This window comes from Pholcus phalangioides, unplaced genomic scaffold (genome assembly GCF_987345545.1).
Source record: "Pholcus phalangioides strain wild (caught in Gottingen) unplaced genomic scaffold, Ppha-v1.0 ptg000015l_1, whole genome shotgun sequence".
Classification (NCBI taxonomy): Eukaryota; Metazoa; Arthropoda; class Arachnida; order Araneae; family Pholcidae; genus Pholcus; species Pholcus phalangioides.
Genome location: NW_028301608.1, coordinates 35,853,549 through 35,963,134, shown reverse-complemented (window position 1 = coordinate 35,963,134; position 109,586 = coordinate 35,853,549). Strand labels below are relative to the sequence as shown.

The 109,586-nt window shown below is 34.9% G+C and overlaps 2 protein-coding genes across 2 annotated transcripts; one reads left to right on the top strand and one right to left on the bottom strand.

The window, feature by feature from the left end:
• The first annotated feature begins 33,248 nt into the window (after window positions 1-33,248).
• LOC149075927 (uncharacterized) lies at window positions 33,249-100,150 on the top strand. The gene is made up of 5 exons (XM_089243443.1): window positions 33,249-33,340; window positions 87,807-87,937; window positions 90,372-91,012; window positions 94,861-94,911; window positions 99,273-100,150. The coding sequence occupies exons 2-3, from the start codon at window positions 87,838-87,840 to the stop codon at window positions 91,004-91,006; spliced, it is 735 nt and encodes a 244-aa protein (XP_089099569.1). The 5' UTR covers window positions 33,249-33,340; window positions 87,807-87,837; the 3' UTR covers window positions 91,007-91,012; window positions 94,861-94,911; window positions 99,273-100,150.
• A 5,966-nt stretch (window positions 100,151-106,116) lies between these two features.
• LOC149075926 (radial spoke head 14 homolog) lies at window positions 106,117-107,166 on the bottom strand. Its single transcript, XM_089242159.1, has one exon. It carries the CDS (start codon window positions 107,164-107,166, stop codon window positions 106,117-106,119), a length of 1,050 nt encoding a protein of 349 aa, XP_089098285.1.
• Between the last annotated feature and the right edge of the window lie 2,420 nt (window positions 107,167-109,586).

Sequence of the window (109,586 nt, the reverse complement as noted above, 5' to 3'; positions counted from 1 at the left end):
CATGCTACATCATGCATAAGTGTTCGAGGCAATCGTGTTGAATCCAGTCACGGTTCTGACTGAGAGACGCGCGTGTGTTCATTCGCGGCTAAAACTAATTTTCGCAAGTCCCTTCACCGTATTAACATTGCAGAGATTTCGCCGACCGCTACAAAACCCGATTTTACCCGAAAATTCCACGGCACCGTTACTGAATAGACATTCAATGTAAAACGAAGTTGTACCGCACGCGGTAATCCTTTTGAGATTATCATTTCGTTCCCCCCGTCGAGGACACAGTTGCGTAGCCGCCGACAATGCCTTTAACGAGGAAACAGGAGCTTTAGTGAGAAATTCCACGATGAGAATTCTCGCACGTTGTAAGCGATCGTAATAAACCACCGTTTTCCATATCAATGAAGTGCTTCTGGTGTCAATGGCTATTGTATGCGCGCGCACATGATGATGGTAGACGGCAGTGCATAAGCCCCTTTGATGGAAACACTTATAGATAATTGTCGTTAGGCTTAAAACAAAGATGTCATGAATATAGGTGGAATATATTATGTGTCATACTAAAGTCACTTATAGGGTTTTCCACGAACAGTGTTCGAAAGAAGTGAAAGTTCTTCGGCCGATTCTAAAATTAAAATAGAATATAGTATTTGGAATTAGTATTAGGAAAAAAAGGAACTTCAGCTGTGATAGTTGCCTAACTCATGGTCTATCCTATTCATTCCGTTGAAAATTTTAAACACTTCGATCATATCCCCCCGACACCTGCATTTTTCCAATGTAAACATACTCAAAAAATCAAGTCACTCTTCGTAGCTCAAGCTTTGTGAATCAACAACAGCACGTATAGCTATTCTCTGCAACCCCCCTCAACCAAATCTATGTACCTCTGTAGGTATGGTCGCCAAACATTAAGGCATACTCTAGTCCAAGACGAACTAAGCTACACCTTAAACTAATAATTGTTAAAAATATGAAAATAAAATCTCTATATAGCCTCTAACAAAAATAAATATGTATATTTAAAAAAAACTGCCTCTCCAATACCTCCTTAATAACCAGATCATGTCCTTCCGCTCTGTTTCAATAAAGAGATATGAACAGGTGGTCCAAGTAGACCTGGGCCAATGCTGCAAAATAAGAGTGTATGTGTTGTGACCCTAAAGTAAAGTTCATTTCTGTGTGATGCTTGTTATAGTGCTGCCATCTGCCATCAATTTTTCTAACTATGAGCGAAGTGTAATGATTGAATAATTGTACCATTATATGCAAATAACAAATACAAACACAAAGGCTACAACAGGCAAATTGCCCAACTAGGTGGTTGCAAAAAGATGCCCACAAAAAATATGGATGTCAAATACAACCAAAATACAGCAACCTAATATAAAAGCATATATCACGCAAGAAAGAACTGATAATTAATACTATACAACACCATGCCCATAAAAAATATTACGGTTGTCTTATCCGAGTATGGATAGCTTCTCGATTTATTCCACTGTTTACCGTACTTCTTTTTGAACGTATCAATTGGGTTAGAATTCACTCCCGGGGTAAGCTATTCCAGTTATTGACAACCCTATTTGAGGACAAACTCCCTGTGACACCACAACCTGGACTTGTCCCTTATTACTGATGTCCTTGTCAAAGCAGTTCATTGACGGTGTATTTATAACACATGGTCCATTTTATCCATTCCGTTAAAAATTTTAAACACTTCGATCATATACCCCCTGACACCTGCGTTTCTCCAATGTAAACATATTCAAGAAATCAAGTCACTCTTCATAGCTCAAGCCTTGTGTACCAATAAGAGCACGCGCAGCTCTTCTCTGCACCCACCTCAACCAAGTGCATATACCTCTGTAGGTATGGTCTCCAAATCTTTACGGCATACTTCAGTCCAGGACGAACTAAGCCTCGGCCAGCTGTCAGTGATTAAAATGTTTGGTTTGCACTACATTGTACGACTTTTTCCGTGTTTCTTTTCGGATTTGGCAAGTTTTGGAGAGTTTCTACTGCCAACATCCCGAGAACTTTCCCCCAAAAGAGTTTTGGTTTATATTACTTTCGGTATACCAGAGAGAAAGATGCCCGAATTTTACTAATTGGCTTTTTTTTTTAATTGAAGATCGTGTGAAGTTTACAATATACCTTTACTTTTATACTCATTATTTCCCAAAATCCTCATTTTGCTGGAATAAAACTCTCAAAACTCACAACAGCAGTATTTCACTGATTTTGCTGGCATTTCTTAATAATTCATTTCAGGGCAATTTTTGGCAGTTTGACAATTGGTTTCACGAAATTTTTACCATTTTCGGGGCAGAAAACGAGTTAAAAGTTAAATTATGGTATGGTATAGAATTGGTTTCGGATACAATCTTCATGAAATATCCCATATACGTAAAATTCACAAACCATATTTAGTGCTATACGATGTACCAGTGGTTCTCAACCTGGGGCTGTATGGCTGGCTCTATTGTGGAATGAGAGATGTGGAGAAACAAGGCTTATAAGTAAAAATTTGAGACTATTTTCAGAATTCGGTGCTCTGCCCATGTAACCAAGACGGATCAACGCATGGCCTATTCGGGCATGAACCGGGAGCCTACGTGGTGAGATCTGGTATTATGATTTTCGACAGAAAGAATGTAAATGAGTAAGTTGTTACTTCCAGCTAACTACACCTTCTCCCCACAGCAACATTTAGCTCGTGGACCCATGGTGCTGAGATTGTCCTACACAGAATGAGGACAAGAGGGAAACTTACTAGCCAAGGGCAGTTCCCTCATAAGTTCGAGCCCTGGAAAAACATCAATTTTTGCGTGCTTTTTATACAGAGTAGTAAGGAAAGTCCCTAGGCCACATTTTACTGGCGAACCGTTGATCGCAGTTAGAGAAAGTATCCAAATATCGTGTAGACTTCATATACATCATTCATATTGCAAGGGGTTGTTTTGTTATTAAAATGCAAAGAAAAATGCAAAGAAAATGCAAATGAAGTTTTTATACGGACACCCTCAAAAACCCAATTAGAAACTTGTTGCCCCGTCTTTCTTGTCACCAACAAAAACATTCTAAGTTTGTAAGTGCAATGTTCATCGAGATATTTGAGTTCAAAAAATGGGATAAAAATTTGGAAAAAAACAGCATAAATAAGGAAAAAGAATCGTTGTATCTGTTAGTTTTTGTTCTTCTTTCCCAGTTTTTGAATTCAATATCTCGGTTAATATAGCACTTGTATGTATTGTATACAATCACATATATAAATGTGAAATCTTTTTTGTTGGCATCAGGAGAGACAGGTCAACAATTTTTTCCCTAATATTGATTGGGTCCAGAGTCGCACCAGCCTATACTACTGACGGATCAACACGTTATTTGGGGTACTTTTTCTGTAATTGGACTTATGCCTCTAGGATCAACGACAGTAAACTTTGAGGCATAGTTTTATAGTATCAATATAGAAATTTGTATTGAAATAATTTGGGTATCAGGGTATTCCAATTTTGCATTCAACAATTCAACAAGACGAGAAAGTAAATACACAGAACAAACCCATAAAATTATGGACTTGTCGGAATCTTTACGTTGTGATTACAGTAAAGTGAAACGCGCTTCATAGCAAAACGAACATTGGTCATAAAAACTAGTTTTTAGAAAACAAAACTGTTCAAGACAAGCATAAACTGTCCGTTTTCTGCAGAAATTTTGAAACTTCAGCTATGAAAATCTTTTACCAGGAGAAATGAACACCACTTCCACCACAAAATGATGTCCTTCCAGCACATAACACGTAAAAGCATGTACTGAAGTGCAAAATGTCAAGAAGTAAATATCGCAAAAAAAACGGACTTGTGCCTTTTTTACATCAAGCGATTCAAGTACAGTAATTACGATACACTATTTCGAGAAAAGGGGTAGAAGTGAAAAAATGCGAAAGATAGACGGATCCCTTAAAATTCGTGGCCCCTTAGGAAACTGCCTCATTTGCCCATGGAAGCACAGGCCAAGGGGTGCAAAACCAAACCTTCTTTTTAAACATTTTTCTGACTAAATTTACTGAAAAAATAAACTCAACAAGTAGGAAAGCTCTCACACCTGAACAAAGATGCTCGGGAGGGCTACTGTGACAGATAAAAATCGAGCATAATCTTAATCCACATAACATACGAATTTATGAGATGAGAACACTTTTATAGTTTACCAATATCACAAGAAATACGAATTCCAAAGATTTTCTTATTTTGTTTTAATGCCATCTTTTATCTATGTATCAATGATACTTCTTTCGTATATTTTATGTTCATCGAAAATTGATGGAGAATTCTCTTCACTCAAAAGAGAATACCTGTTTTCTATTCGGTATTTCCATCTATAAAGCTGGCGTCAACGATCCAGCAAAAAATGTCCCGTTATAATCTGACCAAAAGCGCGGAGAATTTCGATACCAGGTTCTTTACGACTTGTATAAAGTAATAAAATGGAGTTGCGTTGGAGCGTGAAATGCTTTAAGCTTCACATTGAAACTTCTCACCTAAGGAAAGAAAACGGAGATTGAAAATTGATTTTTTCATAAAATCATGAAACGAAGTGAGAGAAGTTGAGCCATTTCATCCGGGAAACGTATGTATGGTAGTTTTAACTCGAAATATCTACATTTGCTTTTCGAGATATATTATTTTTTCTTTTTCTTTTACATTCATGAAAATCAAAACAATGCTATGAAAATCTAAGATAAACTATGATAATGTTTCTCATAATTTATCTAATGTCTAAGTTATGATAGATAATGTTTTTTTGTGTCTGTGAGTCTGTATTGATATTGGGTCCGCCATATTAGATTAAGGTGTTTGGCTACGTTCAAATGACGATTTTTTTTAAAGTTGCCGAAAATGTGGTTTTATAAATTTATTTGAAAGAATGCTTCACACAAAATCCAACTAGTTTATTCTTACGCATACAATTAATAAAAGCAAAGTTATGGCTGATTAAAATCATCAGGAACAATAATTTCAAAGGCAGCAAACAATTTTCAAACTCGTTTTTTGAGCAAACTCGTTCTAAAAGCAAAGTAGTAGTGGTGTTTTGGGTCGTTCTGGCTGCACCGCACCAAAAATTGTCCCGTTCTGGCTGCACCCTCACAAAAATTGTCCCGTTCTGGCTTCAAATAAAACACGAAAACCCCCACACCCAAAAATCGCAAGTCCGATTACTTAAAATCTCTCCCTCTCAAGGTTGTTTTTCCGTATCTCATTATAATATACCTGCTTTTGTTGTTAACCTGAATAAAAAGAAAACTTTTCTTTAAGATAACGCAATTGTAAGCTTGTCACGCGGCATTCAAGGTTGCTATTTAAAACGATGCTCTCTTTTCAAAACCGGCATACAAGATTTATTTCTTTTTATGTAATAAGCATTATTTGCCTGCTATTTTTTTTCCTCTTGATATTGTTTACCACTAATCATGATAAAGAAGCTTTAACGCCCAATCTCACTAATTCATCTTGTTTTGAATCGGTTTATCTTGGAAGAAGTTACTTTTTTCATGTTTGCTTAAAGGATAATAAAAGTGTTTTTGATATCAGACATTTCTTTAAAAACAATCAAGGGAAGCTAGCTCCATATTTTGTCGGTGTGCAGTTGAATAGAGATGAATTCTCAAAACTTTGCCAGTCAAGATGTAGTGATGAATGATCTTTATCATTTTCGTTTCCCATCCACTACACTAGTTGTTGGACCCACATTAAGTGGCAAAACAACTTTAGTCAGAAAGTTATTAAAGTGTAATCTTTATGGGAGAGATATTAACAATATCTTATGGTGTTATTCAATGTTCCAGCCATGGTTTATAGAAGAATCAAAAATAGATTTTTACCAAGGCATACCTGAAGCATTTGATGATTTTTATGATGTCGTGGTTCTTGATGATTTATTAGAATCTTTAAATGATGAAGTATCACGTTTATTTACAGTAACATCTCATCACGGCAATAAAAGTGTTATACTTTTAACTCAAAATCTGTTTCCTAAAAATAAAATTTTTCGAAATATTTCCCTTAATACTCATTATCTTATTTTATTTGGGAACAACAGGGATTGCAGTCAAATTCAGTGTTTGGCTCGTCAGATGTTCCCGGGTCAGTCGAAATACTTCATCGATGCTTATAAAAAAAGCACTGAGAAACCGTATGCTTATTTGCTGGTTGATTGTCATCCGTTAAGCAACAAAGCGCTTCGTTTGAGAGATTCGTGTTTCTCGGACGCAGAAGGTGTCTACTGTGTTTTTGTTCCAACAAAATGAAGTCAATACGTAAAAATTACCATATGCTTGCTTTCTTACAAAAAGCAACCCCACTTCAACGTCGTGCTGTTCTGAAAAATGTTAGTCCATCCCAATTGCATTCTATATGTGAAGTATGCTATAATGCCCTACATAACAAGGACCTGAACTGTAATGTTTCTAAACTTAAGAAATATAAGACAGTGATTAGAAAGCTTGCTGACAAGAAGGTCTCAAACCACGTCAAGAAACGGATATTATCTAATCAAACAGGTGGAGCGTTTCTACCATATCTTATTCCTTCTGTGATCAGCGCAATAGGCAGTCTTTTCCAGCGTTAAAAATGGCTAAAAAAATGGCCTTAGTTCCAGAAGAATATTTGTTACCTCGGCGAATGAGAATATCTGAGGAGTCACAAACCGAAAATGAGATCGGAAATCTTTTGAATACCAACAACATGTCTGATGACGTCAAAGTGAAAATACTTAATAATCTCGTTTCTAAATACAAAAAACTGGTTCATACTCCGTACGACCCTGTCAGAGTTTCAATCCAAAAACCTGAGGAATCGATTGATGTAACTGAAACAGTTATCGAATCACCTAAAAAAGTGGACGAAGATCCGATAATTAAGCAGATATATCTTTCAATTCCACAAACAACAAGGAAGTATGTTCTTCCACTTATAGATAAAATGATGCAAGCTAACCTATCCTGGAATGAACAAGGACAATTATTAATAGACGGGAAATCTTTGCCAGGTACGCATATCATCGATATATTCAGTTTTATACTCAGAAATAGAAGATCAGCTGAAATCCCCAGTGCTTTTCCATTGTTTTTTATGAAATTGATTAAAACTGGAATACCATTCGAATGGATACAAAATGATATGGTTAAAAGAACTTTTGCACAAGACTCTCCTTCACTGGCCCAGGAAAGTCTGCTAACACCAAAGAAGAAAAGTTCTCCGGATGAACGCAATATAAGTTCGGTGAATTTACCTGAAGGCTACTTCACTCCAGTGCGAGTACCATTTAAAAAAAAAGAACCTAAGAGAAGTGCACGTAAACGAAGTAGAACGCACGAACCTGGTGCTCAATGGCTGAATTATTAGGGGATATTTACTACGATTTGGAAAATCCTGCTTCTTTTGGTGGTGTGAAGAAGTTAGCAAAAAAAGCGAATATTTCTGAGCGGTTAGCGAAAGATTGGCTAATGCGTCAGGACACTTATACGCTTCATAAACCTGTCAGATACAAATTTCCAACTCGACCCACAATAGCTTTAGGGCCTAATGAGTTGTGGCAAGCCGATTTGATGGACATGAAGAAATATTCACGATACAATAAAGGGGTAAAATATTTGTTAGTTGTTGTTGATGTGTTTCGAAGGAAACTTTTCGTTCACCCCCTCAAAAACAAATCACAGGACCAAGTTTTGCATGCTTTCAAAGCGCTTTTCAAACAAGAAAAGTGTAAAAAACTCCATACCGATCGCGGTTCCGAGTTTTTCAACAGAAAACTACAGACTTTCTTTCGGGATAATAATATCGAACATTACTCAACACAATCAGTTTTTAAAGCTGCGCTAGCTGAACGAAAAATCCGTCAAATTAAAGACAAGATATATAGGCTATTCACTCACACCTCGAAATATAAATACATTCACTTTTTACCTGCGCTAGTTAGATCAATCAACGATTCGGTTAACCGTAGTACTGGTTTTGCCCCATCAAAAATTAAGAAAATTCACCATTCAGAAATTTTTGAAAGACTATACGGCTCTAGCCACAATGTTAGATTCAAGTTCAAAATAAACGACCAAGTAAGAATTTCAAAAACCAGGAAAGTCTTCCATAAATCTTATCTACCTAATTGGACACAAGAAATTTTTCTCATCAAAGCACGGTATAAAACTCAACCACCAACTTATGATTTGATTGATTTGAAAAAAGAACCGCTTATTGGACGCTTTAACGAATTCGAATTACAAAAGGTTATAAAACCGCTTGATAGTGCATATTGGAAGATTGAAAAGATATTGAAAACCCGTAAAGTTGGTAAAAACAAAGAATTCTACGTGAAATTTTTAGGGTACAGCTCGAAATTTAATGAATGGATACGGGAACCGGATTTAAAAACATGAAGAATCAGTTTTTCGTAACGCTCGCGAGTAACGCTAATAATGATTTGTTTCCAGAAAATACGCAGAGTCATTTCATCACAAAATTATTCAATCCGTTGCTTCTTGAGGGAAATTGGAAATGCGCATTAACAGACATTATAATTCCTAAAACATGGTATAACATTACTGATGATAACTCCAAATATCAAGTAACATTTTTTGAACAGATTGATGATACAGGCATTAGAGAATATAAAATATTTTTATCCGGAGATGACACTGCTACACTTAGTGAGAATATTAATAAAAATATATTACACACCGCTAATACTAATATGATATCATTTAATGTGAAAAAGAAAAAAAAAGAAGTAACAATTACTATTCCTACTGAATACGAAATTAAATTTGATAGAAACGCATCTGAGTTGATGGCTATTTTGGGTTTACCTCAGGAGGATAAAGTTCTAACTTCGACAACACACAATACGTTTTCATGGTCACCTAGTAAAAGGGACTTAAGTAAACAATACTTTACACTAGTAGATAAACGAAGTTTTGATATCCCGAACTATATGATTCCAGTTAAACCAGTCAAAGATGAGTTTTCTCATTTATCATTTTTTTCGGGTTTAAATGAGAATATCAAGTTGATTACAGGTACAAATGCAGTTGAATTTTCACTCGATAAAACTGAGAAATACGTTCAAATTAGAGTCTCTGAAGGTTTTGAATTGATTATCAATAAAAAGGATGCTGCATCTTTTTCAGCTATGATGAATCTGAAAAGAGAAGTTACAAAATTTTCTCACGGTGTCACAGCAAGTGTTTATGATAAAAACTCTGTAAATGTCAATGATTCAGATTTTTTTGAAATAGCTGAAGTGGCATTCAAACGTAAAATAGATGTTCAAAAAACCGAAAATTTTTCTCTGCCTCCTGGTTTGTATGCGAAAGGTGAACAACTAACACCTCATTTTGAAAAAATTAATTTTCAAATGCTAAAAAAAGGTATGTCGAGAATAATTGTACCACAGAACCATGAGTTAAATCTTTCTAAGGAACTAGCAGATATTCTGGGGTATGAAAAACTAAACTATCCACATGGTATATATCATTCAAAACATGAAATTGAGTTGTTTGCTGGGGTTTCAGAAATATTTATCTATACAGACATCATTTCCAGTCAGTTAATTGGTAATACCATGGCCCCACTACTTAAAATTATACCTGTCTTAAAAGAAAAAGATAATGAACAGGTTATACTAAGCTTTCCAAGTCCATTATATTGCTCCGTATCGAGGAATTTTATCGAATCGATTGAGGTTGTTTTGCGTGATTCATCTGGTTCGAAAATTCATTTCCACTCAGGAAAAGTTTTTTTAGTCTTATCTTTCATGGAGATATAAAAGAGACTACCTTTTTCTTCAGATTCTTATTATAGTGACAAGCATCTAGTATTGTCACTATGTTGTGCGCGCGAGCGTGTTGCAATTACTATATCAATCAGCAAACAGGAGGAGGCTTACCATATTTTCAAGGCAGGTTAATTCAACGAGGAAATGGTTTTTTTTCTAATATATTTAGATATGTTACTCCATTTCTAGCCAAAGGTGGTCGATATTTGGGTCGACAGATTTTGAAAACATCTGCTAACGTTGCAAATGATGTAATAAGTGGTCAGGATTTTAAAACAGCTGCTAAATCCAGATTGACGCAAATGCGTGATTCAATAACCAGTGATGTTATTGATAAGATCCAAAAAGGTTCAGGTCGAAAACGACGCAGAATCACAAAAAAAAAATTAACCAAGAAAAAGCGAAAAGATTTATTTTCTTAAGTTATAAAAATAGATGATTAAAACAAAATATCATCACATTTATTTCCAATATGGAACAAAAAGGTTGTCCGTGTTTGAAATCAGAATTAGATATTTTTGAAAAACCCTTCATTCAAGTGGCTGTGGATGATTCTACTTTTGTAGAAGTAAAACCAATCGCAAGTATCTCACAAAAAGGTCCAATCGAGTTTTTAGTTAGTGGGAGTAACACTGAGAAATACATAGACCCTTCGAATATTTATTTGCATTTGAAAGCTAAAATCGTGAAACAAGATGGGACAGATTTACCCGAAACTTCTAAATCTACACCAATAAATTATATTTTGAATACGTGTTTTTCTTCGTTGCAAGTATTTTTGAATGATAAACCAATAAGCAACTACGCTAATTATGCATACAAGGCATATATTGAATCACTTTTGTTCACCTCGAGTGCAGCACAAAAAACTCATTTGACTAGTTCGCTGTTTTACATTGACACTGCTGGCAAAATGGATGACCATGCCCCTCTGAACTCTTTAAACTCCGGTCTAAAACAACGTCATGAACGTTGCAAAGCCTCACGAGAGATGGATTTAATAGGTCCATTACATTTTGATTTAGCCAACCAATCAAAACTTTTATTGAATGGAGTTGACCTTACCATAAAGCTAGAACGCGCTAAAAATTCGTTTGTTCTAATGAGTGATGTAACAGACACACAGCTGCTAATCACAGAGGCTAGTTTGTACGTTCGAAAAGTACAAATAGCTCCATCTGTTCTTCTAGGACATGCTAAAGCATTGGAATTAGGGAATATACAGCTTCAGATTAAACACAGTGAGATTCGAAGCTTTACCCTTTCTGCAGGTTTGCAAAGCCATGTTATATCAAATGCTTTCTTGAGTGAAATTCCCAGTAGACTGATTCTCGGTCTAGTACCAAACAAAAATTTCAGTGGTGATGAAAGAAAAAATCCATTCAATTTCAGGCATTCGAACATAAATTATATATGTCTAAGAAAAGATGGCATGACGTATCCATCAAACCCATACACTCCTTCTGCAACATCCTACGTTAGAAATTATATGTCATTATTCACAGACCTGAACAAATTTTCCAGTTCTACTGATATCCCAATAAGCTACGAAGATTATCCTAACGGTTTTTACTTGATAGCATGGGATTTAACTCCAGACTTTTCAAGCGAAGGTGATTGGATTTCCACTCCTGAAACCTCCAATCTATCTATCGAAATTAAATTTTCAGAAGCTTTAACAGAGACGATGACATTGATTGTTTATTCTCAAGTCCCAAAAACGATACAAATCGATAAATCTAGAAGCATTTACACCGATTTCTAAATATGAATTCTAACGATCTATTTCAAATCGCTCACGGTGATAGTTTACTATCACCAGTGTTTGCAGGGGTTTTTGCTTGCGATCAACTTCCGCTAAAAAGGAAAAGGAAGCATAAAGCGTATATTGTAAATATAGACCCCAAAAATAAGCCCGGTTCTCATTGGATCGCTATTTTTTTTGATAAAGAAAAATGTTATTACTTTGATAGTTACGGAATGAAATGCAGAAACGTGTATATCTTACGATTTATTCGTAGAAATTCAAAAGTTACTGAATATAATGAAACTGTGTACCAATCACCGTTCTCAAAATCATGTGGCATTTTCTGTTTGTATTTCCTTACACATATCGTGCGAGGCAAGAGACTGAATGAATTGACGAACAATAAAGAAAAGAACGAGAAGTTAATGTGTTCTTTTGCTGCTAAACAAATGCTACAGTTTTCCCGTATCCCCCAAAATGATGTCATACAGTACTGCGTGAGCTTGCTTTAATACACCAATTAAAATTTTGTAAATGTGATTATATAAACGCTAGAACATCTCAATTTTCATCATTCTACGCTCTGAAGATGGACCAGAAATATGGTTACGTTTATGTTCGCTCGAACGAAAAACCATCTCACCCTACACCTTTATTATTCTCGGATATGATTCAAGCCATAAAAAGTGCGATGAGTGTATCCCTTGATTACCCCGATAGCTGTCCATTGGAACTAAAATATTTCAAAGTAATGAATAACAAGAAAATTCTGGCCAAACTTCACGATGAGTGCATTCCAACATCGTTGATGGATGATGAACTATATGGTTTTTGCATTTTAAAACTAGAAGCTGGACTATGGGTTCCACATATATTTTGCGATAATTTCTACAACAGCATTTCGGAATGCGTTAACTGTGTTTTAGAAACTGACTTTGATCTACCGTTGATAACTAATTCTGTTAAAATAGCATACTTTAAACTGTTATCGGTGGATTCCGTGGTGACAGAAATTCACAGTGTTTTTGTGAAAAAACAAAATCTTTTCATTAATTAAACAATCTGCTAGTATTCGTGTTTTACTACTCTCGAGTTTATCTTTGTTAAAAAAAAATTACATATTGTCATTATAACATTGATATGTAAGATTATATTGATTGTGTATGCAGTGTGTATATGTTACAATGATATTGTATCTAACTTGTAAGAATAATAAAAAAAATATTTTAATTTAAGAATAAATATCTCGAGTTTTTTGTTTGTTGGTTTTTTTTATTCATGGATATAAAAAATTCAAGGCTGTTAAACAAATTACACTGTAATTACCTTAACCTCGCGAAACGCTAAATAATAAATTAGAAACGTAAAAACCATCCCGGAAATAAAAAAAGTTTTACAAATGTTAATACATTATAATGGTCACTTTTCATTTCTTGAAGGTCAAATCGTGAATGAAAATCAGAAACAATATGATTGTTTCCGTAACACATATTCGGTAATCATCTTCCTTTTTTCTTGAAGGTTACGATCAAATTATAATTCTTGGCTTAGCTATGAATAATTGCTTCCTCTACTCCCTTATCTTAAAACCGAAGTTAAATTATGGGGAAAACCATAACATTCCACCACCCCCTCTCTTCAAGTCTTTCACGCATCACAATGTCATATAAACCATGTTTATTTTTGTGGTATGCTATATCGTGTTTTAACAGGAATGATTAATCGCGTGAGTTGACCTTGAATCTAAAATAAAAACCAGTGCATCGCTTACCATTTCACATTACACAAACGAAAAGCTCGGAAGACGAGATGGCTACTCCTGGTAAGTTTTTACAAAGAAATTTTTTTTACTCTCGTGTAAAGAACAACTTAGCTCTTATTTTATTCGCGCTATGATTTTAAATAATAAAATTCAAGAACATTGATTTCTTAATAAGATTTTTATATCGCGTTTTTTTATATATTCACAGGGGGCGATTTCTTTTTTTTGTTTTGTAGATAAAAAATTTAGAAATGAAGACTCATTAAAAACAAAAAAACGTAAAAGTGCAAACATTTCATCTGACGACGACGAGGACAATAATAGCCAATCAGAAACTGAACGTCGGATTAGCAAAACCAAAAAAAAATATGATCTCGTATTGGAGGATGATCAGATAAAGAAGAGCAAAAACAGGACTTATTCTATTTATGTAGGTAATGGCATAGTTATTGAAAACAAAATATATAGGAACAACACTTACATAAACATATCGAGATCAATAGATGGCGAGATAAAAAATAGATTTAATGTTCCTGTAACGCAATTAGACTCTTTGCGAAAGGCTCTTGATTGCATGGCTGAGCATTTAAAGTAAAAATAATCTTCCTGTGTTGTTAGCCAAGATTCATATTTTTTAAATGAAGCGTTTTTTAGCTTCTAGAATAAAAAGACAATAAAAATATATAAAAAAACTATGAAATATATATATGAAATGTTAAAAAAAATATAAACTATCTATATAAAAATGTTAAAAAATTATAAAATATATACAAAAAAAATGTTAAAAAATTATAAAATATATACAAAAAAATGTGAAAAAAAGGAAAAAAAAAGTATTTTATCGTATAAATATAAAAAAAGGGTGTATTAAATGTATATATAAGTATGTATGAAATAGGTTTTATCGTGGTGGTGGTGGTTTTTTAAAAAAGAAAGAATTAAAATTTTATATTGAATGATTGATTAGCAGATTTTACCCCCGTTGCCAAGAGATTAGATTTTTATACTTCTAAATAGTATTTTGGTATCAGAAATTATATCATTTTCTTTAGCTTTTATGTGTCCAAACTCATTATAAAAAAAAATAAAAGAATACTAAATTTTTATATTATTAAATAATATTTTGCGTATAATATAATACTAATATTTAAAAAAAAAATTATGTGGTCAAAATGTTTGCATTAAAACAAACAGCTTTCAATAACTTTATCAAAACATATCGAGCGGTAACAACCATACGTGATCCTTATAAATTATTATCAAAAACAAAGGGCCAGATTAAAAATTTGATTTTAAAATTTCATAAAACATATCTTAAGATCATAATTTGCTTGGAAATATCCTTTTTTAAATACGATGAATATCGTAATATATCAAGAACCAAATTTTACTTCGCATCAAAAGTTCTTAAAATAATATGTTCAAATAATTTAGATGATATTTTGAATGATGCCTTAGTTAATATTCTCGATAGAATAGATAATTTTGTTAGAAATGGTAGTGGGTGGGTTATAGAAAACATTAATTTTATAGATCTGAGTTTAGGTCGATATAAACCTCTGACGGGTGGATGTGAATTTGTATCGTTACCAAAATATTTAAAAAATAAAAAATGTTTACTTGAAATTAAAAATATTAATGACCAGAAATGTTTTCTGTTTGCTGTATTAGCAGCTCTCTTCCCCCTAAAAAAAAATGTAAGAAGTAAAAAAACTTCTTATTTTAAATTTTTCAAATACTTGAAATTTAATGAACAAGATTTCCCTATGGATATTAATAATATACACATTTTCGAAAAATCAAACAATCTAATAATTAATGTTTTTAAATATAAAAAAAAATCTGTAACACCTCTTTACATAGGAAAAACAACAAGGGAACAAAAAAAAATAAATTTACTTTTATTTAAGGGTCATTATTTTTTAATCACAAATATCAACAGACTCATAAACAGTAACGGTAAACATCACTATTGCAGTTCATGCCTACTTGGCTTCAAAAGAAGAGAATCTCTCATAAGACACGAACAACTTTGCTATGACATTGTCCCCGTGAGTTTGCCTAAAAATTTAATGACAAGTTTCGAAGATTATATAAAAACAGTCAAACACCCTATCTGTATGTATGCGGATTTTGAAGCTATAACAAGAAAAAAAACTATAATTATAAGTGACAATTCTGTTGTTATAGAAAAACATGTACCGATTAGTTATGCTATCGCTGTTGTTAAAAAGAAACAAATAATATTTTTAAATTATTATTGCGGGTTAGATGCTGTTGAGGTTTTTTTAAAAACAATTAAAACATTAAAAAAACAGCTCATTAACGAGCTTCATGAAATAGAACCACTTGATAAACATAGTATAAATAATATTAACAAAGAGTTCTGCCACATTTGCAGACAGTGTTTCGGTGATAATGATACAGTCGTCAAGGATCATTGTCATGCAACAGGTGAGTTCATGGGTTTTGCCCACAACTCCTGCAATTTAAACAGAAAAAAAAAATTCTTTTTACCTTTATTTATCCACAATTTCACAGGATATGATTCTAATTTAATAATCAATGCTCTAACCAAGGAGTTTTTTAAAAATATAAGAATTATACCCAGTAGTTCGGAGCGATTCACGTCCATTCAGTTAGATGAGATTCTGATACTGGATTCGTATAAATTTCTTCAGAGCTCATTAGAACAACTAGCTGATATCAATACTGAATTTCCTCTCTTCAATTCAATTTTCACATCCAAAAATAAATTTTTACTAAGAAAAAAAGGAGTTTTTCCCTATTCTTTCTTCGATGATGAAAAAAAATTAAAATACTCGCGTTTACCCGATAAAAAATTTTTTTTCAATTTACTAACAAACTCTGAAATAAGTGACGATGAATATAGTCATGCTAAATTAATTTGGAATAATTTTAAATGTTCGACATTCAGTGATTACCTTAAGCTCTATCAAATCACGGATGTGCTACTTTTGAGTGATGTATTTGAGCATTTTAGAACGATTATATATCGATTTTACGGTCTAGAAGTAACGAAGTTCTTATCAACACCTCACCTCACATGGGTAGCTGGACTGAAATACACGATGGCTCGTATTGAACTTTTACCAGAAATACAGATGTACACTTTCATAGAAGATGCCATGAGAGGTGGGATGTGTTTTAATAACCATCGCCATGTAAAAGCTAATAACCCAGAAATATATGGTTTTGACCCGAGTAAGAAACAGAGATACATACTTTCTCTAGACGTAAATAATCTCTATGGTTACTGTCAAACTCAATGTTTACCAATAGGTAATTTCCGTTGGTTGAGTGATGAAGAAATTAACAAATTCAATATTTTAAATGTACCTGATAATAGTGAAACTGGATATATTTTACAAGTAGATTTGAAATATAGTAGAAAATTACATGATAAACACAATTCGTTCCCCCTAGCTCCTGAACATCTAGTTATTAACGAGGAAATGTTATCACCTTACCAAAAAGACTTACTGGCTAATCTAAATATAAAATACAATTCCAACGTAAAAAAATTAATAAACACTTTATATGATAAGCATCTATATACCTGTCATTATAGACTACTAAAATTTTATCTCAAAATGGGGCTTCAACTGATAAAAATACATAAAATACTGAGTTTTCGTCAGGAACCTTTTTTAGAACCCTATGTGCTTTTTAATAATTCACAAAGAAAATCAGCAACAAATGATTTTGATCGATTATTCTATAAACTAATGAATAATGCATTCTTTGGCAAAACTTGCCAAAACGTACGAAATAAAACGGACATTAAATGTGCTCTAACTAAAAGTCAAACCCAAAAACATTTAGCGAACCCAACTATGGAATATTTTGAAATTCTCAACGAAAACTTAGTTTTATTTAAAAATAGAAAAAAAAAAGTTGTTTTAAATAAACCAATTTTCATAGGTTTCACTATACTAGAATTAGCTAAAGAAAAAATGTTTGATCTTTATTATAATTTTCAATCATATTTCGGGGAGAACAAATGCACGCTTATTTACACAGACACTGATAACCTAGTCTTAAATATCCAAGCGTCGAATGTTTATGAAAAATTAAAAAAAGATTTCAGTCATGTTCTCGATTTCAGTAATTATTCTTCTGATAGCCGTTTCTACAATATCGATAATAAAAACAGATTAGGGTATCTAAAAGATGAAACATGTGGGGAGCCTATTAAAGAATTTTGCTCATTGAAGCCAAAACTTTATGCTTACACATTTGGGATGTCTTCTAAACTAGCCGGGAAAGGAATTAAAAAAAGTGTTCTCAACACTTATGATTTAACTACGTATAAAGAAGTTTTATACGATGAAAAACTATTAAAACATACACAACACTTTATTAAATCCAAGAAACATATTTTATACACACTGAAAGAAAATAAGATAACATTAAACCCGTTTACTGATAAATCTTACTTTTTTAATAACTTAGAAAATTTTGCATTTGGACACATAAAAATAAAAAAATGAATTTTATTCTGTTTAGCGTGCTGATAACACTTCAAGCTAGTTTTTAGAGGAGGGTTTTTCTAGCTCCGTAGAGTGTTATCAAGTGAACCCCTCCTAAATCTTAAATTAATGACAACAAAATTTAAAAAAAAACTTAAAATTTTAGGTATATTTTACCTTGTTTTCAATAACCTGGTTGGTTAGGGTGCGGCTATTCGGGGAGGTTGGAGGCCGCAAAAAAAAAAAAAATATATATATATATAAATAGACAAAACACGAAAACCTAACGAAAATCAATTCAATGTGATTTTCACTGGATTGCTCAGCTACATATTATAAACATACTTGATAACTTGGAAAAAAGATGCTTAAACATTTAGGCGGTCCTTTAAACCAGTTAGGAAAGGAATTTAAAAAAAGTATTCTCAAAACTTATGATTTAAACACATATAAAAAAGTTTTATACAATGAATAATTATTTAAACGTACACAGCACTTTATTAAAACCAAGAAGCATATTTTATACACACTGAAAGAAAATAAGATAACATTATACCCGTTCACTGATAAATCTTACTTTTTTTTAATATCTTAGAAAATTTTGCATTTGGACACATAAAAAATAAAAAAAATGAATTTTATTCTGTTTAGCGTGCTAATAACACTTCAAGCTAGTTTTTAGAGGAGGGTTTTTCTAGCTCCGTAGAGTGTTATCAAGTGAACCCCTCCTAAATCTTAAATTAATGACAACAAAATTTAAAAAAAAACTTAAAATTTTAGGTATATTTTACCTTGTTTTCAAAAACCTGGTTGGTTAGGGTGCGGCTATTCGGGGAGGTTGGAGGCCGCAAAAAAAAACCAAAAAAAAACCAGATTTAAAAACGTAAGATCTAAAAACATGACAAAAATTTGTTAAAATGAATTAATCGGCGTTTTTAAATCTAACAAAGCATTTAATTTTTCGGACATTTTAGATTGAGCAATTAGGTTAAATAAAAATAATTTTTATGTAATCAACAGTTTGTGTTTTATAGCAACTTTTTCAGAACCTGGTATTTTTATTAGAAAAGCTAAAGAATAAATAAGGAAGATAAAATTATCACTTTTCATGTTAGTGCGCACATAAAAAAGACATTGAATATTTTTATGCTCGTACTAGCATACATAGTGATAAAAATAAAATCACCTGAAAAAAGAAAACAATGGATAACAGAAACAATGAACAGTAAGTTTTTTTTTTTTTTTTTTTTGTCTTTATACAATTTTTAGTCTTTAGAAATATTAAAATATTATTATCTAACAAATTTCATTATCTAATAATTTATAAAAAGGCAAGCCTACTCGTTTACATATATAAAAAATTCAATGTTTTCTATCTTTAAAACTTGTAAAGTTGTGTTTAGTTGTGGTTTTCGTGTTTTATTTGAAGCCAGAACGGGACAATTTTTGTGAGGGTGCAGCCAGAACGGGACAATTTTTGGTGCGGTGCAGCCAGAACGACCCAAAACACCACTACTTGTCTAAGTTATGATAGATAATGTTTTTTTGTGTCTGTGAGTCTGTATTGATATTGGGTCCGCCATATTAGATTAAGGTGTTTGGCTACGTTCAAATGACGATTTTTTTTAAAGTTGCCGAAAATGTGGTTTTATAAATTTATTTGAAAGAATGCTTCACACAAAATCCAACTAGTTTATTCTTACGCATACAATTAATAAAAGCAAAGTTATGGCTGATTAAAATCATCAGGAACAATAATTTCAAAGGCAGCAAACAATTTTCAAACTCGTTTTTTGAAAAATAATTTTTTCGTTACTTTTTTCAACGCCAAACAAAATTTCTCAAAAACTATATAAGACATTCTAATGAAATTTTTCAACAAGGTTCCAGATAACATTCGCTTGGCAGTGAAGTAGAATCTTGGCTATATGTTTAGAATTTAATATTTTTACAGCTGTTTGAATAAAAAAAATTGAATTTTTTTGTGAATATTTTCGCTTATTGTTTAACGAAAACTACCATATCGCAGAGAATATTTTGTGTACAGTAAAACTTTCAGTTCATTGCACAGATAAGTCATAGCAACATACATACCAAAACTATTCGAATATACGTTATAGTTTTCAGTGTACAGTGTCTGGCGCAAGTGCTGAAAATAAGCTAATTTCGCGATAGCATAATATAAAATATCTCATACCGAGTTATAAAAATATTTCAAAAATTTCACAGGATTTCCTTGTTTTATACAATTATGGTTAAAACCACACATGTTTTGTAAACACCTCACTGTTTAAAAAAAAAAAGTGTTCCACAAGCGCGCGTAGTCAGTTGCCTTAATGATAAATATTTGAAAAAATGGAAATTCTCATTGTTGATACACATTTCACACTAATTAAATAGAAAATTGTACATTTATTGCATGGTTATAACAGAAATAAACTTATAGTATATATAAAGGGGAAGTCTCACATATATATTTCTATAGGCTTCAGTAAAATTTTCAGTTCATATTTAATTTATCTCTAATTTGCACTAACCAGAAATATAATTGATTAATAAGCATTTAGTCCGTCCTTTTAAGGTCAATGTCATGTAGTTTCCTTTCCGCTGTTCGATCTGATTGATGAATAATGTCCATTATAGACAATATGCAATGATTTTAGAAGGATTGCGAATAAATGAATTAATAATTTACTACACGGTGTACTAAGCGATTCCAATTTTCAAATCTTATTTGATGATGTGAATGCTTTTGTTTTCAGTACTAAACCGTACATACTCCGACGGCGACTTATCAGTTAGAAATTCCTCGGAATATGGACTGTATCGCCGTATCGGTTAGTAAGGCACTCACAACAAATACAAGACGCGAATACAGGCCGACGATCTATCATTTAAAATAGTCTCTCCACAGAAAGCAATCAAGACTGCAACATTTAAAAATTAACGCATCATACAACAGTCAAAATAACCTGCCGAATTCTTCGCTCCGAATTCCGACGACAGATGGCAGTCATCTTTACACATAACAAGGTGTTATTAACAAGTATTCTTCAAAAACAAACTCCACTTGATGTACACAACACATTTCGACACGCAAAGAAGTTCTTCGGAGGAATATTTACGGAGGTGTATGTAAGGTTTAGTAGCTGTAGCCGCTCACATCATATTTGTGACAGACCTTGTATTATTAGGCATATACTTCTGCAGCAATCTTTTGCGCAAACTTTTTTTTTTGAACAGCAACTACCACGAGACACGAAAACAACATGTTTACGGGATCCACTAGTCTTCAACTGACATGCATATGCAGTCAATTTCTACGTGTGTTACAGAAAGTGCCTTTTTTTTTGGTCTGGGAAATGTTTATTTCTGAATACGAAGTTCATATTTTTTGATACTTATTGACATTGATGGACCCCGCTTCCCATCTTGAGAGGAGATGAAGAGTAGTAGCTCTAAGAGTATATTTCGAAGCGTTTCCCGGAGGGGGGGGGGTATTTTGGTACACAGGATGTGCTTCGGCTAAAGTATCCAAAAGTAACGGCTTATAGTGAAGAAATCGTACATGCCTAGTTATAAACTGAAATTTCATTCAACAAGTATATTGTCAGGTTAACAATATTCAAACAATATTCGTAACAATATTCAATGTTAGCACTTTGTTTCGTCTGCAGGTGTCCAAGAGGTAGGTACTCGATCGCGAAGTACTTAATGGCATTTGAGGTATTATTAAATCAACTGCTGCAGAAACGCTTTTCAAACCTTTTGGAAGGTTTCACATTCCACTTAGTTAATACACCGAGTTCAACACGTGACCTTGACTTAAATTCGCTAGCCTTAGTACCCACTGAACTTACATTGCGCCCACGTGTTGCAATTGCATTATTACTACTGCATGTGCACTTTGTAAACATGTATTACGAGTGAATTTTAAATTATTTTGTGGGCCTGATTCCTCTCTGCGAAGAAACTTTTTTTTAAATACGCGATTGGCTTTCATTTGTGCCTTCAAGTTGGAAAACCACGAAATACCGACTTAACCGACCACGGTATCCCTCATGCTGGACAGTCAACGTGCAACTGCTGCGAAAAGCATCTTAAAACAGCTTTCTCCAGTGTGCAAGTCCCACTAGGGACAGAGTCTGGAACTCGACTGGCCTTAAAGTGTGCATAAGTGATTTTGGTAGAAAACATAGCATCCCCACCCACGTCGATGGTGCAGAATACAGTCGAATCCCGTTATAACGAACTCCAAGAGACCGGAGAAATCATTTCGTTATAACGAAATTTCGTTGTAAAGGAATTCCAGTTTTTTAACGTTGTAAAGGAATTCCATTGGTAAACTTATCTGGGGGATTAGAAACGTATTCGTTAAAACGAGATTTTCACTATATCAGTATTCGTTAAAACGAGATTTTCACTATATCAGTATTCGTTAAAACGGAATTCGACTGTATTCATAAATAAACATGTGCGGTTCTCTGGTACGTATAATACATTGCTTTTGGATACCTTTAGACCGGAAACTGTATTTCATCGTCTACCTTTGAGTAAACTTAATTATTCGTATCAGCACCTATTCCGCTTTTATTCAAAGCGTACTCGTAGAAACATGGACGAATACTGTGGAAACGCGGAGTAAATAGTCTTCGTGTGGGTGTTCTATTAATAGGCTGCGTGTTTGACAGATGACACCGAATAATTAGAATATCTATCACCTATAAAAACTTCTCATACGAGTAAGTTCTATTTAACTCATCCTGAATTCTGCTGAATAACGTCTTTTTTTTCCTGGAAGAAGAGGAAACTCTGAATCGTTTCCAGGAGAGAAAAAAAAGCCAGCTCAAGGAATAACGAGGAAAAGTATTGATAAGCTTACGATTCAGTTATTAATGGATATGCATTAGTCACAGAGAAATGGAAATTCTTATCATGTAATAGCGGAAGTAAGTAAAGAAAAACTATCTAATATACCCTTAACGAAGGTAGGAAATAAAATATAAAAAAAACTCTCTTATATAATTCGGATAGTGAGTATACCAGTAACGTCTAGATCGATTTAATAAGAAGGTTCATTTACTTAATGCAATTTTTGATGAATTTTTCCTTTCTTATATTTCCGAAACTTTTTTAAACTTGATTCTTCACATTACTGGAAACCGAGCAGCAATGACTCCTCTCTCTCTTTCTCTCATACAAAATTCAAAATAAAAGTGAAATAAATATTGTGGAGCATTACTTAATGATATAATATACATATATGCTCTTTTTTACATATAAAGAGCATTAAAAATATTATGATTTTCTTCATCTAAAAAAAAATAGTATTTTTATTATTTAAAGTTGGCATTCCGTAAATATGATTACACTTCATATAGTACATATACTACCATAATGCATTAATGTTTCCATTCAGATATTTTTCCTAGAAACTGTGAATATCATTTGAATATATCAATTTAAAGAGTTAGAGGTAGTCTTGATCTAGGATCACTTCTATTTTCTCAGTACGTGAAAAATGATAATGTCTGATACTTTATTATTGTGTGTGTAATTATAAATCACGTGGAATCTGGTAAAAAAAAAAATCCATATTTATAATTGCTTTTCTGCAATTGAGTTTCGATCCGTCTGTCTATACACTGTAGCAGTGCATTTTCGTAATTACTACTTAGAACTTTTTTTTTTAAGCCGAGCACAACTCAGGTCTATCGCCATGGGTAATTTACTACCTAGTGAGTTGTGTGCCGGAAGTGTAAGTATGTATACCTAACAGTCTGGGTGCGTATCTCGTGTTTTGTATGATTTTTCAGTGCTGCCATCTATACCTCAGAAGTGAAGTGAGTGAAGTGTAATGCCTGAATATTTGTACTGTTTGTAGGACTGTTGCTCTCTGTGGCGAGACTTTTTAACGGGGAGATCGGCTCGCATTTGCACCTTGAGCCGATCTCCCCATTAAAAAGTCTCGCTACTACTTAGTACTCGCTACTAAGTACTACTTAGAACTATACATGTACCTCGTACACATTCCTATGCGGAATTTCTAACGAATCGGTAAATACAGAAATGTGTTGTGTGTGTGTGAATGCGTGGCCTTAATGTACGCATGTTGTCAGAGTTGCATTTGTATCGTGATGCTGTGTCTTTCACATTTTGAATGAAAGATGGCAAATGTTTGAATTTTCATTTTATGTAAGTATTATGCTAAAGGTCCACCCCTGCTCTCTGTGTAAAGACGTTTTAAAATGGGAGACTGCCTCGCATTCGCGCCTCGAAGTTGAAAAATCATGGAGAAAATTAACTTCACCCGAACACCATTGTGCCGCCAACGGGGTTCGAAACTGGATCCTCACGATGAGAGTCCAGCCCGATGCCCACACAACCGCACAGCTGCGCATTTTCACGACTCTGGGGGCTGTCAAGCAGGATATTCCAGAAGTCCTGACCTGTTTTGAAAATAATAGTAATAAAAGAAAAATCTTTTTGAGAAAATAGAGGCAAAAACGGCTTTGAGAATTTGAAAGAAAAAGTTTCAGAGATTTTTCTTATTAAATGCAAAACTTCTACATGCTCACCTTTAGTGACGCGGAGGATGTCAAGCTTATATAGAATTTCTTGCCGTGTTATTTGTAGCACTGGTGTTAAAAAGAATAGGAGTAAGGATGGAAGTAAGATGAGAATGGAAGTAAAGAGAGAGAAAGAGAATTTTTGAAACCCTCTCTTTTTCAAATGCATTAAGCCGTTTGTTTCTATCTATAACAATTTTTTTATATAGGGTGATTACTCAATTCCCCTTACTGCATTTTGCAACTGTTGATCCTAGATGCATAAAGTCGGCCTCACTCAATCGCATATCTACAATTCCAGCACAATGTCCGATTATGTTGGGAGCAATTCAATCGCCCCCTTCACAACGTTACTATAGTTTGTATATTGAAAACTAATGAAGGGCCAATATTAATAAAGCTTCTCGAGTAAATCAGACATCAAAAATGAAATGAAAATTTTATTTAATTGCAATGATCACAATACTATCTGAGATTTTTTGTTTTTCATTAGCAAAGTTAGCACTCTCTATTGGCAATACAGAGAACAAAAATAAAGTAATTAAATGTAGGTATATGAGACAACTTGAGTCTTTCAAAAGTATTTTTTTTGTAAATCTTAACTTAGTAACACATATTTCCATTTTAATTCCAAATGTTTCATTCAATAAAAACATCACGTGTATAGTGGTTGGATGAGTTGACGTGTGAAGCGTAATATTCGATTAAGCGGGAAAAATTCGTTGAAATTATTATATTAATCACTTATTCATAATAGTATTTAATATTATTTGTTTTTATTAATATTAAATTGATTTTGAGTGTAAAATTTTTTTAATAGAGTCGTATTATATATATATATATATATATATATAGGGGCAACGTAAGAAAAGCTCTTTGGATGATTCATTCCAAAATTGAAGTAAAATGCGAAAAAATATCAGCAAAAAAGAGAAAAGTTGAGCCGTGATAGTGGCATCACCGTAAAATAATTGTTAGGTAAATGCGAATATATATATATATATATATATATATATCAATACCTGTTTTTTGAAACGGCTCCCACATGTAAAAAAATGTAAATTTGTAAATTAGTAAAAAAATTTGCTTCTACAAGTATTAAACCGTTCACCTCGCGTAACAGTGGTATCAAAGCTCACTGATGTGATGCGTGATTGAAATTTTTGATTTTTTTCTCTTCTCTTCAAGACTTCAGAAAGACCCGAAAAGTGGTAAAAATCAATAACTCAAATATCAAGATTAAAAAAATATATACTAACCCATGATCTATACAGTCTGTATCAGAGGAATTTAAATGCGGCTCTAAGAAATCATTTACAAAAAATTGCGCATTTTTAAATATAATAATAACGGAGATACTCGACTTTGTAGTTTTCACCATTTTTCTCGCCAGTGGTTGATGGCGTGGTTCTCGAATTGCGAAACGTAAATTTAATTCAAAGTTGTAAAAATTTTGTAATTGCCAGAAAATTTAATTGTCATTTATTGTGAACAAAATGAAAATTATATAAATAGTTTAATTTATTCTATTTGTGTATAGTTCCTAAAAATGACTGCTTTTCAGCCAACTAAAACTTGCCAGCACAGTGATGATTTGCTAAAACACACACACATAGTGATGATTTGCTACAACAGTGATTTAAAACAGTGATATACTTTTCAGAGTGGGAATCTATATTTCAATACAATGAAATCTCGCTACAACGATTAGTCGACAGATAATACGATAAATCCCTCTACAACGATCATTTTTGTCTACAATCTAAAATTAAACTGCTGCCTCTCGATACAACGATAATCTTTCTACAGCGATATTTTTTCCTTGGTCTGCAGAGTATCGTTATATCGAGGCTCACTGTATTTGGAAGTTTTAACACACAGGGACTGTACAAAAAAGTTAATTTCTTTATTTTTTATGTATACGACCCCTCAAACAAATTTTGAATTCAAGTAACTTCATGTCATTTAAAACTTTTCGTATGCGAAAAGATATTTCTCTAAAGTCAACAGGTGCAGAGATATCTGCTATGCAAATAATTTGGGACAGTCTGTACACGAAATTCGACGCTAATACGATATCGATATTTTCATTACACACGTGTAAGCTCAATTTTTGTTTTATTAAAAATATATTTGATCTTTAAAAAAATATATATCTAAAATACTTGAATGCGTGAATTCTTAACTGCTTTTGCATTGCTTGCAAAATATCAGCGACATTGTAATCGCAACCAAATGATACTCACTTCAGAGATAGAAAGAGCGAGGTACATAAAACAGAACACACACCCGTGAGCGAAATAGGAGAATCAAAATATTTGCTCATCAAAAGTAATACACGCGTCAGTTATTTCATGGAAAAGAGACCAAAATATAATATTAACGAACCAACGAAACATATGCTACGTATATGTAAAATGCCATTTTTAGAAGATTTTCTGTTTAGAGGATGGTATAATATTATTCAAAAAGATATTATCGTACTCTTTAAAACGTATGCATGTTTCAAATTGGTATAAGAGAGGCAAGTTATTAACTTACATATAAAGGCATACGTTACAACATGAGTATTTCAATATGCAGGTCTCGATACGCAGTATATAAAACTACGAATTTAAAGAAAACTAAGACCAATTACGTATCATAATCGAATCGTGATATCTACGAATATTTATGCTTTTCTGCGCGTAGAAAAATAAACCGAGCGTATATCTTACTTACCTACCTATATTTATATTTCATAATATCATTCCATTCACGATCCGACCTCCATTACATTCTTCCATCCACTTTGGATACAGATTTTTCAACCAGAATTCATCGGGAAATAATCTTCATGGATGTATCTCAACAGTTGATAATGTTTAAACGAAATGCGTTCCGGTGGGTGTATCGGTGATGAATTACTTTTCTTAGGAGAAGAAATAGTGACTATTTATCATGAAAATATCTTAGATTTGAATATGATAGAATTTAATGCAAAACTTTGACCCATTAACATACGTTTTTTATTTAATTAGACTGATGGATATATATCTCAACTGATACCTGTTTTGAATACATTAAACGTTATTGGTCCAATCTTATTTATTTGTTTAGTCATTTATCATTATGTGAAAGGACTTGCAAGGCTTTTACTCAGTAATCTTAAGATCTTGATTTTAAATCTTTTACTGAAAAGATCATCGATTACATAAATTGTTTCTTCTATTTAATATCGCATGAATAGAAATGATTGAATGAGATTTTCGCATCGCGTTTTCTTCCGATTTGGAATACTGTATAGTCAGACGCTGTTGTAACGACACACAAGAGACTGGGGAATGGTGCCGTTATGGCTGTGGTATCGTTGAACCCGGTTTTTTAAGATACAGTCGAATCCTGTTATAACGAACGCCAAGAGACCGGAGGAATCACTTCGTTAAAACGAAATTTCGTTATAAAGGAATCCCAGGTTACCTAGCATTGTTCCTATGGAGACTTATTTGGGGGATTAGAAAAGTGTTCGTTAAAACGAGATTTTCGCTAAAACGGTATTCGTTAAAACGGGATTTGACTGTATTTGTGTGGAATATAAAGGGTGCATAGCCAACAGCAACCCCTTCCCCAAATTACTGGTGAACCGTTGATCGTAGAGACATACTCACAATTAGAAAAAATATCCAAATAACGTGTAGACCTCAGATAAGATGGAGTTGTATAGTTATCAATAGTAAAAGTTAATAATAGTAATTCATAGTAAAAAAAATAATTTTTCATACGGAAACACTGTGCTCAAAACCCCATTCAGAAAGTTGTTGCCTTGTCTTTCCTAAGGCCAGCAAAAGAAATTCCACGTTTCTAAGTGCAATATTCACTGAGATATTTGAATTCAAAAATTGGAGGAAAGTTCGGAAAAAAAAAAGGACAGATGAGAGAGGATGGAACGCATTTCACCCGAATTTATACTCCCCCACCCCCACACCTTTTCTCCGGTTTTTGAATTCAAGTATCTCAGCGAATATTATACTTAAAAGAGTGGAATATTTTGTTGGACTAAAGAGAGGCAGGGCGACAACTTTCTAATGGGGTTTTTGAGGACAGGGTGCCTGTATTTAAAGTTAATTGTTTTACTATAAATTAATTTTATGAATTTTTACTATTTGTTATGAATGATTTATTTCAGGTCTGCACATTACATGGATACTTTTTCTAATTGGAAATATGTCACTAGGATCAACAGTTCACCAGTAAAATGCGGTGCGTGCTATTAGCTATGCATCCTGTATAATAATTGGTATCAAGGCTATCTTGAATTGGTTATAAATAATATGTATGTATGGTTATATTTATATAATGCATGTACGGTCAAATTGTAGTAGTAGTAGTGTGTTCGGAAGTGAATCAGTTCAGTTCAGAACCAAATGTTCCCTCAAAGATAAGGCAGAAGTTGAAAAGATACAGAGGATTTGAACAGAACTGCTAATCCTGTTTCCTGTAGAAATACGCATAAATTGCGTATAATCCCACCAAAAAGTGAAATAAAATAAAATAATAACAAATACACACATAGCGCCCTGAATGATTCTATAATTTTAGTATAATATCATTTGCTTTATGTCCAATGGATTGAAACTGATCAGTGATCAAGTCCAATATGCACTGAACATGTTTTTATTTGCGATTGAAATTAATAAAATGGGTGTATACGTTTAAATATATGTAGCAAATATTTCTCCAGGTCTTCTCCACGCACAGATCCTACAGGAATTCTTGGAAAAAGAACAAGAACGTGAATTAAAAAGCACTGGGGGGGGCGGGTGAAGTATGCCCTCATCATGGACATCCTGTAGCAGGACCCGTAGGTGGTGATCTTTGGTGATCCACCACGAGAGATCTTTCAAAAGCTCCTCTATAGTGGCTTTACAGTATGAAAAAAAAAAATTGTCTCAGGCTTGTGGGCTTGGAGCCTTACCCTCGTGGGAGCCATAATCTTCATTTTACATTTGTTATTCGTATACAATTTCATTGTATTTCGATGACGTCAAAAGCGAGGTTCATCAATAATTAATTCATGGAATCGGACTGGACCATAATTTATTAACGGTATAACGGAAGGGGTCTTGCTCACCGAATTTAATTTCATGTATCGTCTTAAAGTTTATAGTGTATGAAGTTCATTTCAACTTCAAGGCTTCAACATTACTAATAAAATTCAATAGCTACATAATTGGGTTTTTTGATAATAAATGTAACAATTCTTTATGCTGCATCGTTTTATTATACATGAATAAATTTAAAAACAATTATGATAATGATAAAAATTTAAAATATTTTCTATCACAATACTTTTTTAAATTAGTAAAAAAAACCGCAAATTCACACTATTTAATGAGATTTTTCGAAAAAATGTATATAGTTTTTCACTTCATAATTTGTTCGCGTCTCTTGTAATTATCTGACAGTAAACGAACTAAAATAAATGCGAATGTAAATTTTATATATTTTTTAATTATGTCGCAAACAATTTCTATCCCCTAAGGGCAATTGGAATATGTATTTAGGGAAATCGCCGTTTTGTATTTTAATTCGCATCTACTTTTTATGTACAAGTTCATTATCCGAATGGAAATTTTTGATCCTTAAGAAAAACCCTTCAGGCTGAACTCGATTATTTTAAGTTTTTAACTAAAGATCCAAGCCGATTAGTCATCATTTCCTATGAATCATGTTTCTAACATGATTTGTTGGGCAAATGGTGTCACGTGCCGAGGAGAACCCCCAAAGCTGAATGACTTTTTTTTAATGTATTGGATCGCGCTTATGACGTTTTTTTAAGAAACCGTCTTGTCACTTTGTTAGGGGAAAAACACTTTAAATGAAATATCTCAATGACATTAATGAAAGTTGGGACCATGGAAAATAAGTCGTACAAAGCGGGAACACGTTCCAAGTAGAACGTACGTAGTTATAATTTGGATCCACTGTATTTTAGTCTCTTTCCTTCTTCCTCTCCCCGCCCCCTTTCTGTAGAATATAGAAAAATGTGGAATTTTATTTTGATAGTAGTTATATATGCATAATTTTTACATAATAATAAACTGTATCATTGCCTCAAAGAACGCTGTATAAAAGAAGGGACCCAAAAATGCATGTTTGCCCAGAACCCGAAATCTTTTACATCAAAATTTTTACATGGCCGGGACATACAAAAATTTTGACCGGGCAATGTATTTTTTTCGACCACATGCGGGCGCGGGGATATAAAAAAATTCAGCATTTTTGTCTTTTGTAATTTTTTCATGTCGATTATGATGCAATCGTTTCTACACACATGCATGAAATTTCACAGAAATGTTTTCTCCGGCAGCCATGATGCAATTTTGCAGTCATCTTATTTTGATGTGTTGTCACAGTCGTAATATTTAGCAGCCTATCACAGAGCCACCCTTAAGGGGCGTGAAAACCGTAGAGGTCCCTCTCTCAGAGTAAATTATTGGAGGTTTTTAGCAATTTTCAAATTATTTTTGTGCATTAATTCTTAATATTCATCAATTCTTGAATTATTTCTTTCATTAACACTGAGTTTTTATCACTTTCATCGCTTTTAGACAGATATTGCTTTTGCGATTGGTTTTTTTTTTAGGCTCCTCAAAAGTTACTATAAAAAAATTCGATTTGTTTTTATTTTTATTTTATTTATTCATTTTTTTTGTATGTGTGTATAGTAACATATTTGTGTAACTTAGTCTATATTTATCAAATCTACAAGTTTTTGAAAGCCCCCAATGTTCATTGCCTTTCCTACTTATTTTTCTCTTTGGATGTAATGGAAGAGCTTGGCCTGTAATGGCCAATAATGACCTGTAATCACCATAATGAATTAATGACAGTGATAATATTTTTCGGTCATATAAAATATTGCGTGATTCGGGCATCTATTATTTTAAGCTACATGCCCGACCAGACATGTAAATTTTTTGAGATTTGTCCAGCCCTGGTGCACAACCTTTTCGGTCCGTGGGGCCAGATATGCGGAATCTGCCGCTCAAGAGCCAGAAACTTTTGTTCTGTGACAATAGGTCCCGTATTTATGGAGTGTCACGACCTTTGAAGTCGAATTTTGAAATGCAAATATACAAATACAAGGCTACAATAGGCAAAATGCCCACGAAGTGGCTAAGAAAAAGATGCCTATAACAAGTATGGATGCCATATATTACTAAAATACAGCAACCCAATTAAAAATGCAATAAAAAAAATTATAAACAAAATGACTACAAATGACTAAACGTCAAAAACGACTTCAAAAAATATTTCATTTGATTGCAAATAAAACGCTAAAAATTTCGTGCCAATCAGTTAATTTGTTCTTTTATAATTAAAGAAAGAAATACTGAATTATAGTGTGAACATATACTAGAAAAAACACTGAACACCATTTTCTCAGATTGCAGTTTTTCAGCTAATCCGTAAGATTTGAGGAAAACTACTGCCCCAAAAATTCTAAATTTTTGCAAAAAAGTTTAGTTGATATGTGTTAGTAAAACAGACCTCGGACTTTGATATCTGACCATTCGTTAGAATTTTATGAATTTTTAAAGTTTGAAAAAAAATATATAAATTTCAAAAATCTAAATTCAACATTACGTTAAATGTCGTTACAGCCCTTAACGGGATATTACTAATTTCAACCATTCCCTTAAATTTTCAAGAAGCCTCAGTTGAATTTTTGAAATCAAGAATTGAGATTACTTTCATGACAATAAATTGACATAAATTATATTGTTATAATTAGAGTATCATAATTAATTACAGTAATATAAATACAGTCGTTTTAACGAATACCCCATTATAGCGAAAATATCGTTTTAAAACAAACACTTTTCCAATTTGTAATCTGAAGTGTAATGAACTCCGGTTTCTTGGAATTCATTATGACGGGATTCGACTCTATATACATCTCTCATATTTCTCAAACCTACATGTTTTTTAGATGAATTACATTTTGACTTGCGGTACCCATAATTTTCTGCGATTGTTGATTTTTCCACAATTACAGCGGCAGTTGACAACTTTACTTGCCTTTGGAAATGTTTTTGGCTCTAAATTATTGATAACTTTACTTGTGCCCCTTACAATTTTTTCGGCTTTAACTGACAACTTTACTCGCCTTTGAAAATTTTTTCAGTATTAATTTGATGTATTTGATGTATTCGCTTGACATTGACATTTTTTTCCGACTGTAAATGAAAATTTTACTTGCCTCTGACAACTTCTTTGCGAAATCCCATATTTTTATGAAAGAAATATGGTCAACCTACGTATTTATTGCGTTGTTTGTATTGATACTTTTCTGCCGGAACAACTTTCACGGTTCAAATGGAACCCCCTTTGCGGACAGCATTTGGCTCAAGGTCAGAAATGGACTGTCTATGGGACCTCATATCCAAAATTTTACTTTCTTTTATTTCTTTTCTTACTTATTTCATCAGACTTTGCTTTATAAATTTCATGAATTTCACAGAAAATATGAATTTTTGCCCACAAAAATATCTAGATTTTTCTTATTGTTAACTTGTTTTTTTTTTCTTTTTTGTGTAGAATCATCAAAAGAATAGCCCGTGTAGCGATTTTTTGTCTTTTTTTTCCAAGTTAGAAAGTGTGGGTGTGTGAGAATGAATGTTCAGAATGTGTGCGTGTGCCCTTCATCTGATCAAAATTTGGAAAAGAAAATATTCTATCCCCTCTCCCCCCACCCCCGAATTTCTCTCTGAATCTTACGTCACGAGACTTATTGACCAATCACCGAGAATAGGGGCGGAGCTACGAAAGAGCGCGATGTTTTACTATGAGTATAAAGAGAGACGTTTTCGATACCTTCGCCCCTGTTGTGCTATTTTCCTGCGCGTTTTTCAGGTACAACTGGTAAGTTGTTATTTGTCGAGGTTACTTCCAAAAGGTATGTACGAAAAATTATCATTATCATTTTTCTTCATAAATTTATAACATATAAAATTGATTTTTGATAAATATATTTACATTCATTGACAGAAAGATTCGGGAAAAAATTCTTCGATTCTCTTAACATTAAGTAATATAATATTTTCGAAATTAACTTCGATCGAATAATCTGAATAAATTTATTTTACTTAATAATTTTTTTTATCATATAAATTTATAGATATATATGTACTTTCATAAAGTCCAACTTCAAATACATCATTTCATTAAAAAAATAATAAATAAAAGAGTCCCATTATGCCTCAGAGATGCTCCCTTTTTTATCACGCCTGTCATAGATTTAAATGTAGAGATTTTTAATATCAATGAATATATTAAATTTGGTTATATGCCTATATGTTAAAAATAAATAAATTCTTTATTTATTCTAGTGTAATAGAAGTTTTACAACCTTATATATGTAATCGAAAATAATTCTATTTATATTTCATAATTAATTATATTATTATTGATTATACAGGGTACCCCTGAACTCATTTGAAGAGAAGATAAAATACACATTAAAAAGTATTTTTTTGTATCGCAATGAGGGGTCGGAAATGAGAGTCTATAAGTGTATAAGTGTTAGCTAAAACACACGAAATGCTGAGGAAATGGAAATAAAGCTTTTTATTTACAATAATAATCAGTGGCGTCGAAGCTGGGGGTGCTGTGGGTGCTCGAGTACCCACGGAAATTTGTAAAACGAGTCCGAGCACCCCCAGAATTGATCCATAAATTCAAATTGCGTACATAAAAGACGAGCACCCACTTGTTGAAGACACTTCCGATGCCTCTGATAATAATTACAGCAATTGCTCAAACGTGCCACCACCAACATCGATACAGATCTGGCAGGCCTTAATGGTCTGACGTTTCAGCATTTAATTTTATACCAAACCATTCTTAGCAAGACTGTCACATAATGATGTATATAAAGAGTTTTTTTTTATTTCCTCTGCATTCCGCCATTATTATTTCGTGTTATTCCGCCAACACTTTTCATTTCTGACCCCACATTGCTACACAAAATGCTTTATGTATATTTTGCTTTCCCTTAAAGTTTAACCCATCAGTTCAGGGATACCCTGTATTCATTGTAACAACCAGTATGGGACCTCGTTGTCTCCTTGGTAGTTTTCAGTTCACCAAGAACAAATGTATCGTTTCATTAACCTTTTCTCAACACGAATAAAATTGATTTAATTAATCACTGAATGAAAAATATATTCCAGATTTCATCTCTTCCACCTTATAATTATTATTTGACCAGAAACACATTATAACTATTATGCAATTATTCCGCTTCCGGAATATGTAGAGTGAATGAATACGTATCATTCTCGGGCTGCAATCTGAATATAAACGTGACTTCAAACAGTCATTGAAATAATGCTTCGGGAAAATTTTTTAGATTCTTTTCACAATAAGTAATTTAATATTTTTTGGAAATTAACTCCGATCGAATATATTCTAAGTAAATTTATTTTTACTTAATAATTTTTATCGCATAAGTATATGAATATTACTTTTATGAGAGAAATCACACTTCAAATATCCCATTTCATAAACAAAATTGAAAGTCCCATTATGCCCAGGTATGCTTCTTTTCTTATCACACATATCAAAGATTCATATGCAGTGATTTATAATATCAGTGGGTATATTAAACTCGAATATATGTACCTATCTAAAAAAAACATAAGTACTTTATTCGTTTTTTTGTAATAGAAATTTTACCACTTTCATCGCTGAATGGAAAAAGTAGATTTTTCAGATTTCTTCATCTTCCTCCTTATAAATATCATAATAGCTGGAAAAAATCTTATTCTTATTATATACCAATCATTATAAAAGAAAAATGACATCCATATTTTTTATGGTCAATTTGCTTGTTGCAGCCTTTGTGTTTGTAATTCATAACGCCAATGGAGTCACTATGAGACATTTATTCTTAAATTCACGTGTGTGTGATATTTAATTTTTCAAGTGAAAGGCTACGAGCTTATTATAAGAAATATATTACATCTTTCAAAATTAAATTAATAATAGTTTTAGTATACGATTCACGCAGATGAGTATAAATTTTGGCTTTTAAAGATGATAATTTTTGAAGTGTTCGTCACTTGTCTGATTTAATGATAGCTACGTTCGAAAATGGTCAGTAATTTTATTAACACGCGTACAAACGAGTTTCTGATACGTTTTAAATTTGTAAAATAATTTTCAAGGTTACAAAAAATTTTTTTTATGAAACTTTGGGAACGTTTCACGATGAAGCATCTGAAGGTATTTGAATACAATGATGTCGGTTATGAAAATATAATTTTCAATGTCTTAACGAGTGTCCCAACGGGGCTCTAGGATCCAAGTTGAACAGGGAGCCTAAATCATCGAAGGTTTTTATGCCTTCTGAATTTTTTATTTCTTTCTTCAGCATTCCAGTTTACGAATATTTTTTGTTCACAATCTGATTTTATTGTCCTTATCACTAAAATAAAATTTTTCGCAGAAGTTTTAGAAATTATAGATCCCAGATCCCCAAACACGTTGTGAGACAGCCTTGAATAATAATTCAATAATTGCCAATTTTAAATTTATATTTATATTAGATTACAATGATCAGAATCATATTGATGTTCGCAAAAGTTAGTTTTTATAAAGATGCTGAATATTCTCATCGATCGCTTTGATAACTTCTTATTGAGAAATTTATTCATTCGAAAGATTTTTTTTTTTCCTGATAAGCTTTAAGGCTAAAAATGAAATCGCAGGAGCAAGAACACTTGCAAAAAATGAATATTTTTCGTCGAAACGCCCTCGACGTAAAATCAGAGAACAATCACGAACCCCTGATAATTTTTTTCTGTATATTCTACACCCTTCGATTGTCTTCAATAATTTACACTCCAATTTCATTTAACGAGAACTGATTCGATGGAAAAGAAAAGAACAACACGGCTCAACACTTTCCTTTGTGTCATCAAAGTTTCAGGACAACGCTATTTCTCGTGAAACTCTTATTTCGCCTCGGTATCGTAAGTTCTCATTTCAGTGGATGAACCCCAACCACTGAAGAGAAGGTTTTTAAGAAGGTTTTCTTGGACATTACTGTTTTCGCGAACTAAGAAGAAAATTCTCGATACTTTTTATTCTTTTCATAGGCAATATGTCTTCGAAGAAAATGCTTGAAAAAAAATGCACTTTAAAAAAAAGAAATTTGCATTCCCGATTTTTAAGTCACGTATATAGACTTTAAGTCACGTATGACGTATCAGTCAATATAGACTGTTTCTTCAATAGAAAAGCCATATTACCTATTCATAGTTTTCACAGTTTTAGAGATTTCCTTAAGTTTTTTTCCTCCAAATATTTACCGATCATTCAAAATTCAGTGATTTTTCAGCCGATGGTAAGGAGAGAGGTAGTCCATTATTGATAATTCAGTCTAAATTTTCAGTTTTATTTCTGCAAGAAAGATTATATCAGAAAAATGCGTGTATACATATAGTTATTGAATTTCTATGAAAAGCAAATGCGGATTTTTTTTTTAATATTCACTGGCATAAGCCACTCAAAATACTCAGCTGTTTCTAATCAAATCAGTAAAAATAAATATTTAAAAGAATATAGCCTTATAAATAACGAAACTATTCATTGAAAAATTCCTCATTTATGTAATAAAACACCTAAATTCTTTTCCGAAAGATTTTCATAAATGTTCGTGAAATTAAAAATCCAATCATTCAATTTCCACAAAATCACAGAAATCGTCGAATTACAAAAATTACCAATATATATATAATTTACAACTTCGAAGAAATTGCTTCAACGTATGTTTAAGATGGTAAATATAAATAAATTTCTTATTTAAATAGCTCTTTTCAAAGCTTACAGTTTAATCCACATCAAGTAAATACTCGAACACAGATATATATATAGGGAAAGGAAATAAATGTATATTTAAAACTTGATACGTATATTCTTCGTATTATTAATAATTCCACAATTTTTACGAATCTAACAAAATTGTTGTTTGGCTTTATTTTGCAAAATTAATAAGGAACTGTAGATGCGACAACATGCGTGCGATTTCATGAGATATTATTTCAAGAATAACCAATCTTAATTGAAAGGCGAATTTGCAATAAGGAGAAGATATCTATTTTGCATTTTTTTCCTCTATCTCATAAAACTCTCTCTTTCTCTCAAATCTTCGTTAGAATGGAGATTCGTAAATAATCAAATAACTGTCGTCTCATGAACACATATGTACAGTGTAAATTAATTCTAAAAGATAGTTGAAGAAAAAAAACTAAAACTACATCACAGAGAAATTCTTCAGACCAATTTTGAGAAAGAAGTACCACTTCTTTCATGTATTCAAGAAATTCTTGATTAAAACTCTTAATGATGTTCGAGAAATATTAATAAATGTTGATTCTACAAACACGATTTCTCACAATATATTAATGCGGTTGATTCTTTTAAACTCTTGAAATCTAAGCCCTGCTGAAACATCAAAGTACGAATATGAATTTAATTCTCGAGATTTTTAATTAGTCTAACTAGAATTCATACTGACGATGGGAATGTAAAGCTTGCACAAAGGAGTGTTGTGTGGACTTTTAACTTATGTCTAATCAATTTTTTTCCAAATGAATTTCGAGTTGTTGAAAAATGAATAATCCGTCATTAAATTATTTGCACCATAGGATTGTGACATAAGTCAACCGCAAAATATACATTATCTTCAAAATGATGACAGTTAGCTTATAAATACGGATAGGAAACCTGTATAAATGTGTGGAGAGGGTGTAATCTGTCATAGCTATAAATCTGCTATCAATCGTATTCCCATTGTTTCTCAATAGTTATTTTATTCTTTCAATTTCAGTAGTTGTACCGGGAACTAAAGAAGTTTATAACAATTTCATAAAGATGGTGACGTAAATGTCTGAACCAGATTTCAAACTGATTCGCAGATTAAGTTTGATAACAAAGTGGTTGCCAAATCGCAGTGAAGTTCGCCGCTCGACAGTCTTGGTGACATTGAAAGGTGGTCGTTCGTGTACCGTTCCGTTTCGGTATGCCTAGATTCAGTATGAATCGTACGTTTTCGGCTATCAATCATGGGTACACTTTATAATTCATGCCCGTTTCTCGATCTTCCCCCGTAATAAATATTATACTAGTATCTATTCTTAAACGTTGTGTTTGAATTGAAGACAATGGTCGACAAGCTATGACAATAATCGTCCGCAACCTGCTGGCAAAAAACTCCCCGTGACTACACAACCTCGACATATCGCTCTAGCTCCTCTTTTCGAGGCACAAAATTGATGGTGTATTAGTTAACTCGTGTGTTTCTTCTTATCCACCTATTTTTTTTAAATTCTTCAAGACTTCTATGTTACCCTTCCCACCTACACCTATCCTTGCCCAATAGAAAAGGGTGGAGTTAATGCGTTCCGCCAAAGTGCTCGTTATCCGAATCAAACTTCCCCATAAGAAATAATAGAAACTCGGGTAATTCGTTCCACAATTATTCATTCACATAAAAACGATTATATGACTAATAAAAACGGCATTCAGTCAATAATACAACGCAATAATAATTATAATAAATAATACAATAAAATATATATAATATAACAACGCCATAAATAAACATGCAATACGATAATGTATACATAGCCCTCGTGTGCAAAAAATGACAGCGACAAAAATGATCAAAGATCAATAATGTATACAAATTATTTTACTCTAAACGACGAGAGAGAGGAGAACTGTCGTATTGGACGATATACGGACTCGCTGTTGTCTGCAAACATATCCTTTTTGTGTGATTTTAAAAAGAACGTATCCAATGACACGTGCTTTTGCCTCCTTTTTAGGATTTCTCGGCAATGGAGAAATTGCATTTTCGTTGGACAGATTCATTGTTTGCTGTAGCTTTATTTGATTGGTTCTTTTCTACAGAATTTTGCACAGATTCCCACATTTTAAATCTCTCTCTAATCTCATTTGAAAAGTCAGGGATTTCTCCTCACTTTTCTTTTCCTCAGAAAAGATACCCTCCATTAGCTCTTGCTGTTACATGCAAAGGAGGTCCATCAGTTCGTCTACGGTCAACTCCTGGCCAAGCAGAATTTATAAAAAAGAAATCAAGCGCACAATGCAACATCTAATTTCGTATCGTAAACAGTCATGCTCGTGCGGATGTTCATTTCACGAGTGAGGTACGCTGACCGGAGACTGCAGGGGAGAGCATTAGACACAATACAACAGTACGTGTGTACACGAAAACGAAAAACCATCAGCTCAGTCATGATAACGTGACAATAAATAAGCAAAACTTTTGCTCTTAATGCAAATCATCGCCCGTCAGTCGAATCAATTTTTTTTTCCAAATTTTCGCTCGTTATGCGAATTGCTCGTTAACAGAAGTTCCACTCCAATTTATTGCATCTATACACACCGCAATGAAAATTTATATAAAGTCTAATTAAGAGATAAAAAAGAAAGAAAGAAAGAAATAGTCATAATAGTTTAAATTACGAAAAACCATAGTAAAAAAAAATATATAGAAATTCCAAATTCCCTGACACTTATTTAAAAAATTGCTTTTCATCGTACAACTGCATGAGATAAGAAAGTTAGTCTCAAAAATATATACATAATATATATACGTATATATTTTTGATGGAATGTGTGTGTAACGTATGAAAAAAGACTTTTTTTTCCAGGAAAAAACAAAAGCGATGAATATGAATTTCAATTCGAATTCGATGATTTCAAATGTACAACGGAAACAGATTTCCCATCAGAATATGTCTAGAACAAGAAGGATAGAAATACGGTGCCTTGGGGAAATGGCTACGAGACTGCACAATTTCTTTTGCCCATTTTCTTCTTAGATCCGAAAGATGCAGATTTCCAGAATACGTCTATAGTATGTGTTACCATGCATACGGTGTTCATAGTAATCGGTGAATTCGATCAATTTTAAGGGGAAAACATCCAATCTATCTTTATTCTATGCCTCTTCGGATACACCGAAGTTCAATCTTCTAAAGTGTTCGTTCTTATAGTAGTAAAAAAAAAAAAATTATTATTATTTTGGATTTTTCCTTCGAAAAACTGTGGAAAAACTTTTTCAAGGGAGCACAAATTTAACGATACATAGGAATTCAATTTCGAAAGAAAAATCCTGGGTCATTATTCAAAATCTTTAAGCTGACGAGATGAGAGATGAGTAGATATTTTAATGGTTAGAGTTTAATCAGTTTTTTCCATTAATTCAATTCATGGGAATGCGCTTTTAAGACATCAATAACATTGATGTTTTTCAATGAATGTCTATTTAAAGTCGACACGCCCCTTATTAGAACCACGGATAATGTTATCATCCGGTAGTGGTTATCACTTTCACAAAGCAACGGAACGAACCGATATCATACGTAACAAGAGAAAAAATTCATTCATAGTTATCTGGAGTTTGGTTTCGTATCCGGAAAATTCACTGACAACAATTCACCGAAATGCAATTAATTCATCGCTAGGAAAATTCACCGACATCGGTTCGACGTGAGTGAATGAACGAGTGGACGAATGAGCAAGAGAGTGAATGAATGAGGGAAACTGGCCTGTCATTAGAGCTAGCTCATTCTCGCTCACTCACTCACCAGGTCACTTAGTCAATCCTTAGGTTCCATTCTATCGCTCACTCATCAACACTTACCATTCTGATCATTTTGATCATTTTTGTCGCACCACGGTCATTTTCTGCACACGAGGGCTAATTAGACCGGGACCTACAATTTATTGCCGATTCCGAACGGCAGGCTTATTTTTTATACTCGTCGAGAGGTTGGTGCGCTAACCCCTCGACTCCCTGCGGTAGCAATTTTTTGCTGCGGTCAAGTCGCCGTTTTTTTTTGTTTTTTTTTGTACCCCTGTGTCAGGAAAGTTTTCTGACAAGGACGAACCAGGTATCGAACTCGCGACACCTCTGCACATCCTTTGGTACTTAAGGCGAGCATCTTATCGACCGGGCTATCGCGCCCCACTTACCATTTTGTCACTCACTCATCAACACTTACCATTCTGTCACTCACTCATCAACACTTACCATTCTGTCACTCACTCATTAACTACTGTATCATTTACAGACTCACTCACTCGGTTATTCCTCGCTCACTTATTGGTTCACTGACTCCTGTCGATCTGTTGTCCGTGAACTGTTAGTCGGTGAGTTTTCCTTAAATCCTTTGGTTTATGTTATCAATTTTTCTTCGTCAAAAGTTTTTTTTTGTTTTTGTATATTTTGAACCTAAGGTTGAACCACTCATTTTTTCCTATATGTCATCGTTATCAATCAGCAATTCTATGTAGGAGAACAAGAAGGCTCTCTTATTGGCAAAAAATTCCATACTTAGTTAACAATGTCCGGATCTGGCCATAATAGCCGCCATGATCCCATGTATGTGTAACTCTTCTTTGGCAATTTCTTTCCTCTAGTGCCACCACTGGTGAATGGGTAAGATGAAAAAGTGCATTTCTTCAATTCATGATCAGTTTCATTCAACTGATCACGTTCACAGTTCCTCGGCCGTGACTTTCACAAGGGAATCTATAGAACGCACGTACATTTTATAAAAAGTATCGTAATTCGTGATACATGTTAGATCAGGAGGTGCACAACCTTTTCAGTCCGCCGGCCAGATGTGCGGTAATTCTGTCACTCACGGAAAGAAACTTTTATATATAGGGGTAACCATATGACCTATACTTTACTGAACATTCCCATAATTTTGATTGTCCCGATTTTTTCGTTTAATGTCCTGTTTTTTCCTTATTCTTTACGGAGTTTACTTGAATTTTTGAAATCAAGAGTTATGATAATTTTAAAAAACTTATAAATATTAATGTCTTTTGACAAATTTTTGTATGTAATTGGCAACTTGCCGTTGACAATTTGTTCGGCTGTAATTGATAATTTTATTTGCCTTCGACTATATTATTTATTCGGCTGTAGTTGGTAAATTTGCATGCAAATGTTCCATATTTACCGTGATTTTTTGATGAAAGAAATATGTCAGCCTATGTGCATTGTGTATATTAATACTTTTCTACCAGAACACCTTCCGCGGGCTGTATGGAACATCTTGGCGGGCCGCATTTGGCCCTCGAACCAAAGGTTGTGCACTCATGCATTAGACAATTGCATTTTATAACCCCTTATAATTTCTGAATAAGAAAAAAAAATTAATTCAAATTGAGGGAAAGGGGTTCAAATTTCAGAAAAATTGAAAAAAAAAAATCTTCGATTCAACATGAAACTTATGTTGGAAAAAAAAAACCGCAGTTTCACCGTTTCCATACGGCCCGTTCGACCAAACATGGTCGTCGTTTCCAGGATTTTCTTCGGATATAGTTGCCAATCGGTGTTTGTATCTTTACTATGAGAAACCCCGAGTCCCGATGTGATTGCATTAACCAGTGTGCACTTCAACTTTTCCTGAAGGAAAATAATATCCCTGATCACGTTTTTGTTGAGAAATCAATATGGAAAGAGATTTTATCTGATTCAGCTTGCCCGAATATATACGAATTTATGGGACTTTGTGTCGGACATAATCCCCCAAACGCATATAGAGAGGAAAAAAAATCGATCCCGGTATTCATTGTAATAGAATCCACTCTTGAAAATAACGATCAACTCAAAAATCTATGAATAGCTTTTCTATATATTTTCGGATAGAAATTGATAAAGATCAGAATATATATACGTACGTATGATATCAAATATTTTCCGTACAACGACCAAATATATTTTTTGAAATGCAAATTTATATGCCAAAATTCATGATCAAATTTTATAAAAGAAACACGAAATTTATTCTCATGCTCTTTTAGGCCTTTTCCCCTAAATTCATTAATTCTTTAAAAAAATGTAAATAATTTAATATATTCCATGATGATGCCATTTTCTTTCTGGATATTATTTCAAATGGAACTCTAAAACTTTGTTTCTAAGAATCTGATTACATTTTTTCCCTGTTTCAAAGAAACCATATTTGATTAAAAATTCGTCTTTTTTCCCCCCTGGAATTCATTACGTCCCTGAGAATCATTAACATTCACACAACTCCATTTAGAAAAATCTCGATGCTTGATAGCTTACATCATCTCTTGAATTACACATCATCTACGAACCGGTAACATCATTCTTAAAATAGTATTCTCTGGGTATATTTTAGAAATGAATGCAACAGCCATCCATTTATGACATGCTTCAAGCCTATTTCAAATTTCTTTCCTGAATTCCACGATACATCTTTGTATTAATGCATTGAAGCTACGAGAGAATCCGTATCTCCTAAATTTTACCGGAATAATTTCTAGTTCATGCTAATATTTTACTTTAATATTCAAACATTTCAATTTCGGTAGATGTATTTCACACACACAATTATATTTCTTCAGATTACTATACGAAGACAATGACTTACTTATCTTCAAGGTGGTGTTGATAAGGTTCATTGTAAGAGATCATTCCCAAGAAAAATAAAAAAATCTACATTATATATTGCTTAGAGTACGTAAGATCGCTCCCTTGTATATGCGCTGCCATTTACTTTCAAACTTAGAATGTAACTGTAATACAATAAACTGTTATAGAGGGTATCACGCGCTCACCAATTAGGTGATCACCAGTTAACTAGTTTTCAATCGAAGCAATTGAAACCGAGACTGGTCAGACCAGGCAACGTGTTTCCAGTCCTCAACAGTCCAATGTCGGTGTTGTCGGTTCCAGGCGAGGCGTAAAGCTTTGTGTCTTGCAGTCATCAAGGGTACACGAGTGGGCCTTCGGCTCCGAAAGCCCATATCAATGAAGTTTCGTTGAATGGTTCGCACTCTGACACTTGTTGATGGCCCAGCATTGAAATCTGCAGCAATTTGCGAAAGGGTTGCACGTCTGTCACGTTTAATGATTCTCGTCAGTCCCGTTCATGCATGATCTTTTTCCGGCCGCAGCGATGTCGTAGATTTAATTTTTTACCAGATTCCCGATATCCACGGTACACTCGTGAAATGGTCGTACGTGAAAATCCAAATTTCATCGCTACCTCGGAGATGCTATGTCCCATCTCTCGTGCGCCGACTATAACACCACTTTCAAACTCCCTTAAATCTCGATAACCTGCCATTGTAGCAGCAGTAACCGATCTAACAATTATGCTAGACACTTGCTGTGTTATATAGGTGTTGCCGACCGCAGCGCCTACTCTGATTGGTTCCATATCTCTTTATTTGCATACGCATGCCTGGACCAGTTTTTTTATCTCTTCAGTTTACATTACAGCAAATAACTTTGAACTTCAAATTTTAGACAATTTTTCAATCATTGTGAACATAATCCAGCATCTCTCTTTCCGGAAATCCATCTCCTTAAAATTTTCTCCCTTTTCATCTATTTATTTATTTTTTTTAGCTCTTGATATTCCTTAATGAGAAATTTCCCGAAAACGACATAACGTGATTTCATGAGAACTAGTTAATTTCAAGAAAACTAACCCTCCCTGTGCGTCGTAAAATGAATTTCCGGAAATTTTTTTTTATTTATTTATTTAGGAGCTTTTCCTAAAAATTCACTTCATGCCAGAAAATGAGTTTGAAACATTACAGCAATTTTTTTTATTCTATAAATGCCTTAAAAATTGAAAAACAAAATTCGAAATTTATTCAGATTTTACGTATGCGTCTGTAAATTAGATATTTCAATTCAATGTTTCGTATACTGCAATATGCGCATTTTAACAAAACTCCAAAAATATATAAAATTGAACTTGAATCGAACATCATTCATTAAGATATGAATTTCTTTTTCGGCCCGAAATGTACGGAGAAATGGAATTTTCTGGATGTTTTGCCGAAACGAATACTTAGAAAGAAAAGTTGTTGTAGTTAAGGGAGGCTGCAATGTCTCTCCACTCAGTGCTTCACGCTAATAATTATAAGGAATTAAAAAGTGTGTCTGTATGATCAGCGGTAAATTATATGTAAATAATATGTAAATTACATTTTCCGAAAATCAAACCGCGAATTTCTTCCAATTCGTATATGTTTTACAGTAAATGTGATAAATCCAGTTATTATGCATAATCACCGGTGAAAGTGATAAATGGATAAAAATTTATCAAACTTACCGTTTCATAAATTTTCAATGAGCAATATTCATTTGAAAAATTATAAAAAATGTGGTCGAGCTTTAATTAATCTTCAAAAGTACTGTACACTTATTCTAGAAATTCTTTGGGTGTATGCATTAATGCTAAAAAAAGACCAAATACACATATGCATTTGCATATAATCCGGGTTCTAATTATCATCTTTTATCTCTGGTACCGACAGCAACTCCATCATACAAAAGACAAGCAGGAAGCCCAGACATTTGTATAATACTGTGTATTTACTCTAAAACTTTCTCAATAGTATAATACTAACAGAGAAGCGAGGATGGATCGCACAAGCCTTTAAATCATATAAATAAGCCAACATTTCATTTACAAATTACCGAAACGACACGATTATTAACACATTATTTCAAGAGAGAATTGACGTTTATGGTGTGTAAAAGAAAATTTGCATAATCATATCGTAAATGGTGAGCATATATTTCGGCATAATTAATATCAATGCATACATTTCTATATGATAACACAAATTCCATGCAGAACGCAAATGTCACGAAATTCTATAGAAGTGTTATTGTACGACTGCCAATAATTACGAGATTTCGTGATTACGAACGAGCCTGAAGTAAGATTTTAATCACTGATTTGTAAGAAGTGTGTGTGTCTTGATCGCTTCTATTAAGATCGTTGCCAGTTTGATTATTTCATAATAACAATATCGGGAATTTTTCCATGTTTCCTATCCATACACAATTATTAATCCTTTCTTCACGAGTTTTCGATATTTAATCACGCACGCGTTACTGCTGTTGCTTTGATAATTGGAATTAGTTTGTGAGAGAACTACTATATATATTACTTCAATACCTCACCATTCTTTATTCAATGGCCGTTTCTTTGTCGAGATTAATTTTGATCAGAGTTTTGATTCAACGCACAATGAGAACGAAAACGTCTTTTCTCTTGTATAGAAAACCCTACCATAACGTGAATGTTGCGAGAAGAGAGAGATGGATAGAGTTTTGATCCTTCATTCAACACCGAGTGCGCAAGGAAAGTTTTCGGAAAGATTAAAATTTAATTATCTTAAAACATTTTGTTTCATCATCATAGTGATGATCTCTATGTGTTGTGTGTGTGTGTGGGACGTCAAAATTTTAGACAACACTTTCAGTGCTTGTCTGGCTTTGTTTACGCCGTTGTTGGCCTAGCTTCACTCTCTACTAATACTATGAGGATTAACGAACAGAGATTTCAGCACTTTGACGGGAAATAGTGGTTTGCCATCAGGAAATGCCCGGAAAAATCCGAGTTTGCCGTCCATTAAAAGCAGATATTCCAGTGTGTGGCAGCACTAACCGGCTTTTCAAGCTCTGATTAATAAATGTCGTTAAAAATCTAAGTACCAAATGCATTAAAACCCACACGCATGTGTGTTGAGATTTTATATATTTGCGTTATACACATCAATATTTTATTATCTCATTTCCTTGATGGACAAACAACGCACCGTGATTGTATTAGGATTTGTAAATACGGTGAATCCTGCCTTAATCCATTTTGCAATCATGAAATATGCTTAAGACATTTTGGTTGCATGCTTCTAATTTTTCGTTCATAATGAAAGTTGTAGCTTTAGCATAGTTTTAATTACACAATGTATGAATGTAGTTTTATTCATAATGAAATTTGCCGTGGCTCATCAAAGATTTGAGCAACAGTCGACAAACATGAAAACTGCACCAAACACATGATGATTCGTTTTTTTGATATAGTTCAGATATTTATTCGACATCCATATTCTTTATGGGCATCGTTTTTTTCAGCCACTTCGTTGGGCATTTTGTCTGTTGTGGCCTTTGTATTCGTATTTGAGAGCCTTATCCTCTTCACGCCTGAGCCAACATTGACTATTAAAAAAATTTTGATTGATTTATGTTTATTGTACGTCCAAATGCCCTTTAAAAAGAATTTTTTTTAATTAATTAATCAATTTGGGTTTATATCACTACTAGGGCCATTATAACCATCCATTATATGGCTTAAAAATATCATTGAATAAATCAACGTAAGTACTACACTTTTGAAGGAAAAAAAATTTTTATATAATTACGGTTGAAATTCAAATGAATATTTATTATGAAAAGCTTGCTAAATGATCAGACGCAAATCTTAATAATTAACATGTAATTTAGTTCGTGAATATCTGACTATTTTAATATTGCATAATATTAAGAATAAACTGAAAGATATCGTCTTCCTTAAAAAAAGTCTGCAAAATCCCGTTCATAAAAACCGTAATCATTATAGCTGATAGACGAATAAAAACAAAATAAGTTAAATGAAATAAACAGAAATAGTTCGACATTTTTATAAAGAAATAACATAAATAAAAAGCAAAAAAACACATCAATATCTAGATATGACTTTAGCACGTTCCCTTCAAATAAGCTTCAATTTTCTTTGATAAATGGCAAAAAATTTCAGAAAAAATGAATATTTTTTCAAGTGTTTTACACGAAAGAAAAATTCTTTTCATTTCCTGTAATTTTCTTTTTCTTTCTTGTTTTGGTGGAATATTAAAAATTTTTCCCCTTCCAAATAAAACACAGTTTGTTTTTGAATCTAGCAAAATCTTAAAATCCTTCGAATGATTGACAGATATTTATCCGCATTGAAATCCCAAAAATCCGTAATATTATTGAATTTATATATAAAACGGAGCGAGAAGGAAAAAGAAATATTGTAGATATATCACTCACATATAAAATACAAATTTCTTTTAACTTTTTTTACTTGCTGACGTATATTTTCATTCATGTTTTTTTTTAGTTCCCATTTTTTAGGCATTTATATAGGCCTATACATTTTTCTACATTGTGTTTTTGGGAATGGCAATGAAAGTATCCTGAATATAAAATGCGTATTTTATTCACGGGGTAAAACTTTGATGCCCTGTAAAACGAAATTTCAGCGGAATTTCCATCACTGTAATAATGGATACGGAATGCAAAGTAAGAAAATCGATCGACAAAAGTCATAGAAATCTAAAAGAGAACATTACATCTCCCGTTCCATTTTTCCCACAGTCATTTGCATATCCACGTTGAACTCGTGTGCATCATTTACTTCCTCTCAATTATAAATATTTCATAGCGGAGTAATAATAATAATTATTACTACTATTACAGAAATACAACGACAAATAAATAAAACTTCAATTTGGCCGCCGGAAATTATCTGAATTCACGAGAAAACGGTAAATCCGATGTATAAATTGAATAGAATCCGTAAACGCAAATCTACGCGTATAATGCGCACATAAATGAGTATTGCTGAACTGGAAAAGTTTAACTTATTATATGCATAAAGTATACAAAGCGGTCACGTCTGTATGGAAGATTTAATGATGATTATACCGAATTTTTAAATGTCAGAGAGTTCTCCCTCTATTATCTAAAATATTCATCTGCAGAAATTTTATATCTGACTTAAATGTTTTCAGATTATTCTGATATTAGGAAAATAATTAAACCCTTTATGGTCGCGTGTGTGCTTGAATATACGTGGCGAATACACAGTCAAAAGAAAAATTCATTGTACCAACATACCGACTTCTTTGGTACTTTAAAAAGTACCTCTTTTGGTGGTCTTTTCAGTACAATGTAAATCATTTCAGCTTTGTAAATACAACACTTTTCTATCGACAAAGTTTTGATTTCTTGTTGTTGACATTTTTGACATCTGACATCACTGATTTATGAAATCGCATCAAATTGAATGGAAAATAGAATTCAAGGTAAAAATTATTCAACTTTGCTAAGCAAGATTTTATTCATTTATAGAGCGCTACAATTAAGGCAAACTGCAAATTTCATCCTTAATTAACCATTTCAGCAGATTTAAAAAAATCCTCTCTAATAAACTAAATTTCTGTGCTGATGTATTTTTTCAATTGAAAATATGCTAACATTTATATTCGTTCTTAAAAAAATTATTCAATACGTTTTTATACAGGGATGAACCATAGAGGGTTCGATGATAAACTGGTTTAATTTTTCCCGTTGATATTAATTTTTAGTTACATGAGAATATGGTGAAATTCGGCTATAACGACAGCCAAGAGGTCTTGAAAAAATCTCAACCTTGAATTTTGAAGAAAATGAAGTTTTTATTATGTTATTACCAAGAGATAGAGGTTCTCAAGCTACTGGATTTTTCCGAGGCCCCATATCTGCCTATCAATTTACATAGTTACTTTCAATAACGTTGACTAAATCTCATTATTACGAGATAAATATATGTTGTAAGAATCTTAATTCTTAGAGGGATTCTGTGGCTGTGAAAACGGAAAAATAAAAGCAACAAGAAATAAATCCCCGTCTTCTTGGAACTTTATCAATGTATCTATCCTATGTGGAATGAATGTAGACGCAACTATGATCGACAATTATGCAATGAATCCGATTTTTCATTATCACCGTTTATCAATGGAAAGTCCTACATTTCATCAATATGTGCGCGAAAAAGAAATACTGCAAAGCCGAATGGGTGAAAAATGTGTAGTCATATCCGCGCGGTCGTTGCTTATCGCTATAAGAATAGGCTGGGATGATCATCACTTACAGACGTTATATCCGAAATATCGAGAAAAATTTGGATCGTAATAACCGATTTTCATCCTTTACTCATTCGAAAATATATGTTATGGAAATGTGATAAATCGGTGATTATTCATAATTCGCCGGTTGTTACGCATATTCACCAATCGTCTCGTTATGGTTGATAAATGTTCCTACATTCATCACTTTTACCGGTGATAACACAAAATTCCTAAATGAAGTTGGTAAAAATGGTAAATATGGGAAGAAATCATGCGGATGTATCAATTAAATTTAACCACTTATCAGTATCTTCCACACGTATGGGTGCACTACACATGTTTTGCCATAAAAATTGAATTAAATGAAAAAATGTGTGTTTATAAGGATAAATTCTTTAATTGAAGTTTGAGCAAAATATTCGGAAAACTTAATGCATTGACAATCTATCATATTTACCAGTACGAGCTGGGGATTGTATATAATCACCCGTAAATGGGATGAATTCGCAAAATTTAACAAACTTACTAAAATGGTGTGTGATTACGCATGGTATAATCGAATTCATCACATTCATTGTAGCATATACATATAAAGAAATACATAAAATAGTAATCAGAAATATATTGGAAATATGCCTATGAAAAAAAGAGAATTCGCCTAGAAATATTTTCTCAGAAATTATATAAGATTTTCTAAATAATATGAAAAGAAAAATGCTGCTATATCAATATTCTTCAAATACGTGTAATTTGCACTCATGGAAACTCTATATTTTGGCTGAAATTTTATCGCAGAAATTCCAGAAGTATATTTTCTCGAAGATATTCACTTACATCTTTTATACTACAGCACCGAATATCTTTCTTAGACTATGCTTGATTATGTCTTTTATTTCCGTTATTCATATCATTTTTAGGATGAAGATGGATAAGGATATCAGTTAAATTTCTCTTTCTTAGGAAATAAATCTATTCAAAAATATAGAGTAGAAGTCGGTTATAACGACAGGCGACAATCACGGGATATACTGTTGTTATAACGAACTTGTCATTATAAGGGGATGCTTTTTTGTAACATAGCTCTTTGAAAATCATCTAAAAATCGCTCGTTATATCGAGATTGTCGTTATAAGCCATGCTCGTTATAGCGGACTTTCACTGTATGTAATATAATTTCTTACGCGAATAAAAACTAAAAATATTCCCGAAGTTAAACGTTATTAAAGACTTTATCCATGCAGAGATGAACGACAATGTCATGACAATTCCTGTAATATTCCCATAATTCTTTAGATATATCCAGCGTTACTTGTAGATCTCACGCTTTCAATCCTCATCAAAAGGACTTCCGTTTTTCGTGCTATTCAAAAAGTCAGGCTTCAACGAATTTGGAATTTGAAATGATGCTTACTCATGTATTATGATAGTCATCGTGTAATATTCCTTTCTATATGTTAATGATGTATATGTAAATTTCGAATTTATATAGATTTCTACTGGATCAATGCTTAGAGGTCTCATAAGATATGGTTCCGATTTCATTGTAAGAACTAAACAGGAGCTTACCACAGCTTGAAAATTCGTATCATGTCATGTCGTTTGTCTTCATAATCGCAATCTTTAGATAAGGCATAAAATATGCAAATAAAAAAAAAATAGTTCAGTTTTTAAAATTCTCAATTTGACTCGAGTTGTAGTAGATTGAAAAGTTTTAATTGGTACATGCAATTAAAAAGCTTGATACGCTTATGGGAAGGGGGCTTCTATCATTAGTAGGTCAAACGTAAGTTGAACAGGTGTACTGGTTTTTGATGAATATATAATTTATTGAAACAAACACTAAAAAAACCCATCAAACGCAAAGGATGATATTTCATCTAGAACAGTTCTTACCATCGACAAGGAAATACTGAATCACAGCCATAAATGGATGTTTTCCGAGATCCTGGTCATTGAATAGGAACCTGCTTTAAACCATCCATAATAATGAGTTTGTTCAAACTAAGGAGAAGGAAAACTGATTGCTGATGGGAAGCATATAAGTTGAATTTTAAAAAAAACTTTAATTTTTCAAGTTAACCCCATAGCATACAGCGGCAAGATATCTCGTACCTTTGTAAACGGAAGAAATACATTCCTACTCTCTCTCTCTCTCTCTCTCTCTCTCTTCCTCCCTTCTTTCAAGACTCTTTATTGGTGACTCAGTTAAACGAAAATTGTTTTTTCCCCTTTCTTCAGCATTACCTTTCCATTCCCTTTCACTACCGTTTTACGAGTAAAGAAAATATTACATAATATAGGAAAGGATGGTTGGAAGAGGGAGAAAAACCTGCTCCTCTCTTTTTCTTTCTTTTTTTGTCATTCATTTCCTATATGTTAACAATATTACCACTTTTGAGGTTTATCTCTGCGCTAGCGCAACTTTCTTTCTTTTTTTTCAAACTGAGCACAACTGAGGCCTATCTCCATGAGCAATTTAGTAGCTCGTGAGTTGTGCCGGAAGTGTAAGTTGTTTGTTGTTTGTTGCTAAAAGCCTGTACCTAAAGAAAGTAGTTAAAGCTTTCAATTTTAGCAGCTAGAACTGTGATTTTTCATTGCTTGAAAAAATATCCCGAAGCAAATGTGTCTACCGATTGAGAATCGTTGGTAAAATCAGAACCAATAACGATTTTTTGACGCAATTTCAAGCCAGAGGATAAGCCACCGGACTCGTTGGCTCATTTTGTTCACATAGCCCTCATTTTAACACATTTATCATTTTCTTCAGATGTCAATTAAAAATACCTATGATATGACATTATTAATTTTAAAGTTCGGTTAGGTAACTCATGTCAGTCCGTCTGCCGATGTGATGCAAAGCCAAGGAAGAACATTTCAATTTTATCAGAAATTCTTTCTCAATAGAAGCTGAATTCGACAAGTAGTACAATTTAAGGTTATACAACTTCTTCGATAACTACTATCAATCGTGAAGAAGTAGGAAGTTTACACGAGCCCTAGATTTGAACACATGTTTACTAATAGACTAACTTAATATTGATAAACAATCACAGAAACACGCTCCGAAATCAAACATTATCCAATTTCTCCATACATTCAATAAAACGTCGATAGTTACAATACCTCCAATTTTCTCAAACATCAAATTACTCGAGTTCCACTTTTAACGCGTTAACACTTGAATTCAGTGTTTTAAACTTATCACCACGGAGAGCAGATGTTCAATTTCGGAACCGAAAACCTTAATTAATTTGGCATTTAAGTTCCAATTAACCGGACACTTTAAAATTAAGACGTGGATGCGCTTATCGGGAGGCGGAGGAAATCATTTCATATTTGCCCATCGGAAACATCTGGGGAATTCCTTGAAGTTTAAATTATACGAATCCTTTTATTGGCGTGAGACTGGAGGCATCGGGGAAAAGGAATGGTGAAAGACAGTTTTCGTAACCATTCTCCCCCTTAATTAATTACGAGTTGTTTGCATTCAGTCGGATAAACTCGATGATCTGTTTCACTTCATCCCATCGGAAGATTTTTTAATAGCAATTCAATTTCCTAATATAGTAATTAACAGATAACGAGAAGAAGCTGGAGGAGTAGGAGGAGGAGATGATCTAGATTCTTCCAGAAAATGATTATCCAAGTATACGTTCAGTTGAGAAGAGCATTATTCCTCAAACAAGTTTCCCAAAGGAAATGTTTCCCATACAAGGGATTACTTTACGTATCTACTGAAAGGGACATTGCGAAAATTCTGTCCATTGCTGTTTCGATTGTAGATAAATTATTAAGGGATCTGGGCCTGTTTTACCGCATCACGTTCATTTTATGTCCGGAAGGGGGTAATTAGTTATGATCAAATGAAACTACGATCTCGAGAATTTGTAGACAGGTGTGCTTGGCTAGTGCGCTTCGAATGCTGGTCCACGACACCTTTCAACCAATTCATATATATGTAACGGTATATGTGATAAATCCAGTTATTTTACGTAATAACCGGTTGTACGGTTATTTCGCATTTAGCGCTTTTTTGTCCAACTATCCTCCGTTTATCGAATTTGAATATTTCAGTGAACATTGCACTTAGAAGCGTGGATTTTTTTTTTTTTTTTTTTTTTAGCAGCAGGAGAGACAGGGCAAGAATTTTCTAATTGGGTTTTGGGACACACGGGAACTGTAAAAAGTTAATTATTTTATTTTATTTTATTAACTAAACAACTCCCTGAAACATTAATGACATATCTGAATATCACGTTATTTGGAAACTACTTCTAGGATCAACGGTTCGCCATTAAAAAATGCCATACCCCCTGTTTGATTTGCTGCACTCTGTAAATAGGTGTACAGTACTTTTATCTATTAAAAAAAAATCTTTACTTGAAAATCACAAAACACTATTTTTGATTGAAGCGGCTACTTGAATTTGGCGAAATATTTCACTGACTGGCAAGAAATTCTTACGGACCGTGATCTATGGACCGGCGATTGAAGACGACCGGGCAAAACAGTTTTCCGGTCTTGGATGTAGGATTTTCCACCGTGGCCACCATGAACCAGCTTATATCCCCTAGGGCGACAGAGCGGGGCCCACGGTTATTCTGGGGGGGGGGTGAAATAGTTCTTCATATGGAACCATTGTCTTTGTACCGTATATTTTCCTGCGTATATATTCCGTGGAAATTTAACGTTAAAAAACATCAGGATTTCTTAGTGCAGATTGCGTGCCTCTGCCTATTAGCTGCACCAACCCAGCTGGCATTCAAACCCAGCACACAACTCTGGTCTATCGCCAGAAGCAATTTACCACCCATTGAGTTTTGCCAGAAGTGTGAGTATGCCCCTCCCCCCCGGATACCTTGGGTCCCCCGGATCTCCTGAAACCCGAAACACTCGTGGGCGGGACCGTGAAAACGATTATTTATGTATATTTTTTATGTATTCTGATATTTATATTATATACAAAGTATATAAATAAACACATAGTACACCCACAGCTGCCTTTTTGCTGTGGGCTCCCAGGTTCCCTCCACATTGGCCCATCTTCATAGTCTCTGTCTACGTTGAGGTCCCCAGACGGGGCCCTGCACTCATAGTTTCGCTCTGCTTAGCTCCCAGTTCGTTGCGTCCTATATATAGCTACAGCTTTTTTTGAGAGGGAGGTTAGAATAGAAACCAGTACTTTTTTCAAAAATTGATTAGTAAAAAATTATTCTTTAAATGTTTATAGATGGCGTATCAATATAAATAGAAAAACAAGTGTAACGGGAGAAACCCATTCCTGATTTGATTTCTTTACTAATGAATGAAATTTTAGACGTGGATTATTCGCCGGTTCGAACTGTATATACGAAAATACTTTCCTCAGAATATCGAAATTTGCATTTGTGGATTGTTTTCAGGAAATTACAGTGATATGCTGATGTATCAATAGCTAGAAAATTAAGTTAATATGAAAACATTCATGTTTTTTTTTTTTTTTTTAATACTTTTCCGTTGAATTTCACGTTAAATCAAAGTCAGCATGACATCGCTGAAGTCTTTTCCGATATGTGCCGGTATCCATATCTATTTCTAACATATAACAATTTTTTTTTCTTTTCTTCGTACCGAGAATCTTTCGCAGACTCTCTTTTAAGTCATATTACAAACTCCATGATCCGATGGAAATTTCTCTCGAGCTAAATTTAAAATAAACCCCCCGTTAAAAGTGGTTGAAAAGCTTTGATGAATGCTTTATCGAAGCGCAAATAACGTGGTTTACGATGTCACGAAGCAAAGCTCGTTATTGCCGGGGGAGGCTCTCTACGATCCATCGATTGTACATCGATAATTAGCTCCAAATACTAAACATTTGAAGTGGTTCCTGGCATTAATGGGACATCTCGTTGCCCCATGAAATTTTAATGACGCATCAAAAGCAGAGTAAACACGAACTTAATTGTTCCGAGCGATTCGCGATTCGCTCTTATGCCTGCAAAGAAAATGTACAGTCGAATTTATTATTATACGGCAACGTAATAAGATTTATATCGACAGTTTGCGATGAGCTAACTTTATTTACATATATACAGACGTTCAAGACGTTTCCGAAAACAAGTATTTTCGGCATGAGGTGACAGATTCCGATTTTTTTTCCCGATGATTGATGGAAACGTTTGTTTCAGAAATTAGAACACAAAGTCAGCTTCTTTTTATAACATGGCACTACAATGTCTCATTGAGATCAGCATTGCACAGTTGCCAACATCAGAAACTATCGAAGCCTCAGTGTGGTTTTCTTTTCATGGCTAAAATCCTAACGTAAATAAGACTCTCAATTTCCCAAACTAAAGCTAGAATAAATGTAGATGTTACGGTAAATGTGATAAATTCGATAACTATGCATAATAACCATAACATTCGGTTTTCTGTACAATAACTGGTTATTATGTATAATCGCCGAGCATTTTGGTAAGTTTGATAAATTTCCCCAAGTTTATCACTTTATCATCATCGGCGATTATACATAGTACCCAAGCGTCTTTGGTAAATTTAATAAGTACTAAAAAAAGTTATCAATTTTTCGTGAGATTATGCATAATACCCAAGTGTCGCGTCATTGGTTAACATGATAAATCGCACTATATGATATACTAAACATGACAACTCGTACATGTATTCTATCATTATATATCGGGGTACGATCATAAAATTTGTTTTCATTATATCGGGATCCGACTATATTCATACACATGCTAGACCCACTCGGGAATTTTTTCATATTTATCACATGCACCAATTACACTAAGGTATTATGCATAACCACAGATAAAGGGATAAATTTCGAGTATTTATAAAATTTACCAACGACGCTTGGGTATTACGCATATTCGCCGGTAAAAGTGATAAATTTATCAAACTTACAGAGACGATTATTAAGCATGTATAATAACCGATTTATCACATTTACCGTAACATAAACACTGCTTTGTCCACGATAATTTTCTGCCCCCCCCCCCAATTCATATAACCGCCAGATAATTTTGGATTTAAAAAATAAATTATTTCTCCCACTCTTTATTCTTTTTTTCTCAAATTATTTCTATTTATTTATTTTTATTTTTATTATTATTATTATTATTATTTTTTTTTTTTGCTAATTTGCAAATTATTTCGCATAATTATTTATTTCCCGGTCTTAAATTTATTTCTTCTATTTACTGTAAAACCTCATTACAATGATACTCGATATAATGATAAATCCCTCTACAACGATATTTTTTACGTCTTGTTAGGAAATGCCTGTAGTTTAATGTTAAACTATCGCCTCTCGGTACAACGGTATTTTTTCTTGGACGGCAGAGAACTGTTATATCGACATTTTACTGTATTTATTTTCTTGCTGGTGCACAAACTATTTGTCCCAGTCATTTAATTTCTGTGGGGTCCTCGAATTATTTCTCTCATTTCCACCGGTCCGCGAAACTGTGCAACTATTGGCCCGCGGTTGTAAAAACATTGAAGAACACTCCCCATTAGAGGAATATTTTGTATACAAACTTCAGTTGTGCTCTCAACTCTCTTATTTTAACAGGTTAGAGACTTGTTTTGAGATGGAAAAATTCTAACATTTTTGCAAATGTTAGAATTTATGATTATTTCCATAATCTTTTATTTCTTCAAAAACAAACGCGTACATAGGTGCTCATACAAAAACATCGATTAAAAACTATTTTTTGTTGCAATACAAAATCATAATATCCGATTTAATAATAATACTATTTCACTTTGTAAACCTTTCTTCGAGATAAATCTTAATTATTCAATATAACACATTAAATTGAAGTTATTATAAATAAAAAACAATTTCCTGCTCAAAACTCAAACTGCCTTGAATTGAAATGTAATTTTTAATTTTTTTAAATCAATTTTTATGAATATATTTTTGTAAATGATTTCAGTAAATTATGATAATGAGCTAAATTTTACCGTAAATTCATTAGATTAGATGTAATGAACCCATGATTTTAATTGAGGGTAGAAGAACTCCAGCCATTCATCACCAACATGGAATCCTATCTATGGACGTGATTAAATAATTATCTTCATTTCTCTCGAAGAATTTTTCCACAAAATGGGAAAAAGAGGGTTTACAAGTTTGTGAAAATTAATGAGAATTTCCTAGAATGAGATTCATAAACTCTTTTGAAGAAATATTCGTTAACTGCACGAATGATATCAATTGAATTCAAAATTTTCAAAATACAGAAGATATGCGTAATTATTCATCCTTACAATAATGGCGCCATGAGAGGGGAAAATATGAAATGAGCAATGAAAAAAATTTTATTGGTTTAGTTTATCCCTAAAATAGAGCATTTTGTTTCCAATTTCATTTTGTTTTAATTTTATTCTGAGACATATTCCAGTGATATTACGGTGATTTTGGAGAGGCCGATTCCGAATTTGGAATTGGGTTTGTTAAATTATCTCTAGTTTTTGAGATAAAGTGAAAATTCAATTTAAATGGTAATACCATAAGTAGCATACAAATCACATTGAAACTGTGCGTTATAATATAAATATATAAGTAAAATATAAATATATAAGTAAAATATAAATATATAAGTAAAATATAAATATATAAGTAAAATATAAATATATAAGTAAAATATAAATATATAAGTAAAATATAAATATATAAGTAAAATATAAATATATAAGTAAAATATAAATATATATATATATGTGTGTGTAAATATTTAAAATTATATATATATAAGTAAATCATTGGCAAAGATATTTCAGTGATTTAAGGAATTGATAATTCATTGATAAAGGATTTATTTCAATTCCTTAAAGGAAAGGATAATTCCGTGATATTTCAGCTATAAAGGATTTTGAGAAGCTGATTCCGAATCTGGCATTGGTTTTGCCGAATTGGCTCCAGTTTTTGAGACAACGCATACTCTCAACAATGTGATTTATATACTGCTTATGTATTACCACTGAAATAAAACTTCTCCGTTATCTCAAAAACTAATGCCAATCTGACAAAATCAATGCCAGATTCGGAATCAGCAGCCCCAATGTGCCATAAAACCATTAAAATTTCTTTAAGAACATGAAAACATTTTTTTTTTTTGTTCAGCAGTTATTGAATAATTTAATGAAAAAAAATCGTATAGTAAAATTAACTTTTTCATGATGGAGAGAAACTAAAAGAAAATGGCATATCATTTAAATGCAATATTTCACACAAATTTCCTATTCGATTAAATACTGTACTCGTTTTTTCCCCCCATAAAAGAGAAAACCTTCGCGTCCAAGAACAATTTTTTTTAGAAAAAAAATTGTAGAAAAAAAATCACGTAAAAATTTTTTTTTTTAGCAGAAAATTTCGGGCACTTTAGGTTACGCTTTACGAGTAATTTTCTAACATAGGGCAGGAATCGAAAATTGGTTTAAAATTTCATTTCTGAAAGCTTCCGTTGATAAGATTTAAGCAGGTGTTGGTCAAAAAAAAAAAGTGCAGAAAAATACAGTCGGCTACACTTAAGAATGTCTAAGAAGAGAAGAAAATAAAATACAATTTCCGCAATATTTATTACCAAAAAGGAGTCCAAGTAATTCTCTTATATATAGAGAGAGAACTTATTACTTCTTTTCTTTTATGATAGAATGCCCTAGTGAATTGAATCTCAGATATTTCATGATTCTTGGGAACTACAAGAGGTCACAAAAAAAAAAATGTTCATCACGCTTTGATACTGCGAATATATACTTGAGAAATGTTCCATATTTTCCTTCTTCCTTTTTGTAATATGTTATTTGATTCTGTGAGTTACGAGAGGATACGCAATGCAATAAGTGAATTTCTTCGAGTTTCGAAAGCGATACTCTCATATATATATACGTACTTGAACGAGGTTAATGTCCATGAGAACTGTTGAAAACAATCGGAGATTGCGAATTCCTGTATATTTTGAATTCCTCTTTGGAGTAATAATTTGCTATAAGTGAGCTTTAAAGCAGATATTTTCGAGTGTATGAGATCAACATTATGAAACTTAATTGCGACAAAGATTGTGTGTTAGCTGGATTCGGAAATTTCGCCTTCGACATTTCACCCTTGGTACGTTTCGTCCCCGGCAAGCATTTTACCCCTCACATTTCGCCAGCCTAACCGCATGAGTGGTCGAGTGAGTGACAAAATCAGTGACTAGCTGTGTGAGCGACCAAGTAATTGGGCGAGTGATCGTGTAAGTGACCAAGGTAGTGACCATAAGAGTGATCAAGTTGGTAACTATGAATGACCACACTCACTTGGTCTCTCACATGGTCACATAGTCACTCACTCGATCAACCACCCACTCGCTTGGTAAGTTTTATGCTCATTCATTCACTCATACCGTCACTTATTCACTCATACGGTCATCCACCCACTCACTTGGTCACCTATATGGTCACATAACCACTCACTTGGTCACACATGGTCACTCACCTCGCTCGCTTTGTCTCTCCCAAGTTCGGGGCAGGCGAAATGACTGGGGTGGAATTCCGGGACGAAACGTCTTCCGGCACCAAAATTTCTCCCTTAGGCCGGGAATTACACTATAAAAGTTTGATAAAATCCCTTTTATATTATAATTTCAACGACTTTTCCCAACAGGTGTTGTCGCTTTCCCCGGCTTAATCGAATATTATGCTTTACACATCAACCACTATACTCATAATGATTTATCCAATGAAATTTACCTCTACAGGGCGATTCAAATTTTTTGTCCACTGGACCATCTCTGCAACCGTTGATATTAGAAGTATACTTCTAATTATATAAAGTTTTCAAATCACACGTGGTTCCATAGAATGTCGTTTCTATTGCAAGGGATTGTATACATAAAACATATAGAAATTAGCGTTTCATACAGACTCCGTGCGCTAGAACTTCCAATTAGTGAAACATAAAACTTGCTCCGAAAAGTTATTTGCACATAAATTCCATATTTTTGTGCATCGAGGTATTAAAGATGAAAAATTGCTGCTATAATCAACTGATCACACAATTTGAAACAATGCTGGGTGATTCTAAATTCATGAGACAAAGAAGTGACATAGACTCCTAAAGAAGAATTTTTGGTTGAATCGCAATAACAAAGGTGGTAGAGGGACGTTTTTAGGGAGTACACAACAGCACTTCACCGAAAGCAAATATCATATTTTTTCTGACGCATTCACACCATGATGTCAATCATTCGCGGATGCAAGTTATTGTAATATGGTAGGCGTGTTCATTGTGTAACTTGGGTGATACAAATTGTGTGTGTGTGCACCACAAGTCGTTATACCGCTTGCTCATTGTTTGGCGCAGCATAACCTTGATGGTCCTTTGCACCAATAAAAAACAAACTCCAATCCAATCCGAAGGTGAATTTGAACCTTCGAATGGTTAATTAGCGCATATCGCAGTAAATCCGTCATATGAATAATATTTTTTAATTTAATAATTTTTTTTTTAATTTCACCAAAAACAAATTTTTGGTGAAGGACGATTGAGCACACTCTAAAAATACTCTACTGCCTTCGCTGTTGCGATACGGCCACACATTCTACAATCAGATATGTTTGTTTAGGGGTCTTATATCACCTCTTAAAGTATTCAGAATCACCCTGTATGTATAAGAGCCCACGACATCGGAATCAAAAAATGTTGACCCACCTGTTCTTATCATAGGGTTTCTCACAGAACCTGATAAAAAATGTTACTTAAATTAGTTCTAAGCTAAGATCAAAAGCACTTTCACTTTATGCGAAACAAATATTTTGGATTGCTTCCGGTGCATTATACCTCAACAGGATATTTCGAAACATAAATACTAGGGTCACCGATTTGGGAATTCTCATTGTCGAGTGGCTTAGGTTTTTTGAACATTGTTCAGCGGTGGTCAAAAAATCGAATAGAATGCTTGGTCTCATTTTCAAAAAGGTCTCTTCGCGTTCTCCTAAAGTCATTCTTCCGCTTTTTCGAGGCTTAGTTCGTCCTGGACTGGAGTATGCTGTAAGGTTTTGGAGACCACACCTACAGAGGGACATAGACTTGGTTGAAGGGGTGCGGAGAAGAGCTACGCGTGTTATTATTGGCACACGGGGGAAGAGAGACTTCATTTTTTGAATATGTTTACATTGGATGAACGCAGGTGTCGAGGAGATATGATCGAAGTGTTCAAAATTTTCAATGGGATGGATAGGATGGACCATGAACTTTTAGTACACCGCCAATCGACTGCTTTTACAAGGGGACACCAGTATCGATTGGTGAGGGACAATGCAAGGCTATGGTGTCGCAGGGAATTTTTCTCTAATAGGGTTGTCAATAAATGGAACATCTTACCCCCGGAGGTAGTAAATTGTAACACGATTGACACGTTTAAAAAGAAATACGATAAACGTGTTGGGTAAATCGAGAAGCTATCCATTCTTAGAATAAGACAACCACAAGTATTCGTTATGGTCATTGTATAATATTTTATTATGTGTATATATTGTTTATAATTTTTGTTAATTGCATTTTTAATTGAGTTGCTGTATTTTTGAAATATATGACATCCATATTTTTATGGGCATCTTTTTCTCAGCCACCTCGTTGGGCATTTTGCCTTTTGTGGCGTTGTATTTGTATTTGTATTATAAATTAGGCGGTGTTACACGTTTATCTCTGCACCTCTGAAATCTGTCACAGCCATGTTGTAGTGATATTTGTTCAGTTGCATCACAGGCCACAAACTATACTCGTGCGCAAATATTGCTAAACTTTTCGACTCCCATCAAAATTTCAAAGAATTATTTACTGCAACGTTTCCCAACATATAGTCCGTGAGCCAGAGTTGGTCCGCAGGCAGACTTCATAATTTAGTTCTAACTCTGAACGAAAAATTATTCAGTTGTTGTAGTTTTGATATTAGTGACATTCATATGGGGTTTAACCTTTTACCGGCCGAATTCAGATTCCAAGTGATTTTCATTATTTTTTTTGTTAATTTCTCCTTCTGATTTTTTAGTTAAGAGATATCAATCGAGAAATTGAAGAAAAAAAATTTCCCTATGCGTTTTCTTGAATGTTCCCAATTGGGAACATTGGCCGGATCTGACTAAACATAATTTTAGCAGTGAAGCCATCTTACAGGATGATACAAAATTCGTCATCATTTAATAAATTTATTTTAAAAATTAAAGAATACACATATAGAATTTTAAAAATGATGGAAATAAATTTCTCTAGAATACACTCAAAAGGCATGTATATCTGGATTATAATAAAGAGCTTATGATGAGCTGAAATGCTGGTCTAAAATTCACAAAAGAATACATACATACATACGGGGTTAAGGTTTTTGTATGGATCCCTTGGTAAGTTAAAAGATATTATTTAAAAATATAAAGAGAGAGAAAATATTATTTACAACTCTGGTACCTAAAGGCACAGGCTCCGATGACTGCTTACTAGCATATACTTCCATTTTATATGGGAAACCACATTGTTTGAGCAAATCATCCAAATTTTAAATCCAAAGCGAATCGGTTTTCCCCATATAAACATCTTACTTGAATGATGAGCGTAATACGGTACTATTGATTCATCGATGCTTAGTTTATCATGGAACAACCCAAACCGAATGTGTGTGAGTTTTTCATTTAATTCATCGTAGATAGCCAACTTATCACCGTGTTGTAAGAAAGAGTTATCCATCAAATGGAAGTTATTTTTTATGTCTCTAAAGTTATTTCTCAGCATAACAGTGGGGACGATCGGTACTGCTGTGTCTACTGAAAGTACCCCAGTAATCATTTTCACTTGGTATTCTGTGATACCCACTTAGCAAAACCAATCCAAAAAAATTTGCGAATTTTTCCACTCAATTTTCAAATTCGATCCATGTCGTGCGACATAAATATTTGTATTTATGTAAATCTCAGCCAAGTAACTGAGGTACTCTCACGGTAAAAATTTGAAAAAAATATCAATCGAGTCTGCTTGCACTTAGCTCAGGAAACTTATGACTGATTGCTTCAGTAGGTTCACTTATATTTTTGTCGAATGCAGTACTTTTTTCCACTTCGGTTGCATGAATTTTAGTCTTTTGGCACTTGACACATAATGTTTTCTTATTTTTTGACTGGGTAATTATCTGATCTTTGAAAGGCAATTTTGATGTAGAAGGCATGTTGATAGGATCTACAAATTCACCCAAAAATGAACTACGTGGTGATCTTAAAACACAGATATCCACAAATCTGAGTTATCAAATCACAGATATCCACATCTGCAGGAACGACCGGGCCAAGCACGTTGTCATCGATATCTTCCTCATCTGTAGCCCGCTCATTTTCATCAGGCAGTAGCTGGCACATTTCGAATTCTTCATCAGAGAGATGTGATATATCAGAATCTCTCAAACTCAGTCCAATAAGCTACTAGTATAACAAAAAAGATGGGAAAAAGAAGTGTAGAAAGTCACAAGACCAGATATCAACTGAGAACTGAAAGACCAACATACCAACAAAATTACTCAAAACATAGAGGGAAGGCGGGGGGGGGGCAAGGTCAGTCACAGAAAAAAGGGGGTGCTGCACGTAAACATCGGAATGTGAAATTTGATACTTTTCCTTCCTTTTGAGACACACCAGAGAGAAGGAAAAAGCAATAAATTGTTTTTTCCGAATGCCACTCCTCTGCATTGCACTTTAGAATAGTCAGTAGTGGCCAATGTTCCCAATTGGGAACAATCGTAGGAAAAGTTCCCTGGAATTCAAACAAAATTTTTTTTTCTCTCATTGAGCATTTCTTATCATTCTTGGCAATATTCTACAATTAAAAAAAAATTTAGATGCATGTATGTTTACAAAAACTATTTTAATAATTAAAACATAAACTTACAGATAATTTCCCTTGAAAATGGGTGATTTTAGAATAATAAATTAATATGATAAGAGCTGAATCAAATAACTTTTGTCTTTTCTAAATTAAGTTCAGAACCTTATATGTTCAGGGGAAAAAAATCTGCTATTTTCGTTAAAGAGAAATATTTTTTTTGAATTAATCAAAAGTATGTTCCCAATTGGGAACATTGGCCGTTAAAAGGTTAAATAAAAACTATAGATAACTTCATACTTCAGTTCGTCTTACCTCATTGAGGAAAATGCAGGAAATTACGGTCTTATACTGTATACGGAATATCACTAATTGTTGACAAAAAAATGCAATTAACGACAAATTTACTAATTATTGCTACAATTGCCAAAGGATGTAAAATAAAGCCTCTGCTACAAATCACTGTGACCAAATTGTATTTGGTTACAACGATTTGAAAAAAAAAATTAAATGACTCGGTGACCATATTTTATTGAGAAAAATACGGGAAACTACAATCTTAAATATAGTACGATACGGGAAATCGATAGCGATCATCTAAAACGATGCCATAAGTCGGTGAAATCACCAATTCATTGTTGTTAAAATTGTGAAAATAACATTGAACCTGACAAATATGTGAGATGAATATTTACATTTGCAGCCGTAATTATTATAAGATAATTTATAAGTTATGAAAATGTTTATTCACGATTTTATAAAATATTACAAATAAACACCGTTAAAAAAACGGACAGATGCATAAAAAAAAAGTAGGAACGACCAAAAATACAGGAATATCTAGTAATACGGGACGCAAATGGTCCTTCAAATTATTTCCAGACATGTTCAGAAAGATTGAGAAACGCTGATTTGCAGAAAAGAATTTATCAAAATGTCCGAAGTTCCCCCGTGTGCTAAGGATTAAAAGCTAGGCTGTGTAAATGGCATCTGAATGACTTTTTTTTCCTCCACTCTAATGAATTTTTATATGTTTGATTTCTTTCTCATCTGAAAATGATTGAATTCCTATAAACGAACAATAGAGAGATTTTTTTGTTCGTTTATTAAAGAATTCTCAATGGAGTCGAGATAAAATGAATTAATCACATTGACTTTGTCTCCGAATCGATTTCAGTTTCTGGTTCAAGTGACTGGAAAATTTGTTTCTTGGAAAACGGTGACAAAAAAAAAACTTCCGCAATTCATTTACGAATTGAATCGAAAAGCGGAAATTAACTAAAATCTCAGTTGATGAAATCCGATTTCTCTCTCTCTCTCTCTCTCTCTCTCTCTCTCCATTTGTTTAGGTAAGGTTTGAACAAGTAATGTATGTACATAATCTACAACTATTATATACTTTTTTATGTACATCTGGTAAACAAGAACTTACCGGGATGTTTGACCACGGTCTTCTATTAATTCTTATCAATTCAATAATTAATAGAAAGCAAAGACCAAACAACCTGGTAAGTCATTTTTCAGTAGACGTCGGCCGCGAAAGCCTACGGTGCTTCATGCTGAGTTTTTAGTTAGTTACTCAGTCCCAGGCAATGAAGGTAAATATTGCTCCCCAAATAACACGTAATATGAAAAATACATGTAGCGGAAATTAATAGAACTGAGACAATAGTACATCTTAAAAGATCGGAAATTGCGTGAGATCGGCAATAGAAAGACCGAATCGAACAGATATTTCATTCCAAGGAAATCACATTAGTACACGCGTGAAATTTACTCTTAGCAAACATGAACGGCTTATGATAACTTCTACGTATATAATGGTGCTGAAAATTGGTAATGGTTGTCATTGTGGTATGGTTATTATAAAATATTATAATAGTTGTAATATATATTTCAAATTATTACCGTATATTTATTATTTTGCTACATTGCTGAATAGATGCATTAAAATTTATTATTTTGAAAAAAATAATACATTTTAATGCATCTGACCAAACGACTACTACTAAACCACCTCGTTCACATTCGTTTGCCGGAATTTCCAACGAATTGGTTCATGTTGGAATATGTGTGTATGTGTAGTGAGAGAAAGAGAAAACTACCGTGAAGTTTGTTTCAGTGTAATGCTTGTTATGTGTGGTGCTGTCAATTTTTCTAACTATGCGCGAAGTGTATTGATTGAATAATTATGTTGTTGTAGGTTCTGTTGCTTACTGTGGCGAGACTTTTCACGAGGAGATCGGCTCGCATCTGACCAAACTGAGAACCGAAAACTATCGGAGCCTATCGTTATTAATTAACGTCATTTACATCAGTATTCTTCAACCGCTGGGCATTTAATTCTTTCGCCCCATTCATGAAACCACTATGTAATTTTAGATTTAATTTCAATAATAATACATGGTGCGTTCCGTAAGAGCTTAACACTCGTTTACACGTGGGTGAAGTAATTCAGTAGTTGTCTAAATTTTAAGTCGTCAAGTTTTCTGAAATGTATACAGACGTTAAGGGAACTTTTCACGGGTTTAGATGTTAGATGGTAAGTGATCTAGAGGTAGATTAGAAGTAGAAAGTTGAATATATAGAAACTGGCAATTTTTTTTCTGTTAAGTAGGCACTATACGCATATGTCAGTGGACGTAACCTCATATTATCCAATGTGCATTCATTACTTGATTACTTGCGTTAGGACAGTTTTTTGAGCACTTGACGACTTAAAACAGTTAATTACTTCATAATTTAACTCATGAAAACGGGTCTTTAGAGTAAAATCATATAAAATCAAGAAATATATCAACAGCAAAATACAGTTTATTGTTTTCTAAAGTATCTTTTCTCAGATGATATGCATTGGTTCCCATCCCTAAATCCATTTTCCAAAGCACAAGTAGAGAGGTTTTTATCTGGAAGCTGCCTGGGTGAGAACCTTGCACATCTGAAATTTCTACCAGTTCACGACGATTTCCCGATATGTGTTGACGCAAACTTTTCAAAACTGAAAAGTAATATGTAAATGCAATATTAAAATCATACCACAGCCTCCTTACAGTCCGGATGTTGCACCGTGGGATTTCTGACTGTTTCCCATGTTGAAGGAGAAGTTATGGGAGAATTACAGTATTAGTTGTTTCAGCTGTAAGGTTCACTGAGACATCTTCCAGAAAAAACCTTTTCTACTTGCTTTGAAAAGTTGATTGAACGATGAGACCATTGCATATCATCTGCGGGAAGATAATAACAAGTTCTCACTGAACGCACCTTGTAAACCGTCTCTATATTGTTTTTATTTCTGTTTCATTTGTCAGAGTGCCTTTTTGCTGTTGCGCAAATTATTTCTTCCGTTTATTTTCTTTCCGCTGGTCTTCAAAAATTATCGTTCTCATTTATTTAATTTTTCTCTTTAATCCTTAAATAAATTCTCAAATTTACTCTTTTTGTGGCCCTTAAATTATTTTTCGCATTTACTTCTTGTGATCCTCAAATCATTCCTTTTTTTTCTTTTTCTGCCGGTCCTCAAATTCAATCAAATCGTAGCACAAGCAATGACTAATGAAGTAATTCACGTAAAGCAGTTTCTCAACCTATGGTCCGTGACGATGCCATAGGTGGTCCGCGAGCAGACTTGATAAAATTATTCATCTCCGTTGTTATTGATATGAAAAATATCCATTTATGGGTTCAAATAAAAAATTATACCTTCTTACTCACATGCACCATACATCATCGAAGAGAATGCAATAAATTGCTATCCTAAATGCGGATATTACTAAATTTTTCCAAAAATTTCAATTTATTTATTTATTACTTTATTAATTACTTTATTATTTATTACTTTAATCCGTTTTGCTATAATTACTGCTAAAATTGCTGAACGGGGTGTGGAAATAAAGGCTGCTACAAATCTCAGTGAACAGAAAATGTTTTCAGGAAAAAAAGTATTCAAATGATCTGATGACCATATTTCGCTGAAAAAAATGAAATTTGGCATCTTAAATAATAATCCATAAAATACGGGACATCGAAATCAAAAGCATTGTCAGAAGTAGTCACAATCACCAATCGTTATTAAAATTTCAAAAAAAATTGAGGACGAAACGTTAAACCCGAAAAATATGAGATACATATTTATACTTTTTGCCATAATTATTATAATATAATTTATGCTATTATGAAAACGCTGTGGAACGCTGTATTCACGATTTCAGTAAATACTACAAATTATTTCAAATAAGTATCGTTGAAGAAACGGGACAAATGTATAAAAAAAATCTGAGAACAACGAAAATTACATGAACATTACTTACAAGTGGTCCATCAAATTGTTTCAGACATTTTACTTGTCCTTGTTTTCAGAAAAGTTGAGAAACATTGATGTAAAAAGGAACACATTCATGTGTCCCCTCTGCTAAGTTGCTTGACTGCAAGAAAGCTATGGATACGCTTAAAGAGAAAGCTGGTGTATCGAAGCCAGTATTTTTTGCTCGCCAGCTAATTATTGCTATTATTGGTATATTTTTTCTCCTGTTTATTTATTGTTGCGGTCAGCAAATTACTTTTCCTGCTGACTTTTTTCCCCCCGGTCCGCAGTTGCAAAAAGGTCAAAGAATTTACGTAATCTAAAATCCGGTATAACGGAGTGAACTCAGCCACGGAACTGGGCTCGAAGAGATCTCGGCTACGGAATAAGTTCGGAGGCAGATTTCTGGCGTTCATTCAGAATGAAAGTTAACTCAAATTAATCTGTCTAGAAGAGCTGTTATTTTAGTCATAAAAAATATTTTTTATAAATAAAACTAATCGAGAAAACCTTACAATAATTTAGAAAATTAATTTTGAGAGATCGATGCGTTCAATCACATTGATTTTGAATAGCCCAAATGGGGCCCATCCATAGAATAGATTGTATATAGTAGGGTAAAGTACTTAGTTTTTTCCCTCAATATTAATTTTTTTTCTTTTAGCAAAGTTTCTGCAAAACTTGGAAGAACAAAAAAAAAAACAGTTTGTGCATATTTCTCGATGGCATTCTTTCTGTACAGCCTGAAATTCGATTCCCATGTCCGAAGCCCTCATCTCATCGTAATAAATTCCTCTGTACGAAAATGGAAAGGGCAAGGAATCGTCCAAGGTGAAAAGAAAAGGGAAAAAAGGCTTTCAGATATAAAACAACATCAAGCAGTCCTTGCAATAATTTTTTTTTTCTCTCTCTCTCTCACTCTTGTGGCTCTTAATGGACTCGAATGCACGCGAGAGAGAAAGCTCGAAACAACAGACAGCAAGCAATGAACAGGGCATAAACCAACTACTACTATATGAGGGAAGTGCACTCTAAGGAGAGGATAGGAAAGACAAAAAAAAAAAGAGACAAACGGAAAGATGAGATACAAAAAAAAAGTAGCCTAAGTGGTCTTTCGGCAATTCAAAGCAGAAATAATAATAAATATCAAGGAAACAATTCAAGAAAATGCGTCACTTCAACACAGGATTCGTCAGCATCATCTTACCTCAAAGGACTCGTAACCTGCTGGTTTCAAGTCAAGAAACATTATTTTGCAATTAGACAAAATGTGATTACTATGTGAGTCCGGACGTTTAGGCACTAAAAACGGTCAAAATGGGCAGGCAAAAAGACACTTAAAATAGGCATTAAAAAAAGACATTATAATTAATGAGGAGAAAAAAAGGAAACGTAACTAAAAGATACGATATGAAGGGTCCGAAAACTGACGAAAAGTTGACTGCACTCCCTGAATCTACTATTTGAATGACAGATTATAATAATTGGCTTGGAAATATTAAAAAAAGTACAGAAAAACAGTACAAATAAGAAAGTCCATGCCAATGAAAATGGTACAAGAGATTTACAATTTGGAATTAGTTCATAATCACAAGCCGGGAGATTATCTCGAGACAAATAATAGTCGATCCGGCATTTTTCAAAAAATAATGTAAGCAGGAAAACGTTTTAAACAGGAAATTTCGATGAGTATTAGTGAAGATTGGGCCCACGAAAATAAATCGCACTTAAGCTGGAAAATGTACAGTGGGAACTTTATAAGCGGGATCCACTATATACAATGACTCCAAAAGAAAAGCGGTTGGAAGTCTGTGTGGAAAATCGAAATAGAAATCGAAGCTTCTCGTCTCATTACGAAAATATCAGCTTAAAAGATTGGGAAGATACAAATAACATTTTGGAAAATTGATGTGCCGAACGAACGAAGCGAACGTATGCCCAGTCAAAATTGTTACATGCTCTGGGCATGTCGGGCGATTTGCCCAGCCCTGATTTCTACATTAAACCCTAGAAATACAATGGGCATCGTTTTTTAACGTTATTTGAATGGTTGAAGCTCATCAATGCAGATGAAACATCGTATTAACGATATTTCACTGTATCCGATTATTTTATAAGTGGGCACAACTCATCAAAATAATGAATTATTCTATAAATTATTGAGAAATTGATTTCTCGGATAGAAAAGAAACGATAGAGTGTGAAAACATGAGACCAAAGTTTATACGTGTAAAATTAGAAATTAATATTCAAAGAGTCATGGATAGATCCATGGCCCCCACAAGGGGTGGGCCCTGGGGCCCGGGACGATTTTCAGCATTTTTTTGCTTTTTAACGCTATAAATTCATCATAAAGGGCCCTGCTCTACAACGCGGGGCCATGGAGAAATCTAGCTGAAAAACAAAATTAAATTAATCAGCGTGTGCAAAATTAAAATTTAGATTTATTTGAAACAAAATTTTTGTAACCAATATTTGACTGCATCAATTTCTCCATAATTTAGTTTAACAATAATAATTTTTACCCAAATAATAACTGAGAACATAATTTTTTCGGAAAAAAGAGACAAACATATCACCATAACATTCATTAATTCAGAAATTAGTGTTTTAAGTCAACAACAGAGGACGCTAGTAAAACTTTTTTTGTGGCCAGCGAATGAACACAACTCAACATAATCACTCCCAATTTCTTAACGAAATTGCACATAATTTTAACATGTGATTACTGGTTAATCGACATGTTTGAGATATTTCAAAATCCTGCCCATCACCTACGATGAAGAAAATCCTGTAGGGGCTGATCACCTGGTTCCGGGAACACGTTTATAATGCCGTTCCATCTGGAGGGCAATCGACCGAGTTCCTTAATACTGAGGGTTGAAAATTTAAAAAAAAAAATTCTCAAAAAGTTCTCAATGCTAAAAATATTCTACAGAACATGGTCTCTAAAAATAAACATATAACAATAACGAAGCAGGAATTTACGACAGGAAAAATTCAAAAAAAGGCATTTTTACAAAAAAAAAAGTTTGAAAATAGACAAAAAAGGACATTTATGGCATTTTGCCTGAACTTCCGGGCTCCAGTGATTGCATTTTTCTGCCATTGAACGTTTTACGTATTTCAGTTAACGAAATTGACAGTCGTTTTAGAATTTGGCGCTGAAAGTGGCTCTAATTTTAACTAGAAAGATTTGTTTCTTTAACGTATAAGCACATGATAATTTTCTGTACGGCCTCCACAAAATGTTCTAAATTATGTGTCTAGAGCACATTTATCAACTCACATGTTGTAAGACTAAAAAACAGCTCCAACATACTGCCACTTTGCAATTTACGATCTTACTCTCCGAGGAATTTCATTTAGAATAAAACTTTCTGTAACATACAGCAAGAAAATATATTTGCAACGGAAAACTCATCAAATGTCATAACGCCTTCAGACTATGTTGCCACAAACGTGGTGGCTGCTTTTCCTCACTGTAGTATATTTTTTTAACTTCATGGAGTTAAGACCTGACTTAAAGGATCGTGTGTGTTTTGAATTAGAAACACGGTGAATATGAATTTTGAGGGCTTTTATCAGAGGGCAGCACTCAAAAACTTTTATGTGTTTTCAAGACAGTCTCTATGAGAAAGTGCCTCCGGGGAAAGTGTCATGTATTACATAAAATCTAGCAATACAATTCTCGGGGGAAAATGTATAAATATACTCAAAATAACATACTGAAAATTTTAATGAGGTTAATTATTTCTTCACATATAAAGCTCCAAAATTTGACAACATGATAGAAAATTTGAAAAAAGAAATGAATATTTTATGATATTTAGGTTTTTAATGTATTTTTTGAATATCAGAAATGCAAAAATATCTTGAAAATTCCCAAAAAATGAATGCTCGGGTCTGAAAGGGTTAAGGGGGGGTCTCATACCTTTAATATGGTCAAAAATCCTCAAAAACTATGTTCTAGTAAAAATATCATCAAAAAATCTTGCTTAACCTCTTATTCATTCCGAATTTGATATAAATATTTTTGATTACATAGCTCTCTCTCTCTCTCTATGCTTATACATTTTTATTTATATCTTTAATAGTAAGATATATCTCGTCCCTGTACTTTCAAAGGATTAGGAGAGTCGCAGAAACTTGTAAAATGACAGAGATGTGAAACATTCGAGTGAAATATGAAATGAAAAAAAGTGTGGCTAGTTTTAGAATCCAGTATAGCTATCCATGGCAAACCCCGCCCCTTCCTGAAGAAAGAGGCTGCTGACGAGTGTCCATGAATCCCTAAATCCAATTTTATTTATGGCATTTTCAGACACTATAAATTTACTCAGAAATCAGTTTAATTAATAAGTATAAAGGGTCTCGCTCTTGGATGGGGCGGGTAAAGGTAGGGGGCTACAAGAAAAAAATATAGTCCAAAAGGGGCCTTCGACGAAGAAGCGCTGATCAACACGTACCCAAATTATGGTTCATATAGTGGACCAGTGATTCTTAAATGGAGAGTGCCTAGACCCCCAGGGTCCACCGCCCAATTGTAGAATTATAAAAAAATAATAAGTTGAAAAAATTTTTTTTTAATGTATTACCCAAAAAGAAAAGTTTTAACTAAATTAACGTGCAGAAGCACCACTGCAACGTTGGTATAGGCTGCAGTATTAATATTATTCTTATTTTACGAAAATTGTGCTTCTAATGACCTCTCTCAATCTAAAAGGAAGTATAGGAGTGCACTCCTGCACCTCTTATACCTCTACTTCCATACTCCCCCCCCCCCTAAGCTTTCGATTAGTAGTATGAAATGTTGTTTTAGTTATATTTTGTAGTCCGCAGTAGATGGCATTCTATTGCAGCATATTTACCAGTGCCGGATATAATGTCCTCAACCGCTCGAAAACATTCTCGCTGATAGATGGCTGCAGTTTCTACTGCTGTAAACAGGGTCCATGACAGACACCAGAATTTTCGGGGGAGGGGGGTCCACGACTAAAAGTATTTGGGAACCGCTGGAATAGATCATTGGACTACCCCTCTTTGACAATTTTTTTTTGCGATGAGATTAACAAAAAACACGACCGAAAATAATTCAGCAAGAGGGAGCCAAACATCGTTCTATAATGACACTTAATTTTTTACACTTAAGTCAAGATTTACTTCTTCAAAAAGACGTACATATTTAGTGGAAAAATTCAATCTGAAGTTCAAACATTGAAATACCAACTTAGCGAAGAAAACTCGTTAATTACTACCGGGCCGAAAATTATCTCTCCCTTACGACAGTTTTGCGTAGAAATCTGCATAAAATCTTCATTAGGACACATTAAATGCTTCTTCCCAACTGACTTTCCCGAAAAGTTGTTTGCTTTATGGCATTTTCAAAAGCGCCGGGGAATTCGTAAATTAAGCAACCTATTGAGGCTCCTACAAATGGGCTGAGACCAAACAGGTATCTGTCTACACAAGGGCAAAGGGAGCGGGTGTAAAGTCTTTCATTGCAGATGGATGAATTTCATATTTGGATTCGTTCTTCTGAATTCATTATGAGGTTTTATGGTGAACAACAACCCGCTGATGATAAATTCTGTTATGATGATGACGACGTCTTTTATGACTGTTTATTCAGAAATGGCGTTCGGGGACTTCATGATCCCATGTCTCAGGAGAGAGGACTTTAAGACTACCCTTTTTATGGGCTGTAGAATCGACATTGAAATCTAACTCTAATCTTAACGTGTCATAAATTTGGAAGAATTTGCTTATTATATCGAATTTCAACTTATTCAATACTTGATGTTCTTCTCACTTATGAAAAGACATAAAATTGAGATTTCATTCAATTACACAAGTTTGTAACAAGAAGCATGAGGTTGAAAATGATAACCACGAATTACAATGATATGATTATAATAATAATTATAATGAATTATAATGCAGTTCTGGACAAATAGCAAAGAAAAATTTTGGTGCCAAAAAAATTATTTTTACCCGAAGAAAAAGGTCCAAAAAATAATGCTTCTTTTGGAGTTCTTCATGTTGGCAGACATGCTGCTATAAATTCTAAACATTTTGTGCTGCTCTCAGTCAGTCTGCAAGTTAGTAACCACACGAAGAAAATTTTAGGCACCAATACCAATTTTTTAGTCGGCCTGGCAATTGGGGTTTGTTCATCCCTGTTAATGATATCATGAAATGATAATCATGATAATAATTAAGGCTGGTACAATTAACCGATTAATCGGGTCGGTTAATCGATCAATTGTTAATCGCAGCTAAAATCTTATTTGAGTAAATCGCGATTCGATTAAAATTTTCATTAAAAATTTGAATTAACTTGATTTGTTTGAAAAAACTGATTCGATGTCTTATAAATCATGTTTAATACAGAACATTTTGAATAAGTGACTAAATTAAAAAATATTTGAATCAATATTTTTACCGAATTTTCGATTCATCGGAAACTGATGATTTCAATTTCAAATTGAGTCTGATTGGAGTTTTAGAAAAAAAAAAGACAAGACCAAAATTTATTGTCTCCACTATGAACAGTAATTTTTCGTATTCTTGCAAGACTCAGCTCATCTCCTCACAAGTACTATTCGAGAGGAGTTTCTGGAAAAACAATCAACAGCCCAATAGAAAGTAGTTTTGAAATCTGTGAATAATAACCAAAAATAACCTTTTAAAAAAAACGATAAGATCCAAGTCAAGAAATTGCAATTTTTGGAAATTATTATGTTCAGCTTGTTTATAGCACATCTTCAGATCTGCAACGCTTCTATGCCATTCCGAAGAGTGCAAACCTAGAAATTCAAGCCTCTCGTAATAATACCAGTCACTCATGCCAGCTATTCGTTTAATAAAGGACCTCTGTAGCTTTCGAGGAGCTTTATACCCTTAATTTTGTAAGGGCTCCATACTTGTGAACAGATTCCAGAGTCGGGCGAAAGTATACACAGTAAGTGTATGACAACGTAATCGCAGTACATTTGCGGTGTGCCGTACGTAATATGTATGAAAGTCTATTTGCTTTGAAAACTACGCCATGTTCAATAAAATCCACGACGTGGCTCATTTGCAATATAAATCTGCGCATGGGCTTATTTGCTGCAACGTTTCATTATTCACATTTCATTATCCACGTTTAATATTCAAGATCGGTGCGTCTGCCTTAATGGTTTACCCGCTTATTTAATGCTGAAAAATAGAGTTAATTGAAGGTTTGGAGACGAAAATAAAAGGTCAGGATATAGTAAGAGTCCCAAGGTGTGATCCTCAAAAAAATTATGAAAAATTCAAGAACGTGCATCTCAGTTAGAAATGCATAAAAACAAAAAAATAAATAAAAAATAGAAAATAGTGGTAGAATTCAAATTATTATAGCCGCAAAAAATTATTAAAATGACAGCACTTGGCTACTCATCGCCTCTCGCACTTCTTGGCGATATCTATAAAAAAAATTCGTTTCACTCTTTCTACACTCTATATTTTATGCTCTCTATGTTCTTTATTTTCTTTTCTTCTTTCTTTTATTTTTTTTTCTGTGCTGTATCTGATCTTGTGTTGTTTGAATGAAGTCACTCTAGGGTAGCGGGAATTTTAAATTCATTCTTGGCTTTTATTGGCGTTCAAAAAGTTAATATTTAGGATTTTTTTTTTTTTTTTTTTTTTTTGAGTAACCCATAACCAATTCCACCGGAGTTTCATATATTTCTGTACACATTTAAATGTGTAGAATCAGTAGTAATTTTTTCATAACTTTTCGAAAACGTCACCTTCGGACTCTTTCTTTTTAAGAATTGTAAGAAGAAAGCTTATATATACATATGTATGTATAGAATTTTATACATTTTTATTGAACACAATTGTATTTAATAACCGCGTGCCGCGTTTCTCTTCTCCTTTTTATTTTTTTCTCTATCGCTAAATCAAAAATCATTCATGAACGACGTCACAAAAATTTATTATGGTCTTAATTATCTTTTTCCCCAAAATTATGTGAACAAAAAAAATCAAATACAATCCATCATCACGTCTTTATTATTTTTAATCTAAGAATCACGAGGATAATGCCTATGGAAATGAATATGAAAATAAATAAACCTAGGAATATTGACAGTATGTCCAATACGCTAATCTAATAAATTAATCAAATTTATGGATCGTGGTCAGAGTGCAATTTGCGAGAGATAATGAATATTTGATTGATTGGCAATAGGAACCTTTTGTTAAAATTTTCCAGACCTTCATGCATCGTCGTTTTCACGAACGGAACGTATTATGATGCAAATGCAAATACTGTGATGTATATTATCTTCATCACAGTATTTTTCTTAATAATTTTTCAGAGACAAAATTCAATAATCACCCTCAATCTGTCTACCTCATAATGTGGAATAAGAAAAAAATGACGATAAATATAAAGAAAAATATAATTAAACTGAAAAGCCAAAAAAACTGGTACAGGAATGCGTATGCAAATAAAGAGATATGGAACCAATCAGAGTACGGCGCTGCGGTCGGTAACGCCTATATAACACAACAAGTGTCTGGCATAGTTGTTAGATCGGTTACTGCTGCTACAATGGCAGGTTATCGAGATTTAAGTGAGTTTGAACGTGGTGTGGTGTTATAAGCGGCGCACGAGAGATGGGACATAGCATCTCCGAGGTAGCGATGAAATTTGGATTTTCACGTACGAGCATTTCACGAGTGTACCGTGAATATCGGGAATCCAGTAAAAAATTAAATCTACGACATCGCTGCGGCCGGAAAAAGATCATGCAAGAACGGGACTGACGACGACTGACGAGAATCATTAAACGTGACAGACGTGCAACCCTTCCGCAAATTGCTGCAGATTTCAATGCTGGGCCATCAACAAGTGTCAGCGTGTGAACCTTTCAACGAATCATCAACCTCCACGCCCTCTTACTCCTACGGATTTATGGACAGCCCTGCAGGATTCATGGTGTCAATTACCTCCAGCACTACTTCAGACATTAGTCGAGTCCATGCCACGTCGTGTTGCGGCACTTCTGCGGGCTCGCGGGGGCCCTACACGATATTAGGCAGGTGAACCAGTTTTTTTGGCTCTTCAGTGTACATAATGATAAAATTATCGTGTAAATTATTAGGTTATTTTAGTTCTAACTAAAGATAAAAAAAAGTGGTGTTTTTCAAACAATTAGTATATAACAAATCATCTCACCTGATAAAGTGCCGCTGTGGTGATGGACTCACCTCCGAGTTTGAGCCCCACCGTTGCCGCAGTGGTGGTCGGCTGAAATTGGTTTGCTGTGGTTCCCAATTTCGAGAGAGAGAGATTATGAGGTTGAAATAGTTGCATAAATTTCTTTCTTCCTTCTTCTTCTTTCCTCACTTACGAACAAGGAAAGTAATTTTTAAGAATTAACACCGATATATTTCAAATGGGGATCGTCGAAATTTTTTGCCAAAAGCCTGTACATGAAGGGGGTTAAGGTGCTTACGAAAAAGGGAAGTCTCATACAGTATAAGAAACTGCTTGAAAGCAACACTGCTAAATAAAGGGTTAAAGCAATCGGTCGATAAGAGTATTCCACAGCCATGGAAGATTCAATGAAGCTATTACAGCTGTGACTAAGACATTTATGACCCTCCAGTTCACGGGGTGGAAAAATATTCCGGATCCCACAGACCTCTATGCTCAAATACATATTACAAAAAAATATTCATGCAATTTCTATACTTTCAGTATTTTGATACATTTATTTAATACTTGTTACATCATTTTAGTATGATACACAGTATGAATATAGAATGAATATAATTAAACACCGCTGTACTATTTTACACTAAATTTGAAACTGATAGTTTTGAATTGGTCATAGTATCACACTAAAGCAGAAACTGAATGAGAAAGACAATGAAATATTAATTATCTTTAATGCATGTGAAATAAACCTTATAATATGAAAATATAAACATATTATCTAATTTTTACAGTCACTTCAAAATAACCATGTGAATTAACATTGAAAAAAAAAAATGTTGCTTCACTACAAGGGTTGGGGTCTCACAGACCAAATATAGATGAATCTTTCAACAGTTCCGGGAAAAAAATAGCCATCGCGTCCAAAGTTGGCATATTAGATAAATGTGTTTGAATAGGAAATTGTGGAGAATCTCAAAAGAAAATTGTTCCTGCCACCTGGTGATGAATGAGAGAAATACATGTGCATAGGCATAGGTCTCACAGACCCAATTCCTATACTCGAGTGTTGAAAACGTAATGAATATTTAAAAAATAAATAAATTAAACACTGATTTAGAAATGTAGGTTAATAGTTATCAATAATAAAATGTTTGAAATTAATAAATGCAAATAAAAATTTTAAATTGCTTGTAGTATCAACAATCACTAATAGTATGGGAATCGTACCAATATCGGAATGATCATGATCTGATCATTGTAAAAATTACTCTTTACTGACATTATTTCATTCAAATTATAATCATCAAAATTGGCTCGATATTGAATCGTCATTAAAAAAATTTGTCTCGATAGGAACACCATTATTTAAAAGAATTATCTCGATAGGATCACCATTAACAAAACAACTCCAATTGATCACCATTATTAAAAAAAATTCCGATAAGATCACTATTATAAAAAAAAGAACTCAATACGATCACCATTATTAAAACTATCTTAACCTGATCACCATTATTAAAACTATCTTAACCTGATCACCATTATTAAAACTATCTTAACCTGATCACCATTATTAAAACTATCTGAACCTGATCACCATTATTAAAACTATCTGAACCTGATCACCATTATTAAAACAACCTGATTGAATCACCATTATCCCAACAACTCTAATTAAATCATCATTATCAAAACTATTTCGATCGCATCACACCCATTAGCAAAACAACTCCGATCAGATCACCATTATCAGAGAAATCTCAAGCCAAATCGACTTGTAGAAAAACACAATTTTTAACGACCTCGATTTAATTTTTAAACCTCACAGTTTACTTTTTATACCTCAATTTAAAATTTTTGACTTGAATTCAAATTTTAGTTTAATTTCTTTTTTTTTGCCAGTAAATTGCGATAATAGGACTAGTTCCCTACAGAGAACTACCCGAAATCGTATACTTTAAGAAATTACTTCCAAAACTATTTCGAAAAATGTTCAATGAACTGCATACATATACACATACAAGTATATTTGTCTCATAATGAATTCAACAAATATCGATAAACCACCGAACACACACAACCGATTGTTTTCAATTACTTTCCTTTTTCCCACAAAGACATAATTCTATTAACCTTTTTACATCAAATCATATTCTTCTACGTGCTCAACGAGTTTTTACGAAGAAAGGGAATAAAAAAAAACAATATTGGATAAAATTTTTGAAGAAAAATAGGAAAAATTCAGTTTTATGCTGAATGAAAGTTGTTCTCGAAGAAGAAAAGAATTCGAGATAATTGATTGGATCCAACAGAAGAAACTTTCGAAATCGATTTCTTCTTTAAGATCTCAACCACAGACTATACTTGTATATACCAGAACAAAAAAAAAAGAGTTAAGGAACGGAAAAGTTAGAAAACGGAACGCCACACAGACGTTTATACTGATAACATTCGGAAGAGAAGAAAATGACGAGCGAAAACACGTACGAAATATATGAGAGTCGATTCAAAACTCTGCAGATATTTCGCTGAGATTAGATACAGGACTTCTTAGCCCAGGAGTGCACAACCTTTTCAGATCGCTTACTAGATATGCGGTAATTCTGTCGCACGCGGGCCAATAACTTGCTTTCAAGTGTGTTCCGGTAAATCTGATAAATTCATTTATTATGTATAGAAGCCAGTTGTTATGCATAATTACCGAGTACTTTTTGTTAAGTTTAATAAATTCCCCTTAAATTTATCACTTTCACCGACGATGGTAAATTTAATAAGTACTAAAAGAAATTGTCAGTTTTACCGGAGTTTGTGCATAATCTCAAGTGTCTCGTCGTTGGTAAACATGATAAATCGTACTATATATGATATATTATACATGATAATTCATTCATGCATTGTATCATTATATTAGGATACGATCGTAAAATTTGTTACCATTATATCGGGGGTACGACTATATTCATCACACACTAAACTGATTTGGAGTTTTTTCATATTTATCAAATTCTAGACGTCATCCCAGATAAAGGCGATAAATTTCAAGTATTTATCGCATTTACTAACGACACTTATTTGTTGTGCGTAATTACCGGTAAAAGTGATAATTTTTTTGGTATTTATCAAATTTATCAACGACGCTTGGGTACTATGCATATTCGCCGGTAAAAGTGATAAATTGTTAACGTACCAAGACGATTGGTAAGTACGCATAATAACCGATTTATCATATTTACCGTAACACACATAGATATACGGTTACCATGTAACCCTTATTACATTCTCGTGATTTCTGTCGTCCCAACTTTTTCATAAAATGTCCCGTTTTTTCCTTTCATTTTCAGCGAAGCTTATTTGAATTTTTGAAATCAAGAATTAAGAGATAATGCTCATGATTTATAAGTTAACGCCTGTGGCAATATTTTCGGCTGTAATTAGCAACTTCACTTGCGTTTGTCGGTAATTGTGCAACTTCACTTGCTTTCGACAATGTTTTTTGGCTATAGTTAATAACCTTACTTGCCTTTGCAATTTTTTTGGCTGCAATTGGTAACGTTAACTAGCCTTAGGCAATTTTTTTTCTTCTATATCTAGCAGCTTTACTTTCACTTGACAATTTTTTTTTTTACTAGCAACTTCACTTGCATTTGACAATTTTTTTCATTAGCAACTTTACTTGCGATCTACAATTTCTTTTGCGATAGTTGACCGTATAGCTGCCGATTTCGCGAATTTGTATGGAATATGGTCAGCCTAGGCTATTATCATGTTGCCTGTACTGAAATTGCGATTTAGTGTGCTTGCCGGTGGAACCACTTGGTGAGCCGAAGTTGTGCAGCACCCCTGTCTCAGCCAATCCATGCGTTTCTGAATAGCCATACGCATGCGCAAAGATGATATTTTATCGTCATTCAAAATGGCTGCCAGGCCTGTATACAGATTATGTATCGGTCACCCATATATTGTTTTATTTTATTTTACTTTATTTTATGTTAGTTAGAAAAAGATTTACACTTGTCTGGAACACGTGCTAGTTTTGGTCATGATGGTGATTGCTTCCTGATTCGATGCCTTCGTCTGTCGAATGTCAAACAATTTTTGAACATCACTTCCAAAGATATTCGTAGTACTAATGTTTCCAAAAGTGGGCAATATCCCAGTGGTGGGTGATAGAATGGGTCCGGGGACGATAGAAGCTATAGGTACAACATAGGGTCCTATGAGTTCGCTTAAGTTGGGGGGCGATGAGAGAAAAAAATTCTGAAGAAGGGGGCAATGAAACAAAAAGTTTGGGAAACTATGTTTTAGACGAAAAACTTGTGTTCCCTTCAGAGCATGACCTCCATGTTTCGCTTTTTTTATATATGGGTTCCAGACATAGGCTCCTTTATGGCTTTTCCGCCTGCGGGCTACACGAAGTTTTCCGCCCTTCTCCCATTCTAGTCTAATTTTCTTGACTACTCTTTTCTCCAATTCGCCGCCCTGTGCTAATAACCCGCTTGGCCTTCCTTCACTCCTGCACGTATACTCGTGTTTCTAAGTCACACTTTTATAGTCACTCCCATGCTCACACACTCTATAAGTCATTCATTTAGTCAATCACATTCTTGCAAAGTATTTTGGTGACTCACATCCTCGTACACTGTTTTGGTCACACTTTTGGTAGCTCACTGACATGGTTTCTTTGCTGTGTCATTTGGTTCAGTTCACTGGTCACTTGGTCATTCTTTTGGTCAGCGACATTCTTGTACGCACTCTAGGTCAGTCTTCCCGTCAATGACATGCTTTCACCCTCTCTAGGTAACTCTTTTGGTCATTCACATGCTTTCACGCACTCTAGATCACTATTTTGGTTGTTCACGTGGTTTCACACTCTTTTGCTCACTCACGTGCTTGCAAACTCTCTAGGTCACTTTTTTGCTTTCCCCCAGCTGTCTGGCCAGAGGCGAATTTATTGAGGTTGAAACAAACTTTGCCGCCCTTCTCTCCCCATTCCACTGATTTTCTTGGCCAATCATTCCTGAAATTTGCCGCCCTTGGCTATATCCCGCCAAGTTCCCCTATGTAAATACGCCACTGCTTACTGCTTCCAGAGACTACTACTGCTTAGCCATTCATTACCCATCTTCAACTGGTTGCTCGCGAACACCATGGTAATCGTCGAAGAGCCAAAAGTGTTCAACGCTCAGGTCCGATTTCGTGATAGCGAGCACCCGATCAATGCTTCAATTAACTGCCTAAGTGATTTTTACCCTGTAAAAATTTTATTCAAGGATTGCAATTATGCAGGTTTCAGCCATTAGTATGTCAAAGTTGCCGTTAGGGGGGCATGCTCTGTGTTTGATGATGGGTATAGGCAGTGCTCGCGACGCGAGAAAGGATGCACCTAGCAAATATTACTTTGGAGAATTTCTAACGAATTGGTGCATGCTAGTATGTGCGTAGGTGTGAAGTTAGTGGAAATACTAGGTGGGACGGAAGAGTTCAAACCCAATACTTCTATGTGGATACTTATGGAGTTGGTGGCAAATACATTGGGTGGGGAGGGGGGAGGTGCTCGGTTCCTTGAGCCGAATACAAGTCAACGCTTATACAGTCGGATCCCGTTTTAACGAATACCGTTATAGCGAAAATCTTGTTTTAACGAATACTTTTCTAATCCCTCAGATAAGTTTACATAGGAACAATGCAAACAACCTTAAATTTCTTTATAACGACATTTCGTTATAACGAAATGATTTCTCCGGTCTCTTGGAGTTCGTTGTAACGGGATTCGGGTGTATAGGAGGTATGTTCTGAGTGCATCCGTGGCCTTAAGGTATTTATGTTGTCAGAGTTATAGGTTTCCTCTTGTACTTTGAATTGAAAACGGCAGATGCTTGAATAGTTCCAATGAATGAATGAACGCCAGTGGCTCTGCCACCGAACTCATCCCGTTGCCGAGATCTCTTCCAGTCCGGCTTCGTGGCAGAGTCTGGAACAAAGTGAGTGTGTATACCTAACAGTCTGAGTGTGTAGCTAGTGTTGTGTATGATATTTCAGTGCTACCATCTATACTTCAAATTGTGAGTGAAGTGTAATGATTGAATATTTGTAACATTGTAGGCCTGTTGCTCTCTGTGGCGAGACTTTTTAACTGGGAGATCGGCTCGCATTCGCGCCTTGAAGTTGGGAACCACAGAAAACCAACTTCAGCCGACCACCACTGTGGGGTTCGAACCCGGATCCTCGCATCGCGAGTCCGTCACTATAACCACTCGACCACCACAGCGGCTTGAATAGTTCCAGAGACTACTACAGTCGAATCCCGTTATAACGAACTCCAAGAGACCGGAAAAATCACTTGGTTGTAACGAAATTTCGTTATAGAAAAAATTAAAGGTTCTTGCATTGTTTCTATGTAAACTTATCTGGGGGGGGATTAGAAAAGTGTTCGTTAAAACGAGATTTTCGCTATATCTGTATTCGTTAAAACGGAATTCGGCTGTACTAAAGCACATGCACCTCTTAAATATTCCCCGTCAATAAATTCCAACGAATCGGTGCATGTCAGAATGAATGACCCGAGTATACATTCCGTACCTAAAGTGAAGTTTGTTTCCGAGGAATGCCTATTATGGGTTGTTTTAAAAAAGTGCTGATATCCGTATTCCGAAGGTTCCAGAGACTGCGAAACAGATCAAAATTTGTAGGGGAATGATCCGACAAACTGCATGGGTGTAAAAAAAATTTCTCTCTTCAAAATGGATCCCATTTAGCCCTTGTTACCCGTGAGATGTAGCAGCGACAACAGTGAACGTAAATGCACTATAAGTTCCCTCTACGACGCATCGTCGTGGATCTTGTACTCCAGTCCAGTCTAACAGCACCCTTCTAAGAACTGACTCCACATTTATCCTTCGCGTGTATGAGTTTAATCAACATCTATAAAGTAATAACTTTCCATGTGCTGCGTGTATCGGAAAATGTTATGATGTTGACTGGCCATGAATTATAAGCACATTAAATAAAACATTATACACAAGTCATCACGTGAATCGAGAAATACCAATAGCCCCCTCAAGTCACGCCATGCCGGAAAATTAAAGGTATCGTCGGTGTTATTTCACCCAGTATGTATCTTATGGGTATCTATAATTAGTCTGCATCATTACTGTTATCGATACGACCAATAAAATACGTCTAAAACATGTTTGAATACCTTGGAATATGTGCAAAAAGCGTCAAAAAATCAAAACATTTGACTACCAATATCTTTTAGAATTTTCGTCCCAGTTTTAAAGAAAATTTTTTCGTGTGTTAAGAGTTTTATAGAGAAAGGCGCAAAACTTTTGATGGGGGGAGATAAAAACTTTAGTTTTGGTATTGTTCCCAGTGATCATTTTTTGTGGTTTCAACAACTATCAGAAAACCATTTTATTTCATTTTTTCATATTTTAATTGAATTTTAAAACTCACCGCAGAATTTATATTATTATATACAAATAAAAACTCCAAAGAGCCACAAAAAGTAAATTGCCTAACCGGATGAAAAGGAAGAAATACATATAAGTTGAAATTACGATTAACGAACGTATTTCGTTCCGTGAACGCACTCGTAATCCGAATCACTCGTATATTGAATCCAGCTTTCCCCCATAGGACATAACATATTCGTTCCACAATAATTCATTCGAATAAAAATGACTAATAAAAACTGCATTCAATCAATAATAAAACACAATAATAATATAATTAATATAATACAATACAATAATACAATATTTTTTTATAAATAAAATAACGCCACAAATAAGCATAAAATTCAATAATGTCTAAAACTACCTTACTGTAAACGACGAGAGAAAAGGACTATCGTTTCGGACGACTTATGGACTCACTGTTGTCTGCAAACTTTTTTTTTAAAGTGACTTTGAAAAAGAATCTATCCAATGACACGCTTTTGCCACTTGTTTAGGATTTCTCAGAAACGGGAAATTGCACATTGTGTCGTTGTCCAGATTTATTGCTCGCAACTGCTACAGCTTCATTTGGGTGGTTCTTTTCTACAAAATTTCTCACAGATTTCTACACATCTCTCTCTAATCTCATTTGAAGCGGGGAATTCCTCCTCGTTTATTTCGTTTTCTCGTCTTCCTCAGACGAGATACCGTTCATATGTTATTCCTGTTGCGCGCAATGGAGAGTCTGTGGTCAACTCCTGGCTATGTTCCTCCACCAGTTTTTGAATGCTATCGTAATTCATCTCCAGTCTCGTGATCTTCCCCAAGGACACAATCTCTTCGACAACTGGTGGCTCCTGTCCATCGGCTAGCTAACCCATCAAAGTCGCGTTCAATAATCCAATCAGCCCTCAGTTTTCCCCGTGCAGGATTGAGGGTTTTGGTGACCTCATCCCAGACTGTATTGATGATCTTTTGACTCAGGTGAACGATGCGGAAATTTTTTTTTCTAAAGCTTTCGGAGGATAAGGTTTGTCCCATAGAATCCGTGATCCCACAGTACGCGTATGAGTGGCAGCGAAAAACCATCGTCTCAGTTGTGAAACTAAATAAACTTAGCGCAAAATTTCTGCTCATAATTTGAATCATCGCTCTTATATCGAATCAAAATTTTTTCGCAATTTTCGCTTGTTAATAGAATTACTCATTAACTGAATCGCTTGTTAATAGAATTACTCATTAACTGAATCGCTTGTTAATAGAATTACTCATTAACTGAATCGCTTGTTAATAGAATTACTCATTAACTGAATCGCATGTTAATAGAATTACTCATTAACTGAATCGCTTGTTAATAGAATTACTCATTAACTGAATCGCTTGTTAATAGAATTACTCATTAACTGAATCGCTTTGTAATAGAATTACTCATTAACTGAATCACTTGTTAATCGAATTACTCATTAACTGAATCGCTTGTTAATCGAAGTTCCACTGTATGTATGATGCTGAAATAACAATGGAAAAAAGCCCATAAAAAATATGGTTATCACAACCCAAATTCAACAGCTCAAAGTTCGGAATTCAGAAAAATTAAATAAAATTACAAAATTATAATAAATAATAAACTTCTAAACTACAAAGCTAAACATCACCCATAAAAATTTGATTTCCATTTAATTAAGTATTGATAGCTTCTCGATAATTCTTTCCGGACACTTTTAGCGAAACACCCTGCATAAGTAAGATACAAAAAACTACACTTTCACTAATTAAAATCCATTAATAATGCTCATCGATAATTCTCATAACATTTGTTTTTTTCAGTTACTGGTGGACATTGAAAACTAATAAAGAAATGTGTATCATAATCAGGCTGTCGCTTCTCTGTCTTTGCGTACCGTCATTCTTGCTGCTTTCCCTTGCTGAAACTGGCAGCTCAGAGCCAACCAATAAAGGTCAGTTTCCAGAAGGTCTTGCAAATTAAAACAATGCAAATCATGAAATTAAAATATATAAAATTATTATTATATTTTTCCTTCATTGAATATTGATAAGAGTTTTTGCCACAAAATATGTACTTGTTTTCATTCAATTCAATTTTATACACAGAAAAAACGCCGACGTTTTTTTCCAGGACTTATCAGACTTGGTAGAAGTTTTTTACAGGTATCATCTAACCCCTTTATCCCTTATCAGCAGTAAACACCATGCGCCTTATACAAAAACAGAAATAGGAAGGAACTTCCCGACGTTGGCAATGTAACGGCGTCTGTCAAAAAGTTGCATTGAGGAATAAATCGCGGAAAGTCCCGAAATAAATCCATCTTATAGCGCAGAAAAGAAGAGAAATCCCAACTCTTACTTCCCGGATCACAATACTATTTCACCATATCTACTATTTTTATTCTTATGTGGAATGGGATTGGAAAAAAAAAGCATTTTGTAGCATTTTACTTTCTCTCTGAGGAAAAGACGTATAGAAAACTAAAATTTTCAATTTTCCAAAACTTTTCTTATAGAAACTTTTTGATAAATGCGATTTAAGTGTGAGTGATTGCGAAATTCCGCGACAAGCTCGTTCCTTTTCAGCGATATGAAAGTACAGATATTATGGAGCTGGTTACAATATACTTTATTAGCTTTAAATTGAAAAAAAAAAATTGTGTGCATCTGATTGAATGTCTTTTACAGTGTACATAGAAGCAAAATCCCAAAATCCCGTTCCACTGAGGGAAAAAAATTTCCGATATGCAGTGTATAGGGGGTGAGTCTAAAAGGACGGATGATAAAATCACATGATCCAATTTAGTGAATCCCAATAAATACTGATTTGAAAGAAGCATCCCTTAGGATTCTTTTGTATCAAAAGAATGAACGAATGATAATTGAAAAAAAAAGTCTTGAATTACATTTTAACTGAAATTTTTATTTTGCTTATAACGTGATTAAATACGTCATCAAGATGGAAGAGACTTTTAAGGTCAACTATATACCATGCTATACAGGTTAACCATGTTGTACCATTGTTATAAAAAGGTTCTGTGCGCAGTTTTCTTCTATAAGTTATTAACCGAAGAATAAAATTTTGGGACTTTATATTTTTTGAAGTACAGTGGAACCTCGTTATAATGGACTAATAGGGGCCCTGAAGGTTGTCCGTTATAATGAAAGTTCGATTTATAACAAATAATTCTTATAAAGGGTGTAATGCTAGAGTGTACATCGAAGGAAGTACAGTAGTTAGCTGTAAAAATTGTTTATTATATATCTACTCTATAATATAAAATCACAAACTCGAAAAGGGCCTGTTTCTAAGCAACCGAAATTAGTGACGATTTTATGTTACGGAAATGGGTGACGATTTTATGTTACGGAAATGGGTGACGATTTTATGTTACGGAAATGGGTGACGTTTGTGTGTTACGGAAGTCGGTTACGATTTTGGGTCGAGTTTTCATTTAACTCCTGAGGACATCGGGAACCGCTTGACCTGTAGGGATCAAGTTTTGTGCTTGTGCCCAGAGGTATGTATACATCACTAGTCAAATATAAAAACAGTTTTCGACATAGGTTGAATTGAAAAAGGTGCGTACGTATATACACTGTATTAATCTTGATTTTTCCAGCTGCCGAGTGGTAGGAGTCATGTAGTGCATCTATATATACGCCAAACAAAATAACTATCGGGGTGTTTGATCGCTTGCTTGGAAATTTTTTTATAAACGAGTTAATACTTTTTTAAATACTTCTGTAGATACTCTTAAAACGAGTTTTAAACTCATCAGATAACAATTCTGCAATTCTTATAATTTTTTCAGCTGTCTGTTATAAGCGAAGTCCGTTATAGTGATGTTCTACTGTACATACATACATACATACATATATATATGTTAATTTTAATGTAGAGAAAAGACACAACAGCAACTGTAATATGCGCTGACCAAAAACGTCCAGAACTTTCGGAGAGACCTGTTCCAAATTCATGTGACCCACACCAAGTAGTGATATTGGGAGATTTCTTTCCATATCTTATTTTGAAAGGTCAACCGACTGTCAGCACAGATCACGTGATTGGGCGTAACTAATTAGGACAAGTCCATTCTACAGTGTGTAGAGGTTTCCTTCCTTATACATATATCCCGCTCTACCTGCACACAAAATTTCGCCTCACTCATACAAAAATAAACCAAATTATAACAATTGTTCCGTTTTCATTTGATCCATCCTTATACATGGATGTTAGCATAACTCCCATGTTTTCGACTAATATTAGAGAAACGGTTATTGATCTCCATAAAATAGCACAAAATGCATAAATGATACACAAAAGATGAACGATCAAAAATCGTTTTTGTTATTCTTAATGTGGTTTTGTTATTTTTATTTCAGACATCTTTCAGGACGGTTTCGGCAAGAAACCACTGTCAGAAAAATCCCTCAGACACATCATGCACTTAGTTACATTGGGAACGGGCATCGAGATCCCTCACATACCTTTCAAAGTAAGGGAGAACACACTGAAAAGGGCAAGGATCAACACCAGGACAAGACCAAGGACTGATTACGTCATCGGTTCGGAATTTCTCGGCAAACGCGACAACAGTGAATACGACGGCGAACCAGACAAGCGAATGGGATCCGAATTCCTCGGGAAAAGGATGGGCTCCGAGTTCTTGGGCAAGAGAATGGGTTCAGAGTTCTTAGGCAAGAGGATGGGATCCGAATTCTTAGGGAAGCGGATGGGATCTGAATTTCTAGGAAAGAGGATGGGTTCCGAGTTTCTGGGGAAGCGAATGGGTTCCGAATTCCTGGGGAAAAGGTACAGATCGTCCAACAGTAACGATGAAAGCGATATCGATTCAAGCATGGATCACCAGCAAAGCAGAAACGATGACGACGATGACTCGGATACAATATCCCGGAAGGATGACCTACAGAAAAGGGTCGGTTCTGAGTTCTTAGGAAGAAGGAAGAGATCGGTGTTTTATGAAGATGGCGACCACGAGTCCTACAAGACCACGTAGGGTGAGGTACATATGCACCATACACAAAATCAAAATATAGTCCCTAGCACTTTTCGTGTAGAAAACCTCATGTTCGTGTTTGCATGATCCTTGCAGCATGTAGCGCACATGTCGCTTACTTTTTCTCTGACTGGGAAATGCATCAGGTTCTTTCAGTATGTTCAAAATACAGAGTGTAAAATCTTACCCTTATACAGTACACCCTTTTATGTTTTGAATCACTGGGGATAGAAACACATTTTCAATAAGAAACCGTATCTAAATAACGTGCATATTCTAGATATTGCATTTCTTTTAATAGGGGCTATGGGGCTGTGTGTGCACTAAGATTCAAAATTTACTTTTTTATACACATGGTGCCCCCCCTCCCGGTCCTCTTAACTTTTTATCAAAAAGTTGCTGCCCGGTCTCGTCTAAACACCAAAAAATTCCATGTTTCCAAGTGCAATATTAGCCGAGTTATTTTTGTGGTCAAAAATTGATGAAAATGAGGGAAAGAACAGCATATATTGAAGGGCATTACTCAAGAAAAAATTTGGAAACACTCTTTTGAAGTTTCCCGAGTGGCGCGGTGGTAAGATGCTCGTCTACCACCGTGAAGGTTACCGTCAGGTCGCAGATTGGAACCTCTTCCTAACCTGATCATGTCCCGCCGCTCTGTCTTAATAAAGAGATTTTAGCGGGTGGTCGAAGAAGACCTGTGCCATGCTAGTGGAAGCTGTTCATGTATGTGTTGTGAACCTAACGTGAAGTCTGTTTCTGTGTAATGCTCGTTATGTGTACTGCTGCCATCTGCCGTCAGTTTTTCAACTATCAGTGAAGTGTAATGATTGAATATTTTTATCTAAATCTGTCGCTATCGGTTCAAAAGATGAAGGGTGTTTTTATGGATAAGACTTTACACCTTGCATATCTTGTGATGATGTAAAAAAGATATTGAAATAGGATTTCCGAACCCGTCATCTTGAGAACGACTGTTGAAACTTGCCGTATTTTAGCGTGTATAAGGAACCATTTTGAGAGAAAAGTTATGTCTCAAAAGTATTAGAGGTTTCTTATACGAAGCTCTTGATTGAGAATGACAAGGACACTTGATGACAAAGGTGAATATTTACATGGATAGTATTATAGATATATCTTTACAACTTTTTCCGAATTTTAAGCCCAAAAAATCCGAGAGTTCCTAATGCACGTTAAAATACGATGTGTCTCCCCACCTTTTTGTACTTTCCAATTGAGCAAAATAGGGGGAAATCGCTTGGCAAGGTATATGAATGCGTACTTTAAGCCTCTACGTACGATTCATTCCAGAAGAATTCTACCATTTTAATCATTCACAAAAAAGATTTTTAACTAATAAGAACTATATAGCACTTTGATACGTAGATCAGCGTGATCCCCACTTATTCGATGTACGTTGCAATGAAGCTGGTATGATATATGCAACACTGATGTCACATCGGGAATGTAAATTGGTCTTCCCTGAGCCCCTCCACTCGTAGAAAATTTGCATGTTGTGCATGAGATTCTTTACCACTAACCTCGTGTAAATGAGACACTAAGATGTTCGCTTATTTTCGATTTACTCGTGATTGCATGTGAACAAATTCCAACTCGTGCATGCGACTGCATGTTTCCATTGATAATACGGATTTAAAGTGTTGTTCAAACTGTGCGTGACTGAGTGTATTTATTATCGAAAGATTTTTTTTAAGTTTTCCGTTTGCTAAAATTAAATGTCATTTTCCTTCCTTATTTACTATGCTATCATTTCCATACCATTGTGTATTTTTAAGAAATTTTTGGCTTTTCATTCTAAAAAAAATGCAATTTTAACATACACTGCAGCGCATTTTTTCTGTTTTCTACGGGATGTTTTAATTGATGAAACTAAAGCGGGAAAAATTATTAGGTTTGTTGGAATATATTTTATTGAATATTTGTTCAATAAAACACGCCATTATTTATATGTTTCTAATGTCGATCTTGGCGCATTACGAAAATCACCGATTATAACATTAATTTCTACAAAATATTTGGCTTGAACATTTCGTGAACATTAAGAATAGTTTACCTGCGCTTATTCAATTACGGTTGTTTAAATGAGAAATCACTTTTTGCAATACATGATTACATATCCCTTTCTGACCCTGCACGCACAAACTGTAGGGAGGGTTGCTTTTTCTTGCAATAGATACGGTATTCTTTTTCTTCTTTAACCTCAGGGAGTATAGTCTTGAATTCAGGAATTATAAGTATTAATCGTTGAAGTCAAGGCTGATTTCCCTCAGGTTAAAATTGATATCTACAGCGAGAAAGAAACAACCCCACGTTTGTTAGTACTGGGTCTAAAAAGATTAAATGAAACAAGTCGTATTTAAGGTCTACTTTCAGCTCCAGTGGTTAGGAAGATGATAACAATTGTTTACTCTGTGCGAATTTTCATGAAGAAGAATTGAATAAACGACATGCGATATGTTTTTTTTTTTTTTTTTGAAGTAATATAGATCTCACGTCAATTCAATGCGCATCTGTCAAACAGGTCAATTAAACCTCTCATTTTCATATAATAATCGCGACCTCACTTCAATCGAATCGCTATCGGATCAGAAGAGAAGCGGCTGTTTAGTTTCAAAATCCGGTTATACGCGTAAAATACTATACTACAGTGGAGTCTCAATAATCCGAAGCAAACTAATCCGATCGAATCCTCTTAGGATTGATGAAAAGCTCATGTAATGTTTGTCTCCTTTAACCCTTTAAGCTGTTTTTTAAATTTTCCTGATCCGCATTTTATAACTGCCACATTGAAAATCACTAAAACGTCCAGAAATTTTGCCACCTATTTTCAAGATTTTCTTTTTCCCGACTGCGAGCTGATAAATGTTTTCCCCTCCAACACAAAATAGTAATAAAAGCAAGGAAGAGAGAGAAAAACTATCATTTTCTGTTATTCATGCTGTACGCATATTTCTATACAACCTTGAAGGGAAAGGCAAAACATTCTTTCTCTCCCACTTCCGTTATCACACTTTGAATAAAGGCTGATTCGGCTCTCTGGCAGTTGATTGACAGGACGTGGGGAGGACATGTTATCAGGGAAAGATAACTTTCAACATTATGTGGGCTTGGAGTTGCCGTTTTGAGAAAGTTTTAAGATCTCGAAATATTTCGGGATTGCCACTGTAAGAGTTAAAAACACACACACGCACACACAAAATATATAGTCGAATCCAATTATAACGAACTCCAACAGACCGGAGAAATCACTTCGTTACAACGAAATTTCGTTATAATGGAATTCCGGGTTTTTGCATTGTTCTAATGTAACCTTATCTGGGGGGGATCAGAAAAGTGTTCGTTAAAACGAGATTTTCACTATATCGGTATTCGTTAAAACGGGATTCGATTGCATTACTAAGTTTTCCCCTAGGCCAGGATTATCGACAGGCGAGGACTTTCAGAGGATTTAGAATATTCTGGATTTTTTGAGCCCATGTGAAAAACATCTGGACCCCCTTATATTGATTTTACAGTAAATCTATACAAGATTCTCCAGACTCGGGTTTTATCGAGACTCTACTGTACTGATAAAATCATGACAATACACCATATAACGAAAGACGCGCTAAAAATAAGTTTGTATAAGCAATTAATGAGATGCGTAATAAAATATTAATAATATCTGATAAATATAATAATCTAATTTTCCCTATACTCTTAATCTTGCGTCCTAAACGAATTCATTAATCGGTTGCATTTCAAGTTACGAAATTTTGCATGATGTAAATTCATAAAATCATAATTATTATCATTTTGTTCTTCTTTTCTGTTATATCTTTGCTCCATTTCAGTGCGACAGAAAACGAAACCGTCTTTTATATAAAACAGGGAGTCCCTTTCAGGTGAGATTGTATGTGTCTGTGTGTATTCATACTGTATATTGCCAGAGTATATAGTAATATATTTTTTTATACTCTAATAAGGACTGACTTCCTAACTGAACAATTGGAGTGTTTATGGAAGATACATTCACAGTCACTTTTTTTGTTGTGTATATATCATTCAATATGATCCATAGTTATTATGATGCCTAAATTTTTATTTGTAGAATGAGGTGCTGCTCTCCAATACGAATGAATGATTTGAACATACGATCGTTCTTCAAGATCACTTTTCGATCTCGAAGCTCTGATGTGTGTTGAATGGGTATTACCGATGTAGAGCTCTTCTTGAGATTTCTTGTTGCACAAACTTGCAACAGTTACTTTCATTATAGAAAGACGTGTCACTTTTAAGAATGGACAAAGTGTAACACTAGAACAGCACGTGCCGATTCGCCTACTCAAAAAGAAATGTTGTTTTTTAAATACATGTAAAAATATTCATTTCCGACAAAAATAACGGACTCGGGTGGTAATTAAGACGAAATAAGATAATTTTGTTCATTTCATCCAACCACACATATATAAAACTTTTTGGAGCTAAATTGGCTTTTGAACCCCGAAAGAAGAGTAACCATCAAAATTATGGAAGTAAAAAGATAGATAGATTTTAAAAAATTAAAAATAAATCCACAAAATGTGCCAAAAAAAAATTTATATGTATAATTACATTATTATTAGCATACTATGACGAATGTTTTTTATTATCACAAAAATTAGAACTTTGCCTGGTTTTAATTTACATACAAAAAATTGGCATGCTTTAAAAACAAATAAAATTTTATTTGTCTTTAAAGCACGTCAATTTTTTGTATAAATTAAATGTTTTTAAGTAAGGACTGTTTTACACAATGGAAATATTAGTTACTCAAAAAACTTCGAGCACTTTCAGCATATCTCCAGCTGTTCTTCCGCGTACTTTCGTTTGTTCTTAAAACTTTAATCGTAACATAAGACAATTTTTCGTAGACCCATGTCATAGCAGTGGGTCACTGTCTGATAAGATGACCATTACTCAACCATTATTGTCTCTACTGCGTCGGTTTGGAAATGCTTGCACCTTTTCAGGTGCTTTGCTCATAGACCTCATGATACTACTACTACTTAACCGTACATGCACCTCATACATACGCGCCTCTGCGGAATTTCTAACGAATCAGTACAGGCTGAATTACGCTCGAGTGCTGTGGTGGTAAGATGCCACCGTGGAGGTAGTTGTCAGGTCCCAGGTTCGATCCCGGTAAAGAATATAGATAAGATATTTTCCCTAACAAGCTTGAAGTCACCACCGATATATGGCACCTTCACTTCCAACCCAACTTGTTATTGGCAGTAAATTGCTGTATAGCGATATGGCTGGAGTTGGTGTGTGGTGAAGATTTATACACTGAAATGTGTTCTGAGTGTGTGTGTGTGTGCCGCCCCCCCCCCTCCCTAACATATCCATGATGAAATGTTACATGTTCTCCACGTGCCACCATCATGAAATGTTACATGTTCTCCACGTGCCACCATCTGCCTTCCATATTTTGAACCAGAAATCGGCTGGTCCGAGGATGATGTCGGTCTCCGCTATCCATTATCTAGGGCACTCACCCGGCAAGTGCGAGGACGTGGCTTCGATTCCCAGCACACACAAGTGCAGTTGAAATTTCTCTCTTTCCTAAATACATCTTCGCATTAGCCAGCTGTTAAAAAACTGGCTGACGCCTAAATTTTCATGGAAGTAAGTATCGTGTGGAAGGTCTGATTTCTCTATGGAGGAAGACTTTTTCAAAATAAGGTGAAACCTCGATATCATGGTACTTTGCGGATAAAGAAAAAAAATATCGTTGTAGAGGAGTTATCGTTATATCGAGAGGTAGCGTTTTTATGATGTTGTGGCCATCTCTTTCTGAATATGGGCGTTGGTAGTACCTCCATAACATGAATTTATAAGTATTAATTACAAGTATTCTCTCCGCGGAAAAAAGACTCTAATTGATTAATTTATGAATGAAATTCAGTTGGTTATTTTGCCCTGAAAAGTAGTTTTCGCACAACACTTTTGTGTACTACACAAAAAGTAGCTCTTCGCAGCAACTTCATTACATCTTTCGGTGCAAAAAATACCGATGTTATTAAACACCCTCATGGGAACAAACACTGATGAGGAATTTAAAAATGTATTGAAGGTGATCTCGAGTGAAATATAAAAATATCGTAACTGCGGTTTCAAAATATCCTCAAAAAATATCATCATCATTATATATAGGGATTTATCGTTGTATCGAAAAGAGTTAAACGATGGACTATAGACAGTTCCAGACAAGATTCGAAAAAATATCGTTGTAGAAAGATTTATCGTTATATCGAGTATCATTGTAGCGAGATCTCACTGTACTTTCATATATAATATGGACCTCATACTACAAGTTAATTGATTACGAGCAACTTTTTCTCAGCCACCTCGTTGGTCATTTTGCCTGTTGTGGTGTTGTATTTGTATTATCATTAGACCTTGAAGAAATTTCCGCCGCCATTTAAACAAGACACCGTGGCGGCGCACTGTCTCTCTAAGAAATCCTTTTCTTTTACAACAACACCAATCCTCAAGCTACTGCTCAAAATGAAATTCTGAAGTTTCGGGCAAAATATTTGTTTTGCATGCCAATAATAGGATCATCTTTCCCATACAACTCAGACGTAGCACAGAAAGACTATGAGACCGTGTCCTTTCAATGTTGAAAAAGCTCCTTTCCAGAAAGTATTTTTAAACAGAGAAATAAATTTTAATAGTGATTCAGAAATGGTCATTCTATCAGGTCATGGTGACTTACTGCTACGAAATAAATACACGAAATAACTCTTGACGCTAATGACAAAAGTCTTAAGAACAACTGAAACTATGGGAAAGTGCACTGCTATGTGAAAAAGTAGCTGAAGATGTATTGAATTTGAAGAAAGAAAAAAAAATCCGTGAAAGAAACAATGTGTACTTTCGGGTAATGAATGTACTTTTTATATAATAAAACAGGGGTGCATATTGTGCACTGCACAACCTTTTCAGTCCGCTGATCAGATATGCGATATCTTTAATTTATAATAAAAATGTCCCATTTCTTCTTGTACAGGGTAGTTAGGAATGAACTGACACTATACAGACGTATGGAGGTATTTTGATGAAGCTTGGTGGTATGGGATGATCCATGGGGTGACCATGGGGGAGAAGAAAGATTAAATTAAAAAGTTCAGGTTTTGACCACCAGGTGAAAAATGTGTTATTTGGCTGGTTGTCCGAATAATGTATGCATCAGGTGTGAGATCTGAGCCAGCACCTCCTAGAGATAGGCCTCCGCACGCTGCTCATGACATCAGCAAGTAGTCCATTTTCACTCAGAATATTGGGGTAAAAAATTTCGCTGCTCGTGCCAGTATCATCGTTGTGGGGAAAAGAAATGATCGGGCTCAGAATTGGCGATTTCTATGCCCCACATCCAATCACCATGATGCGGTATTTGTGAGCCAACCAGGTAGATTCTACGCCAAAATAAGAAGAAACTAAATAGGATGCTGTGGTTCAAAATGTTTCAAACTTGCTAGGTAGCCTTAATGACGTTACAGATGAACTTGGCAACCCGTGCGGAGGCCTTCTATTGCTACGAGGTGCTGTTTGAGCCCGTCACGCGAGAGGCATGACGGGATGGAAGAGCGTAAGAGTAGGAGGCCCTCGGTATGTAAAAGAAACAAACCCCGTGTTTTTCGAGACAGCGACGTTGGTTCCTTGGCGAGGCAAGAGGTGGCGACAAAAGCTTACTATAAGCACGGTAAATATGTATCGTTTCCATGTGTTTATTGTTTTATAATTAATTAAATCCACTATTATATATACTATTATCGGGAAGTGATCGTGTTGAAGTCAAGTTTAGTGTTGAAAACGAACTCGACACCAAGTTTCAATAAATACGTCCACCATAACGGGTGCTACACAGGTCGGAGTAGTGTCAGTTTATTTATAACCCCCCTGCGCATTCTACGAAGCATTATTTTTCTACGAGAAAATATGATCAGCCTGTGTACATATATCGTGTTATGTGAATTGGCACTTTTCTTCTGGTAAGCGGATTGAACCCCTTGGCGGGCCGCATTCGGTCCATGGGTCGGACCTTGAGCACCCCTGTAGTAAAACGTTATACATATAATTTTTAACCCTCGTAAACATGCAGTTCAATTTTCACCAGAAGCGAAAATCTGGACAGATTATAATATATACTTATATATATATATATATATATATATCCTCTCTGTATATGTATATCTTATACAATAAATACTTCTTACAGATCCAGATGACATCTACTCCAGGCCATGGTCACTAGAAACACGAAACACACCACCGCATTACTCACAAAAAGAGATTCCCGACTACGTTCTAGGCCCAGGGAAGCGGCTGTCCGAGTTCCTCGGCGGTCCCGGAAAAAGGCTGTCAGAATTTCTCGGAGGTCCAGGTAAACGGCTGTCGGAGTTCCTCGGCGGGCCCGGGAAAAGATTGTCAGAGTTCCTGGGAGGGCCCGGGAAACGACGAGGTCTCGAAAGCGACGCTTCTTATCCTCCTTCGAAAAGACTTTCCGAATTCCTGGGCGGTCCCGGAAAAAGAAACAGCGGCTACCCGGAATACAGCGAAGATAGAAAGAGATAGAAATCCTATTTCTCTCAACACTCTCTCTCTCTCTCTCTCTCTCTCCTTCTCATTGTAAAATGTAATATTTTAAGTTTCTTCAATTACTTCTCGTTGTCAACCTGTTCATCATTCCGCTCCTGCTACGAGTAGGCATCTGGAACTGTTGTGGATACGTATAGACTCGTTATTATATTATTACATAGACTCGTCTTAAAGAAAACGAAGGATACTACATCAACCCACGGGCATATTGCCCCCCATTCCTTTTAACTCGATCGAATAAATCTCCCCACATTGTATTACATGTTGACCCCAGTAATTCTATGAATGTTAATGATAATTCATAATATATGTATACATAACATACGTATATATATTTGAAAAAAATGGATGAAAAGTTTAGAAAAACTGACGAAAAAACTGTGTGTGTTTTTGTTTTTTGTTGTTGTGTTGTTTTTTTTTGGAAATTTAAGATAAATTCAGAAAAAGAAAAAAAAATTACTGTTTGTGTCGAGAAATAAATCCGATTCGGAAACAATATCACAGTATTGTAGCGATTTTTATTTTCATGGCAGTTGTTATTGAATTTGGGAGTCGTTTTCAACATTATTATGAATCCTCACTTTCTTGAAAAGACGTAAAAATATATTTGCGATGTACGGCAGGGCCACCCTTACAAGACGGGAAGGAGGGGGGCCGATGCGAAAATAATAGTAGGGCCAGAGAAGTCTTGATATATATATATATACAGGGTGTTCTGTTAATGGACCGACAAAGTCAGAGGTTTGTTAGTAGGCATCAAGAGGAACAAGCAATGGGACATGGTGTCGCAAACCACGTTGGGAGGGGGGGGGGACGCATGCAGGCTCTGAGTCCAGAGGAGTCAAAAGGTGCATGTGAGTTGATCGCTGAATGCGTTCGTGGGTTGGCTCACCATATCTGACATAAGCAGCTTCGCGAAACGCCTGCGCTGGGGTAGGATCAAGCGCTGCGGACGACGTAAATTAGCGCTATTGCGGTATTAAGCGCGTGTAGCAGTTAGTTGTCGGTTTCAATGATTATCGTGATGGCTGACCACACGAATGAGGAATACGCTGATATGCATCTGATTTACGGTCGAGAAGATGGCAACGGGCGCTTAGCGCAGCGGATGTACCCACAGCAATGTCCGATTAGGCGTTGTCCGCACCATACTACCTTCGACATGGTCTTCGAGCGAGTCCAGGCGGTAACCAGACGGAGCAATAAGAGTATAAGATTCACCTATTATACGTCAGTGTAATTCCATTAAATATGGTGCTCTGATATCGAATGAAACAGTTCTTTATTTGATTATCATTTAATAATCTCTGTTATGTGAGCAATAATCCCGTGATTGTAATACTTCAATTTCAGAAATGTGCATTTTCCCCAGAAAATCGCGTAACTCCGAAATCACGAGTCCTGATAGCGTAAGTCGGGATATTACTGTATACTATTATTAGCGCAGTAACATATTTTATGCCCTTCCCACCGTCTAGCCCAAAATTTTTTTCAATGGATGAGGAAAATGATTCAGACTTTGGCCGGATCGATTCGTGAAGTGGCAGAAGATCTCTAGCCAACGTTCGATGTGCTGATATAAGATGGTACCATAGGCACCACCTCCATTTTTTTCATCGCCAACGTGTGATACATGTCGATATATGTAGTAGTAGCTGTATTGGATTAGCTTCATATGACGAGAGACAAGAAGGGAAATTTGAGGGAAAAAACTATATAATAATATGGACATTATCGTTTTCTGTCAAATTTTGAAGAAAAAAGGTAACCGCATCGTGACTGCGATATGATTGGCCGCCATATCTAACGTGGACATTACGAAAACATACGATAATACGATAATGAAAAAATAACGACTAACGTTATTACGAAAAAATACGCCAAATCGCGATGACCCCTAATCATGTTTTTTCTTTTCGAACTATGGCCAGGGATCTTCAGTCACTTCGTGAACAATCTGACTAAAGGCCGAAATTCTGACATTGGTCGGGTCAATTTGCAACTAAATAGGTTAATTCGGGCTTTGGCGGTAACATATACATAAACCGTACAACATTTCGATCTGTCACAGAAGCGATTTACTATCGATTGCTATTTAAGGCAGGATGGAGTCGCACTAAGATGTCACCTTAAGTACAGGGCAAACCTCACGACATGCACTAATCCGTGAGACTCACTCACAGTCTGAAGAATTCGTCAACGTAAGGGAAGTTGGTATTTCTACTCGTGTTTTCTTCTTGAGTAGCATCTCCGAGTTTTCTTCTACGAATTGAACAAGGGTCAACAATCTTTTTGCTGCATTATTGTCTTGAGGGGAAGCAGGTTACTCCTCCAAAGATGCGAATCATTTGCACTTGCAGAACTGAAATAGAGGTTTTTGGTGTACTTACACGGTGTTGCATAATGATTGGGATACCTGTCATTCTGCATAATTGATTATTTGAGGTCTTAAATATATGCAAGCACCTTGTGAACGAACGTTGGCAATAGAACATGTTCCTATTCAGAAATAGAGCATGCTGGTGCTGTCATATCTGTCTTCCATATTTTGAAGTGAAAATGGTAAATGCTCGAATTTGCATGCTATGTCATTATCGTGTTGTGTCTGCCTGCTCTATGCGGTGAGACTTTTTTCAAATAGGAAACAGGGCCGGTTCGAACTCGCGCCTTGAAGTTGGGAAACCGCAGAAAATCCAACTTCACCCGACCGCGAGTGTACCATCAATGGGGTTCGAATCTGGATCGTCACGATGGCAGTCCACCATGATGCCCACCCGACCGCACAGCAGCTATAGTACTAATTCAATATTAAGTTTTGAATAAAAGAGCGATACGTCCTCCAACAGGCAATTTTATAAAGTCTTTTTTTGCTCTACTTTTAATTTATTTCGCATTCGTTGAACAAGACGTTACCAAAGTCATGTTGCTTTCTTGATGAATAGTTACGGCTATACAGACAGCTCTGAAAACAGAGAACTTCAATTACAGCAGGTACCCCTTATTTACAGCTGTCTATACCGAATAGTAAGTCCACAGACTAAAGAAACATAATACGATATAGACGCAATTTTCATGTTCATTTATTGATTGATTCAAAATTCACTGGTAATATGTACATTCATCACAAGGGATATAATTTCCAAACTTTAACCCCGAAACGTTTTCTGCCGTTTCATCGACCGAAACTGGTCGATTCATACCACCGTATTGGCTCCGATCCCTTCACCGCAAGAAGAGCAGTAATGCATGTATTATCTGAACATGTACCAGAATATCATTCCACCCAACTTGGTAAATTGATCTCCGGTAATATGTATAGGAGCTCGGTATTACAACATTAAAAATTGATTTACGCCGAGAATATTTTGCTGGAACGCGTCTCTCACCACCGGGGTTTTACGTGGAAGCGCATTAAAGCGGATTATTGATTCGCGACATCGGGACACCCTGTCTCTTCTCATGGCTTCGATGATCAATATATATCATGGCTTCTCTTAAAGGGAACTTTACGCACGCACACACATAGTACAAGCTTCATAAATTTCCATCAAGTGATTGCGGAAACTTAACAGAACTTTGTGTTCATTTGGTCTGAAGTTGACTATAAATTGCGAGAGTAAAGTTTTCTCTGTATGCGTGATTTATTCGATTTTTAACGGGAGATTTTCTAGAAATCCATGGAGGAATTGACACGGAAACGGTGTTTGCACTTCATTAATCGTTGAAATGAAATCGAATGGTCTATTCATGCAGTTTTACAAATTTTGAAAAATACGAGGAAGCAGAAATTAAGATCTCGAGTTCCAAGGGTAGAAATTGCGAATCGAATAAGGCCGACAAAAAAATCCCACTTTTCTTAGTGGAATTAGCATATGGAGATATTTGAATTCAAAATCGCAGAAAAATTGAGAAATAACAGCATAAAATTTTCCTTTATTTGCTGCTGTTCTTTTCCAACTTTTTTCCTATTTCTGAATTCAAATATCTCAGCGAATATCTCGTTTCCGCGTAGGGCCCGGTCGTGCCGGAGAAAATTCTGAAAGACAAGAAGGAAGATCGGGGGGGGGGGCGATTTCGTAGGGTACAATATACGTTCATTAAATGCTATACATACAATCATTGTGACAATATACATATAATCGATCTGACAATATGCACACAATAGTTACCCTGTATACAGGAAAGTTTATATCGACTTGATAGCTGTCTTAATGGGGAAAACGACGCTAGTGATTCGATACTTGTGAGCACGGGGAAAGAGTGGCCACTGCTATAAATGTTTGCTAACTTTTCCGACACAATCCTGCCGCCTTTTTTGAGGTAACGGAAGTAAGTTGCTTTGCATTAGTCTGAGGTTGTGAGCGGTTCTATCTATCTGTACAAGAAAGCAACTTTCTGGATGTTAATGCCGAGAGGAACTTTGGAAATAAAAACCGAGAATCGAATCCAGTTTCGCTTGCAGTCCGGGCAAGCACGCTAGCCAACACACCAAGGAGACACAACCCTTTTTCCTTTATAAAACGTGGAGTAGCGCGATACGATGAGTGAAGGCATTGAATCCCTTCCCCCCAACATCGGCAAACGTACGTGTGACCGGAAAAATTACACCTTTATCTGCTCTCACCATCTGGGGGCGTATTTGCCGCAATGTTTTCACGTAGCGCATCACGCTACTATACATTTTATGAGTGGACAATTTAAGCGCGTGTCCCACGATTCTTGGTCGGCGACGCAGCGTAAGATAAAATTAAATGTCTTTTTTTGGACATAAAACCCCAAAAACCACAGTCGGCGTGAAGGAAATCCCGTACTTGTTCGGAACAAACACACGCCGGTTGTGGTTTTGCGGTTTTATGTCCAACAAAGACTTATTATCTTTTACTTTAATTACCTTACCCTGTGTCGCCGACCAAGAATCGTGGAATACGCGCTTATGTCTCTACAGGCGCGTGTGTGTGTCTATAGTACGTCTCTGTATTGTGTCTCTATAGTGTTTTTCAGTGTCTCTCAAAGTGTATGTAGTGGCTCCTATGTGCGTCGCCAAATTTTGTCACGGTTGAGCTGGAGATATCGTCTGTGTGCCTATTTATACTTTGAAGTAGTTTTTTTTTAATATGGAAAAATATTAAACTATTCTGAGGAGCCGCAGACAGAGGCGCCGACGTCAAGAAAATATTGGGAGGACTGAATGTTGTTGGTCATCCGGTATATATGGGACTTGAGCGCGTATACAGATGAGGGAGGGTGTATTACATTGTTTTATTTTTCAGAAATAATTGGAGAGGCTCAGCCCTCCTACAAAATTTATTGGGGGAGGGGGGGCTCATATGGTCTCGATCCCAAGGTTCCGGCACCTATGGTCGCAGATGAATCATGAGTTGAGCAAGGGAGCCACGGATGACAAAGGTTTGAGAACCACTGGCGTATTGGATAACATCCTTACCCGGACTGCTAGAGAGCCCGTGTTCGATTCCCGGTGGTTTGGTTTTCGAAAAAAAACATTAGTATAATCAGCGGATTTGTAACAGTATTGTAAGCATTTAATATGCGCGACCCATTTCGGAACTCGCTGCTACACAAGTCTTTCTCCAGACCTATAAGTTGAGAATCATTATCTTACACGTTTTCGTCAAAAGACACGCACTGCCGATGCGATTCAAACAGGCGTCTGATTGTGAGGAAGAGATATCGTCGAAACTATTAAAATTGTTACTGAACCGCACATGCACCTCATTAACATTCTTCTGTGGAATTTCTAACGAATTGGTTCACATGCGAGCGCTGGACAAATCTCCAAAAACTTGCACGCCCGACTTAAAATATCACATTCCTAAATCAATATTTTATATACTAACATCGAGCATGAGTTGAAAAAAGTACATCCATTCAAACACGTACGCACATCCTTGGACTTTTTATTCTCAAAATATTAAAAAAAACACACTTATTATAAGATAAAACTGGACAAAAAGAATCATTACTTCGAGAAACTTGAAAATTCTTAAAAAGAATAACAAATATACTGGAAGTATGAACAGAGAAGAAACTGATAAAGCATATTAAAAATTAGAGAAGAATTTTTTCTCACAACTAAAGTGAAATGTTTTCTGAAAAAAGGAGTTGAAATTAAGAACAAAATTTTCTAAATTGAGCTTAATTAGTAATTTCAAAACTTCGGAAACTTTCCAATGAGGAACAAAAAAAAAGGAAATTCGATGTGGGTTGTTTTTTTTTTTTTTTTTGGTGGCGCTCTATAATTAGGCGGTTTGTTTTTGTGGCACGTCCCCGCCGTAATTCATGAGAATCTGGCACAAAGTTGGCTCAAAAAAGTAAAATGAAGGAAGATACATGCAAGGAAAAGCCGTCAGTAAGAATACGCAAAAACTTTCCAAGTCAGTACCAGGAATTTGCCCCTCCCTCTCAGGTATTAAAAAAAAAACCTTCAGTTATAGCTGTTTATAGTTTCAATACGAAGGGATGGACGTAACGAATTTGGCAGCTTTTTCCGCCGCCGTCTTCACTTCCTCGTTCCCGTGAAACGCGTGAACCAAAAACTTATCCACGTTCTCCGCGAGCAATGCTTTGGACCTTGGTTCCTCCCCGAGAGTCGTCAAGGCTTTGATGCAGTTGAGAACCACGTCGACGCTGTCGTCTTTCAGCAGAGGCAATAACTTTTCAACGGCACCATGCTCCACGAAACACTGCTTCGCCGGGACCAAGACGCTTATCGCAGAGACGGCTGCCAGTGCCTTGGCTCTAACGTCGGCGTTTTCCTCGAGGCACGCTCCGATAAGGGACGGCACCAAGCCGCTCTGCAACACCTTTTCCTGCCCTTTAGAAGTAGCACCGAGGTCCACGAAGATGGAACAGACCGATTCGCGGACCAATGGACACGGGCTTTTTAGCAGGCAGGGTAATAAATCTAAAACCGAATGCTCGACGGCCATCTGCGGAAACACCGAGTAACAGGAGTGAAGAACTTTCAGCAGATTCCGCTGGACTTTCAGGGACTCGGTCGTCAACCTCGTCAGCAATGTTTGAGTGAGTCCTGTGCTGACGAGGGATCGGACGCCGTAAACTTCCACGAGAGACAGATGATACAGGGTTTGGCTGGCGTGGTATCTAGTCACGTGGTATTCATCCAAAGCGAGCTTCATACAGAGGAGGTGCATACCGCTGCCCACGAAGGTCATGCGGCCGTTGGGACACATCGTAAGCACAGAAAAACACTTCGCAACCAGCATCCTGATATCGATGTCTTCGTGGCAGCCGAGTTTCGACAAGATAGGCAGTAACCACGGGAACATGTAAGAAGATACTTGCTTAGGATCGTAAATTTGATCACTAAGTGAGGCCAGGGCTCTCCTCTGCAACGCCACGTTCCCGTTGACCAGTTGTTTTGCCAACACGGGCAACACCCATCTACCGAAAGCAACGTTTTCTTTTTTAGGGTGGATGACCGGCGTGCCGATCTTCGTCATGGGCGTGAATTCTGTCTTTGGATCCTCCCACATGGCTGACAAAATCTCAGCTTCCACCTGAAAGCGTAAAAATTGAATTGTTAATTAATTCATTCGCAATATAAAGTTTATTTATATCTGTTTTCGAAGTCAAGTTTTTGTTTTTTAATAGTGGTAACACTGCTGTAGAGATACCATGCAACGCAGTATAAGGAAACGTCGGTTATACATACCACTGGTTAATCAATACCTACTCTGCTTCATACTGAACGGAATTCCCCTTCCTACACCGTCCGCGTTCGTAATGAACAGAGAGACTATTGTAAACGGCACAGTAAAGTAACGATGATTTCAAAACAGAAACATCGAAGCTGGATAAAAACTGAATATTCTAAAGCAGTGATTCTTAACCGGGGTGCAAGATATGAGTGGGGGGGGGGGGGGAATTGTAACATATTGCGACTGATCTCTACCCCCCCCCCCCCAGAATTAATTCGGAAATCAAAAGTGCCGACGTAAACTTGAAAACGGGCACCCACGGGTCTGAAACACTTCCCACACCCCCTGCTCAGTGGTTTGAATTCCAGGGGCTTAACGGCGAATAACAGGCCTTATTATACAACTTTGAATTGCGCACATGTAAATATTCATCCCTTGTCGGTTCCTTCCTCAGGAAATAAATGGCAGCACCTGAACACATACACGCAAAACAACATAAATGCGCCCCACTTAGGTTTTACTATAATTTCGATACTGTCACTGCTTCAGAAGTAAAATAGAAACAAATTGACTCGATGGTAACAGATAGAGCTGTGTGTACAGTTAATAAATTAAAGTAGAGTGACCTTCAAAATAGGTATTGGAAGCTCTTTCTCCGATCTAATAATTATCGATCAGTGATGAAGGAAGCACTTCGTGGAGCCACTTCAGAATAGTTCCGTAAACATTCCTTAGGTAGTTGAAATGCTCTCTTCGTACTATCAGCTGATCAGGTAGTACCAGCAACCAGAAACGTACGCAACAACGGGGGGGGGGGGGCGGGCTCGTGGCCCCTCCCCTTGCCCTCCCAATACGATCAAAAATTTTTAAAAAATGAATATTTATGTAAAAAAATCAAAATGCCGACAAAAAAGAAAACACTTATATATTCTCTTACAGTTATTATAATCAGGTTCTGTTAATTTAACTGGTTTTCGAGAAGGTTGGTAACTTAAGATTTCTCTGGAAGAGAGAGAGACCTTGTGCCTCCTCGGTCGATTCTGTGTACGTCACTGCCAGCAACTCTCTGCACATCACAAGCTTGCGTATCGCCAGTAAAACATTTCACGAAATACTGGCAACTACATCCAAAAACCTGTAAAACTTAAGCAATGGCCACATTCTTGTTAAGGCTGGCCCAATACGTTCCATGGGAAAGCCGCTCCACTATTAGCAATGATCGTCAAATGTTGGAGGCTGGAAGGTATTGGAAAGCCGGTGAAGTACCTACCTTCCATCTTCCAACCCAAGTCAAAGGAACCATCTTTCTTCCCAAACTTCCATTCCGTCCCAACCACACATTGGTCGAAGAGCGCCAGCAATCACAACACGAAGATTGCTCTGGAAAAACCGTTTCTGTTTTGGTTCTTGGCAAATATTCGCTAAGGATTATTGAGTCATTCTAGGCCAGTGTGTAGCCAGCATATGCTGTTTCCCCAATTTCGAGGCGCGAATGCGTGCCGATCTCCTCTTTAAAAAGTCTCGCCACAAAGAGCAAACGTTTAGGTTCACAACACGTACACTCATATTCCAACATGTACCAACTCGTTAGAAATTCCGCAGAGGAATGTGGACGAGGTGCATATGTGGCTTAGTAGTAGTAGGATATGTCGCTGCTGCTTCTTTGCATCAGGGAAAGGCAAATATTAGAAGCAAATATTTGCAAATGGCTGTTGGACCAGCCTAGTGTGGCCATGGCTTAACCGTAAAAATAATAAATGCGTATCTAGTGAGCAAGTAGTTGCCACTATATAAAAAAAGCAACCTCTTTAGATTTAAATAATCTGACAATGTGTACATACAGTAAGACCTCCACGTAACGTCCATCACTTTTGACGTCACCTCACCTATAACGATGGTTTTGGAAGGGTCCTTTCAAGCATAAATTATCGAATTGGACTTACTCCTGATAAAGTCACACTACTCTTATGAAATCCTTTTTTTCTTCGGTCCCCAAAGAGTGACGTTATACCGAAATTTGACTGTATTATGACAAACAGAATTAGATATTCGGGTGGGGGAGGGGGCAGAAAAGGTAAAATAAAATTTTAAGATTCAACATTTTATCAATTGAGTCAAGACAGAACATGTATACTTTACAGTTTTAAATTTAAGCAAAAATTCTTCTTTTAGTGTTCAGTACGAAATCATATTCTGCTGGGGGAAAAAAATGTGAAAATTCAACAACATTACATCATTTGAAAACTCTCCTCTCA

Bases quoted from the DNA above. Each gene is read 5' to 3' on its own strand.
- LOC149075927 (XM_089243443.1), top strand. From the start codon at position 87,838: ATGTGTATCATAATCAGGCTGTCGCTTCTCTGTCTTTGCGTACCGTCA. The intron at 87,938-90,371 runs GTCAGTTTCCAG...TTTTTATTTCAG, and splicing joins CTCAGAGCCAACCAATAAAG to ACATCTTTCAGGACGGTTTC.
- LOC149075926 (XM_089242159.1), bottom strand. From the start codon at position 107,166: ATGTGGGAGGATCCAAAGACAGAATTCACGCCCATGACGAAGATCGGC.